Source organism: Ischnura elegans, chromosome 6, assembly GCF_921293095.1.
Source record: "Ischnura elegans chromosome 6, ioIscEleg1.1, whole genome shotgun sequence".
NCBI classification, from domain to species: Eukaryota; Metazoa; Arthropoda; class Insecta; order Odonata; family Coenagrionidae; genus Ischnura; species Ischnura elegans.
The window spans coordinates 91,472,430-91,616,608 of NC_060251.1; the positions used below are offsets into that span (position 1 = coordinate 91,472,430).

A 144,179-nucleotide genomic window follows, 5' to 3' on the forward strand; every position below is an offset into this window, starting at 1 on the left:
TAAAATACAAAATGAAATTATAATACTATAATGTAATATTAGCTGACTAAATAATATAATATTAGAAGTTAATATTCCTGCTACAAATTTTATTTCATTGCAAAAGAAGAAAAATGCAAAATGACTTTACAGAAGTGAATATCCTTTTCATTGCTAAATTTCAATGCGAAGGTACATAAATGTGAAATAATAATATAGAAATGATTTTTTTGTAAACTGGATTTTAGTCGGAATCCAAAAAAATGCGAATTATTATCACAAAAATCATTATCCATTTTAAGAACTTAATTTTCCTCTCTTTAAATTTAGAAAAATGCTGGTTTCTACTCAATTTTAAAAGTGCGCAGCAGGCAGAAAAATGTTAAATAAAAAGTTATCATTTTTTTTACATTTCCTTCAATTTTTGTTGTAAACTCCATTTTAGTCCTTGGGTAGAAAAAAGCGAAGAAGCATCACAGAAGTAAATTTAATTTGGCTCGATTTTTAGGGGTAGGACGTAAAATGGGAAATGACAAAAAAGAAGTAAAAGTTATTTTTATAAATTCGATTTTAGTCATGGGCAGAAAAATGCAAAGAGACATTCCAGAAGTGAAGATTCTTGTCATAAACTCGATTTACGTGCACATGAAGGAAAATGCAATATGGAAATATTTTTTATTTAATGAACTCTATTTCTGTGCAAAAATAGAAGAAAGGATCGTGTAGACAATACCCAAGTTTTAATATCTTGAATTTAAGAAGGAGGAATAAAAATGGGGAATTAGAATAAAGAAAGGAAAATTCTTGCTATAAACTCAATTTTAGTGAGAATGAAGAAAAATGCTAAGTGAAAAGTCAGAAGCCAAAATTCTAATTATAAACTCGATTTCGTTGCTCAGGAAGAAGGTTGCTAAATGGTGATTCAGAAGTGATACAAAAGGCATTGAATTATATCTACGGTTTCGTTTGAAACTACACAAGTGTTCATTGACCTTATCTCTCCCAAAAAGATGTATTAACGTTATATAACGTATAAAGGTTCATGGGCGTACCCAGCGAGGGCCAGGAGGGGGAAGCTGCCTCCCTAGAAGCAAAAATCACAAATGTCTTTAAGGAGAATAATATTTTTTCAAGCAAACAATTTTAAAAACTAATAAAGAGCTGTTCGAGTTTCCTAAAATGGTTGGTTAGCTTGTCCCCCACCTACCCAGTTTTGATCCTGTGTATGCCTTGTATGGGTTTGGGTGAAACTTTCGACAAGGTCATTGACCTCTCTACTCCTAAAGGAGGCCCAGTGACCTCTCTACTACCAAGAAGGTCATTCACCTCATCATTCCCAAAAACGTCATCAAACCTTACAGGGTAGTGAAAAACGGCGGACAGGGTCATTGACCTCTTCACTCACAAAACAGTCATTGAACCTTATGAGTTAGACTTAAACTACAGACAATGTCATTGACTTACACCAACTTAAAAATTTCGTTGACACTAGAATTATGAAGTTGTTTCCGAAACAGAGTCCACTACAAAAAAGATCATTGAACCTTACGAATTTGAGAGTGAAGCTATGAACAGGGTCCTTGACCTCAGAACGACCCAAAAAGGCCATCAACCTTCCTGCTAGTTCACATGATCACCACCGGCAGAGCTCCTGTATTCTTTCTGTGAAAGACAAAAAATACAGTGTGCTTTAAGTAGAGGCGCGCAAAAGCCGTTCCGCTCGAGTCTCGCTCTCGGGAGTCAAACTGGTAGTCTCACTCCCGGGAGCGAACAATCCCGGATTGCGGTCTCGGGAGCGAGCGGGATATATTGAGCTCTCGTCGCTCCCGGCAATTTGGCGGATAGCACATACGCAGTGGGCTACTTGCTTTCATGCAGGGAATGCATATTTATCTCTCTCACAGTGGGTTCTTGGTCTCATTCTGGGGTGCGAATCCACCACTGGTGAACAGTAAAATAAATGCATAGCAAGTATAATTAATTATAATTGTATAATCTAGGGCAGCGGTTCCCAAAGTGGAGGTCGCGACCCCCAGGGGGGTCGCGGGCCGTTCGGAAAGGGGTCGCGAGATGTATACGAATAATAAAGTGAACTATGTACTTAAACTTAGACAACCATTTTTAGGGGGTCGCGGCTAAAACGTATGGGCTAAAATGGGTCGCAGAAAGAAAAGTTTGGGAACCGCTGATCTAGGGTATAAGAAGAGAGATTTATTCCAGAATTTCATCCATAACATGGAGTGCTAATATTCTTTTCGCTCAGAGAATTGTAAGACGGAAATTTTCAACTGCAATTGATGTATAACATAAGTTCGTATTAGTGGAATTTATAAGAATAGTACGCGAAATAAAAGAACAATAACTTGATGTGGTTTTCATTTACCATCATTACGTTGTATTTCAATTTCTTTTTGCATTATAATTAATAAACAAAATGTCATTCACATGGTCTGGGTCAATACGTGATCGACGGTCAGTTATTACAAGGCCTGCACGAGAGAAGCATCTTTCGCTGGTTGCACTACTGGCAGGAATATTCATTATCCGCCGAGCGACCTTCGATAGCCGCGGAAAAGAATGCCGATGGATACTCCACCAATGCAAAACCTTCTGCACATATTCCGGAACGCTTCGCTCAATGTAACGCGTCACTTCGTCAGTGGTTTGTGGTATTTCAGGCCTTTGCAACCATTCTGAAAACCTCTTTTTCATAGGTGGACTATGACAAGTTTGAGATAAATCACTTTCTTCTGTGATTTCTGTCACTATAAGGATAAATGTTAAATTAAATCATCGTGCTACTACTATAAATTGCAGCCAGTAATTAAGAAAAAATCTTTATTTTTTGTAGTGATACATTACCATTTACTTCCTGGCACATTATTCGAGCGTTGTCATACACGCATTGTCGCTCTTCAGATGTTAAACGGAGGAGGTCTTTATAATTTGGATTTAAAAATAGTGCCATATAATGTCGCCTTTCCAGCTGAGACATAACTTTCTCATCGAGAAATGAGGCTGCCCTTATCTTGATTTTCTTAAGTGTCTATTGAAAGAAAAACAAAAAGTCAAATACATGTTTAGGAAACAAGAAGTATTAACATTCGCCATCCACACGGCTAGATGACTCGATCGTGTGCTTCAGTCGACATAGCGGCTAAACTTGCATTATTCATTGGAATTGAGTCTTAAATAAATAGTCGAATGAACGAAAGGGGAGAATTGAACTCCTACCTCACTTTCGTCAACAGAGACGCCACAATGGCTTCTTAGACGAAAAATCCAGGGTACTGCCAGCGGTAGCGTAGGTTCAGCCTCTCCTTCAAGATCATCTGTAGCTTCCTTAAAAGGCTTAAGAAAGGCTACCATCTCAGCTACCAGGTCGGAATTGTAATTGTTTGCGAGGTGTACTCTTTCACTGTCACGGAGCAACTGTAACCCAGACGGCACAGGAAGTTTTCGTACCTGAATACGAGGGTGGACCATCAAGATACAAAAATCGCGCTTAGGAAGTTACTAAAAAGGTTTTGTTTCTTTATTTCCTTTAATGACGAAAAAAGATGCAAGAGGACTGGCAAATTCATATGCATCGATAAAATTGTATCTCATCGATAAAACTGTATTCGGTCTGGGACTATTTTCTTTCGCGGGTGGTGCCATCGTGCCATATCATCCTAGAAAGATCACATGCCTTCACAAGCTGGCACAAGCCAGCACAAGCCGTTGGAGATCGCATCGTTTACGTCACGTCTCACCACATTTCAGGGATTTTTGTGGTTAAGTTTGTGAAAAATAGAGTGTCTGGTAATGGTGAAGTTTCCCTTATTCTTTAATTTCATTCACTGGGCTTCAGAAACGTGTTAGTGAGATATTTTTGTTAAAAATGCCTTTCGTGTGTGTATTGTCGGGATGTAATGGAAACTCCGGGACATGGTTCAAGTTTTTAGCTTTCCAAAAGATCCTGAGTTGAAGAAGAAGTGCATTTGGGCGATAAGAAGAAAACATTTCACCCCTACGAAAAACTGTGAGGTATGTACTCTTTCTCGCTGTAATTATTTGGATGTAATTTTAAGTTAGAATTGGCTTCGGGATGTTGATGCTGGACTAAGTGTTTGGCTCCGCTGTTGAGGCACAATACCCGTTTCCTGATTCACGCCAGGGGATAGTGAATTATCCACCTGCTCCCTTCTTATCTCCGTCATGCTATCATGTGCGGGTCTAGTCACTCCTCTCCACTGACTGTTTCCCTGCCACTCTCTACGATTTGCGTTCGCCCCTGCTGACCTTTGTGTGGTATTTACACACGGTGGCCTTTCCCTTGGCGGCGGCCTAACGTTTTGCCCCTCCTCTACACTCTCGTCATAATATTCCAATAGAATGACCAACTTCTCTAAATCCAAAGGCTCCGCACTTTTTAAGAGATTCCTTACCCAGGGAGGGAATTGGCGTATGAGAAAAAATTTAAGTTCCTCATCACATATTGGAGGTTCACGAGACCTGGCTGATGCAATTTTCCTCATCGCATGTTCACTCATTTTCCCATCTTTCGCACGTGAATAATATCCTGTCATTACTCTAGCTCGATATTCATACCGCGCGTTTTCACTCCAATATTTTCACAAAAAATTCTGTTTAATTTCCTCGTACGTTTCTGGTACAGGAAATAAGGTATTTCTCCACAAACGAGCGTTTCCTTCCATCATATTTAAAAATACATATGGCCATTTAGCCAGTGGGACAGCAAGCAACTTTAAATACTCCTCTGCCTCATTCAAAAACACTCGAGGGTTCTGATCAATTTTACCTTTGAATACAGGTTTATGAAGGCCAATATTTGGTGGAGCTATTGAGGCGGCCAACACCGGTCCGGAGCCAACTTGCTCCATATGCCTCATTCTATCACTTAGCTGATTCAACCTTTGTTCATTTGTCTCATCATGCTGGGCTATCTCTTTGATTTGAGCCTTCAAACCGTTCTCCCTCGTTATGGCTTCCTGTTCCTTAATTTCTATAACTTCGCGGACAACGTCAACCTCCCGTTTAATTTCTACTTTTACACATTCTATTTTACCATTCAACATTTGTAACAGCTCTCGGTACTCCCTCCGTTTCTTTTCCTCCTTCTCCTCTTTCTCCCTCCGCCTCTTTTCCTCCTTTTCCTCTTCCTCCCTCCGTCTCTCCTCCCTTTCTGAAAACAAATATTTTTTAAATACTAAAATCGGATCGTTTGAATCCGGTGAGGCCGGTATGGAATGAAAGGTGGGAGTTGACCAAACGGTCGATTCAACTCCAACTGCGCTTTCCTCTACCGCCTCGTCCTCCTCGCTGTTCTCCATAACCTCTACTTCATCGATATCACGTCCTTCCATATATTTCAGATCCTTCTTACGAGTAACCATTGTATTAAATATCTAAATTTCCAAAAATGTGCCAAAATTTTGCCCCTATGATTACCCTCAGTCATTCGTTTCCAAAAGCTAAAGCGCCACTTACTCGAACATTTACACCACACAAAGAATAATCGGGTCCTACTGTTCGGGCGCCACTTGTGGCATCCCACCCCCGACTCGCCCGGATACCACGATAGAACCGGGGGGAGACGTCGCACAAAAAATAAGAAAAAATACAAATCCGCGAAGATCCCTCCCGCATGGGACCTACGGGACAAAACTATGCCACTCACTTCTCGTAATTCAAATAAATAAAGAAAATATTCCCCTTCTGTGAAGATGATTGCGGGTGGGGGAGTTCCCGATTCAAACTTATGGGTGACGTTCGGGCGCTGATGCACTCGTCCAACACGCATTTACGGGAAGGAAATCAGACGGGGCGAAAGGAAGGATGAAGGATATTTTCAATGGGGTGACCCGTGGAGGAATCAGAACAAAAAACACTCTCTCAAAACACTTTCAATTAAACAAAATATAATTCACACAAATAAGGTTGCATATGACAAAAAAAGCAAAAGGAACCCTCTTATACGCTAATGAAATATGAATTGGTGAAAGCCACTTATGAAACATCGATGATAAAAAATAAAAAAACAATATAACTTGGTTTCTGGATGAAAATCAATATAGAAAATGATGATAACAAAGTAAAGTTCGGTGGTGAACACGTAAATATGATACAAATTCAATGATTTCTTGACTGGGGAGGTAAATGATAGTCCATCCCGTCGAATGTAAATTTGGGGTGCGAACGTTAATTGTACTTGGTGACTGATTTCACATTCACTTATGTAACGGGTGCGTTCCGTGACTGTTTGTCTTAACTTGGCTTGGCAGGAGACACAAGGGGGCTTTGGGGGGGGAATAGCTGCAATCTTACTTTATCGTAGTCCGAGTCTCGACCAGGTTGGATCCAACACTCTCTCTTTCCATTTACTGCACTCCTTTCTCCCTTGTTGGAGGAAGCTGCATCCGGAACGGAGATAATGCGTCCTCTTCAGCTGGTCCTTTGCTCCTTCGGATGGGGGGGGGGGGGATTCTTCTTCCAGATCAGTCTTTCTGAAAATACTTGGGCCCCTTGTCTCCTCCTGCCGTGCGTCGCACTGATTTTGGGCATAGGCTCCGCCCGACAGTCACTTAGGAATTCTCTCGTTCTCTTTCGTGCACCACCTTTTTATCATACCTCAACTAGGGGTGGGGTAATGCACAATGAAGGGAGGGAGGAGTAATACGCCACTCATTCAGGGAAAACCCGAGCTCCCCTCCTCCCACACACACACACTCACACACAACCATACAAAAATCGGCGAAAACACATTCATCCCCTCTTACTCATCCACGCCTTCCTCCACGGGCCCTGGTTTGGGGGTGGGGGTTTTGGGAAAGGTCGTGGAACGAGCGGGTAAACTGGTAGGGAAGAAAATGCGCCGAGTGGAAATGCACTGTAATGGGGCTTGAACCATTACAGTACATATCTACAAAATCGGCGTCGCAGCGCCATCTCTGCATTAAACAATAAACTTAGGAATTCAACTTGATTTTAACATAATTACTTCAACAAGGAAGGTTCGTGTAAGTCTGCTAGAAAGCCAGCTAGTAGATTTGACGGATAGCACATACTATGTGCTGTCCGCCAAATTGCCGGGAGCGACGAGAGCTCAATCCCGCTCGCTCCCGAGACCGCAATCCGGGATTGTTCGCTCCCGGGAGTGAGACTACCAGTTTGACTCCCGAGAGCGAGACTCGAGCGGGAGCGGAACGGCTTTTGCGCGCCTCTAGCTTTAAGTAGTACCCTACTATTGCTTAAGTCATCTGCTTACTGATTTTCCGTCATAATACTAGATTTAATGAACCTATTTTACAGGAGGCAAAAATGAGCGAAACAATGCAAAGCAGATTATTGATGACATTGAAAGTGTAATGCTGAACAGCAAAATCGATATACTATTGGGATACTTTTTTGGTAGCACTGTTTTGTGGGAAGGAAAGGACAGCTGTGCAAAACACATTTTCAAAGATTAACAAAGCTCTAATGCTGATTATGATCTGCTAATGGACGTGGAACTTCACAAGCGTCTACACCAAAACCTCTATAAGCAACCAGGAAGAAATATGCTCTCATGCATTTTCAATGGAAACACCAGAGGCCTTCATTAAACATTCCACTTTACAAGGTAGATGATGCAAACATTAGACAATCGTTAATCTAATATGTTGAAGCTTCTTTTTTAAATTATGTAATTTAGAAGCTGCATTAGACCATTAGTAAGCAAAATATTTACTTGTTTTTATGTGCTTTTGAAATAAAAACTATGCTATGGAAGAAGATATGATTCCTTAGCAGTTCATGTCGTAGAATATCCAGAGAGGATTCTGGACATGTAGGTAAGAATTCAGAACAAGACAAATGATTTTTCTTGTGGAATTTTCATACTTAACTTGCACTTGCAGGTGACCGTAAAGGATTGCCAGTGGCTAGTCTGGTGTTATTTTCTTGAATACTGAAATATTAATGCTTTCCATTTGATGTTAATTATGTACCATTCTCATTTTAGGCCCTCCTACGAGCACTAAGTTTGTCATAGCATTGACTAGGGTCAATTTATCCAACTAATCTACTGTCTACACTGACAGCTGTTCTGTTCAACTGACTACAGCTGTTCCATAATGCATAAGAACACATTTGTATTTCATGAATAGCGATCAAATGAATAGGAAATGCTGTGATTTCTTTAGATGATGCATTAGGATTCATTCCACTTCACGTTTTTTACTTCTCCAAAACTCAACAGTTACCACCTTATCCATGTTTTTTCCTTGAAAATATCTAACTTGCACATATGTGCATTCAGTCTAGACAGCAGATTTGTTGCATAAATTTACCCAGTCAATGCAATGATAAATGAAATTAGGTGGGCCTAAAATGAGAATGGCACGTAATTAGGATCAATTGTATTGCCATTAAAATAAAATTTATTTCAGGGGAAAATAACTCCACTTTTGGTGATGAAACAACAATGTCACCCTTTGCATGTGTCTATTCATTGGTAATCTCCAATACTTAATGATTAATTTTTTCCCTTTGCATTCCAAGAAATCCAAAATTAATGAATCTAAACCTCAAAGCAGATAAAGTTTTGCGGAAGGAAAGAGTTTCCGACCACAGGCTTACATGAAATAAAAATCCCAAAGAGATGAAGAGGAAGTTTCCTAGTGCATGACTTGGGTGCTGAGCACTGGACCACCATTGTCCGCATGTTTAAGTCTTTCAAAACGGTATTTTATTACAGCCGCAATTGTTTTAACTATTGGTTATATATGGAGGATGATCCCTGGACAAGGTACCATGGACTGCAAGTCCATAAAGGTTGGATTGGATTCCGAGTCCCGGTTGAGGGACAATCCTAGCTAAAGTCGTTAATAATCACTCTTTAGTGTTATATAAAACATAGATAAATTTAATTCGTCAGCAAGAGAACAAAAGATATATGTAAATGCATTTCAAGCACAGCCAGAAAAAATAAAGGCTCTCCACATGGTGGTCGACTGCACCACCGTTATTTGAAAAAGCGCAGAGCTGCTGCGCTTTATGGTCACCTCTCCTCGCAGCGCCCGATCATCATCATCAGAGCGTGAAGAAGATTGACCGACGCCATCTCTTCAGCTGCACTCTTGTCAGGACCTTCACCAAATTTCACCAACTCCGGAGTGGTACCCAGACTAGCAGCGCACAATGCATTCCCAACTGTACAAGGGAGAGCAGAATTAGGCCAACGCGTACATCAACCCACGACTTGTTCTTTCAAAAACACCATTGAACAACAACTGAGATTACCCGGGTAATTTTTTCAGTTTCTTGAGTAAGCTAAAGATTTCTCAGGCATCAGACAAAATTTATCCTTTCAACAAAAATTCAAAGTTTCACCTTCATTCTTTATTCACCATGGAATCTTCTAAAAATAGGTTGAATTTAATGTAGATTTGAGAAAAATGGAAAAATCTCGCGTTTATGAAAAAATTTAAGTTAGGAAAATAGTTTTAGCTTCTAATTAAATCGTTATCGATAAAAGCAGAAGATTCCGCAAAAGTAAGAGGTTTATGATAGGATACAACCCAACTAGAGGCCACACCCCACCCAAGGGAGAAAAAAAATACCTGACCAGAAACCAAAAATTCTGCCCTGCAAACCACTGCAATTAGGAGTGGCAATTAAAAGACTTTGGTTTGAATCCAAACTGAGCCACCAGAGTTTTTCACAGCCAGCATCAGCCTTGATTGAAACCCACTTTGCCTGTGTGGGAAGTCACTCTTCAGAAGCAGTGTTTGGAAATAATGTTAAAGAGCTGCTCGAGTCAGCCACACAGCATACACAAGAGTGCACTTACGATTAGATTTCATGAACATGTAATCAAGAGGAAGGTCATTCCCTTCTGCAAACTTCTCCAAAGTCTCCTTGGGTGTGTGGCTCAACGCAAACTGAAAGCAAAGACAAGCAGAGTGTTACAAGAGTGGTTTCCAAAAATAAATGCATCATTCTCTCTGCTGGCTACTTATTGACTTGCCAGCCATCTAACCAATGGAAACACTTGGACCCAAAATCACAATTCCCCAAAAGAACTCAGTACACGTAAGGAGGAAAATACAAGTTACGTCAGAGAAAAATCTTCGCATTGAAATTTAGCAATGAAAAGGATATTCACATCTGTATAGTCATTTTGCATTTTTCTTCCTTTTCTTACGTGAAGATGCCAACAAATCCTTCACTTTCACCATTTTTTCTCACTCTATCTTAATTAAAACAAGACATCAAAGTGCCAAAAGCAAGGAATTTGGATGATTGAAAACATTTTACACCATAGCAGTCATTGAGGCATCGAAGATCCTGCCAGTATCTAGCAGGTGCATTCCCTGACGTATTCAGCTGTAGTTCGTACAGCCTTTCATTCAGAATTAATATCATCTCCACTATACACCATTCACTGGCTTGTCGTAATAGACATAAATAGAGGAAAAACATTGATTGCATTGATGAAACACTGACATTCTTTACAGTATATGGTGCTCGGGGGTAACTGGGGCATAGTTTTTCAATGTGATAGTACCATTTCATTTTCAAATATGTATTTATTGTACAGATAACTCCAGTGAATGGGTGAAAATAAACACGTAGATTTGACAATAATATGACTAGCACATCATGTGACTTGAATTTAATTACTACCATTAAACAATATTTTATATTAATATTATTTTCACATCTCAGTTGACCCCACTTACCCCACTACTTGAGGGTAACTGGATCACCCCATGGCAAATCCCATTTGAGCACTGCCACAATTATTTTGGATAACTGGATCTATCAAAGTACTTTAAATTATCAGAAAAAATATTGGTTAACACAGCTATTTTGATTATTATGAATGTAAAGGCCGTTGTATCAGAACGGTTACGGAGACCTCACGGATTTCCCTTTCAAAACACAAACACCAGAGGCGGACTCTGCCAAGTCGAACATTCTGAGTTAGTGCTTCAGAGATTTCAATCGGTGGGGTGAATTCTCAGCTGAAAAATGCGCAGTAAATTCTCGGTGAAGCTTCATTCAATTCACTGCAATATTCATGAACTCTTCCGCGCATTCTTACATTATTAGATATAAAATCAATAAACATTAATATAGTCTAAGAGTTGCATCTCGAGCATTGCCAATCAAAATGCGTAATATTATTCCCCGAATTGACCGATCGCATGGATTCAGGAAAGTATGGTATCTCAGCGCTACATTACTAAACTGAATACTTAAATTGATTCATTATGTTATACTGCGATCAGGGTTCCCACTCTACCTGAACAATGAAATTCACGGCTTTTTCCAGGTTTTCACGGTTATTTTTCACGTTTTCACGGTTTTTTTAAGGTTTTCACGGTCTCAATTTTGCTAAATTCACGGTCCGTTAATAAGCCAACAATAAGAAAATCACTGGCCGTATATCAACAGAAAATTAACGTACGCGAAAAACGCCGTGAATGTTAACGCCGCAATGAAAAGTGATATCTGTTATGACGTGATCTATCGTTTGTAAAATTCAAGGCCGACTAAAGGACCAGCCCAACCGCGCTCTTGCCCGGACGCCGAATACCCTTCGGACCTTCTTCCGTCCGGACACTCGAGGTCCTTTTTTAATTCCTCGCTGAGAGATTGTTTTTTGCGCACGTTGTTATTACTGCACAGTAACCGAATTTCCCCCACCCCAATATTTCTTATTTAACGGAAAATATTTTATTTAAATTGTTTATAGAATATAATAAATTGATTCTTTCTTATTCAGCGGAAAATATTTTATGAAAATTGTTAATAGAACATAATAAATCGAAAAACAATTTCATACACCGTATTAGCACGAATCTAAGACAAACACGATTCTAAGACTACCCTCCTTTTTTGGAACTCCACTAGGAGACAATTTTTCTTTATTAATAACGATACGATTATAAAATGAATGCGGAAAAACGATCAATGCTTAATTTTTTTGCTAGATTGCCTATGTCCCAGGAAACGCAGGATTTTGGCGAGTAATTAAGAAATTCATTAAAGGTTTCAAAACAATATTTTAGATAATAACAGGAATAGTAGTACTTTATCAAGATACATACGTCATATTGTTGATTCGACCCATGTCTCTTTCAAAATTCTGAATGTTTGCTCTCCACTCGGCATTTACACTGCTATTATGGATTTCAGTCAGATGTAAAAATTCTTATCCATCAAACACCATTTCCAGTACACGTATTCACGAGAGCAATGTGCATGTTGTGCCTAAAACAACCGCATTCGCCGGTGCAGTGACTGGTTGTGAGATGGATCACGAAGGCCAAAAATAGTCAATTACTTGAATTGTTCCTGTCTAATGAATATATTTTTAATACAATTGAGGTAGTGTGTAAAGCGTGAACAATGTTGCGTTAATCGTCAGCGGCACGCCCACCTGGATCTTCGCCTTCATATCTCTACTTGTTTTCTCCAGGTAGCTCACTCTACCCCCACCCCTACCGTCATGTGCTAGCGGACAACCCAAGGCGCTCTGCAATATTCACGCGCATCTAGCCCGGATTCTTTTCTTCATGTTCAATTATTTTCAGTCCATCTCTTAAAGTTCTCAATAGTTTCTTCGGAGGGGCCATGGTCGGAAGACGACTAAAATTAAACTAGTGAAAATGACTTTATTAAACCCACATGGAAAACACTCGGTGGTTCGAAGTCCAGCCACCCCGGAAAGTAGGGAACCACTCGTACGAGGTGAAGTTCGGAACTCACGTATCGCCAGAGCACACTGCAGAGGGCGAAGCGTGACCATATGACTGCGCCATGAAATTTTTTACCCTAAAGATGCCCATTCTTTTCTAATTAGCGTAGCGCCAGATGATCAGATGAATTCGGATTGTTAGTAGGGAGAAACAAAAATCCTGAGAAGATATCCCTTCGTCAGTAACTCTGACAAGGGAGACTACTAGTAGTAGTATAGCTCGTAAATTGATAACTGATAACAACCTGGTATCATGTTTTCGGAACAAAATGCCGAATTAACTGCCGTAAGCTCAGCTACGAGGATATCGCGTTTCGCCAAAAATCACCATCGTATTTTTCCATCTATTTCCTTGCTTAAAATACGTCATGTGTGGTCTCGTTTTTTTTTAACGTGCAAATTACTAACATTTCAATCTAATAAAAGCATAATAGCAATTACTGAATATCATTGTTAGATACCTTTTGGGCTAATAGGTGATTCATGCAGCAGTTGACCTCCATAAACTGGGAACTTTAGGCTGAAAAAGGTCAGTTGGTGAGAAGAGGGGGGAGCGCGAAACACGTTTCTATTGTTCTCGTGTAACTCGATATTTTTTTCGAAGCTAAGGTCTTCGTAATAAGATCCCTGCGCGAGATGGGACCTGTTTTTATTTTGAAGAAGAGGAAAGCGTCAGAAGGGGGGAGGCGAATGGTGAATGGAGGGGGATAAGGGTTCTTGGGAAATGCGCTAATGTTACTTTCCCACGGCACTGAGCTTCTCCCAATGGTAGTTCCATCTCTTAGAGAGGATTCCAACTACGTGCTTGTCGTTATTAGCCATAAATGACACATTGTATTTATTTCGTCTCATTTTCGTCAAACGATGGATGCGGGAAAATTCTGCGTCGGAACCGCGATCTTCAAACGATCAATGCGAGAAACGATACTTCAGGGAACGATAGATGCGGTAAAAAATTAAATTGTCTATAAGGAACTTTATTTGGGACCAGAAACGGCGAACGATCAATGCGGGAACGATAGATCGAGGTTCCACCGTATAACTTTCTTTTGAAAGCGGCAGTGTAATGACTTCTTTTCTCTGCTATTGTAATACTCTGAAACCAAAACTGAATCGATCTCTCTAATCAGAGGCAAATCATGTTCCCTTCTTACCGTTGCTCTGGGAAAAATGGAACGACTATGTAGCATAATTAATCGTAGAGGGCGTAACTTGGTGGAAATCCATAATATCACGAATACAAGGATCAAGGAAATAGCAAAGTTCTTGATCCTTGTATTCGTGAGACTATGTAGCAGTTTATATCGCGACGGCATTGAGGCTTTAACGTCACAAACAAACAGCATTACCTTAGATAGCACAAAGCGGAGGAACTGGATCCCCACCGACAGTAAATAACTCCACACAAACTTTCCGGTTGCGACGTAAAACTGGCAAGTTCCAGGTCGACGCATGCGACAATCGTGTAATGCTGTGTTGCCATAAGCGGAAATCTTATCTCGTTTTCAGGGCCGCAATGCGCGAGAATTAGTAACGTCACGCCGAAAGCTCGCTGTCACCCGGTTCAAACGCAGGGAGCGTAGTGTCCACAGCGCATGGCAGGTTGTCAAGGCTAGCGGTCTTCCAGTCATAGGATTGAGGGTGTTGAATAAACGTTCAAATTTTTCGACACAATGACCATCTAGATTTAGTTTCGAAAGTGGTCGCTGCAGCCAGTGGGAAGGCTAATTGGGTGGAAGGGGGACTAAGCAGTGACCGAGGGAGGGGAAACCAAGCCATTTGAGGAAAGTAAGCAAGCTGATGAGAAGTGGTGTCATATTTCAGGAGGGGGAGAGAAAAGGCCTGCGCTGGGGAAAGATGTTTTTTTCTTCAGGCAACATTCGTTCCCACGCTTTTCTGACCCATACGACCGCATGCGACGATGCTCGCCACAATGAATAGAAGTGCGCTAGCCACGAACGAAGATGAAAATTTCTGGGAAGGTATTATTATCAAGATTGAGATATTTTTCAGGTTTTAAGACGAAATTCACGGCTATTTCCCGGTTTTTTCACGGTAGAGGAAATTCACGGCTAATTCACGGTTTTAAGGTTTTCACGGTTGAGTGGGAACCCTGGCGATCTAAGGGCCCATAGTTTGCATTGTCTACTTGCCTTTAATCATTATATCTTCTGCCTTTTATATATTACGTACATTGACGAATCCGGTGGTTTCACTGTCACAGTTAATACATGCACGAGGGGTTTCAAGGATTACGAGCAAATAACACAAAAAAATACCAGTAAATCACTATATTCTTAGACACATCCACACGCACATACACTCAATCTTTCACGCACACAAACATACTTTCATTCTCTCATATCTCAATAAAATTATGTGAAAATATAATCATTTGAATAATTACTTCGCTGGAAACATCGAAGAGTATTTCAAATGCACGAAGCTAATAAAAAGTGAGCTTTAATTCAGCCAACTCCGTCATTAACTTGCAACAAAGTTAGTGGGGAAAAGCTTTCAATAACGCAGTATTCATTTACATTGGCACACAATATGAGAGAAAGAGAAAAATCAGCTGAATAAAATCTTTGCAAAATACAACACGGTAAATCAGTCGTCAGAAACATGTAAACAAGTACGCAATTAATATCGTGTGTCAACTTTTTCTTCACTTTTTCGCAGCGTTCATTGCTAACACTCAAAATTTCAATGCCTTCACGTGGGTGTCAACTAATTCTTTTCCGCAATAAAGATTTCTGCTCGTACTTCATTATCTTTTAATTCCACAGATGGAAATGTCCAAACTTAAGGATACAATTTCTAATGTTTGAAAGTCGGAGTTGGGGTGCGTATGCTGTGTAACAAGCTGTATCCTACAGGAGTGAGCGCAACCACTTCCATTGCTCGAACTGCAAATTTTCACGTTGATTGGTGAACTGGGATTTATAAGCGATTTTTCTACAGAAATAAATGAAAATTCCTTCGAGGAATGATAAAAAAAATGGGTCACTTTATTTTGTTTAGCACGTAAAAAACTCGATAACTATTCGATATTTTTTCTGCCATTGGGTATAAGAGCGAATATCTACTTCATCGCGCTCTTCATTCAAAAATTGATGTAATCACTTGAAATACGGTTATCACTTACGTAAGTACGGATTTACGTAAGTACGGATTTACGTAAGTCGAGACATACGTAACTCGGGGGATGCCTGCAGTTAATTTAGATCATTAATTAAGCGTGTACCTAGTGGAAATACGGTTTGAGACGTAATTTTTGCCGTCATAGGTTATCGGGCGATTGACTTCCAGGCAGAGGGTCTACACTAAAGCCTTCAAGGTTTCGGTATTCATGGGGGAGAAATGGAGCGGTGGCTGAGTTGCGTATGAATAGCATAAACACATAAAAGGGTCCGCTACAGAGTCTCAAACACAATGACTTCATTCCCTCCCAGCAGTAGTAGGCACTCTGCATCTCAAGTATACAGTGCAGCAGTTGCCCAGCAGTTGTTTCGATAGAGCCATACAGTGTAAAAACCAAGAGAACAATGGCAAAAAATAGGAATGCGGATAGAAAAACCAAGAAGTTATCAAGAAAAACCATAAACCAAGAAGAGAAATTGAAAGAGGTCAATTTCTTTGAAAATTGAGAGTGTCAAAGCGATATTGCGTGGAAGTTTAAACTCACGATGCTTTATTCTGAATAAAGACAAAGTTAAACATCAGTGACCTCAGCCGTACCAACTTCAACCAAGCGGTCAACACTTACGGAAAGTTCATCGTGAATCTGTACAAAAAGACAGGGGTGGTAATCGCTCCGAGACATTTAGTGAAAGCTCCGGTTGGTTCCAGAGTTTTAAACGGCAGGTATTTTCAGTGCGGCAATATCAGGTGAATCTGAAAGTGTTGATAGTGCAGTCACCGCAACATTTTCTGATGAACTCCAAGCAGTGATTGAAATTGGTTCCTTTCCCCCTCAACTAGTGTTGACGAGACAATATTGTTTTGGGAAAGAATGCAATCTCGTTCATTCATTATCAGGGAAGGAAAACTGGGTCAGGTTTCAAGGCATTAAGACTGTTTCACATATCTGCTAATGCCGTGGAGGACTTCAAATTAAAATGATTTATCATTCACAAACTCTGCGAGCAATGAAATGGTATTCAAATTAGCACTAGCCTGTTATTTGGATGAGCGACAAAGGGGCCTGGGTGACACAATAATTGTTTTTAGGCTGAATTGAAAATTCGTCAACTGCCTACAATGCATTACGAACCCCTGAGATAGCAAATGGTAGACCACACGCACAACAGGAGGGAATTTCAAAAGCACGTGCAAATTTTTTTTTACGAGTATAAAAGTCTTTGAATGCGTGCCCACTATCTTTAAAGTAGAGATGTGCGAATAGTATCCGCGAATACTCGAATACCTCGAATATTAGAAAGTATTCGATAATCGAGGTTTCGAATAGTTATGCGAAAAGTACCGCCTCGAATACCTCGAATACTTTGAATTTCGCGTCATACACTGTCGCACGCACGTCGTTGGTAGTTGACTCGGAAAAATGTAGAGAACTAGTCATTTAGTGCTCGCAGCGCCGTTTTACGCAAGTTGACGAATTACATCAAATTCGTGGATTTTAGCGGTGAAAAGAGTTCAAAGAGGGGAACCGAAAATGGTCGGGTGAAAAAATCCGAAAATCCCCGATTCCCCCCACCAGGAGAACCTCAGTGCCGTGGGATAGCAACCTTAGAGCATTTCCCACGATCCGCTATCCCCCTCCATTCAGCACTCGCCTCACCCACTCTGACGCTTTCCTCTTCTCCGAAATCAAACAAAAGGTCCCAGCTCGCGCAGGGATCGCATTATGAAGACCCCTGCTTCGAAAAAAATATCGAGTTACGAGAACAATAAAAACGTGTTTCACGCCCTCCCTCCTTTTCTCACCTACTGACCTTTTTCTGGCTACCTGCTTCGAAGTTCCCCATTTCTGGAGGTCAACTGCTGTGCGAGTACCGTGGGATACTTACATTAGCGCATTTCCCAAGATCCGGTATCCCTCTCCATTCAGCACTAGCCCCCCCCCCCCTCTGAGGCTTTCCTCTTCTTCGAAATAAAAAAAAAGTCACAGCTCGCGCAGGGATCATATTACGAAGACCTTAGCTTCGAAAAAATACCAAGTTACACGAGAACAATAGAAACGTGTTTCCGGCTCTCCCTTTTCTCCCCCACTGACCTTTTTTTTCCTACCAGCTTCGAAGTTCCCCATTTCTGTGGAGGTCAACCGCTGCATGAGTCATCTATTAGCACAAAAGGTGTCTAAGAATGACTTTCGTCAATTGATGTTACACCTTTATTGAATTGAAATATTAGTATTGTGCGCGTAATTTCAAAAAGAATAAGACCAAACACGACGTATTTCTGAGTTTATTTAAGCATTTTACGCATAGAAATAAATGTCAAAATACGACGGAGACTTAGCATTCTGGCGAAACTCGATAAGAGCAGCAGAGCTTCTCGGAAGTTGATGCGGTATTTTTTTCCGAAAGCATATATCAAGTTACAATTAATGAGTGGTGCTATAAATCTTAATTGTTACAGTCCCAGACAAATTTTTTTATATTTTCTCAGAATATTTGGTTTCTCCCTGATAGCAATTCCAATTCATCTTCTTATCTCGTGAGAACTCCCAAAGATGGACTGAAAATAATTGAAGAAAATCCGGTAGAATAGAGCTTGTATTTTGCAAAATGCCTCAGATTGTCAGCTAGCACTTGGCAGCAGAAGTGGGGGTAAAGCGATGTTAGTTGAATTAATGATATGCCCAATTGTTTCCATAAAATTAAAATATTCATTAATCAGCTAAATTCCTGTTCGAATCATTTAAAGGAAATCAAAATTACTCCCCAAAATCTTGTGTTGCCTGCTGCATAGGCAACCGAGTCAAACATTCCAGCATTCATCATTTAGTATTCGAGGTATTCGAAATTCGAGGTATTCGAAATTCGAGGTATTCGAATATTCGAGCAATGATTTAATATTCGAATTCGATATTCGAATTCGAGAAATCTGCTATTCGACCCATCTCTACTTTAAAGACATTTTAAACTTTAAACAGTTTATATGAATAACGTTTTTTAAGGCTATTAACATGAATATATCTGGTTTAGAGGAAATTCAATACCCAACACCACTGCTACCAGGAACGCATCCTATCTTCCCTATGTTAAAACGCTCTCATATAACGCAAATTTGTATAGCGCAAAGACCCCAAGGAACGCATCCCTTGCGTTATACGAGGCATGGGTGTACATATTTCACACTTTTAGATGTTTAAATGACGATATCTATTTTTTGAGATTAAATGAAAAGTGAAAAATTTCAAGCGCACGAAAATGCGATGGTTAATTATGGCTGATGGGAAAAGCCTGTGCAACATCTAGCTGTTGCTGTGTGAGGCCACCTGGGTACGAGGCTATGACCGCTGCTACGATGCAGGCTGCTTGCTGCCAAGCATGGCGGTAGCGTAGAGTACCCTGCTAGCAAGTAGCGCTTGGTTTAAATAAGGATTATAAATTCCCTATCAAACGAAGGAAACTTTCCGACCTTACGCAGTTTTAATAGGTTATTATTAAGATGTTTCCCTGAGCTCTGTGCCTCATGCATGCATTGGTAATCTCAGATGACGTAAAACTCCTACCTACTCGTATAGCATCTAGTGATGTCATGTGGAGTGGCATCGCATGGCTGCCAATCTGGCCTTTTTCAAATGAGGTTAAAAGTGACCATTAACAGTGGTCTAAACTGGGATTTCTAAAACCAAATACAGTGGAACTTGGTTAGTACGTTCCTCCTTAGTACGTTTTCCTCCTTAGTACAGGGATTTCCCTCGGTCCCGGTACCATCCGAACAAAATACAGGTAAAAGCATTTGGTTAGTATGTTTGAAAAAATTGCGCTTTCCTGGTTAGTACGCTCAATTGCTTGCCGTGACGCAACCCGCAATTCGTTCTCTAGTATCTTCTTAAGGGTCGCAAAAGTCTAAATTCATGATTTAATTTATTATTATTAGCCATTAACATTCTTCCATTCGTTCCACATCTCTTTCTTCGACCGTAATTTATCCAAATGCATTTCTGAATTCTTGTGATGTGCTGAATAATAAAATGCGGCCATTTTTCGGGAATGCCTGACTATGAAAAACTACAGCCAATACGAAGCCCCAACTTTCCCCACCCCAAGCTCCTCGCCTTCTGTTGCCTTTTGAGCGCTTGGGAGTGCCCACTTCTGCGCACAAAGTTCGTGAGTGGGCAATAGGGTAGTTTCCTTCATCAAAGAAAACAAAAGGCATTGATGGCGATTCGTTACCCACCATTAGTGTATTCATAATACACAAATTATTTGGTTTTTGAAATACCGGTTTAGACGAATGGCAAGGGTCAAATTTTATTCTCATTTGAAAAAGGCCAGATTGGCGCCCATGCGATTCCACTCCACGTGACGTCACAGGGACCTAGTTTCTACACGAGAGGATAGGAGTTATGCATCGTCAGAGGCTACCAATGCATGCATGAGTCACAGAGCTCAGGGAAACATGTCTTAATAATCACCTATTAAAACTGGCTAAGGTCGGAAAGTTTTCTTCGCTTGATAAGGTATTAATAAACCTTTTTTAAGCCATGCGCTACCAGACAGGAAGGTACTCAGCTACCCGTTAGCATCCTGCGTCCTATCAGTGCTCAGAGCCTCGATCAAGGTCACCTACCAGGCGGGAGGGGGAACCAGAAATGCGTCGTACGGACTTTTTCCCTTCATTCCTACTTACGCGTCGCGTTTTCGCGCGCTTGAAATTTTTCACTTTTCATTTGATCGCGAAAAATAGATATCGTCATTTAAAAATCTAAAAGCGTGAAATACGTACTCCAGGAGTAATAATCTTTCGATTTAGGCAATAAAAAAATAATAGGAAACCACCCTATTGTTGCTATTGCACGAGTTATCATGATGAAGAAATGAGTCTTAACGGTCTTAGACGATTCCCACATTATCTAAAGCAGTACTGCTCCATACACTCGACGTCGTGCGTATTTACTTGACTACTGTTGCGGGAGCAGACGATCCTCTGGATCTCCACGCGAAGCTCAGCTTAAAAACACTTGATTTCGGAAAGAAAGCAGACGACATTAGACAAATTTTGAAAGTAAATTTCTACTGTTTAATATAAAATTTTCTTGTAATTACGTCGCAATCTAATAATCTTGCGTGTCATCAATCGATATATCGATCGATTTTACTATCGATATGGTATCATTCCAGAAGCGAATGTCTACGGCTGTTGCCGTAATTTTAAAGTCAATATAAGTTTTCCCAATTTTTATGATGCTTAAAAAACCAGTTGACTTACTCCGGGTTGTTGTTATATTCTACGAGTATGCTGTGAGAAAGGAAATGACTTGTCTTCGCTTGTCTGAGCTTCACTCGTCCTCGTTCTGTTAATATACAGTAGAACCTCGCTTTTACGCCCCCGCAATATACGTTTTCCCGCAATTTACGACATTTTCGTCAAGTCCCGATGATTTAAGTATCTCTACAATGTTAAGTCTTCCCCGCATTTACGCTAACGAAATTTCAAATGACCCGCTATTTACGCCAAAGGGAACATGGCGGATAGCGCACCGTAATCAAGAAGAAAGAGAGTTAGCGATTGGAGGTAGGGATAAACTTTTTGCAAGAAGGTTGTAAATATAGGAAAAGAAGTTGTATTTACAACCTCCTCGCCTTTTTTGGCATACCTGTCACTAGCGCCATTATCATTAATACGGCCTCTTTGAACTTCTAGAATAATTCCTTCATCATTTGTTTCTGACCACTCGCGGGATTTCCTAAGACAGGTTGTTTGCGAAGTTTTAATTTCATTCCATTTGTTGGTGGTAAGTATTGTAGGTTTTCCACTTCACTTGTAAGCATCGTAGTTACGAATATAGACGCTATGTTTATATTCGTGGTCGTTCTCGTGATGATCCACGCACTGGGTGTTCTCCTTCGCGTACATTATTACCAAGTTCTTCGATTAATTTTCATCATCATTAGTCAACAATCCTAAGATTGGTTTGACGCTTTTTGACGATAATATTGACGATTAATTTAAAAGTTGTTTTAATCGTAATCTCTTCTTCCCTGCTTCTTTTTGTGACAGCATCTATAAACGCGAATCAAATACGGAATGGCCCAGAAACGAGAGAGGAAAACTTTTTCAATAGAAGATAAAATAAGAATTTTGGGAGGAGTTGACTCGCATGTAGGTTCACGCGTTTCCCTTGCCAAAGAACTTGGGATTCCAGTGTCCACATTAAACACTGTTGTTAAAACTCGCAAAAACATAGAAACCAGTGCAGTGGAATGCGGACCCAGTGCAAAGAGGCGAAAATATGTGAAGTACTCGAAATATGATAGACTAGAAGAAATTTTAAAAGAATGGTTTCAGTGCACCAGGTCCTCTAACATACCCATCAGCGGAGTTATTCTGAAGGAAAAAGCGCAACATGTGGCAATGAGGCTGGGAATTGAAGACTTCAAGGCTTCAAACGGATGGTTAAGCAGGTTTAAGACTAGGCATAATGTTGTATACAAAACAATTTGTGGTGAGTCCAGTAGTGTTGATCCCCAAACAGTGGCACAGTGGAAGGAACATTGTTTAAGTGAGCATACAGAAGGGTATGCTCCAAAAGACATTTTCAATTTAGATGAGACAGGCCTTTTTTTCAATACACTTCCCCATAAGACTTTAGAGTTTAGAGGTGAATCTTGCCATGGTGGAAAGCATAGCAAAGCTCGTTTAACAGTATTGTTTGGCGCTAATGCTAATGGTAGTGAAAAGTTGAGGCCATTTGTCATTGGAAAATCCAAAAATCCCAGATGTTTTAAAAATATCAAGACATATCCCACAACTTATGCCGCTAATACCAAAGCTTGGATGACGTCACATTTATTTCAGGAACAAATGCAGGCTCTAGATGCCAAGATGGGTGGACAAAACCGAAAAATTGTAGTATTTTTAGACCAATGCCCAGCCCACCCAAAAAATATGAATTTGAGGAATATAAAACTGGTGTTCTTCCCACCAAATTGTACCAGCCAATTACAGCCATTAGATTTAGGGATAATCCATGTATTCAAATCCAACTACCGCAGGATTCTAGTGAGAAAAGCAATTAATCTTATAGATAGTGGGAGGGACCCTAAGAACTTCAAAGTATCTGTTTTAGATGCACTACACTACGTAGCACGAGCATGGAAAGAAGTTGATGAGGGCACAATTGCAAATTGTTTTAAAAAAGCAGGATTTAGTTTTTCAGAAGACTGCAACTTTGAACAGGACTATGAAGAATCATTAGAAGAAGGGAGAGGTGGTAATATAGCATTGGGAGCCGATGATCAGTTGTCATTATTTGGAGATGAAATAAGTTTTTCAGACTTTGTGGGAGTGGATGAGATGTTATCAACATGTAAGTCACTTACTATTGATGAAGCTATTGACGTGCATGACAGTGATGAGACAGCAAGTGAGGAGGATGATGATGATACAGAAATGCCAAAAGAAAGCACAATCAATGCTATGTCTGCTGTCAGTGCACTGAGGCAACATTTATCAACTGTTGCAGGAAATGAGAAAGAATTAGAGCTGTTGGACGTAATAGAAAAAAAGAGTAGAAATAATTTGCACTAATAAAATGACTAAGCAAACAAAGATAATGGAATATTTCCAGAAGAAGGCTAGTTAAAAGAACATATTGTAATGGTGCTTCTTTTTTCATCACTTAATTCACCCCAGAATGTTTAATAAATTCTGTGATATATATTTAATTGCTTTAAATTTTGAGAAGACTTAGGAGAGTTTAAGTTGATACATATTGTTTTTAATTAAATGTTAAATGGATTTTAAGTCAAATATTTTTGTTTAGTTTGTCCAAAGGTTAAAATATTTTTACTTTAGAAGATTCTTTTATGTTTATGGAGCTAATGGAAAATGTTTATCCGTATTTATCAGTATTTACTTATTTATCGTCCTGTGTTAAAGGATCTCTTTCAGAAGACTGATGTTTTGTATGATCTACCTCACTGAGAATTCAGTACTAATAAAGAATTTTTTGTTATCATAATTTAAGGTTTTGTACTTACTATTCATTTAGAACATGATTCATATGAAAAATAGAACATTTAACTATATATAAGGGGTTATTTTTCATTAAATTGTGCCTAACCTCGATTTTACACTTTCCCGTGATTTACACTTTTTTCCCTTGTCCCCCTCAAAAGTGTAAAAGAGGGGTTTTACTGTATATAGGATAAATCACGGGAGATAGACGCCGTAATCATGGAATCGTCTTCGGGAAATCTATGAAAAATTGCGATTTTTATTCACATGGTATAGTTTTTCAATGTAGCGCTCATTTTCTTGATTTTAAATGTGAAAAGAGTTCAGGAAGGCGATCCTATGAGAACTACCGATATTAATTGTAATTATGACGACTTTTTCAATGATTGCCATAACCCCGACAGCTATATTATATTACATTAAAATTCCACAGTAACCCAAATTCACTAAATGGCTCGAAATGAGGTAAGATGTTGCTCAAAGAACAAAAGAAGGAGAAGTACGATTGCCAACCAGATAAACTTAACATTCCCATAAATATGCAATTTATCGACCCATGCCCCAGTTACCCCGGAGCACGTTACCTTTTTAATTGCATGTAATTGTATTTCCTACAAAACCATCTCAAAAAATTCATGCTAATAGGATTTTTCTCTGGGATAGGTCGACATTTAGCATGAAAAAGAGCCAAAACATGTATTTCGGAAAAAGCAAGTAAAGTTCACAAGACCAAGTAAACTTCACTCCATCTTGTTCTCGTGGTTTGCAAAAATTCACGCATACACAGTAGGGTGGGCCGAAAAAAGGTTTTTTTTCCTTTGTTGAAAGGTTGAATTTCTTGTTTTAAATAGCTCCACAGGTACGTAATTCGTCATTATGATTGATGATAATTTAAAATAATTCACCTTATTTTTACTTTTTGTGGGATTATTAACTACCATATGAAGACTTGCTAAAAACTTAAATTCAATCGAAATAAATATCATTTTAACTGCGATTTAGCCCCCAAAATGGAATTTTAGAAACGTATGCAAAAATGAGTTTTGTTGTGCGGGTGGTCTATACTACAATTTTGTTGTTAACTCATAGACATTGTTTGAACCGTATATTTTGTCAAATAAACTTCAAATTTCATTTTTATAAACTATAAACATGTATCCACTCTTTGATATTATCCATTATCCCATATTTTCATTAAATTCGTCTTCATAGCCGTTTTATTCTGAAATCAGCCTGATTTTTCACAAAATTTTAACCCTTTCGCGCCGGACCTTCGTTGAAGGAAATTCTTCCTCAATACGAGTCTCTTGAAAGTTTTCTTTACTCCTCTGTACGAAGCCTTTCCGCGTCGACTAAAGGCAGTGGGTACCTCCCTAACCTTTTTTGGACCCAACTCAGAGGGCACCGATCCCTTTCCTCTGCCTCTGTCCCAGACCCTAGAAGGATTAAAAGCCCCTTCCTAGCACGAGTTCGCGGTCAACTGGCTAAAATGTTAATGCAAAATATATGAAAATATTTGTTGCTCGCACCGATTTTTTTACATTCAAAATGAATTTTGTGTTTTGTTTCTGAGCGTGCAGAAATTTTAAACGAAGTTCTAACGTTGATTTAGATGGATTTAATGTAATTACTAGTAGTTTATAACTCCGTTGAGATTAACGTTAGAATTTTGTTTGAAATTTCCATGTGGTCAGCAAAAAAAGATGAATTCATTTCTAGCATTGAATTTCAAAAGTACGCAACAAATATTTTTTTGGAAAACACACTGCAAATAACAGTAGTTGACCGCGTGGAGAGGATAGGAAAGGGTCGACCTGAGCGGCCGAAGAAGGGACTGGGCTCGCGCTAAGGCGGATCACAAGGGGCGACCGCGTCCGTGGGTCTATTGTGTCCGCCACGGTCACTTTTTTCGACCTGTGCCGCACAGGCGCGGCATTCGTTGGTTAGGGTAAGAACATTCAGGACGCACTGGTGTGGCATTCGTAGTTGAGGAAAAAAAATCCTCGCCGCACAGGTGCGGGATTCGGCGCGAAAGGGTTAAACTTTAGAGCTCGGGTGGCAGTGGTTAATATTATCCGATTTGAAAAAAAATTTGTTCGCGAGATCCTTATATCTTTTCGCAACTTTCCCGCATAGGGCAAATTTGATCAGGAAAAAAAACCTTTTTTCGGCCTACCCTAATGCACAGTCCTCATCAAGTATAGCTTACGGAGATGGAATGATTTATTGGGAGGTGTTTTTCAGGTTCTAATGCATCACTTCAAAGCATGTACAGTCCTCATCAAGAGTTTTTATTTATCACTATCCAAAACCAAACCATTAACCCAACTGCCCTGACCTGCAGAGCAACGCTCGACCGCAAAATATACCCCATCGAGCCAACTATGTACGCACACACTTACACCTCTCAAAATTGACAGCTGAGGACCGTAGAGTTCTTGCAGCATCAGGTGAGACGTGCTGAGCGTTTGGCTCACATTCTTGCCAGCTGAACTCCCACCATCTTTATCCTTGATGGAGCAGTAGCCATCAATGGCAGCCTGATAATTTTTCTCCTCAAATTTCACCTGCCATAATAAAAATAAAAGTAATGATAACCAAGGAAAAGACCATCGTCCAGAAAGTCACTGAGGAATAAAACATCAGGTTCACACTCATTCCAACAGCACAACTGAATAAATAGCATAACAGAATAACATGACTTGAATAGAATAGCAAGAAAAATGTGGACAGATATGAAAGCACGTCACCCAAACTCTCCAATTGCAAGGTACATAACGTACATAAGAAACGTACATAAAACGAGGAAGAGGCAGGAGAGAATTAACATTAATCTTCACAATAAACACATTGAAAAACTTAGAAATTACGTCAGCAGACTCCCGATTATCCGGCTACGGTTTATCCGGGTTCCGGATTATCCGTACATGTTTTCACTCTCGCTCAATTCTTCTGCGATCTTTATAAAAAAATAAAACTGAACATAAAATCACCAGAATCACTCCATTATAATATGTACTAGGATACACTGCAGTCATTATTTCCCTTCGTAAAACGGAAGCAATCAGACTCAAGCTGCATTCACGGGAGCACCGTGTTCCTGTTTTCCAAGCCTCACAGAGTATGACCGCGCTCCATGATCACGGACACATGTCCCGCAGCAGTTGCAACGCGGGCAACTTGTGCGAGACGCGACTACGTGGCATGGAGCCTGACAGTGTAGTTTCCGACGTCACGCAATGGTTTTGAAGCATTTGTGCAAACCACTTTTCAGTATCCGTTATCACACAGCCACGGATGTGTGGTTTTCGAAACCAGGCCTTACATGGAGCATTAATTATACGAGTAAAAGCATATTGTCGCCGATAAAAAGACCGCGAACTGGAGAAGAAAGCTTTCAATGAGTCCGGGAAGCACTCTTAAATAACAGAATAACTGCATAAATAATAATATATTGTTTGTTTTACGTAAATTATGAACATTGCAAGACATTTGAGAGAAAGTTTGGATAATCCGCGTTTTTCGATGATTCGTGTCGTATCTCCCCATCATTAGTCCGGATAATCGGGAGTGTATTGTACTTCTTCTATAATATGAAACAAGCACTCTCCATAAGTCCATAAAGAAATATAATGACAAATGCTCACCATTGCATGGTAAACAGCGAGTGTAAAAATAGCAGGAGAGGAGGAGAGTGGATGATGGAGGAAACAGCTGTATGGAATGTTTTCTACATCTTCCTTCATCAAAAATGTATGGACACCTTACAGTCAAATACCTGATTGAAACTGATGGTGCAATAGCAGCTATACAAGACAGGCTTATCAGCGCAAAAAATCATAGAAAATTTATAATGAAGGATATAATCGCATAACAAAATGTGAAACGCGTTATGCACACTGAAATTTTTTCAGGTACAAAAAGGTCACTCCTTCAAAATATTTTTCATTCTTTCCTACTCGTCAGCTTCATAATACGATCCTCTGAACATATGAAACCTCCCAAGATATTGCCGATGTGATCATCTTTTTTGACAATGAGTCAGTCAGTGTTTGCAGTTTTTTATACATCGATATACAAGGTGAGACTGAGCAATAGCCGTTTATCTGTAGATATTCCTTAAACTATCTTACTACTAATGCTAAAATTCAGGCAATTGGTGCATTTTTAATTGCTTATAAAGGTACCAAACGAGCCATACTAGGAAGGAATCTGAGTGAGCCCAGATGAGAGGTTGAGCTAACATGGATTGCCACAGTTATACCGTATAAGCGTGTGTAAGAGGCGCACCCCTATTTTGAGCATCAAAGCTATGAAGAAAAAAATTTTGCGGCATTTTTTTATACTATCCCGCGGTGTTGCAGACGTATATTCGATAACTGTCGAAATTCCAGTACAGTACACCTGGAATTTCGACAGTTATCGAATTTTCCTCTTTCAATATTAATTGAAAGACGAAATTTTGATAACTGAGGCGGTAATAGCGGCATAAGAGAGAGTAGAAAGAGTTCCGATCCTCTCTTCGCATACGCCGTTGCTCTACGATGCTTGTCCTATTCACGAACAATTTTCTCACCTACTGACCTTTTTGAATATTTATTGAAAGACGAAATTTTGATAACTGAGGCGGTAATAGCGGCATAAGAGAGAGTAGAAAGAGTTCCGATCCTCTCTTCGCATACGCCGTTGCTCTACGATGCTTGTCCTATTCACGAACAATTTAGTTTAAATGCTCTCGCAGGAGTACTGCAATAGAATTGCAGCCGTGAAAATTTTAAGGCAATACACGACAGGCACATAGCATGAACCTTCCCAAGAGCTTATACAACAATCGGGGCAATCTCAGCGCCGTAGGATAATAACCACGTCGTAGATTTAGTGGAGTCACATTCGGCCCCCCATCAGCCAATGCCTCTGCCGTTTTTCTTCCTTTCCGAGACCCCACAGGAAAATAGGTAAACATCAAGTTACAGGGGAACAATGGAAACGTGTTTCATCCCTACCCCATCTCACTAACTGACCTTGATCGATCTCCCAGTTTATGGAGGCCAAATGCTAGGTGAGTCATCTACTGAGCCCGAAGATATCTCGATAGCTTTCAATAATTGAATGACACTCACGAGGTTGAAAAAAAGAAAGAGATCTAACGCGATGCATATCTGACAGAATTTAAGTTTTTTAAGCTCTAATTGTTTGACACAAAGATTTATAGTTACAACAAGGCTACTAATATTCAAAATAGTCCCAACAGGACAATTTCGGAAGAAACAAGCGTAGCATAAGCGCATTCAAACAAGACGAGATGGACTGGAAACTTAAGGCAACGCAAACTGCGAATATCACATTGCTGGGCCTTCGCCCCTTTGCTTTGAATACAACGACGTCACATGCAAGATCGGACGTGTTCTTCCCGTGCTCCTTCGCTCATAGCCTCGTAGCTTGAAATACGGAGGGGAGGGAGCACGCGCGCTCCTTCCCCTCCGTATTTCGTTGCTTGCTTCGAAGACGGAGGGATCGCGCTCCTTCCCCTGGACCTCTCCTTCCGCGCTCCTCACTTATAAGCATTCCTGATTTCTTCCATCCACAATTTAGTCCAACAATGAACACACTCGTTTGAATTTTTTAAAGCGCAGGTTTTGATACCAATATAATTTTCAGTTGCAATAATCCTCATATTAGCGTCTGCAGATGATTTTTGAAAAATCATGTGCTCAGCGTAATGGTATGTCCTTCAACACTATGCATTTCTCTACGTTTGATAAGCGATTACTATGTGCAGTATAAATGCCGTGGGATGCCCACTCGTGGCAGTAAATTTTGCGAGCCCTCCGGAGCGAAAAACCCTGCGCGATCTTCCATGTTCACCTCTGGGGTACCGACGTGACGGCGCAATGCTTACAAGAAATTCAAACAGGAGCATTTTAAAAATACGTCACTAAGGGAGTAACTCCCCTGCCTGCCGCTTGTTTTTGACCTAGGGTTTCAGATGACTGACTCACACTGAAAACCAAGGCCACTCAGTTCCCCTTGGACTTGCGACCGGTGAAGGGGAGGGGGGGAAGATAAGAAGTTTGTGTAAGAGGCACACCCTCATTTTCGGCTGCAATTTCTGGGAAAAAAGGTGCGCCTCTTACACGCACTTATACGGTATTTCTTTTAATTTGACTGTACAGCAAAATATACTTCTAGTGCAACAATACACCCCCGCAATACGAAGTGGGGAATGGAAGTGAATAACCGTGAATAGCTATTGCACACAACTCAATCACACATACAGACATGATTTGGAGTGAAAGAATTAAAGAATGCCATTTCAAGCTCCCAAGTATGTTTGCAAAGGCAATGCTTAATTTCAATGTTCCCCTACTCGGGTAGTCATCCCGCCACAGGGATAGAATACATTCTCCATTTATTTTTCATTTTTAGCAAGTGCCATAGCGAAGGAAACATTCATGAACAGGAAAGAGAGAATCATTACGTATGAGTAAAAAGAAAAGTCTAGCGAAGGGAGCACAGCACAATTCAGAGCCAAAGCATGGTCTACACTTGGGAAGGAGGAAAGGAAAAGACCTGAGGGATTTGGGTTCAGGGGAGAACTGAGACGATGATGCTGACGAAGATTGACCACAAAGTGCTGGACATGGGGGTGAGGAGAGAAAGCTTAAGATACGGAGGAGATGGAAGGGGTGGATGTAGGGAGTACTGAGTGGGGAGGGGATGTTGAAAACAGCGTTAGATTAGGGGAGAGTGTTAGACAAGCAAGAAAGGGGAAGAAAGAGATTAGGATTAATCGCTGGAATGAAATAAAGTAGGCCTCGTAGAGAAGCGGAGAGGGAAGTCGAACTTGGGATGGGACTTGCCACGCTATTCTCATATTGATCCATGTTGTACAGTAGACTCTCGTTAATATGAACATCGTTATTACAAAGTTCTTGTTATTACGAAGCAAGTCGTTGGTCCCGACGAAAAGGCCTACCCAATCTAATGTAAAATAAAAATTAATAAGAAATCTTCATTATTTTGAAAATACGAATCTGATCCGGTCCTGGCAATTACAAAATGAACTTTATTACGAAGTTCCACTAGTAGTAGGCAACGGCATTTAGGTGGAAATAGACTACGCTACTTTATCATCATTGCACTACATTTAAATTCTCCTTGTGCATTGTGCCCAAGAGCGTCAATTATGGTACTTCATTCAGTAGGAGATATGTACTTCAGTATGCACGCAACATCAGATACTAAGCTTCATTCCTGTGGAATTATGGTGACCCACTCATTAATGCTCGCAAATTGGACGTCCAGTTAGTCCTCTTCCTACGCACATTGGATTTACGAACTTTCAGAGATATGACGTTTAAAAAAATTCAAGAGTGCCCAAAATTTAAAATTTGGTGCCTATGGAGTTTGCCGATGCGACACGACATGATGTACAGGAACTCGCACTTTGGGCTGAACAAAGTATCATTTAATCTGGTTTGAAGTCAGGAACTGTTCAGCGCTTCGCCCGTTCTTTCTTCCCGCACAAAGCGAATTTTTTCGGCACCGGCTACATTGCAAGCTAGATCAGTTAGTCACAATCGTGAGTTAACGCACGATTGTGATGCAGTGTTGCATTCTGCAAGATCTCTCGATGCCTTGTATAGGTTTATCAACTTAAAGAGCAAGGTCTCGGAACGCATCTTCTTCGTATATCGAGGACTTGTGCATAATTTAATCGCGTACATTACACACTTGACTCTGAAGATTATAAGTTTAGGAGATTGAAGAGACAAGAAATTTTGACAAAGTATGTTTCTTTTTATTCGATGATTCCTAAAAGAAACATTCATACGAACTTCGTTATTACGAACCTCTGCTTTTTCAGTCCCGTGAATGTCGTAATAACGAGAGTCTTCTGTAGTCTACATAAAATGGAATAGCTAGAATACTTTACTAGATAACCGAGTATCAGATAAAAATGTAATAAATTTGAGTCATCTAAACTATTTAATTGAGTGGCACAATAGGTATGGAGACCAGTAAAAAGGATGCACTAACCTTCTCAGCTTGCTTCACCGTTCTCGTCTCACTGATCAAAGGTGAGGCCATGGCCAGATGTTCCCTTATCTTGTCAATCATCAGCTTGGCAGAAATTTGTTTGGCTTGCTTTTTTGTGCGAGCCTTCCCTGGAAGCAAAATCATAATTCCATGACTTTTACACTCAAACATCATCATCATAACAAACATCCGTTCCACAAAACACCTCTGCACAGCAAATATACATCATGGCCCCAATCACCCTCTCATGAACCACACCTCTTCCCAAAAAGCATTTCTGTGCATAAAAATTAATTGGTGGCACACACAAGATTTTTCACCTGTTTAGAACAAAATACATAGCAAGATTTGGTCACTGACATTCCCAATTATGCCATCACAGAGCACAATGCCGAAGAGTAGCTAAAGAAATATGAAACGAACGATATGATACATTAATGCAAACAACCTTATTACCAAGTTTTCATTATTAGTACAGTCTGAACAAAGTATCAATTAATCCATCATGAATTTAAGAACTGTTCAGCATTTCACCCATTTTTCCTTCCCCACTGATGGCAAATTTTTTTCGGCTCCAGCCACGTCGCACGAGCAGCTAGATCAGTTTGTCACCATCATGAGTCTATGCAAAATTGTATTGCAGTGTTGCATTATGCAGGTTAACCAAACTTTTCAATGCCTTGCATAGGTTAATCCATTTATGAACAAGGTCTCGGAACAGACTTTGTGCGAAATTCAGTCGTCTAATTTTAAACACTTGGCTCTTAAGCTATTCCGCAGTGCAACTATAAGTACGGGATATTAAAGAGACAAGGAATTTTGGCACAGTATGTTTCTTTGAGATGATTCCTGAAAGAATCATAATTACAAACTCCATTATTACGCACCTATGGTTATCGGTCCCACGAACTTTGTAACAAAGAAAGTCTCCTATAATTCCTTTTTCATTCCTGTGATTTGAATGGTGTTGAAGGCCATTAAAAATGCACATATCCAGGAAAAAACATTTGAATTTTTTTCATGGAAATTTTGGAAAAATTCCTCACTTTAGCTGCTGCTTGTTGCAATGTAGCTTGATTTAACTCACTCCCAATAATCGGCCAGGACATATGAGCCAAAATATTTTCTGTACAGCAAACAATGAGTTTTTATTGCCTTAGAATTAGTAAGCTATACAGCAAACACTTCCATGCAAAAAGAAATTTTTAGTCCCAAAAAGTCTGTTTTAAAGATATACTACTGTATAAGCCTGTGTAAGAGGCACACCTTTGAGGCAAGTGATTTATGGCCTGTGGCATCTTGGAAAGGAAAAAATCAGAGGCATTGGCTGATGGAGGGCCGAGTGTGGTTCCATGAAATACGGCACTGAGATTCCCCCAATTGTCGCTCAATCTCTTGGGAAGATTCAAGCTATGTGCCTGCCGTGTTTTGCCTTAAAAATTTCCACCGCTGCAATACTCCTAAGAAGGTGTTTAAACAAAATTGTTCGTGAGTAGGACAAGCATCGTAGAGCAACGATGTATGCAAAGAGAAGATAGGAACTCTTTCTAATCCCTCTAATGGGACATTGCATTCATGAAAGCAATGATTTAAAATTTCGGATTCATATTGAATTTCCTCAACAAATTTGGATCCTAAGTATAAGGTGAAGGGCATTATTCGTGGAAATTTGGATCCGAGGTATCCGATCCGACCATACCTAGTAAGCATCATAAGGTTAAGACTATAAGTGAATACCTACATATCACCGAGAGCCATACGTATCATGAAAATTAGGCTGAAAAAATGCCGCGTAAATTTTTAGTACTGAAAGAGGAAATTTTGATAACTGTCGAAAGTCCAGGCATACGTCTGCAACACAAACGATAACACAACAACGATAGGATAAAAAAATGCCGCAAATTTTTTTTTCTTCAGCTCCGACGCTCAAAATATGGGTGCGTCTCTTACATGCACTTATACAGTAACAGAATCATACTGAATAACTCAACACACTGCTGCATTTTAAGCATGCTGGAGAGCTATCAGATGTGCAAAAAATACACCTGCAGACTGCAGTTGATGACTTGACAGCTTGTCATGGCATTTTGTGCATTTGATCACAATTTTTCATTGTTTCTTGTACTCTAGGGATGCGTTCCAAATCACACATCATGTGCATCCATGTGGGCATGCATAGAGCATATTTTGAGGTTCCGGAAGCATCAACTCACATTGGCTAACATCAGAAATTCTTGATGCAGTTGATGCAAAGGCAAGAACGGGCACTGCCCATAAAATTGTGATGGTGTCTTTGGAGTTAGCATAGGATGTTTATATTGTGCTCCTAAAGTTATAGGAAAGAGTTATAGTTATTAGTTTTTGATATAATCAGTCCATCTATAATTGAAAATTGGGAATTCTATATCGATGCGTTGAAGTGAGCATGTAAGTAACTTGTTTACGCCCATTCTTAATTTCACAGGTAGCAAAGAATGCAATATACAATCTATAATTTAACTCATTGAAATGCAAGCGTGGTAGTTTTAACCAAAATTTTGCTTATATACACTAAATTGTGGAAATTTCCAACACTTAAATGTTGTATTGCAAAAATATTAGTTTACTAGGGAGTGTTTAGCGGTGTGGTCAGAATTATAAATTGTCTCCAAGTTGTATGTATTAGGGAGTGGTTATAACATAATACATACAGTAAACTCTCGATTATACGAAGCAGGATTTTACGAAGTTTTCGATTATACGAAGTGATATTGCGGTCCAGCGAAAAGCCTATGCGAAATACATGGCACTATTCGATTATACGAAGTTTTGATTATACAAAATGTTTTGAATTTACGAACCTCGGATCGGTCCCCAGGAGCGAAAGGCATTCGTTTATACGAACTATGGCGAAATATTTGTCAACAAAACTAGTTACGCCGGCGTAAGTAGCTAAAAATATCAGCGCTTCCAACTGTGGTTCATCAAAAGTGTGAAATCGTAAATGATAGTGCAACTTTGGAGAGAAAGGGTTCGCCTAAAACCTCATGGTGGAAATTTAGGGGAAGTAGGAGTTAAGTAAAATATCGCGACTGACATAATGCCCCTATTGACGTGCCTATTCGTAACCATCGCATCGACAATACTTCATAGTTTAACATGTCAGGAAGGTCGCACGGGGTATTTCGTACACTCCTAATTAACCCTTTGCACTGCTGTGAACATATCTGGTACGTTGCTACTGTTAAAGTACTTCGAAGACTACTTGACTACCTACTTTTCGCCGAAGCACTTCGAAGGGTCCCTAATCCGGGACCCTTTCCTCGACGAGCTCACCCTCGCTGGCCCCTCTCTTCTACCCTCCGAGCCTTTCTCCCCAAAAGTGACCGCTCTGACTACATTTTGAAAATCTATCAATCAATGCCATCATCAAAAAATAATTGTTTGCATCGCACTCCTGCCAATCAGGCATTCAAGTACGTCTCTGAACCGTGTTTCTGCGATGAGAAATAACGATTTTGTTAACTTTGCTAAAATGGCCAAGTTAATAAAACTGTCATTTTTCATCACAGAAACATGGTTCAAAGTCGTACTTTATTCCCTCCACTACAATCGCAAATTGCTGGAAATCGGCCAGATTCTCTTTGATAGCGCATCATGAGGATGTTCTCGAGGTTGGTAATTGATACAACTAGCCTACTAGTAATTCTACCGCTATAATATCACGGCTATGGTTGATTCGTTACGTTATACCTTCAGGAAGATGCAGCGGATAAAATTGCGGAGGAGATCAGAGGCTTAAAAGATGATTTTGAAAAATTCTTGGAAAAAGCAGGAAGAGCACAGCGCGCAACATCAAACGATTATATTTACAGCATCAAGTTATTTATATATGTATGCATTTTACACAGTGATCATGGATGTGAGCTTGATTTACAGAGATGTGTGCTTAAAGAATCCCATTGAGGTGATTGAGTATTAAGTGCAATTATTTTTTTTTCAAAGCACGTGATTTGGTAAGCCTTGATAAAAACTTGCGGTCAGAATTATAAATTGGCTCCAAATACTATTTGATACTATAAATACTGCATTGATGACACGGCAAACTCATTTTCAGTATCCTCCCAAATGCTATCTAACTATAGGCACACTCCTATCAATGATATCAAAATTAATGGGTTTCTAAAATGGTTCTCAGCTGCACTCGGGTATTTAATTTGTTTTAAGAAGCTGCATCATCAAACATTGAAGAGTACCGGTGATCACTATCTTAGTAGTGATTACTGATTTTCAATGTTTATATTGAATTTTCAAATATAATTGCTCCATGTAAAACTTTCTGATATCAGAAGGAAGTGCAAAATTCTGTCTCAAGACAGCCACTCTAAGTGTATGAACAATCTCCAATGATGCATTTCACAAAATGCTCAGTTTTGTTGTGATTTAGGTTTTCTATGGACTCGAAACAGTTCAACACGTACCTCTTTTTAAAAATGAGACTCAAAACATCCTTTTCATCTGAGAACAACAGTACATTAGCGGTTGCCACAAAACATGTTGTTGCTATTTATTCCTTAACTTAGCAACTAGGTTAAAAGTACAACACCCTCCCTCCAACTACAGTAAAACCCCGTATTTGCGTTATCGGAATTTACGTTTTCCCGCAAATTGCAAGTTTTTTTCTGGGTCCCGTCATATTTCCTATCTCTCCAATGTAAATAGAACCCTGTATTTACGCCGTGTTTTTTTCGTTTTCCCGCCATGTGCATCACGACGTGCCGACTAAAAAAAAATTTTTTGCGCACTTAAACAATTAATCGCGCATATCAGCCCTTAAAAACTGTCTTTTGGCTTCCTTTCGCGCATTTTTATTTAGAAATCCAAGAGAGAGAGACGTAATGAGAACTATTTTCGGGAAGAATTTGAATGTGGCGGGACAGAACGCCACCAACGTCGGAAAGTTGAACTACGTCATCTCGTTTTCTGTCAGCGGCGAAAAGATTCACGATATGAAAGTAGGTGTTTTGAGCAATCAAGCTATGTATTAATTATAATGCAAGAACTCCTGAAGGAATGTTGACAATAATCATGTAGTCGATAATATGATACGAGAGTTTGAAAGGAAACCAGACGTGATAAACTATAAAACTTGGCCGACAACTGGGATCATTTGCGCTGACTTCATTCAACAGTTGCGTAGCAATTATAGGTTAATTAAATACTTAAAAAAAAAACTTATTTAAACTTGAATTATCCCATTCAAATAGCAGTGTATCGCAAACTATTGTAACTTTCAAAAATTATGAAGTCCCATGACTGTTTGTACTATACGCATTTGATCGCCGAGGGGTAGTTCAGATACTCGTGTGTTGCCGAGTTACCCTCAATTCGAATGGGAAATAGAATTGATCCGGCTTGAAAATGGAAATTCGAGGTGAAAAACAGACATTTTTAATTGACGAGAAAATGAAAATTTTAGAGATAGTTGATTCCCACACCGGAACCCGCATCGATTCAAACGCTGGCGAAGCAACTCGAATGTTGAGACTGGCAATCCGATCGGATTTCCAGTCTCAACATTCAATACCGTGGTGAAAAATCGTGATGCCATTGTAAAATATGCAAACCAGTGCGGACATTTATCAAAAAAGAGAATATATGTGAAGAATTCCAGGTAAGAATAAATGGAACGAATTCTAAAAGAGTAGTTTTTAGGTGCAAGATCATCAAATGTCCCTGCAAATGGTGTCATCTAAAGGCCTGTTTACATAGTACATTAACCCGTACAAGTTAATGTCTAAATTATGAACACGAAAATGCACCGTGCATTCACCCAACTTGTGCGTATGCATGAACAGAAAATAGAACCTGTTCAAATTTGGTTCATGCATTCATAGTCGGATTTAGGGGCAGGGGACGTGCCCCCCCAGATGCTTAAAAAAATAGACAAAATTTGAATACGGTTATCATAGGAGGATCTATGGGAGGGGGGGCACGTGCCCCCCCAGACACTTAAAAAATATGCAAGATTTTTAATACGGTCCGGTTATCATTGCGTTCGTTTTGTATAACGTGGTATCATTGCGCCTCCAGAACAAAATCACGGCATTGCTTGTGCCCCCCAGAAAGAAATCTTGGATCCGCCCCTGATGGTCATCATTACGTTCGCTTTGTTTTGTATATTACTCAAGGAGGCTCAATCATTTAATTCAATAAGAATAACTTTGATATAAAAATAAAGAGAATTTTGTAAAGTCATTGTTATATCTTGTTTTTAATCTCAATTAAGACAAGATCTTTTGCCTGTCAGGCCCTCTGTGCCCCTCCCAGAAAAAAATCCTGCATCTGCCCCTGCCTACATTCGTACATGTCCCGTTCCGGTCCACAAAAATCATTCATGCAAGCAGAAATTAACACGTACGTGCTAATGTATTGTGTAAACAGGCCCAAAGGCCCTTGAGAAAAGGTATTTCCCAACAAGATTGGGAATCGAAGATTCCACGGCATCTATAATGGTTGGTTGGATAGATTCAAAAATAGGTACAGTCTTGTATATAAGATGGTGAGTGGTGAAAGCAAAGATGTTAACATAGAGACAGCAACTCAGTGGAAAGAATCTGAATATATTAGAGTTCTGAAAGGTTACAGCCCAAAAGATGTTTTCAGTGCAGACAAAACAGGATTATTTTTTAATTTTTGCTGCCAGCAAAAACACTGTGCTTCAGAGGGAAACAATGTTATGGCATAATGCCTAGTGAACAATTAAAAAATTAACATTTCCAAAGCCAATATATGAATAAAAGTGAAAATTCTCTATTTCCCACTATTTGCATTTTCCCGCAATTTACACTTTTTTTCTTGGGTCCCTAGAAAAGTGTAAATAAGGGGTTTTACTGTAGTTGCTTCCATCAGCTACAAGATTCTGTTGATTAATGCAGTTCCCACGCTTGAAATTGTAAAGCCCCTTTGGTAAAACATATGCTACCATATATATTATGTTGACTTGTATTCAGCAATTATTTTTCCTACGGCAACAGTGCTTCTAACAAAATCGTGTCTAACCTCTGTGCTTTGACCTTTCCTTGATGTATCCAAAATTTGCATTTTTTACTCCAGACTTGTCATAATTTCATTAATGCACCACATCACTACCAAGTATTTTAATGCAGTTCTTTCCAACGATTCCTTGTATAACTCTGGAGACTGTAACACTATTTTTTGCTCCAGCTGCCAAACTTACATACCTACTCGCCTTCTATTGCATACATGGCTACACATCACTGCTCTTTGTTTTCCCAGGCTACTGCTCCATTAGCTAACTTAAGTTTATCCAGTGCAGGATACTCCATTCATAGTATGGCATTCCGTTAATAGTATGGCATTTTGCAATGTGGTAGGTTGCCATGATATTTTTTATTTATGTTTTTTCAAACAGTTTGTTTTGCTAATTTTTGTTGGAATTTGATATAAAGTGTATGGTGTGTTGTGTGTTTCTCCTAATTAAAACTGTTCACAATTTGGACTAAAGGACTGTAATAATACATATTTATCAGGTTATGGAAGCCCAGGAACCCTTTGGTCAACATTGGAAATTCTGAATTGGAAATTGTATCAGAAATTGAAGGCTGATGATGAATCATGACTACTCATATAGAAACTAGGTCCCTGTGACGTCACGTGAAGTGGCATCATATGGGCGCCAATCTGGCCTTTTTGAAATGAGGTTAAAATTGACAATTGCCATTCGTCAAAACTGGGATTTCTAAAACCAAATACTTTGTATATTACGAATACACTAATGGTGGGTAACGAATCGCAATCAATGCCTTTTGTTTTCTTTGACAAAGGAAACTACCCTATTTCATGATATACCGATAAAAATGTCTTTCATTGTGTAGAAACATTTTTATTGACAATAAGAGACCCATAAGCGTGCACGGTGACGTGAAACTGTCGTTAGGGAGTGCAAAATCCACCTCAACGCAACTGAAGCATTTGAGGGTGGAACACAAGTCAGTATGTGATGAGAAAGTGACAAAATTCAGGGGAAACTTATGTGAGGAATATCAAAATTAAGTCAAAGGTTTCTTTCAAAAGTTTCTGAAGATTGAACCTATTTTCATTTCCAAACGCAAGCATAACGGTTTACGTCCTGAGCGTGTAAAAATTTTATCATTTTTAAAAATGATCTGAAAGCTTATAAAAATGATTTTTTATCGGTAAAAATATTTAAATGTGTATGTAAATCTAAATAGCATTCCTTTGATTGTATGTACCCAGAAGAAACTTGAATAACTACTTCGTTTCATAGCAGACAATTGAAAATGCATTTGGATCCGAAAATATCCCGAGATCCGGGTCCTAAAAAAATCCTAGATTTCTCCAGCCTCAGAATCATGCGTGGCACATGAATGACAGTTGTTTATTTTCCTTCTTGAAAAATGATTAACCTACTTTTTCATTCATTGAGCTCCAACAATCATGAAGATGAATTCTCCTGACGTTGACATACACTCATTTTGCAGCAGTAAGAATCAGCATTTTCTTTCAAATACTGTTCTTCAGATGCCGTTTCTGCAAGTGAAAGCACTCTTTTCCAATCAAGGGTTCATATATTTTTTTGAAAATCCACGAGCGAAATAGCCAGTTGTTTCAAGTGCAGACAGTGCTAGTTTTTCCCAAATTACTCCCATTCTCCACACTTATAAGATTAGCTGCGACTACTAACACTAAATTAAACAGTTCAAATTCACAATCTGTTACTATTTACAGTAACTTGCCGTTGTGGGATAACTCCTTTCGGAGGATTTGATTATTACCAATAAGTTCATGTCCGTGGTCATGAAAATGATATGGAATTTGCGACAGGTGCTAATTGAAAAATATCGAGGTGCAAAATACTGATGTTCTAGTTTTATTGTAAAAATATTGTGCCATTTTTCTTCCATTTACAGGTAGTCTCATCCAGATTACTTTCACAACTTCTACCTTCACAATTTACAGAGGAAGAACTTTTTCAAATGTTCTGAATCTTTTTTAATAACTTTTAATCATACATGTTATGAATTTGAACGGGTTATTCTAATCACTTGTCCCTTCACACAACAATTCATCATTTCCACTGATGCCAACGTACGTTCCGAACAAAATACCGTATAAACGCGTGTAAGAGGCGCACCTTTTTTCCCAGACATTGCAGCCAAAAATGGGGGTGCGCCTCTTACACAAACTTCTTATCTTCCCCCCCTCCCCTTCCCCGGTCCCAAGTCCAAGGGGAACTGAGTGGCCTTGGTTTTTAGCATGAGTCAGTCATCCCAAACCCTGGGTCAAAAACAAGCAGCAGGTAGGGGAGTTTCTCCCATAGTGACGTATTTTTAAAATGCTCCTGTTTGAATTTCTAGTAAGCATCGCGCCGTCATGTCGGTATCCCAGAGGTGAACATTGAAAAGATCGCGCGGGGTGATTCGCTCCGGAGCGCACGCTAAATTTACTGCCACGAGTGGGCATACCGCGGCATTTATACCGCATATAGTAATCGCTTATCAAACGTAGAGAAACGCGTAGTTTTGAAGGACATACCTGGTTAATAGTCAACATCTGTCTTGCCGAGAAATTTCCATTGCGCTGAGCACCTGATTTTTCAAAAATTATCTTCAGACGCTAATATGAGGATTTTTGCAACTGAAAATTATATTGGTGTCAAAACCTGCGGTTTAAAAAATTCGAACGAGTGTGTTCATTGTTGGATTAGCGCTGAAGGAGAGGTCGAGGGGAAGGAGCGCGCACCCTCCCCTCCATATTTCAAGCTACGAGGCTACGAGCGAAGGAGCAAGGGAAGAACACGTTCGATCTTGCATGTGACGTCGTTGCCTTTAAAGCGAAGAGGCGAAGGCGCAGTAATGTGATATACGCAGTTTGCGTTGCCTGAAGTTTCCAGTCCGTCTCGTCTCGTTTGAATGCGCTTATGCTACGCTTGTTTCTTCCGAAATTGTGCTGTTAGGACTAAGTTGAATATTAGTAGCCTTGTTTTAACTATAAATCTTTGTGTCAATCAATTAGAGCTCAAAAAACTTAAATGCTGTCAAATATACGTCGCGTTAGGTCTAATTCTTTTTAGAACCTCGTGCGTGTCATACAATTGCTGAAAGATATCGAGATATATTTTCGAGCTCAGTTGGTGACTCACCTAGCATTTGACCTCCAGAAACTCGGAGAATTGAACCTGGTAGACCGAAAAAGGTCAGTTGGTGAGATGGGGTAGGGATGAAATGCGTTTCCATTGACTGTAACTTGATAATTTCCTATTTTCCTGTGGAGTTCAGGAAAGGAAAAAAGTCCCCTTGCACACACACCGATTTTGGATGGCCGGTAAAAAATATCGGCCGATATTTTACCCGCGAAGCGATGCTTGCACACACGCCGGATTTTAACCGGTCAAACGATAAGTTGCTATGTTTTTGAGCCGGCGACGGCGATCCACAGTGACAATGGCCGGCAGCTAACCGGCATTTAGCCGGTGCCGGCGCGTGTTCGGTACGTGTGCAAGCTCCAATGCTCTCCCATCGTTCACTATTGGAATGTGGACGGCCGATATTTTACCGGCCGTCCAAAATCGGTCTGTGTGCAAGGGGCCTTAAATATATGAGGTGGTTATTATCCTAAGGCGCTGAGATTGCCCCGATTGTTGTCCAATCTCTTGGGAATGTTCATGCTATCTGCCTGTCGCGTTTTGCCTTAAAATTTTCCACGGCTGCAATTCTATTGCAATACTCCTGTGAGAGCTTTTAAACAAAATTGTTTATGAGTAGGACAAGCAACGTAGAGCGATGGCGTATGCGAAGAGAGGATCGGAACTTTTTCTACTCCCTCTTATGCCACTATTACCGCCGCAGTTATCAAAATTTCCTCTTTCAAACAGTACTGAAAGAGGAAATTTCGATAACTGTCGAAATTCCAGGCATACGTCTGCAACACCGCACGATAGGATAAAAAAATGCCGCAATTTTTTTCTTTATAGCTTTGATCCTCAAAATAGGGGTGCGCCTCTTACACGTGTGCGCCTCTTACACACGCTTATAAGGTAATATCATGAGTTGCAGTGTTTACAAATAGGTAACAGATTTATTCACCATTAATGTCATTCATCCAGAATGCATTCTGTCCCAAGCATTTGTAAGTTGCCGTGACTCTCTCATCATTGTCATCATCCATCAGAGAAGGATAGGAAGAGTTGCACAGAAAATAAGTCGGGAAATTTCGGGAAAACTAACGCTTTATTCTCACTTCATTAACAGACCCACGTCGACTGAATGCTGTGCCATTGTCTCCCTCTCGTCAGTGTCGTAGACATTTATTTCAATCATTTTACATCCATGCTACATGAACTCAATCACTGAATCATGAAAGAAGACATCTTGGAAAGAAAAATAACATAATGAATAAAATCAAAGGACCCAAAATAAAAAGAAAGACAAGCCATTAACAACTACTTGACTCCATTTCAACATAGTGTGCGGCAATTCGCTGCTAGTTCTTCTGAGGTATGATAGATAGCATCCAGTACGCACTAGTTTTTTTATACGTACACCATTTAGTAAAATTTTCATTGATCTTTCAAAATTTCATGAATCTTGTTTTTGCTAATTTTTTCTGTTATCCGGCCTTAAGACTCCCTGACATCCCTTATGTTCGATTCAAGTCAAGTTCATTTCAAATCCCTTGAAAATGCATCACAGATTGTCATCATGATGATGACAATAAACAATGGCTACTCACCCTGCTCCCTTAGCGTAAGCACCTGGCAGAGAATGACAAATGTTTTCGAATGCGCAGGACCAGACTCAGCCACCAGTTGGTACTCTGGTTCTTTGAGGTTCTGTTGCGCACACAGCTCTGCCAGCGCACCAACAGAATTCTCCGTCACCTGCTCAGCATACGGGGAGACAGCCACAGACGCAGCGTCATCCTTATCAAGTGCCCTGCAACACATGCACACCCATCACCACAAAGAACATATCAAAACAGTAATTCACTCCAGCTTGTGGAACTTTTCAATCACGACAGTTCAATGATACGATATGATGACTCTTCTTTCTTGCTTGACAACAAATTGCTTTCCACAACCCTTGCAGAACAATCAGACAAAACCTTCCTGCAAAACCTACCTCAAAAACTACGCATATATGGTTTAAGCGAATTAGGCTGGGAACCGCTTGAGACTTGGAGGCTGCACGCACTAGGCTTAGTTTGCTTGAACAATTGAGAATGGATATCTTTAAGAGTGACACAGAGAACATAATATTAGAGCCACACTATATTTCTAGGTCCGATAGAAGCGATAAATTAAGAGAGATGTTTTGCCGAATGGATAGATATGGGAATTCGTTTTTTCCCCGAACCATAAAGGACTTCAATAAATGCTAGTTCCATCTTCGTTAGAGCACTTCATTTTTTATGTGTATATGGCTGGTGTCCTAACACCCCCTGCCACACGTCTTTCAGGCGGCTTGCAGGGTATTATGTAGATGTAGAAGTATCCTGGGAGTAGCCACGGAGATAACTTTACAGGAGTCACTTGCAAAGCACAAATTGTACGAAAAATTCACAGAGAAAAAAATCATTTGCCTTGACCGGGATTTGAACCTGGATGCCCCAATCTCTGGTCAAATGCTTTAGCCAACTAAGCCACCGAGGCATCATCCCTCCCACTGGATATTTGCGGACACTACCGCACAAGGTGTGGACACTACCACCTTGTCCAGTTATGTCCACAAATATCCATAGGGATTAGGGATGTGTGAGTACTCGAAAATTCGACTGGCATTTGACCTGACTCGATTCGAGTGGCATTACGAATGTTGAGTCGAGTCGAGTAGTTTCGGTTACAGTGTTGTCGATGCCAGTAAGTTCAAAAATCTGCCGACAGGAAGCGCTATCATGAAGCATTATCACAATGGTGCAAATGCTTTTACTCAGGGCTGTTTCTGGCAGTTCGGCTACATATACATATAAATATTAATTAAATTCACCACATATTACCATAGGTTAATTCATTCCCATAGTGCTTATGGAACTTTTCAAGACTCTTTAATGTTCATTCATTTCCTAATACAGACGCAATTACCATCAACATTCCTCATAATCTTTCACTTTTTACATCAAGCTAAGCATTCAGGACAGAAAATTCACAAAGGGATTTGAAAATTAGAATATGTTGTCGCATATATATTATCATATTGCCAGATCCAGAGATGACCAAACTCGACTCGACTCGATACTCCTGAGTAGTTTTCAACTCGAGTCGAGATCAACAAGCACTCCTTGCACATCGCTAATAGGGACGAATGATGCCTCGGTAGCTTTACAGGCTAAAGTGCTCAAACGGAAATAGGGGGGGGATCCAGGTTTGTCTGTGGATTTCTCCCACTACACATATTTCCCACCCTTAAGGGTGCCTTCATAGCTCGGCGTTGCATACTTGGGGGCAGAGCTAACTCATCGCAGCAAGTTGGAGCCCATCACAGTTCTGCGTTGCGAAAACAAATGAAAGGCAAAATGCATTGGCTCCTAAAAATCGGCATGGGAGCATATCATCTTATGATTTCGAGCAAAACACACTATACATATGTTGTTTTGTGTATTTTTATGCAATTTCATTTCTTAAAATATTCTTCGCAACTATAAATAGCATTTGAAGTTAATATGGCGACCATAATGTCAATAATCATGCATGTAATGATGGCCCTTGCCTATGCATTATTATGATCTTTAAATTTTATTTCCCAACTTGGAATATTCGAAAAATAGCTATTTACATACACTCAGTGAACATGAGTAACTTGGAATGTTATCAGGAATATTTATTAATGATAACTGTTGTTCAAATAGATTCCCCTAGTCATGTTATCTAAATAGCTCTAACTGAGTAGATCATGGGGGCACAATTATTAGATATCAATTGGAATTTAAACGACCGTAGTCACCAACAAGGAGCTCTCAAGCTGTATTTAGCTTGTGATACAATTGACGGGTATGATTTATGCTAATCTATGCTCCTCAGTGATTGTAATATAATTTAGGGTTAACATTTATCCTATGTTTAGGAAAGATACGAAATATCTATGCTTAACACTTCAAAATAATAGTAAATAATGAAATAAACAGCATTTGTCACTCCCATTGGAGCTAATCTTGCATATTTGTATACCTAAGCTTCCCATAGACAAACACCAATTCGAAATCGCCGGCGTACTGCCGCCTTCACGCAGAGAAAATCCGACAGGTTCAGTTTTTCTGCGACGATGCAGCAAGCTGGAGACGTGACGTCATCAATTCTCAAAGACAGGCTCTGATGGGCTCGCTAGCTGCGGCGTCAACGCAACGCCGAACTGTGAAGGCACCCTAACCCTTTCACTGCCAGCCCATTTCAGGATGTGGGATGTATGAAGACTGCCAAGGCTATTTTCCGGAGTTAGCAACATTTCACATTTAAAAATTTTTCAGCTACTTAATTATATTTAAGGTCTCGATTTTTTTCCCAATTCTTAAGATATGTTTATATCTTATAACCATAGATATATTATGGGGGTTTGCATAAATTACAGCCGTTGAAAAGGCCACAATCACGAAAAAAAAAGTGAAATTATTTAGGCCGATAAATCGGCCCCTGGCAGTTTCCGCTCTACCAACGGTGGCAGTAAAAGTAGAGATGTACGAATAGTATCCGCGAATACTCGAAAACCTCGAATACTTCGAATACTCTGAATTTTGCGGCCTACACTGTCGTTGGTAGTTGACTTAGAAAATTGTAAAGAACTCAACGTTTAGTGCATGCAGTGCCGTTATAGACTAGTTGACGAACTACATCAAATTCGTAGATTAGAGCGGTGAAAAGAGTTCGACGTGGGGAGCCAAAAATGATTGGGTGAAAAAATCCAAAAATCCCCGCTTTCCCCACCAGGAGAACCTCAGTGCCATGGGATAGTAACTACGTAGCACAATTCCCAAAATCCGCTACCCCTCCATTCAATAGCCCTCGGCCACTCCTCCGATGCTTTCCTCCTCTCCAATATCAAACAAAAGGTGAAAAGGTCCCAGCTCGCGCAGGGTTCGCATCACGAAGACCATAAATGAAAAGCTTCAAAAGAAAATATCCAGTTATAAGAGAATAATAGAATCGTGTTTCACCCTTCCCTCTTTCTCCCTCCAAAAAATATGAAGTTACACGAGAACAATAGAAACGTGTTTCGCGCCCTCCCTTTTCTCACCCACTGACCTTTTTATGCCTACCTGCTTCAAAGTTCCCAGTTTCTGGAGGTCAACTGCTGCATGAATCACCTATTAGCCCAAAAGGTGTCTAACAATGACTTTCGGCTTAGCTCATTAGCGTCTGATTGCGGCCAGCTCAGGAACTATTTGAAACTCATTCATCTTCCAAAATTTTGTCCTCATAATATTCTCATACAACCGGGCATTTTCCAACAACACAACTCTTGAGCCAGGGAAATTCAATCATGTGCCGTTCAGTAAGACAAAGTGTAATAGACCCAAGAAAGAATTTTTCCGAAGTATCCCAGCCCACATCCCACCTTGAATGGAATATACTCTCGTTGGAACATCAGTGAACACAGATGACATTTTGGACATTGAAACTGCTATAGAGCACAATCGTTCCCATGGTGTAGTGTGTTAAGTATCATGCAACAAAATAGAAGTTTTAAAACAGAAAATAACCATTGAAAATTATTGTGACAAGTAAATCGGTGCTTATAGGGGCACATATATTAGTAGTAAACAATCAAAAAGTGAATAGAAAATGATGGTTAATCATCAAACGTTTTCCATAGGGCAGATTGTTAGTTTCCATAAATATGCTTTCCTGTGCCCCACATCTCATTGGAAAGAAAAACCAGAGGATCATAAAACACCAGTGCACTTCTTTCTATAGGCATGTGCGTGAGCATCACTCATGTGCATGGAATGAAATATTTAAGCAAACCATTTACATCTTACTTTGAAGAGAAGAATTCACAAGCTCATTCAGTTCTAACTAAGGGCAGGGTTGTACATTCATATAGATGAATCCAGTTTTGAGAAATTTCACTGGAAATTTTTTATATAAACGGTTGGGGGTGGGAAGCTACAACGGCAATTTGTTCCCCGTTTTGCTGCCATGGCCTCTTGACTGATTTGCTGAGAAAGAAAAGCCTGGCACCCATCTAGAGGGGGGGGGGGAAGAGGGAGAGAACAAGATGAGGCTTTTAGAAAATTGAAAAATGCCTTTAGAAAATAGAAAGCAGTTACTACAGATTAATCATTTCAGCAGAAGACTTATGGAATTTTCAAAACATTGAAAAATATTCAAAAATTTTATTTCTGGCCCGGGTTTAGGCATGACATGAGTCGTTACGTGTGGGAATGTAAAAGCTGTCAGAACATAGTGATCTGGCCGGTTTGATGGAATCACAGAAGATGATTAAACATTGGACAGTAGAGTCCATGGATATCATCAGCCCCATGCCCAGGTCTAGGCAGGGATCCCATTACATTCTGATGTTTTTAAGTATACCGGGACTAGCCACGGTGATAACTTTACGGGAGTCACCCGCAATGCACAATTGTGCGAAAAATCCACAGGGAAAAAATCATTCGCCTTGACCGGGATTCGAACCCGGATCCCTCGATTTCGGGCCGAGTGCTTTAGCCAGTTAAGCTACCGAGGCGTCATTCTTCCCTGTGGAAATTTGTGGACTATACTGGACATGGTAGCGGACATGGACTCGGTAGCTTAACTGGCTAAAGCACTCGGCCGGAAATCGAGGGATCCGGGTTCGAATCCCGGTCAAGGCGAATGATTTTTTCCCTGTGGATTTTTCGCACAATTGTGCATTGCGGGTGACTCCCGTAAAGTTATCACCGTGGCTAGTCCCGGTATACTTAAATTCGTCAAGAGAGAACACCTCTGTGTTCAAAGTTCGGACTTTACTCTCCGGCTGCGGCGCCATGCGCACGATTTGGACTGCTCGTCGCATAATATGCTCGGCAGTCCATACCACCATGTCCAGTATAGTCCACAAATTTCCACAGGGAAGAATGACGCCTCGGTAGCTTAACTGGCTAAAGCACTCGGCCGGAAATCGAGGGATCCGGGTTCGAATCCCGGTCAAGGCGAATGATTTTTTCCCTGTGGATTTTTCGCACATTCTGATGTTTGTTGAAAATAGGGTAGTTTCCTTCATCAAAGAAATCGAAAGGTAGTGATTAGAGATGGGTCAAAAAGAACCGAACTGCCAAAACGAACTGTTCACTGAAATGAACCAGTTCGAAAATGAACCGTTCTCTAAAACACCCTGTTCACTGTTCATGTTGGCACTGCACAATTGCGGCGTACTCGGTACAGTAGGTATGATCATCAAGAGGCATTTTGAACTGCAGCTTACTCGAGCAAGTACGTTGTGGGTACAACAGATGGCGGTTACGAGGGAGGCCATCCAAGGCCGCCGAAGTGCGTCGTAGACGACCGAGCCCCTCCCCTTCTTTCTCTACTATTCCCCTCCGATAGCCACTGAACCGTTCGTTCTAACTAATATTTGAACTGATATTTAAAATATTAGTTCTTTCGAACCGTTCGAAATAACTAATATTTGAACTGATATTTAAAATATTAGTTCTTTCGAACCGTTCGAAATAACTAATATTTGAACTGATATTTAAAATATCAGTTCTTTAGAACCGTTCGAAATATTAGATCAAATATTAGTTTCCTCTGGGCGTTCAGTTGGGATATCGCGTTCATTTTGCTTTCGTATTCTGAACATTTGTGGATCTGTGGATGCATCTCCAAAAATATTGTTTAAAACGCGATTCATGAACTTAGGAAACGATTGAACACATGATTGTGAAACATTTTTTTCGGTCCCTTTACCAAGTTGATATTTTGACTTAGTTTTTGGCGCCTACGATGAAATTTTAATTTTTTAAGTGCGCTGTATTGTGCAATGTGGATGCATCTCCAAAAATGTTGTTTACAACGCGATTCATGAACTTAAGAAACAATTAAAGTCTTTGGACTTTGTTTTTTCAGGTGCATCATCTAACTAGGAGTTTAATCGTTTCTTAAGTTCATGAATCGCGTTTTAAACAATATTTTTGGAGATGAATCCACATTTCACATCACATCGCACTTAACCCTTTCGAGACCGCGGAGTTTTCGTCTTAGCTTGACTGCTGTACCGCTCCCCAAGAGACTCTTCTTTCTCGTGGTACGGAGCATTTTTGGAGGGCATTCGTTAAGAAGGGTCTCGCTGAACCTTTTTCGACCCCTCCACGGTGGGACTCCGTATTATCTCGGACTCCAAGAGTAGTTGTGCTCCCTCCTTTCCGGGTTTACGACCATACCTGCGGCATTGGTTCGCGGTCAACTTATGTATTGCTTATATGTATTTAGCAAATGGATAATTGTTGCTTGCACGTAAATTACAGGCATTGAATATAATTCCTCATTTTTATCTGAGCATTGTCAAATTTTAAACGAAGTTCTAAGGCCATTATCAAAGCATTTAACGCAGCAACAATTTCCATGTTGATGTTTATACATAACTCGAGATAAGTTAATATTTGTCGTAGAATTACGTTTAAAAATTGTAAACGCTGCTCAAAAGACAAACAATTCAATTCTTAGTTTATATTTCTTGAGAAATGAACAAATATTTATTTCGAAAATTGACTCTATAAACAATTGTATGACCGCTGTCCCTTACCGCTGAGAGAGGTTATAAAAGACGAAGGGTCCGGGTACCTGCTCCCGGATTCGGAGGGTTAATCCTAAACCCCGAAGCGTTGGGTCCCGAGACAAATGCGACCTAAACCCACGACAGTCCTGAAAGGGGGAGAGCTCGAAAACCTACATATACGGGTTTCGTTTTCTTGACCGGGAAAATCTCACACGTATATATACGCCCGTGGTCTCCCGGGTCAGGAAACGTCCACACGTATATATACGTGTACGGTAGGGAAAAGGTTAAAAAATTTCATCGTAGGCGCCAAAAACTAAGTCTATAAATAAAAAAGAGTATATGATGACAATATAAAATGTGTATATTGTATCCACTATTTATGTTTTTCTTAGGTTGGTCGTACAGATATTTACTTTTAACTGGTTTAATCTATATTTTACCCTGCGTCGCTTAAGAGTTCTCAACTGATGATAGTGGGAAACACATATTTGGCTCCAAATTACATCAAATTATTTGTTTGTATCTGCAAACTTTGGCAAGCTTGTAATAACCTATTAATCGCACACCACACTAAGCTTTCATGTACTCTAAACGCATGATAAACAATATTTTCTACCGAATGACCCTACCTGTTCACTATGAACCGATATTTTGAACTGTTCTTTTTACTGAACAGGATCAAAGTGAACGGTTCATAAAAATGAACAGTTTAACCCACCTCTAGTAGTGATTGTGATTCGTTACCCACGATTAGTGTCTTCATAATATACAAATTATTTGGTTTTAGAAATCCCAGTTTAGACGAATGTCAATGGTCATTTTTAACCTCATTTGAAAAAGGCCAGATTGGCGCCCATGCCAATCCACTCCACGTGACGTCACAGTGGCCTAGTATCTACACGAGTAGATAGGAGTTTTACATTGTCTGAGATTACCTATGCATGCATGAGCCACAGAGCTCATGGAAACATGTCTTAACAATCAACTATTAAAACTGCCTATGGTGGGAAAGTTTCCTTTGTTTGATAAGGTATTAATAATCCTTATTAATCCAAGCGCTATCTGCTAGCAGGTTACTCTGCTACCTGCTAGCAGCCTGCATCGTAGCAGTGCTCATAGCCTTGCACCAAGGTGGCAGCCAGAATCAGAATGATGTCACATGGATTTTTCCCAGCATTCAAAATTAGATGTTGCGTTTTCGCATGCTTGAAAATTTTCACTTTTCATTTAAACGCGAAAAATAGATTAAAAAATCATAAAGCGTGAAAAACTCCTGGAGTACTTATTTCACGCTATAGTACATCTTTTAATTTAGGCAATAAAAAAAATAGGAAACCATCCTATTGCATTTGGTGGTCGATAGCAATACCAGCATTCCGTCAATAGTCAGCATGTGGCTTAATCTTGTTGCACTCACGTTATTAATGAGTGTGGATGTCCGGAAGTAATGATATCTGATAATGGTGCACAGTATGTAGGCAAGGTATTGAAAAGAGTTGTTTGGCATTCCTCTGCACCACACTGCTCCTCCAGTGGCATTGGCTGGGGTATATTATCTGTGTGATGGGGATTTGCGTTTTGGTTACAGTACGGGACTTTAGGCACCGCGGAGAGAACCACAAAGGTTGCAGAAGTCGAGACAGCTAGTGAGTCAACAGCTTGAGGTGTTTCCTTTCCATTTACCTTCCTTTTTCTACCCCCTCTCCCTTCCTTAGAGATACAGGACTCGGGACACTTGAAGAGTGTAAGTCACCGAGGGAATCACAAAAAGGACAAACCTTTCATTCCCTTCACCTCCAATCAGAGTGCAGGCGGATTGATCCTCAACTCACCTTTCCTGCACTGGCACCCTTATTTGCACCTTGGTTATCAGATTCTAGTGATTTGAGCCACTCGTCATCAACCACATCCAAAGCTAAGCAGGAGAAACAGTGCCATATTACGAAGTGTTTAGAGAATTTTCAACTCGAAGCATACCTCTCCATTAATGCTTGGGAGTCTTCTAGCTTTCTGTCATAAATCTAAAAATTGCCGAAGGAATTGAATTAAAGGTAAGATCAGCAATTTATGGATTTATGGCATCAAAAACTAAAATATGAACAGAATGCTGACAGAAATTCTACACTGTTTCACATTTTCATGAAAATATGAAAAATGCTTACTCAAGGCCTAAGATATTGAGTTCCATTCGATGGCATGTTATGATACTCATAACGGAATAACCTAAAAACTATAGAAACTTTGTACAAATAGAAAATAGAGGTACAGTAGGTAAGGGGTCAATCACATAACTACATTTAGTCCAATATTACATCATCCAGTTCCTTCAGCACCTCGGTACATTGACAACACATTAAGTAATTTTTGAGCACTTTCCACGACATAAAAACCAGCAGAAATGGTAACTAACAGAGAAATCATCCGACAAAATATTACCTCCCAGTGATATTCACCCACATGGCACTTGAATTCTTTGGTTAATCACGCTTGCATGAGAGAGGTCGTAATGACAAAAAAAATTAAAAATGGCTTTCTCTTGCAAGCGGAATCCCCACTAAAAGGACCGGATACCAAAGGAAAAATGATCAAAATATTGAAACCAAAAGTTGGAAAAAACGCACTTACACTTTTGTGGTAACGCCACTTGTAACCAGAAGCTGCGCACGAACTAATTTATCAGAATTGGCCAATGTTTCCAAAGCCTTTACGGCAGCATTATGCTTCGCCTCTTTCTTGGAACGTCCACTTCCCGTCTCTAAAACAGAACAAGTTTTAATAGCAACGAAAAGTTTGAGTACTTCATAAGCAATGGATTATCGCCCATACCTCGGACATTTCCTGCTGTCACGACGTACTGAAAGAAAGTATCGTGTCCAGCACTATCCGTAATGAGCTCATACTGAGGAGTAAATCCCTTTCTCAGCATATACTCATTCAAAGTTGACATCGGCGTTTTGGCCGTGGCCATGATGTACCGGTTTACGCCCCAATTCTAAGGGAGTGTTTCTACCTAATACACACAAAATAAAGGGCATGAGAGTTAACCAATTCACTACAACCATAAACACGTGAGATGACTTATTACATACCTCTTAAATTATTCAGCACAATACACTTGTCACGACACACAGTTAACCACCAGCCCCGATACCGAGCGCGTTCCGAGATTCACTGGCAGTACTGCCGGTGCTGCCAAACCGTTCCGAAATCAAATGGCAGTACGGGCAAGGGGGCGACAGAACTGCGATATATCGTATAGAAAACCTCTTTCGATTCGATTTTTCCGGAGCCCCAGTGGTCCAACGGCCTACCCAACATAGAGGCGCTGGTGTAGCCTGTTTTTCTGTGCAGTAATGAACTGGGGGCTGCCATATTGAATCTCGATGTAAACAAACGTGATATTGAGGCTTATTGATAGTCATTAGTGTTAATTGCAGACTTTTTTTTATTGCTTATAGTGTCCCTTACGATTTTGGAATGTGCTCGATGAAGGATACGAGTCTCAATGATCTTGGTTATTGCAAAATTGCATGGGTATGAAATGTATTTGGTGATGAAAATGTGAGTAATTCTGTTTCCTTCATTATTCCATTTTGATTTCAACCTGTGATTAGCTAACCTTTTCTCATGTTTTCAAAATTTTATGGTGTCTTGTATTCCTTATATTTCAATATGTTTTTCATTGTACTTGCAGTTTTTCTAGTGTTCAAACTACTCATTTATCGCTAGTGCTATGCTTTCGTTTGTTTAATGCTAATCATTTTGTTGGTTATGTATGTAATTTGCTATTTCAACTCTGTCCTTTCAACTGTTTAATTGTCATTATTCATTAAGTGTTCTACGATGTTTACATTTCTTAAAACTTTAATCTCTTTCATTTTGAAGTAAGAACTTAATTTCTACTACATTGGTATAAAATATTCTTCACTTTTCTCGTTTTCTACTTTTGGAATACTTTCTTTCGTATAAGTGATTGATATTAACTTATAAGAACCTTTCATTTTAAGACTCCTCTGCCAAGATATGTTGCATATCTTAATGGGTACTCATCATGAACAACTTCCTACGAAATAATGTCCTCCTTTCATAATTAAATAATTATCTTCCATGAAATGATATCCAAACTTGCATGCTTATTTCTAGTGAAGTATTGTTATGGTCTATGGTTTCAGGATTAGCATTGTTTTCCCTGTACCAGAGCTATTGCAAGATACATCTACCTCAAGGAAAATTGGGTCACCCTCTTTGTCTATAACTGTGGAGTGTTTACTTAAGTAATGGAATCTTTCTCCTATTACGCAAAGGCTGCTCATCTCATGTTGTCATTGATATTTGTTGCTTGTGCATCTCATGTGCTTGTAGAATGGTTAACTTTCTCAGATTTCATCTCTAGTATGTCATATTGAAATTGTTATTGTTGTATTTCTTTTGCCAGTTATTGTATCAATAAATACTAATGTCCACTGAAGTAAGTTTCCGAGATCATTATTCTTACCAACCACCAGATCGCCAGTTGACTTTGTACATTAATCTTGTATTATGGTTACTGCTTTAGTAACCTGGGGAAGTTCTTCAGGAAGATTTTCCTACATTCACTGCTTTTAAGTTTCTCGCAATTGCAGTATCATTATTAGGCCTGAATAGCACGCTCTATCGTGACGCGTAAAAAAAATTGAAACACGCGCCGAGATGTGCATTCAAACTTCGCGGCAGCATTAGACCACTGGCATAGATGGCACTGGTGTATCAAAACCTATACGCATTATCCTTATGGGTATGTCGCCCCCTTGGTACGGGGGCCTTCACAGTTCGGCGTTGCGCAGAGTCCTCTGGATGGCAGTTCTCTACACTACTCCCTCATAGGGTCGAGTCGTTCCATACACTTCCACTATGGGAATTGAGACGTCCGCCATTTTAGTTCTTCCGTCTCTATAGAGTCTTTTGGGGGAAAGTGATATAATGCCAGTTTTTTCATAAATACGCGATTCCGGTCGCATTTTCGGTAATTATAATATATTCAGTCTTGAGGTACTAGGAACACTTAACTATCAATTTGTAAATTTTAAATCGTGAAAAATAACAAATATTCGCGCTTCAGTTAAGTTTTGATTCTTTTCACAGGATGTTTTTCTAGATATGAAACTCTCATATTTATGTCTGAAACAGGGTAAATTGTTTCCAAAAGTACAATTACTGCTCCCAGGGCTACTATATAGCGTTTTGTTCTCGTCAAAGGAATAATTTCAGATTTTGAAAAGTACAATATCAGCTGAGAGAGAATTGTTATCTTCAGATCGGAAGAGATTTCGCATGTACTATCTGAGTTAACTTCCATGAAAACAGCGCAATGGATATTATACGAGGAATTTAAGGACAAGTCTGGTCAATTCTTAGTGCCGAAAAATCGGAAATATTATCCTACCTCAAAATTAGACAAGAAAAACTAAATAAGTCACAAGCTGTCATGCAGTTTATGTACTTTTCACGAGAGTTGCAGATCATAAAAGATATCATCAAAGGAGGTATATAAAAGAAAAAAATCACATTTTTCCAAAGTCTATAATGTACACACACCACAAATGTTACATTTTAAGATTTCCAGAATGATTTAACAATTCCATTGAAACTAATATTATTTACATAATGCAAAATAAAAAATAAATGTTAAGTGCACAAGATGTAACATTTCTATTAAAATGGATTCAAATTAGTTGGAGAGAATGATGAATAGGTGATGACAGCTGCCACACATCTTGCATTCTTCTCAATGTTGCTATGTTCCTTTACCACCAATGACATTGACTACTCAAGTATATGAACCCGTAATTAAAAATATAAATAAAATTTCGTTAACTACACCAAAAGCATTAATTAATAGTAATTTTAATGAACAGCATCTCAGTGATACATCAAATTCTCACAATCAACAGTCATGATAAAGTTCTATAATGTGTTAATGTTTATTAAACCTGCAATCACTTAAGTTTCTATATCATATTTCATGGTTTGAGCAATAGGAAATTAATAAATTAAATTTCAATTGGCAGACAACTTTCGGGAAATTAATTCTATTACCAAGATGGCAATCTTCCTGTCAGCATACAAAATTATAAAAAGGAATAATATGACATTAACATTCCACAACACTGTTACTCAGTGGCATAACTACGGGGGGAGGAAGGGAAAGATCCCTCCCCAAAGCCTCAGAGAAATAAAAAAATTATTTATAATTATTTTATATATTGAACTGCATCGACTAAAAGTTAAATCTTTAGTGCCAAAATGATTTCAAATGTATTTCCAGGAATGTTATTCTTCAAAAATTTTCTTGGACTGATTCGCTGTCTGATGGGGGGAGGGGGGGTGCCACCCCAGGCCATCCTATCCTTCCCAAAGCATATTCCTAGTTAATTTCATGAACATAATAACATTTCATACATACTAATTTCCTCTGCAAAAATAAGGGGGTACTTCGTAACTGGAACTTTAAAACTTGACTGAAGGATAAAAAGCAGTGGCTTCATAGTATGTGGTTTACAATATCATTGATTAAAAGATTCAACCATGTTGCAATGACCTATTGCAAAATTATTTTAACCATATGCTGAAGTAGAAAATTGAAAGTAAGAATTACAACTCTACAGCATGCTTAAAACACTCTGTTGTACTTCAACCATACAGTATAGTAGGCCCTTATAATGTATTCTACTGAAGACAAAATGATTCTTTGGTGTTCTATACAACAAATACGAGAACTAAACAAGAAACCCAAAAATTACATTTAAATATGAATTATCTTCTGCATGTTTATCGATGAAATCTTTGGAAAAGAATGACGCCAATCTTAAAATGATAAAAATTCAGCCAATCAGTGATGTATAAAAAAAGTAAAGCTTATGCTACAATTAAAGTTAAGTTCGAACTCCAAGAGAACCAATGCGTCTAATATTTATATGCCACTTTCATTATGTGGTGTTTGGCTTTTACTTTGCAGTGCACCATTTTCCTGTAGGAACTCTAATGAATTACCTTCAACAAATATATTCAAAGCTACAGACACTAACCTCAACCCTTAAGAAACAAATAAATGGCAATGTGGTACCCTATTCATACATACTGGTGAGAAAGGGTAGTTGAACGTTCAATGTCAGGGTATTTCGTGTAAAATGTAGAACTTGCCCAATCAGTAATTTTAGCATCGTGCACTAGTTCTTCCTATGTTGCTCCCTCGCCACATGACACCCTTGGAACCTGCTTGAACAGCAGCAGCAACATGCAAGTGATAATGCAAATCAAATTTATTAATTTATTCCAATGGTAAACATTACTAATCACTAGAATATAGAATCAACGCAAAAGGAAATGGCAGAAAGTCCCCCTACGGCTTAGGATAAACACCATAAATGGATTTAGGAGTACAATATCCTAGGTTTATCGCAACATATCACTAAGAAATGCATTTAAAGAAGTTTTTATTGCAACAGAAATCATGATATCTCCAAGATATCATTAAAACCGTATTATTTTCACACAATACCGCATCAGGTCTTGAATAAGTTATATCTACACATTAACAATAAGCTTCCACTCCACTCTTAATAATCACTATTTTTATAAGATTTATAAAAGCACAATTAAACGCACAGGCTTAATAAAAGTAAATATAAAAGTAAAACAATAAGTTCTAGAGAAATGTACATGAATAATATAGACACTGACAATAACGCATTGAAATTGAAATGGTGTACGAAGAATAAATCAAAAACTCCTAGTTATCCATAGCCATATTTTTTTAATAACTCTCAATAATTAGGCATGAATGGTACCGTCCTCTTTGATAATCACTGAAGCCATTTCAGAAAAACCTAATTAATTATATATTTCCATATTTTACAATTAGTTACTAAGCTCGAATACGTACCACAAGTAAATATTCGGCCAAAGATGTTGAAACTTCAAGTACACAGGAGCAGACAGCAGTATAAGCACTGGGCCACGACAAAAGTTCGGTGTTGATGTATTTTTCCGTTTTAACCAGCCCTAGGAATGTAATCCTCTTCAAACAAAACTGGAATTAAAAATTCGGAATGAGTCAAGGAAAAGATCAGTCGCAATAGCGACTCGTCGAGATTTTAATTGCATCCTAAAATTAAGCATTCACACTACTTCGAAATATAATAGTCATTCTTCTCATGAACAACACACAAATAAAGCAATGAAAAGCGGAGTTTCGTCCACTAATATGTATCCGGATATGCAGATTCTAGTCAAAAACGTAATTGTCTTTATTGTTGTAAATGACCGTAAGATTACTTCATACCGGCATTGACAAAAACAAATATTTTTTTTGAATACAAAACTAGCAGCACTAATAGTTATTGTTACACTTTGGTACGTAGTAAAGAACTAAGTCAATCATCTCTGCAACCCAGACTAAATATTATATTTTTGTCACAAAATTTCACATATTCCATTGATGAATAGAAAACACACAAGCACAAAAACACTCGTCAAGAACCTGGCCGGATTATCTTAAGAATTTGTTCTTGTTGTAAAATAGATTTTTTGTGGGTATAGTTAAATGCGGAGTTATAATACAAAAGCAAACATTCTTGTAATAAACTCGATTTTAATGTGTAGTCATAAATATGCGATATAACTTACATTAGTGATAATTCTTGTTTAAAAATAGATTTTGTTGCGCTGCAGAAGTGAAAAATCTTGTAATAAACTACATTTTGGTACGCAGGTAGGAAAATGAGAAATGATGATACAAAAGTGAAAATACCATTCATAAACTCAACTTCAGTGCTCAAGTAAAAAAATGCAAAATTGTTATGCAGAAGTTAATATTCCTGTTATAAATTTGAAATATTCCAATATGACGGAAGACAAATTTGATATAACAATTATAAATAATAAAAGCGAATTATTTCTCAAACTGGATATTAGAGTGAATGAAAAAAATGCATAATGAGAGTATAGAAGTGGAAATTTTTGCCAGGACATTTAAGTGAAAATTGTTATATTCTCAATTTCAATGCACAGAGAGAAAAATTCGAAATAATAAGTATTGACATTTAGCATTTTATTTGCTTTCGCATTCAAATGAGTTTATATCAGAAATTTTACCTTCTTTATTTGCATTCTGCATTTTTCTACTTCCGCAAATACATCGATCCCATAACAAAAGAAAATTCATTCTGTATTTTCATTTTGCATTCATCTTCCTTTGCACAAAAATCGAATTTTTAACAAGAATATTCATTTTTGTCTTATGTTTCAGCTTTATTCTTCCTATACGTACGTACAGCGTACGTATAGGAAGTACGTACGCATTACGCATACTTACGTACGCATACATTACGTATACGTACGTACGCATTATGCATACTTCTTTCTGTGCACTAAAATCAAGATTTAACAAAAAATAGATCGCTTCTGTATCATCATTTTGCATTTCCTTCGTGCGTCCTGAAATCACGTTTATAACAAGAATTTTCACTTCAGTATCAAAATTAAGTATACTTCCCTACTGCGCACAAGAATCTTGTTTCTAACAAGATTTTTCATTAATTCCTTTTAATCGTTTTGCACTTTCCAGTCCTCGAGATGATTGTAAGAATTTCCACTTTCGTATCATCATTTCGCATTGTCCTCTCGTGCACTGGAATTTTTTTTGAAAGACATGAATTTTCACTTCTCTATCAGTGTTTTCACCCCATCGCACTGAAATCACGAGATCATAAGATGAAGATTTGGTGCTATGTGGACATTCATTGTGTGAAATATTTGGTGAAAAATTTGGTGCTTTGAGGACATGTATTGTGAGTGTGAAAAATGGTATTTTGAGGGCTTTTTAAAATTTGTTTTCTACTTTGTATTTTGGGTTATGTATATTATTGTGTCTTAATGCACTTCCTAAATCTATGTTACCACCCGACTTCATGGTCGACTTGTAACTAAATATTTTAATAATAATAATAATAACTATCACCTCGGATTCCAATGTGAAGACTGAATGATGATGACAATAAAGTATGAATTACTACTGTGCACACCACGTACAATAACGATGATTCATTTTTTAAATATGATTTTAATGTGAAGGAAGATTAGTGTGAAATAATGACCAAAGGTTAAAATTGCCTTTCTAAACGCGAATTTAGTGTGCCGAAAGAAATATGGGACACGACATTACAGAAGTGATAATTCTTTTTTTGAACTCGATTAACTGCCTCGGTATAAAATACAAAATGAAATTATAATACTATAATGTAATATTAGCTGACTAAATAATATAATATTAGAAGTTAATATTCCTGCTACAAATTTTATTTCATTGCAAAAGAAGAAAAATGCAAAATGACTTTACAGAAGTGAATATCCTTTTCATTGCTAAATTTCAATGCGAAGGTACATAAATGTGAAATAATAATATAGAAATGATTTTTTTGTAAACTGGATTTTAGTCGGAATCCAAAAAAATGCGAATTATTATCACAAAAATCATTATCCATTTTAAGAACTTAATTTTCCTCTCTTTAAATTTAGAAAAATGCTGGTTTCTACTCAATTTTAAAAGTGCGCAGCAGGCAGAAAAATGTTAAATAAAAAGTTATCATTTTTTTTACATTTCCTTCAATTTTTGTTGTAAACTCCATTTTAGTCCTTGGGTAGAAAAAAGCGAAGAAGCATCACAGAAGTAAATTTAATTTGGCTCGATTTTTAGGGGTAGGACGTAAAATGGGAAATGACAAAAAAGAAGTAAAAGTTATTTTTATAAATTCGATTTTAGTCATGGGCAGAAAAATGCAAAGAGACATTCCAGAAGTGAAGATTCTTGTCATAAACTCGATTTACGTGCACATGAAGGAAAATGCAATATGGAAATATTTTTTATTTAATGAACTCTATTTCTGTGCAAAAATAGAAGAAAGGATCGTGTAGACAATACCCAAGTTTTAATATCTTGAATTTAAGAAGGAGGAATAAAAATGGGGAATTAGAATAAAGAAAGGAAAATTCTTGCTATAAACTCAATTTTAGTGAGAATGAAGAAAAATGCTAAGTGAAAAGTCAGAAGCCAAAATTCTAATTATAAACTCGATTTCGTTGCTCAGGAAGAAGGTTGCTAAATGGTGATTCAGAAGTGATACAAAAGGCATTGAATTATATCTACGGTTTCGTTTGAAACTACACAAGTGTTCATTGACCTTATCTCTCCCAAAAAGATGTATTAACGTTATATAACGTATAAAGGTTCATGGGCGTACCCAGCGAGGGCCAGGAGGGGGAAGCTGCCTCCCTAGAAGCAAAAATCACAAATGTCTTTAAGGAGAATAATATTTTTTCAAGCAAACAATTTTAAAAACTAATAAAGAGCTGTTCGAGTTTCCTAAAATGGTTGGTTAGCTTGTCCCCCACCTACCCAGTTTTGATCCTGTGTATGCCTTGTATGGGTTTGGGTGAAACTTTCGACAAGGTCATTGACCTCTCTACTCCTAAAGGAGGCCCAGTGACCTCTCTACTACCAAGAAGGTCATTCACCTCATCATTCCCAAAAACGTCATCAAACCTTACAGGGTAGTGAAAAACGGCGGACAGGGTCATTGACCTCTTCACTCACAAAACAGTCATTGAACCTTATGAGTTAGACTTAAACTACAGACAATGTCATTGACTTACACCAACTTAAAAATTTCGTTGACACTAGAATTATGAAGTTGTTTCCGAAACAGAGTCCACTACAAAAAAGATCATTGAACCTTACGAATTTGAGAGTGAAGCTATGAACAGGGTCCTTGACCTCAGAACGACCCAAAAAGGCCATCAACCTTCCTGCTAGTTCACATGATCACCACCGGCAGAGCTCCTGTATTCTTTCTGTGAAAGACAAAAAATACAGTGTGCTTTAAGTAGAGGCGCGCAAAAGCCGTTCCGCTCGAGTCTCGCTCTCGGGAGTCAAACTGGTAGTCTCACTCCCGGGAGCGAACAATCCCGGATTGCGGTCTCGGGAGCGAGCGGGATATATTGAGCTCTCGTCGCTCCCGGCAATTTGGCGGATAGCACATACGCAGTGGGCTACTTGCTTTCATGCAGGGAATGCATATTTATCTCTCTCACAGTGGGTTCTTGGTCTCATTCTGGGGTGCGAATCCACCACTGGTGAACAGTAAAATAAATGCATAGCAAGTATAATTAATTATAATTGTATAATCTAGGGCAGCGGTTCCCAAAGTGGAGGTCGCGACCCCCAGGGGGGTCGCGGGCCGTTCGGAAAGGGGTCGCGAGATGTATACGAATAATAAAGTGAACTATGTACTTAAACTTAGACAACCATTTTTAGGGGGTCGCGGCTAAAACGTATGGGCTAAAATGGGTCGCAGAAAGAAAAGTTTGGGAACCGCTGATCTAGGGTATAAGAAGAGAGATTTATTCCAGAATTTCATCCATAACATGGAGTGCTAATATTCTTTTCGCTCAGAGAATTGTAAGACGGAAATTTTCAACTGCAATTGATGTATAACATAAGTTCGTATTAGTGGAATTTATAAGAATAGTACGCGAAATAAAAGAACAATAACTTGATGTGGTTTTCATTTACCATCATTACGTTGTATTTCAATTTCTTTTTGCATTATAATTAATAAACAAAATGTCATTCACATGGTCTGGGTCAATACGTGATCGACGGTCAGTTATTACAAGGCCTGCACGAGAGAAGCATCTTTCGCTGGTTGCACTACTGGCAGGAATATTCATTATCCGCCGAGCGACCTTCGATAGCCGCGGAAAAGAATGCCGATGGATACTCCACCAATGCAAAACCTTCTGCACATATTCCGGAACGCTTCGCTCAATGTAACGCGTCACTTCGTCAGTGGTTTGTGGTATTTCAGGCCTTTGCAACCATTCTGAAAACCTCTTTTTCATAGGTGGACTATGACAAGTTTGAGATAAATCACTTTCTTCTGTGATTTCTGTCACTATAAGGATAAATGTTAAATTAAATCATCGTGCTACTACTATAAATTGCAGCCAGTAATTAAGAAAAAATCTTTATTTTTTGTAGTGATACATTACCATTTACTTCCTGGCACATTATTCGAGCGTTGTCATACACGCATTGTCGCTCTTCAGATGTTAAACGGAGGAGGTCTTTATAATTTGGATTTAAAAATAGTGCCATATAATGTCGCCTTTCCAGCTGAGACATAACTTTCTCATCGAGAAATGAGGCTGCCCTTATCTTGATTTTCTTAAGTGTCTATTGAAAGAAAAACAAAAAGTCAAATACATGTTTAGGAAACAAGAAGTATTAACATTCGCCATCCACACGGCTAGATGACTCGATCGTGTGCTTCAGTCGACATAGCGGCTAAACTTGCATTATTCATTGGAATTGAGTCTTAAATAAATAGTCGAATGAACGAAAGGGGAGAATTGAACTCCTACCTCACTTTCGTCAACAGAGACGCCACAATGGCTTCTTAGACGAAAAATCCAGGGTACTGCCAGCGGTAGCGTAGGTTCAGCCTCTCCTTCAAGATCATCTGTAGCTTCCTTAAAAGGCTTAAGAAAGGCTACCATCTCAGCTACCAGGTCGGAATTGTAATTGTTTGCGAGGTGTACTCTTTCACTGTCACGGAGCAACTGTAACCCAGACGGCACAGGAAGTTTTCGTACCTGAATACGAGGGTGGACCATCAAGATACAAAAATCGCGCTTAGGAAGTTACTAAAAAGGTTTTGTTTCTTTATTTCCTTTAATGACGAAAAAAGATGCAAGAGGACTGGCAAATTCATATGCATCGATAAAATTGTATCTCATCGATAAAACTGTATTCGGTCTGGGACTATTTTCTTTCGCGGGTGGTGCCATCGTGCCATATCATCCTAGAAAGATCACATGCCTTCACAAGCTGGCACAAGCCAGCACAAGCCGTTGGAGATCGCATCGTTTACGTCACGTCTCACCACATTTCAGGGATTTTTGTGGTTAAGTTTGTGAAAAATAGAGTGTCTGGTAATGGTGAAGTTTCCCTTATTCTTTAATTTCATTCACTGGGCTTCAGAAACGTGTTAGTGAGATATTTTTGTTAAAAATGCCTTTCGTGTGTGTATTGTCGGGATGTAATGGAAACTCCGGGACATGGTTCAAGTTTTTAGCTTTCCAAAAGATCCTGAGTTGAAGAAGAAGTGCATTTGGGCGATAAGAAGAAAACATTTCACCCCTACGAAAAACTGTGAGGTATGTACTCTTTCTCGCTGTAATTATTTGGATGTAATTTTAAGTTAGAATTGGCTTCGGGATGTTGATGCTGGACTAAGTGTTTGGCTCCGCTGTTGAGGCACAATACCCGTTTCCTGATTCACGCCAGGGGATAGTGAATTATCCACCTGCTCCCTTCTTATCTCCGTCATGCTATCATGTGCGGGTCTAGTCACTCCTCTCCACTGACTGTTTCCCTGCCACTCTCTACGATTTGCGTTCGCCCCTGCTGACCTTTGTGTGGTATTTACACACGGTGGCCTTTCCCTTGGCGGCGGCCTAACGTTTTGCCCCTCCTCTACACTCTCGTCATAATATTCCAATAGAATGACCAACTTCTCTAAATCCAAAGGCTCCGCACTTTTTAAGAGATTCCTTACCCAGGGAGGGAATTGGCGTATGAGAAAAAATTTAAGTTCCTCATCACATATTGGAGGTTCACGAGACCTGGCTGATGCAATTTTCCTCATCGCATGTTCACTCATTTTCCCATCTTTCGCACGTGAATAATATCCTGTCATTACTCTAGCTCGATATTCATACCGCGCGTTTTCACTCCAATATTTTCACAAAAAATTCTGTTTAATTTCCTCGTACGTTTCTGGTACAGGAAATAAGGTATTTCTCCACAAACGAGCGTTTCCTTCCATCATATTTAAAAATACATATGGCCATTTAGCCAGTGGGACAGCAAGCAACTTTAAATACTCCTCTGCCTCATTCAAAAAACACTCGAGGGTTCTGATCAATTTTACCTTTGAATACAGGTTTATGAAGGCCAATATTTGGTGGAGCTATTGAGGCGGCCAACACCGGTCCGGAGCCAACTTGCTCCATATGCCTCATTCTATCACTTAGCTGATTCAACCTTTGTTCATTTGTCTCATCATGCTGGGCTATCTCTTTGATTTGAGCCTTCAAACCGTTCTCCCTCGTTATGGCTTCCTGTTCCTTAATTTCTATAACTTCGCGGACAACGTCAACCTCCCGTTTAATTTCTACTTTTACACATTCTATTTTACCATTCAACATTTGTAACAGCTCTCGGTACTCCCTCCGTTTCTTTTCCTCCTTCTCCTCTTTCTCCCTCCGCCTCTTTTCCTCCTTTTCCTCTTCCTCCCTCCGTCTCTCCTCCCTTTCTGAAAACAAATATTTTTTAAATACTAAAATCGGATCGTTTGAATCCGGTGAGGCCGGTATGGAATGAAAGGTGGGAGTTGACCAAACGGTCGATTCAACTCCAACTGCGCTTTCCTCTACCGCCTCGTCCTCCTCGCTGTTCTCCATAACCTCTACTTCATCGATATCACGTCCTTCCATATATTTCAGATCCTTCTTACGAGTAACCATTGTATTAAATATCTAAATTTCCAAAAATGTGCCAAAATTTTGCCCCTATGATTACCCTCAGTCATTCGTTTCCAAAAGCTAAAGCGCCACTTACTCGAACATTTACACCACACAAAGAATAATCGGGTCCTACTGTTCGGGCGCCACTTGTGGCATCCCACCCCCGACTCGCCCGGATACCACGATAGAACCGGGGGGAGACGTCGCACAAAAAATAAGAAAAAATACAAATCCGCGAAGATCCCTCCCGCATGGGACCTACGGGACAAAACTATGCCACTCACTTCTCGTAATTCAAATAAATAAAGAAAATATTCCCCTTCTGTGAAGATGATTGCGGGTGGGGGAGTTCCCGATTCAAACTTATGGGTGACGTTCGGGCGCTGATGCACTCGTCCAACACGCATTTACGGGAAGGAAATCAGACGGGGCGAAAGGAAGGATGAAGGATATTTTCAATGGGGTGACCCGTGGAGGAATCAGAACAAAAAACACTCTCTCAAAACACTTTCAATTAAACAAAATATAATTCACACAAATAAGGTTGCATATGACAAAAAAAGCAAAAGGAACCCTCTTATACGCTAATGAAATATGAATTGGTGAAAGCCACTTATGAAACATCGATGATAAAAAATAAAAAAACAATATAACTTGGTTTCTGGATGAAAATCAATATAGAAAATGATGATAACAAAGTAAAGTTCGGTGGTGAACACGTAAATATGATACAAATTCAATGATTTCTTGACTGGGGAGGTAAATGATAGTCCATCCCGTCGAATGTAAATTTGGGGTGCGAACGTTAATTGTACTTGGTGACTGATTTCACATTCACTTATGTAACGGGTGCGTTCCGTGACTGTTTGTCTTAACTTGGCTTGGCAGGAGACACAAGGGGGCTTTGGGGGGGGAATAGCTGCAATCTTACTTTATCGTAGTCCGAGTCTCGACCAGGTTGGATCCAACACTCTCTCTTTCCATTTACTGCACTCCTTTCTCCCTTGTTGGAGGAAGCTGCATCCGGAACGGAGATAATGCGTCCTCTTCAGCTGGTCCTTTGCTCCTTCGGATGGGGGGGGGGGGATTCTTCTTCCAGATCAGTCTTTCTGAAAATACTTGGGCCCCTTGTCTCCTCCTGCCGTGCGTCGCACTGATTTTGGGCATAGGCTCCGCCCGACAGTCACTTAGGAATTCTCTCGTTCTCTTTCGTGCACCACCTTTTTATCATACCTCAACTAGGGGTGGGGTAATGCACAATGAAGGGAGGGAGGAGTAATACGCCACTCATTCAGGGAAAACCCGAGCTCCCCTCCTCCCACACACACACACTCACACACAACCATACAAAAATCGGCGAAAACACATTCATCCCCTCTTACTCATCCACGCCTTCCTCCACGGGCCCTGGTTTGGGGGTGGGGGTTTTGGGAAAGGTCGTGGAACGAGCGGGTAAACTGGTAGGGAAGAAAATGCGCCGAGTGGAAATGCACTGTAATGGGGCTTGAACCATTACAGTACATATCTACAAAATCGGCGTCGCAGCGCCATCTCTGCATTAAACAATAAACTTAGGAATTCAACTTGATTTTAACATAATTACTTCAACAAGGAAGGTTCGTGTAAGTCTGCTAGAAAGCCAGCTAGTAGATTTGACGGATAGCACATACTATGTGCTATCCGCCAAATTGCCGGGAGCGACGAGAGCTCAATCCCGCTCGCTCCCGAGACCGCAATCCGGGATTGTTCGCTCCCGGGAGTGAGACTACCAGTTTGACTCCCGAGAGCGAGACTCGAGCGGGAGCGGAACGGCTTTTGCGCGCCTCTAGCTTTAAGTAGTACCCTACTATTGCTTAAGTCATCTGCTTACTGATTTTCCGTCATAATACTAGATTTAATGAACCTATTTTACAGGAGGAGGCAAAAATGAGCGAAACAATGCAAAGCAGATTATTGATGACATTGAAAGTGTAATGCTGAACAGCAAAATCGATATACTATTGGGATACTTTTTTGGTAGCACTGTTTTGTGGGAAGGAAAGGACAGCTGTGCAAAACACATTTTCAAAGATTAACAAAGCTCTAATGCTGATTATGATCTGCTAATGGACGTGGAACTTCACAAGCGTCTACACCAAAACCTCTATAAGCAACCAGGAAGAAATATGCTCTCATGCATTTTCAATGGAAACACCAGAGGCCTTCATTAAACATTCCACTTTACAAGGTAGATGATGCAAACATTAGACAATGGTTAATCTAATATGTTGAAGCTTCTTTTTTAAATTATGTAATTTAGAAGCTGCATTAGACCATTAGTAAGCAAAATATTTACTTGTTTTTATGTGCTTTTGAAATAAAAACTATGCTATGGAAGAAGATATGATTCCTTAGCAGTTCATGTCGTAGAATATCCAGAGAGGATTCTGGACATGTAGGTAAGAATTCAGAACAAGACAAATGATTTTTCTTGTGGAATTTTCATACTTAACTTGCACTTGCAGGTGACCGTAAAGGATTGCCAGTGGCTAGTCTGGTGTTATTTTCTTGAATACTGAAATATTAATGCTTTCCATTTGATGTTAATTATGTACCATTCTCATTTTAGGCCCTCCTACGAGCACTAAGTTTGTCATAGCATTGACTAGGGTCAATTTATCCAACTAATCTACTGTCTACACTGACAGCTGTTCTGTTCAACTGACTACAGCTGTTCCATAATGCATAAGAACACATTTGTATTTCATGAATAGCGATCAAATGAATAGGAAATGCTGTGATTTCTTTAGATGATGCATTAGGATTCATTCCACTTCACGTTTTTTACTTCTCCAAAACTCAACAGTTACCACCTTATCCATGTTTTTTCCTTGAAAATATCTAACTTGCACATATGTGCATTCAGTCTAGACAGCAGATTTGTTGCATAAATTTACCCAGTCAATGCAATGATAAATGAAATTAGGTGGGCCTAAAATGAGAATGGCACGTAATTAGGATCAATTGTATTGCCATTAAAATAAAATTTATTTCAGGGGAAAATAACTCCACTTTTGGTGATGAAACAACAATGTCACCCTTTGCATGTGTCTATTCATTGGTAATCTCCAATACTTAATGATTAATTTTTTCCCTTTGCATTCCAAGAAATCCAAAATTAATGAATCTAAACCTCAAAGCAGATAAAGTTTTGCGGAAGGAAAGAGTTTCCGACCACAGGCTTACATGAAATAAAAATCCCAAAGAGATGAAGAGGAAGTTTCCTAGTGCATGACTTGGGTGCTGAGCACTGGACCACCATTGTCCGCATGTTTAAGTCTTTCAAAACGGTATTTTATTACAGCCGCAATTGTTTTAACTATTGGTTATATATGGAGGATGATCCCTGGACAAGGTACCATGGACTGCAAGTCCATAAAGGTTGGATTGGATTCCGAGTCCCGGTTGAGGGACAATCCTAGCTAAAGTCGTTAATAATCACTCTTTAGTGTTATATAAAACATAGATAAATTTAATTCGTCAGCAAGAGAACAAAAGATATATGTAAATGCATTTCAAGCACAGCCAGAAAAAATAAAGGCTCTCCACATGGTGGTCGACTGCACCACCGTTATTTGAAAAAGCGCAGAGCTGCTGTGCTTTATGGTCACCTCTCCTCGCAGCGCCCGATCATCATCATCAGAGCGTGAAGAAGATTGACCGACGCCATCTCTTCAGCTGCACTCTTGTCAGGACCTTCACCAAATTTCACCAACTCCGGAGTGGTACCCAGACTAGCAGCGCACAATGCATTCCCAACTGTACAAGGGAGAGCAGAATTAGGCCAACGCGTACATCAACCCACGACTTGTTCTTTCAAAAACACCATTGAACAACAACTGAGATTACCCGGGTAATTTTTTCAGTTTCTTGAGTAAGCTAAAGATTTCTCAGGCATCAGACAAAATTTATCCTTTCAACAAAAATTCAAAGTTTCACCTTCATTCTTTATTCACCATGGAATCTTCTAAAAATAGGTTGAATTTAATGTAGATTTGAGAAAAATGGAAAAATCTCGCGTTTATGAAAAAATTTAAGTTAGGAAAATAGTTTTAGCTTCTAATTAAATCGTTATCGATAAAAGCAGAAGATTCCGCAAAAGTAAGAGGTTTATGATAGGATACAACCCAACTAGAGGCCACACCCCACCCAAGGGAGAAAAAAAATACCTGACCAGAAACCAAAAATTCTGCCCTGCAAACCACTGCAATTAGGAGTGGCAATTAAAAGACTTTGGTTTGAATCCAAACTGAGCCACCAGAGTTTTTCACAGCCAGCATCAGCCTTGATTGAAACCCACTTTGCCTGTGTGGGAAGTCACTCTTCAGAAGCAGTGTTTGGAAATAATGTTAAAGAGCTGCTCGAGTCAGCCACACAGCATACACAAGAGTGCACTTACGATTAGATTTCATGAACATGTAATCAAGAGGAAGGTCATTCCCTTCTGCAAACTTCTCCAAAGTCTCCTTGGGTGTGTGGCTCAACGCAAACTGAAAGCAAAGACAAGCAGAGTGTTACAAGAGTGGTTTCCAAAAATAAATGCATCATTCTCTCTGCTGGCTACTTATTGACTTGCCAGCCATCTAACCAATGGAAACACTTGGACCCAAAATCACAATTCCCCAAAAGAACTCAGTACACGTAAGGAGGAAAATACAAGTTACGTCAGAGAAAAATCTTCGCATTGAAATTTAGCAATGAAAAGGATATTCACATCTGTATAGTCATTTTGCATTTTTCTTCCTTTTCTTACGTGAAGATGCCAACAAATCCTTCACTTTCACCATTTTTTCTCACTCTATCTTAATTAAAACAAGACATCAAAGTGCCAAAAGCAAGGAATTTGGATGATTGAAAACATTTTACACCATAGCAGTCATTGAGGCATCGAAGATCCTGCCAGTATCTAGCAGGTGCATTCCCTGACGTATTCAGCTGTAGTTCGTACAGCCTTTCATTCAGAATTAATATCATCTCCACTATACACCATTCACTGGCTTGTCGTAATAAAGACATAAATAGAGGAAAAACATTGATTGCATTGATGAAACACTGACATTCTTTACAGTATATGGTGCTCGGGGGTAACTGGGGCATAGTTTTTCAATGTGATAGTACCATTTCATTTTCAAATATGTATTTATTGTACAGATAACTCCAGTGAATGGGTGAAAATAAACACGTAGATTTGACAATAATATGACTAGCACATCATGTGACTTGAATTTAATTACTACCATTAAACAATATTTTATATTAATATTATTTTCACATCTCAGTTGACCCCACTTACCCCACTACTTGAGGGTAACTGGATCACCCCATGGCAAATCCCATTTGAGCACTGCCACAATTATTTTGGATAACTGGATCTATCAAAGTACTTTAAATTATCAGAAAAAATATTGGTTAACACAGCTATTTTGATTATTATGAATGTAAAGGCCGTTGTATCAGAACGGTTACGGAGACCTCACGGATTTCCCTTTCAAAACACAAACACCAGAGGCGGACTCTGCCAAGTCGAACATTCTGAGTTAGTGCTTCAGAGATTTCAATCGGTGGGGTGAATTCTCAGCTGAAAAATGCGCAGTAAATTCTCGGTGAAGCTTCATTCAATTCACTGCAATATTCATGAACTCTTCCGCGCATTCTTACATTATTAGATATAAAATCAATAAACATTAATATAGTCTAAGAGTTGCATCTCGAGCATTGCCAATCAAAATGCGTAATATTATTCCCCGAATTGACCGATCGCATGGATTCAGGAAAGTATGGTATCTCAGCGCTACATTACCAAACTGAATACTTAAATTGATTCATTATGTTATACTGCGATCAGGGTTCCCACTCTACCTGAACAATGAAATTCACGGCTTTTTCCAGGTTTTCACAGTTATTTTTCACGTTTTCACGGTTTTTTTAAGGTTTTCACGGTCTCAATTTTGCTAAATTCACGGTCCGTTAATAAGCCAACAATAAGAAAATCACTGGCCGTATATCAACAGAAAATTAACGTACGCGAAAAACGCCGTGAATGTTAACGCCGCAATGAAAAGTGATATCTGTTATGACGTGATCTATCGTTTGTAAAATTCAAGGCCGACTAAAGGACCAGCCCAACCGCGCTCTTGCCCGGACGCCGAATACCCTTCGGACCTTCTTCCGTCCGGACACTCGAGGTCCTTTTTTAATTCCTCGCTGAGAGATTGTTTTTTGCGCACGTTGTTATTACTGCACAGTAACCGAATTTCCCCCACCCCAATATTTCTTATTTAACGGAAAATATTTTATTTAAATTGTTTATAGAATATAATAAATTGATTCTTTCTTATTCAGCGGAAAATATTTTATGAAAATTGTTAATAGAACATAATAAATCGAAAAACAATTTCATACACCGTATTAGCACGAATCTAAGACAAACACGATTCTAAGACTACCCTCCTTTTTTGGAACTCCACTAGGAGACAATTTTTCTTTATTAATAACGATACGATTATAAAATGAATGCGGAAAAACGATCAATGCTTAATTTTTTTGCTAGATTGCCTATGTCCCAGGAAACGCAGGATTTTGGCGAGTAATTAAGAAATTCATTAAAGGTTTCAAAACAATATTTTAGATAATAACAGGAATAGTAGTACTTTATCAAGATACATACGTCATATTGTTGATTCGACCCATGTCTCTTTCAAAATTCTGAATGTTTGCTCTCCACTCGGCATTTACACTGCTATTATGGATTTCAGTCAGATGTAAAAATTCTTATCCATCAAACACCATTTCCAGTACACGTATTCACGAGAGCAATGTGCATGTTGTGCCTAAAACAACCGCATTCGCCGGTGCAGTGACTGGTTGTGAGATGGATCACGAAGGCCAAAAATAGTCAATTACTTGAATTGTTCCTGTCTAATGAATATATTTTTAATACAATTGAGGTAGTGTGTAAAGCGTGAACAATGTTGCGTTAATCGTCAGCGGCACGCCCACCTGGATCTTCGCCTTCATATCTCTACTTGTTTTCTCCAGGTAGCTCACTCTACCCCCACCCCTACCGTCATGTGCTAGCGGACAACCCAAGGCGCTCTGCAATATTCACGCGCATCTAGCCCGGATTCTTTTCTTCATGTTCAATTATTTTCAGACCATCTCTTAAAGTTCTCAATAGTTTCTTCGGAGGGGCCATGGTCGGAAGACGACTAAAATTAAACTAGTGAAAATGACTTTATTAAACCCACATGGAAAACACTCGGTGGTTCGAAGTCCAGCCACCCCGGAAAGTAGGGAACCACTCGTACGAGGTGAAGTTCGGAACTCACGTATCGCCAGAGCACACTGCAGAGGGCGAAGCGTGACCATATGACTGCGCCATGAAATTTTTTACCCTAAAGATGCCCATTCTTTTCTAATTAGCGTAGAGCAAGATGATCAGATGAATTCGGATTGTTAGTAGGGAGAAACAAAAATCCTGAGAAGATATCCCTTCGTCAGTAACTCTGACAAGTGAGACTACTAGTAGTAGTATAGCTCGTAAATTGATAACTGATAACAACCTGGTATCATGTTTTCGGAACAAAATGCCGAATTAACTGCCGTAAGCTCAGCTACGAGGATATCGCGTTTCGCCAAAAATCACCATCGTATTTTTCCATCTATTTCCTTGCTTAAAATACGTCATGTGTGGTCTCGTTTTTTTTTAACGTGCAAATTACTAACATTTCAATCTAATAAAAGCATAATAGCAATTACTGAATATCATTGTTAGATACCTTTTGGGCTAATAGGTGATTCATGCAGCAGTTGACCTCCATAAACTGGGAACTTTAGGCTGAAAAAGGTCAGTTGGTGAGAAGAGGGGGGAGCGCGAAACACGTTTCTATTGTTCTCGTGTAACTCGATATTTTTTTCGAAGCTAAGGTCTTCGTAATAAGATCCCTGCGCGAGATGGGACCTGTTTTTATTTTGAAGAAGAGGAAAGCGTCAGAAGGGGGGAGGCGAATGGTGAATGGAGGGGGATAAGGGTTCTTGGGAAATGCGCTAATGTTACTTTCCCACGGCACTGAGCTTCTCCCAATGGTAGTTCCATCTCTTAGAGAGGATTCCAACTACGTGCTTGTCGTTATTAGCCATAAATGACACATTGTATTTATTTCGTCTCATTTTCGTCAAACGATGGATGCGGGAAAATTCTGCGTCGGAACCGCGATCTTCAAACGATCAATGCGAGAAACGATACTTCAGGGAACGATAGATGCGGTAAAAAATTAAATTGTCTATAAGGAACTTTATTTGGGACCAGAAACGGCGAACGATCAATGCGGGAACGATAGATCGAGGTTCCACCGTATAACTTTCTTTTGAAAGCGGCAGTGTAATGACTTCTTTTCTCTGCTATTGTAATACTCTGAAACCAAAACTGAATCGATCTCTCTAATCAGAGGCAAATCATGTTCCCTTCTTACCGTTGCTCTGGGAAAAATGGAACGACTATGTAGCATAATTAATCGTAGAGGGCGTAACTTGGTGGAAATCCATAATATCACGAATACAAGGATCAAGGAAATAGCAAAGTTCTTGATCCTTGTATTCGTGAGACTATGTAGCAGTTTATATCGCGACGGCATTGAGGCTTTAACGTCACAAACAAACAGCATTACCTTAGATAGCACAAAGCGGAGGAACTGGATCCCCACCGACAGTAAATAACTCCACACAAACTTTCCGGTTGCGACGTAAAACTGGCAAGTTCCAGGTCGACGCATGCGACAATCGTGTAATGCTGTGTTGCCATAAGCGGAAATCTTATCTCGTTTTCAGGGCCGCAATGCGCGAGAATTAGTAACGTCACGCCGAAAGCTCGCTGTCACCCGGTTCAAACGCAGGGAGCGTAGTGTCCACAGCGCATGGCAGGTTGTCAAGGCTAGTGGTCTTCTAGTCATAGGATTGAGGGTGTTGAATAAACGTTCAAATTTTTCGACACAATGACCATCTAGATTTAGTTTCGAAAGTGGTCGCTGCAGCCAGTGGGAAGGCTAATTGGGTGGAAGGGGGACTAAGCAGTGACCGAGGGAGGGGAAACCAAGCCATTTGAGGAAAGTAAGCAAGCTGATGAGAAGTGGTGTCATATTTCAGGAGGGGGAGAGAAAAGGCCTGCGCTGGGGAAAGATGTTTTTTTCTTCAGGCAACATTCGTTCCCACGCTTTTCTGACCCATACGACCGCATGCGACGATGCTCGCCACAATGAATAGAAGTGCGCTAGCTACGAACGAAGATGAAAATTTCTGGGAAGGTATTATTATCAAGATTGAGATATTTTTCAGGTTTTAAGACGAAATTCACGGCTATTTCCCGGTTTTTTCACGGTAGAGGAAATTCACGGCTAATTCACGGTTTTAAGGTTTTCACGGTTGAGTGGGAACCCTGGCGATCTAAGGGCCCATAGTTTGCATTGTCTACTTGCCTTTAATCATTATATCTTCTGCCTTTTATATATTACGTACATTGACGAATCCGGTGGTTTCACTGTCACAGTTAATACATGCACGAGGGGTTTCAAGGATTACGAGCAAATAACACAAAAAAATACCAGTAAATCACTATATTCTTAGACACATCCACACGCACATACACTCAATCTTTCACGCACACAAACATACTTTCATTCTCTCATATCTCAATAAAATTATGTGAAAATATAATCATTTGAATAATTACTTCGCTGGAAACATCGAAGAGTATTTCAAATGCACGAAGCTAATAAAAAGTGAGCTTTAATTCAGCCTACTCCGTCATTAACTTGCAACAAAGTTAGTGGGGAAAAGCTTTCAATAACGCAGTATTCATTTACATTGGCACACAATATGAGAGAAAGAGAAAAATCAGCTGAATAAAATCTTTGCAAAATACAACACGGTAAATCAGTCGTCAGAAACATGTAAACAAGTACGCAATTAATATCGTGTGTCAACTTTTTCTTCACTTTTTCGCAGCGTTCATTGCTAACACTCAAAATTTCAATGCCTTCACGTGGGTGTCAACTAATTCTTTTCCGCAATAAAGATTTCTGCTCGTACTTCATTATCTTTTAATTCCACAGATGGAAATGTCCAAACTTAAGGATACAATTTCTAATGTTTGAAAGTCGGAGTTGGGGTGCGTATGCTGTGTAACAAGCTGTATCCTACAGGAGTGAGCGCAACCACTTCCATTGCTCGAACTGCAAATTTTCACGTTGATTGGTGAACTGGGATTTATAAGCGATTTTTCTACAGAAATAAATGAAAATTCCTTCGAGGAATGATAAAAAAAATGGGTCACTTTATTTTGTTTAGCACGTAAAAAACTCGATAACTATTCGATATTTTTTCTGCCATTGGGTATAAGAGCGAATATCTACTTCATCGCGCTCTTCATTCAAAAATTGATGTAATCACTTGAAATACGGTTATCACTTACGTAAGTACGGATTTACGTAAGTACGGATTTACGTAAGTCGAGACATACGTAACTCGGGGGATGCCTGCAGTTAATTTAGATCATTAATTAAGCGTGTACCTAGTGGAAATACGGTTTGAGACGTAATTTTTGCCGTCATAGGTTATCGGGCGATTGACTTCCAGGCAGAGGGTCTACACTAAAGCCTTCAAGGTTTCGGTATTCATGGGGGAGAAATGGAGCGGTGGCTGAGTTGCGTATGAATAGCATAAACACATAAAAGGGTCCGCTACAGAGTCTCAAACACAATGACTTCATTCCCTCCCAGCAGTAGTAGGCACTCTGCATCTCAAGTATACAGTGCAGCAGTTGCCCAGCAGTTGTTTCGATAGAGCCATACAGTGTAAAAACCAAGAGAACAATGGCAAAAAATAGGAATGCGGATAGAAAAACCAAGAAGTTATCAAGAAAAACCATAAACCAAGAAGAGAAATTGAAAGAGGTCAATTTCTTTGAAAATTGAGAGTGTCAAAGCGATATTGCGTGGAAGTTTAAACTCACGATGCTTTATTCTGAATAAAGACAAAGTTAAACATCAGTGACCTCAGCCGTACCAACTTCAACCAAGCGGTCAACACTTACGGAAAGTTCATCGTGAATCTGTACAAAAAGACAGGGGTGGTAATCGCTCCGAGACATTTAGTGAAAGCTCCGGTTGGTTCCAGAGTTTTAAACGGCAGGTATTTTCAGTGCGGCAATATCAGGTGAATCTGAAAGTGTTGATAGTGCAGTCACCGCAACATTTTCTGATGAACTCCAAGCAGTGATTGAAATTGGTTCCTTTCCCCCTCAACTAGTGTTGACGAGACAATATTGTTTTGGGAAAGAATGCAATCTCGTTCATTCATTATCAGGGAAGGAAAACTGGGTCAGGTTTCAAGGCATTAAGACTGTTTCACATATCTGCTAATGCCGTGGAGGACTTCAAATTAAAATGATTTATCATTCACAAACTCTGCGAGCAATGAAATGGTATTCAAATTAGCACTAGCCTGTTATTTGGATGAGCGACAAAGGGGCCTGGGTGACACAATAATTGTTTTTAGGCTGAATTGAAAATTCGTCAACTGCCTACAATGCATTACGAACCCCTGAGATAGCAAATGGTAGACCACACGCACAACAGGAGGGAATTTCAAAAGCACGTGCAAATTTTTTTTTACGAGTATAAAAGTCTTTGAATGCGTGCCCACTATCTTTAAAGTAGAGATGTGCGAATAGTATCCGCGAATACTCGAATACCTCGAATATTAGAAAGTATTCGATAATCGAGGTTTCGAATAGTTATGCGAAAAGTACCGCCTCGAATACCTCGAATACTTTGAATTTCGCGTCATACACTGTCGCACGCACGTCGTTGGTAGTTGACTCGGAAAAATGTAGAGAACTAGTCATTTAGTGCTCGCAGCGCCGTTTTACGCAAGTTGACGAATTACATCAAATTCGTGGATTTTAGCGGTGAAAAGAGTTCGAAGAGGGGAACCGAAAATGGTCGGGTGAAAAAATCCGAAAATCCCCGATTCCCCCCACCAGGAGAACCTCAGTGCCGTGGGATAGCAACCTTAGAGCATTTCCCACGATCCGCTATCCCCCTCCATTCAGCACTCGCCTCACCCACTCTGACGCTTTCCTCTTCTCCGAAATCAAACAAAAGGTCCCAGCTCGCGCAGGGATCGCATTATGAAGACCCCTGCTTCGAAAAAAATATCGAGTTACGAGAACAATAAAAACGTGTTTCACGCCCTCCCTCCTTTTCTCACCTACTGACCTTTTTCTGGCTACCTGCTTCGAAGTTCCCCATTTCTGGAGGTCAACTGCTGTGCGAGTACCGTGGGATACTTACATTAGCGCATTTCCCAAGATCCGGTATCCCTCTCCATTCAGCACTAGCCCCCCCCCCCCTCTGAGGCTTTCCTCTTCTTCGAAATAAAAAAAAAAGTCACAGCTCGCGCAGGGATCATATTACGAAGACCTTAGCTTCGAAAAAATACCAAGTTACACGAGAACAATAGAAACGTGTTTCCGGCTCTCCCTTTTCTCCCCCACTGACCTTTTTTTTCCTACCAGCTTCGAAGTTCCCCATTTCTGTGGAGGTCAACCGCTGCATGAGTCATCTATTAGCACAAAAGGTGTCTAAGAATGACTTTCGTCAATTGATGTTACACCTTTATTGAATTGAAATATTAGTATTGTGCGCGTAATTTCAAAAAGAATAAGACCAAACACGACGTATTTCTGAGTTTATTTAAGCATTTTACGCAAAGAAATAAATGTCAAAATACGACGGAGACTTAGCATTCTGGCGAAACTCGATAAGAGCAGCAGAGCTTCTCGGAAGTTGATGCGGTATTTTTTTCCGAAAACATATATCAAGTTACAATTAATGAGTGGTGCTATAAATCTTAATTGTTACAGTCCCAGACAAATTTTTTTATATTTTCTCAGAATATTTGGTTTCTCCCTGATAGCAATTCCAATTCATCTTCTTATCTCGTGAGAACTCCCAAAGATGGACTGAAAATAATTGAAGAAAATCCGGTAGAATAGAGCTTGTATTTTGCAAAATGCCTCAGATTGTCAGCTAGCACTTGGCAGCAGAAGTGGGGGTAAAGCGATGTTAGTTGAATTAATGATATGCCCAATTGTTTCCATAAAATTAAAATATTCATTAATCAGCTAAATTCCTGTTCGAATCATTTAAAGGAAATCAAAATTACTCCCCAAAATCTTGTGTTGCCTGCTGCATAGGCAACCGAGTCAAACATTCCAGCATTCATCATTTAGTATTCGAGGTATTCGAAATTCGAGGTATTCGAAATTCGAGGTATTCGAATATTCGAGCAATGATTTAATATTCGAATTCGATATTCGAATTCGAGAAATCTGCTATTCGACCCATCTCTACTTTAAAGACATTTTAAACTTTAAACAGTTTATATGAATAACGTTTTTTAAGGCTATTAACATGAATATATCTGGTTTAGAGGAAATTCAATACCCAACACCACTGCTACCAGGAACGCATCCTATCTTCCCTATGTTAAAACGCTCTCATATAACGCAAATTTGTATAGCGCAAAGACCCCAAGGAACGCATCCCTTGCGTTATACGAGGCATGGGTGTACATATTTCACACTTTTAGATGTTTAAATGACGATATCTATTTTTTGAGATTAAATGAAAAGTGAAAAATTTCAAGCGCACGAAAATGCGATGGTTAATTATGGCTGATGGGAAAAGCCTGTGCAACATCTAGCTGTTGCTGTGTGAGGCCACCTGGGTACGAGGCTATGACCGCTGCTACGATGCAGGCTGCTTGCTGCCAAGCATGGCGGTAGCGTAGAGTACCCTGCTAGCAAGTAGCGCTTGGTTTAAATAAGGATTATAAATTCCCTATCAAACGAAGGAAACTTTCCGACCTTACGCAGTTTTAATAGGTTATTATTAAGATGTTTCCCTGAGCTCTGTGCCTCATGCATGCATTGGTAATCTCAGATGACGTAAAACTCCTACCTACTCGTATAGCATCTAGTGATGTCATGTGGAGTGGCATCGCATGGCTGCCAATCTGGCCTTTTTCAAATGAGGTTAAAAGTGACCATTAACAGTGGTCTAAACTGGGATTTCTAAAACCAAATACAGTGGAACTTGGTTAGTACGTTCCTCCTTAGTACGTTTTCCTCCTTAGTACAGGGATTTCCCTCGGTCCCGGTACCATCCGAACAAAATACAGGTAAAAGCATTTGGTTAGTATGTTTGAAAAAATTGCGCTTTCCTGGTTAGTACGCTCAATTGCTTGCCGTGACGCAACCCGCAATTCGTTCTCTAGTATCTTCTTAAGGGTCGCAAAAGTCTAAATTCATGATTTAATTTATTATTATTAGCCATTAACATTCTTCCATTCGTTCCACATCTCTTTCTTCGACCGTAATTTATCCAAATGCATTTCTGAATTCTTGTGATGTGCTGAATAATAAAATGCGGCCATTTTTCGGGAATGCCTGACTATGAAAAACTACAGCCAATACGAAGCCCCAACTTTCCCCACCCCAAGCTCCTCGCCTTCTGTTGCCTTTTGAGCGCTTGGGAGTGCCCACTTCTGCGCACAAAGTTCGTGAGTGGGCAATAGGGTAGTTTCCTTCATCAAAGAAAACAAAAGGCATTGATGGCGATTCGTTACCCACCATTAGTGTATTCATAATACACAAATTATTTGGTTTTTGAAATACCGGTTTAGACGAATGGCAAGGGTCAAATTTTATTCTCATTTGAAAAAGGCCAGATTGGCGCCCATGCGATTCCACTCCACGTGACGTCACAGGGACCTAGTTTCTACACGAGAGGATAGGAGTTATGCATCGTCAGAGGCTACCAATGCATGCATGAGTCACAGAGCTCAGGGAAACATGTCTTAATAATCACCTATTAAAACTGGCTAAGGTCGGAAAGTTTTCTTCGCTTGATAAGGTATTAATAAACCTTTTTTAAGCCATGCGCTACCAGACAGGAAGGTACTCAGCTACCCGTTAGCATCCTGCGTCCTATCAGTGCTCAGAGCCTCGATCAAGGTCACCTACCAGGCGGGAGGGGGAACCAGAAATGCGTCGTACGGACTTTTTCCCTTCATTCCTACTTACGCGTCGCGTTTTCGCGCGCTTGAAATTTTTCACTTTTCATTTGATCGCGAAAAATAGATATCGTCATTTAAAAATCTAAAAGCGTGAAATACGTACTCCAGGAGTAATAATCTTTCGATTTAGGCAATAAAAAAATAATAGGAAACCACCCTATTGTTGCTATTGCACGAGTTATCATGATGAAGAAATGAGTCTTAACGGTCTTAGACGATTCCCACATTATCTAAAGCAGTACTGCTCCATACACTCGACGTCGTGCGTATTTACTTGACTACTGTTGCGGGAGCAGACGATCCTCTGGATCTCCACGCGAAGCTCAGCTTAAAAACACTTGATTTCGGAAAGAAAGCAGACGACATTAGACAAATTTTGAAAGTAAATTTCTACTGTTTAATATAAAATTTTCTTGTAATTACGTCGCAATCTAATAATCTTGCGTGTCATCAATCGATATATCGATCGATTTTACTATCGATATGGTATCATTCCAGAAGCGAATGTCTACGGCTGTTGCCGTAATTTTAAAGTCAATATAAGTTTTCCCAATTTTTATGATGCTTAAAAAACCAGTTGACTTACTCCGGGTTGTTGTTATATTCTACGAGTATGCTGTGAGAAAGGAAATGACTTGTCTTCGCTTGTCTGAGCTTCACTCGTCCTCGTTCTGTTAATATACAGTAGAACCTCGCTTTTACGCCCCCGCAATATACGTTTTCCCGCAATTTACGACATTTTCGTCAAGTCCCGATGATTTAAGTATCTCTACAATGTTAAGTCTTCCCCGCATTTACGCTAACGAAATTTCAAATGACCCGCTATTTACGCCAAAGGGAACATGGCGGATAGCGCACCGTAATCAAGAAGAAAGAGAGTTAGCGATTGGAGGTAGGGATAAACTTTTTGCAAGAAGGTTGTAAATATAGGAAAAGAAGTTGTATTTACAACCTCCTCGCCTTTTTTGGCATACCTGTCACTAGCGCCATTATCATTAATACGGCCTCTTTGAACTTCTAGAATAATTCCTTCATCATTTGTTTCTGACCACTCGCGGGATTTCCTAAGACAGGTTGTTTGCGAAGTTTTAATTTCATTCCATTTGTTGGTGGTAAGTATTGTAGGTTTTCCACTTCACTTGTAAGCATCGTAGTTACGAATATAGACGCTATGTTTATATTCGTGGTCGTTCTCGTGATGATCCACGCACTGGGTGTTCTCCTTCGCGTACATTATTACCAAGTTCTTCGATTAATTTTCATCATCATTAGTCAACAATCCTAAGATTGGTTTGACGCTTTTTGACGATAATATTGACGATTAATTTATAAGTTGTTTTAAGCGTAATCTCTTTTTCCCTGCTTCTTTTTGTGACAGCATCTATAAACGCGAATCAAATACGGAATGGCCCAGAAACGAGAGAGGAAAACTTTTTCAATAGAAGATAAAATAAGAATTTTGGGAGGAGTTGACTCGCATGTAGGTTCACGCGTTTCCCTTGCCAAAGAACTTGGGATTCCAGTGTCCACATTAAACACTGTTGTTAAAACTCGCAAAAACATAGAAACCAGTGCAGTGGAATGCGGACCCAGTGCAAAGAGGCGAAAATATGTGAAGTACTCGAAATATGATAGACTAGAAGAAATTTTAAAAGAATGGTTTCAGTGCACCAGGTCCTCTAACATACCCATCAGCGGAGTTATTCTGAAGGAAAAAGCGCAACATGTGGCAATGAGGCTGGGAATTGAAGACTTCAAGGCTTCAAACGGATGGTTAAGCAGGTTTAAGACTAGGCATAATGTTGTATACAAAACAATTTGTGGTGAGTCCAATAGTGTTGATCCCCAAACAGTGGCACAGTGGAAGGAACATTGTTTAAGTGAGCATACAGAAGGGTATGCTCCAAAAGACATTTTCAATTTAGATGAGACAGGCCTTTTTTTCAATACACTTCCCCATAAGACTTTAGAGTTTAGAGGTGAATCTTGCCATGGTGGAAAGCATAGCAAAGCTCGTTTAACAGTATTGTTTGGCGCTAATGCTAATGGTAGTGAAAAGTTGAGGCCATTTGTCATTGGAAAATCCAAAAATCCCAGATGTTTTAAAAATATCAAGACATATCCCACAACTTATGCCGCTAATACCAAAGCTTGGATGACGTCACATTTATTTCAGGAACAAATGCAGGCTCTAGATGCCAAGATGGGTGGACAAAACCGAAAAATTGTAGTATTTTTAGACCAATGCCCAGCCCACCCAAAAAATATGAATTTGAGGAATATAAAACTGGTGTTCTTCCCACCAAATTGTACCAGCCAATTACAGCCATTAGATTTAGGGATAATCCATGTATTCAAATCCAACTACCGCAGGATTCTAGTGAGAAAAGCAATTAATCTTATAGATAGTGGGAGGGACCCTAAGAACTTCAAAGTATCTGTTTTAGATGCACTACACTACGTAGCACGAGCATGGAAAGAAGTTGATGAGGGCACAATTGCAAATTGTTTTAAAAAAGCAGGATTTAGTTTTTCAGAAGACTGCAACTTTGAACAGGACTATGAAGAATCATTAGAAGAAGGGAGAGGTGGTAATATAGCATTGGGAGCCGATGATCAGTTGTCATTATTTGGAGATGAAATAAGTTTTTCAGACTTTGTGGGAGTGGATGAGATGTTATCAACATGTAAGTCACTTACTATTGATGAAGCTATTGACGTGCATGACAGTGATGAGACAGCAAGTGAGGAGGATGATGATGATACAGAAATGCCAAAAGAAAGCACAATCAATGCTATGTCTGCTGTCAGTGCACTGAGGCAACATTTATCAACTGTTGCAGGAAATGAGAAAGAATTAGAGCTGTTGGACGTAATAGAAAAAAAGAGTAGAAATAATTTGCACTAATAAAATGACTAAGCAAACAAAGATAATGGAATATTTCCAGAAGAAGGCTAGTTAAAAGAACATATTGTAATGGTGCTTCTTTTTTCATCACTTAATTCACCCCAGAATGTTTAATAAATTCTGTGATATATATTTAATTGCTTTAAATTTTGAGAAGACTTAGGAGAGTTTAAGTTGATACATATTGTTTTTAATTAAATGTTAAATGGATTTTAAGTCAAATATTTTTGTTTAGTTTGTCCAAAGGTTAAAATATTTTTACTTTAGAAGATTCTTTTATGTTTATGGAGCTAATGGAAAATGTTTATCCGTATTTATCAGTATTTACTTATTTATCGTCCTGTGTTAAAGGATCTCTTTCAGAAGACTGATGTTTTGTATGATCTACCTCACTGAGAATTCAGTACTAATAAAGAATTTTTTGTTATCATAATTTAAGGTTTTGTACTTACTATTCATTTAGAACATGATTCATATGAAAAATAGAACATTTAACTATATATAAGGGGTTATTTTTCATTAAATTGTGCCTAACCTCGATTTTACACTTTCCCGCGATTTACACTTTTTTCCCTTGTCCCCCTCAAAAGTGTAAAAGAGGGGTTTTACTGTATATAGGATAAATCACGGGAGATAGACGCCGTAATCATGGAATCGTCTTCGGGAAATCTATGAAAAATTGCGATTTTTATTCACATGGTATAGTTTTTCAATGTAGCGCTCATTTTCTTGATTTTAAATGTGAAAAGAGTTCAGGAAGGCGATCCTATGAGAACTACCGATATTAATTGTAATTATGACGACTTTTTCAATGATTGCCATAACCCCGACAGCTATATTATGTTACATTAAAATTCCACAGTAACCCAAATTCACTAAATGGCTCGAAATGAGGTAAGATGTTGCTCAAAGAACAAAAGAAGGAGAAGTACGATTGCCAACCAGATAAACTTAACATTCCCATAAATATGCAATTTATCGACCCATGCCCCAGTTACCCCGGAGCACGTTACCTTTTTAATTGCATGTAATTGTATTTCCTACAAAACCATCTCAAAAAATTCATGCTAATAGGATTTTTCTCTGGGATAGGTCGACATTTAGCATGAAAAAGAGCCAAAACATGTATTTCGGAAAAAGCAAGTAAAGTTCACAAGACCAAGTAAACTTCACTCCATCTTGTTCTCGTGGTTTGCAAAAATTCACGCATACACAGTAGGGTGGGCCGAAAAAAGGTTTTTTTTCCTTTGTTGAAAGGTTGAATTTCTTGTTTTAAATAGCTCCACAGGTACGTAATTCGTCATTATGATTGATGATAATTTAAAATAATTCACCTTATTTTTACTTTTTGTGGGATTATTAACTACCATATGAAGACTTGCTAAAAACTTAAATTCAATCGAAATAAATATCATTTTAACTGCGATTTAGCCCCCAAAATGGAATTTTAGAAACGTATGCAAAAATGAGTTTTGTTGTGCGGGTGGTCTATACTACAATTTTGTTGTTAACTCATAGACATTGTTTGAACCGTATATTTTGTCAAATAAACTTCAAATTTCATTTTTATAAACTATAAACATGTATCCACTCTTTGATATTATCCATTATCCCATATTTTCATTAAATTCGTCTTCATAGCCGTTTTATTCTGAAATCAGCCTGATTTTTCACAAAATTTTAACCCTTTCGCGCCGGACCTTCGTTGAAGGAAATTCTTCCTCAATACGAGTCTCTTGAAAGTTTTCTTTACTCCTCTGTACGAAGCCTTTCCGCGTCGACTAAAGGCAGAGGGTACCTCCCTAACCTTTTTTGGACCCAACTCAGAGGGCACCGATCCCTTTCCTCTGCCTCTGTCCCAGACCCTAGAAGGATTAAAAGCCCCTTCCTAGCACGAGTTCGCGGTCAACTGGCTAAAATGTTAATGCAAAATATATGAAAATATTTGTTGCTCGCACCGATTTTTTTACATTCAAAATGAATTTTGTGTTTTGTTTCTGAGCGTGCAGAAATTTTAAACTAAGTTCTAACGTTGATTTAGACGGATTTAATGTAATTACTTGTAGTTCTATAACTCCGTTGAGATTAACGTTAGAATTTTGTTTGAAATTTCCATGTGGTCAGCAAAAAAAGATGAATTCATTTCTAGCATTGAATTTCAAAAGTACGCAACAAATATTTTTTTGGAAAACACACTGCAAATAACAGTAGTTGACCGCGTGGAGAGGATAGGAAAGGGTCGACCTGAGCGGCCGAAGAAGGGACTGGGCTCGCGCTAAGGCGGATCACAAGGGGCGACCGCGTCCGTGGGTCTATTGTGTCCGCCACGGTCACTTTTTTCGACCTGTGCCGCACAGGCGCGGCATTCGTTGGTTAGGGTAAGAACATTCAGGACGCACTGGTGTGGCATTCGTAGTTGAGGAAAAAAAATCCTCGCCGCACAGGTGCGGGATTCGGCGCGAAAGGGTTAAACTTTAGAGCTCGGGTGGCAGTGGTTAATATTATCCGATTTGAAAAAAAATTTGTTTGCGAGATCCTTATATCTTTTCGCAACTTTCCCGCATAGGGCAAATTTGATCAGGAAAAAAAACCTTTTTTCGGCCTACCCTAATGCACAGTCCTCATCAAGTATAGCTTACGGAGATGGAATGATTTATTGGGAGGTGTTTTTCAGGTTCTAATGCATCACTTCAAAGCATGTACAGTCCTCATCAAGAGTTTTTATTTATCACTATCCAAAACCAAACCATTAACCCAACTGCCCTGACCTGCAGAGCAACGCTCGACCGCAAAATATACCCCATCGAGCCAACTATGTACACACACACTTACACCTCTCAAAATTGACAGCTGAGGACCGTAGAGTTCTTGCAGCATCAGGTGAGACGTGCTGAGCGTTTGGCTCACATTCTTGCCAGCTGAACTCCCACCATCTTTATCCTTGATGGAGCAGTAGCCATCAATGGCAGCCTGATAATTTTTCTCCTCAAATTTCACCTGCCATAATAAAAATAAAAGTAATGATAACCAAGGAAAAGACCATCGTCCAGAAAGTCACTGAGGAATAAAACATCAGGTTCACACTCATTCCAACAGCACAACTGAATAAATAGCATAACAGAATAACATGACTTGAATAGAATAGCAAGAAAAATGTGGACAGATATGAAAGCACGTCACCCAAACTCTCCAATTGCAAGGTACATAACGTACATAAGAAACGTACATAAAACGAGGAAGAGGCAGGAGAGAATTAACATTAATCTTCACAATAAACACATTGAAAAACTTAGAAATTACGTCAGCAGACTCCCGATTATCCGGCTACGGTTTATCCGGGTTCCGGATTATCCGTACATGTTTTCACTCTCGCTCAATTCTTCTGCGATCTTTATAAAAAAATAAAACTGAACATAAAATCACCAGAATCACTCCATTATAATATGTACTAGGATACACTGCAGTCATTATTTCCCTTCGTAAAACGGAAGCAATCAGACTCAAGCTGCATTCACGGGAGCACCGTGTTCCTGTTTTCCAAGCCTCACAGAGTATGACCGCGCTCCATGATCACGGACACATGTCCCGCAGCAGTTGCAACGCGGGCAACTTGTGCGAGACGCGACTACGTGGCATGGAGCCTGACAGTGTAGTTTCCGACGTCACGCAATGGTTTTGAAGCATTTGTGCAAACCACTTTTCAGTATCCGTTATCACACAGCCACGGATGTGTGGTTTTCGAAACCAGGCCTTACATGGAGCATTAATTATACGAGTAAAAGCATATTGTCGCCGATAAAAAGACCGCGAACTGGCGAAGAAAGCTTTCAATGAGTCCGGGAAGCACTCTTAAATAACAGAATAACTGCATAAATAATAAAATATTGTTTGTTTTACGTAAATTATGAACATTGCAAGACATTTGAGAGAAAGTTTGGATAATCCGCGTTTTTCGATGATTCGTGTCGTATCTCCCCATCATTAGTCCGGATAATCGGGAGTGTATTGTACTTCTTCTATAATATGAAACAAGCACTCTCCATAAGTCCATAAAGAAATATAATGACAAATGCTCACCATTGCATGGTAAACAGCGAGTGTAAAAATAGCAGGAGAGGAGGAGAGTGGATGATGGAGGAAACAGCTGTATGGAATGTTTTCTACATCTTCCTTCATCAAAAATGTATGGACACCTTACAGTCAAATACCTGATTGAAACTGATGGTGCAATAGCAGCTATACAAGACAGGCTTATCAGCGCAAAAAATCATAGAAAATTTATAATGAAGGATATAATCGCATAACAAAATGTGAAACGCGTTATGCACACTGAAATTTTTTCAGGTACAAAAAGGTCACTCCTTCAAAATATTTTTCATTCTTTCCTACTCGTCAGCTTCATAATACGATCCTCTGAACATATGAAACCTCCCAAGATATTGCCGATGTGATCATCTTTTTTGACAATGAGTCAGTCAGTGTTTGCAGTTTTTTATACATCGATATACAAGGTGAGACTGAGCAATAGCCGTTTATCTGTAGATATTCCTTAAACTATCTTACTACTAATGCTAAAATTCAGGCAATTGGTGCATTTTTAATTGCTTATAAAGGTACCAAACGAGCCATACTAGGAAGGAATCTGAGTGAGCCCAGATGAGAGGTTGAGCTAACATGGATTGCCACAGTTATACCGTATAAGCGTGTGTAAGAGGCGCACCCCTATTTTCAGCATCAAAGCTATGAAGAAAAAAATTTTGCGGCATTTTTTTTATACTATCCCGCGGTGTTGCAGACGTATATTCGATAACTGTCGAAATTCCAGTACAGTACACCTGGAATTTCGACAGTTATCGAATTTTCCTCTTTCAATATTAATTGAAAGACGAAATTTTGATAACTGAGGCGGTAATAGCGGCATAAGAGAGAGTAGAAAGAGTTCCGATCCTCTCTTCGCATACGCCGTTGCTCTACGATGCTTGTCCTATTCACGAACAATTTTCTCACCTACTGACCTTTTTGAATATTTATTGAAAGACGAAATTTTGATAACTGAGGCGGTAATAGCGGCATAAGAGAGAGTAGAAAGAGTTCCGATCCTCTCTTCGCATACGCCGTTGCTCTACGATGCTTGTCCTATTCACGAACAATTTAGTTTAAATGCTCTCGCAGGAGTACTGCAATAGAATTGCAGCCGTGAAAATTTTAAGGCAATACACGACAGGCACATAGTATGAACCTTCCCAAGAGCTTATACAACAATCGGGGCAATCTCAGCGCCGTAGGATAATAACCACGTCGTAGATTTAGTGGAGTCACATTCGGCCCCCCATCAGCCAATGCCTCTGCCGTTTTTCTTCCTTTCCGAGACCCCACAGGAAAATAGGTAAACATCAAGTTACAGGGGAACAATGGAAACGTGTTTCATCCCTACCCCATCTCACTAACTGACCTTGATCGATCTCCCAGTTTATGGAGGCCAAATGCTAGGTGAGTCATCTACTGAGCCCGAAGATATCTCGATAGCTTTCAATAATTGAATGACACTCACGAGGTTGAAAAAAAGAAAGAGATCTAACGCGATGCATATCTGACAGAATTTAAGTTTTTTAAGCTCTAATTGTTTGACACAAAGATTTATAGTTACAACAAGGCTACTAATATTCAAAATAGTCCCAACAGGACAATTTCGGAAGAAACAAGCGTAGCATAAGCGCATTCAAACAAGACGAGATGGACTGGAAACTTAAGGCAACGCAAACTGCGAATATCACATTGCTGGGCCTTCGCCCCTTTGCTTTGAATACAACGACGTCACATGCAAGATCGGACGTGTTCTTCCCGTGCTCCTTCGCTCATAGCCTCGTAGCTTGAAATACGGAGGGGAGGGAGCACGCGCGCTCCTTCCCCTCCGTATTTCGTTGCTTGCTTCGAAGACGGAGGGATCGCGCTCCTTCCCCTGGACCTCTCCTTCCGCGCTCCTCACTTATAAGCATTCCTGATTTCTTCCATCCACAATTTAGTCCAACAATGAACACACTCGTTTGAATTTTTTAAAGCGCAGGTTTTGATACCAATATAATTTTCAGTTGCAATAATCCTCATATTAGCGTCTGCAGATGATTTTTGAAAAATCATGTGCTCAGCGTAATGGTATGTCCTTCAACACTATGCATTTCTCTACGTTTGATAAGCGATTACTATGTGCAGTATAAATGCCGTGGGATGCCCACTCGTGGCAGTAAATTTTGCGAGCCCTCCGGAGCGAAAAACCCTGCGCGATCTTCCATGTTCACCTCTGGGGTACCGACGTGACGGCGCAATGCTTACAAGAAATTCAAACAGGAGCATTTTAAAAATACGTCACTAAGGGAGTAACTCCCCTGCCTGCCGCTTGTTTTTGACCTAGGGTTTCAGATGACTGACTCACACTGAAAACCAAGGCCACTCAGTTCCCCTTGGACTTGCGACCGGTGAAGGGGAGGGGGGGAAGATAAGAAGTTTGTGTAAGAGGCACACCCTCATTTTCGGCTGCAATTTCTGGGAAAAAAGGTGCGCCTCTTACACGCACTTATACGGTATTTCTTTTAATTTGACTGTACAGCAAAATATACTTCTAGTGCAACAATACACCCCCGCAATACGAAGTGGGGAATGGAAGTGAATAACCGTGAATAGCTATTGCACACAACTCAATCACACATACAGACATGATTTGGAGTGAAAGAATTAAAGAATGCCATTTCAAGCTCCCAAGTATGTTTGCAAAGGCAATGCTTAATTTCAATGTTCCCCTACTCGGGTAGTCATCCCGCCACAGGGATAGAATACATTCTCCATTTATTTTTCATTTTTAGCAAGTGCCATAGCGAAGGAAACATTCATGAACAGGAAAGAGAGAATCATTACGTATGAGTAAAAAGAAAAGTCTAGCGAAGGGAGCACAGCACAATTCAGAGCCAAAGCATGGTCTACACTTGGGAAGGAGGAAAGGAAAAGACCTGAGGGATTTGGGTTCAGGGGAGAACTGAGACGATGATGCTGACGAAGATTGACCACAAAGTGCTGGACATGGGGGTGAGGAGAGAAAGCTTAAGATACGGAGGAGATGGAAGGGGTGGATGTAGGGAGTACTGAGTGGGGAGGGGATGTTGAAAACAGCGTTAGATTAGGGGAGAGTGTTAGACAAGCAAGAAAGGGGAAGAAAGAGATTAGGATTAATCGCTGGAATGAAATAAAGTAGGCCTCGTAGAGAAGCGGAGAGGGAAGTCGAACTTGGGATGGGACTTGCCACGCTATTCTCATATTGATCCATGTTGTACAGTAGACTCTCGTTAATATGAACATCGTTATTACAAAGTTCTTGTTATTACGAAGCAAGTCGTTGGTCCCGACGAAAAGGCCTACCCAATCTAATGTAAAATAAAAATTAATAAGAAATCTTCATTATTTTGAAAATACGAATCTGATCCGGTCCTGGCAATTACAAAATGAACTTTATTACGAAGTTCCACTAGTAGTAGGCAACGGCATTTAGGTGGAAATAGACTACGCTACTTTATCATCATTGCACTACATTTAAATTCTCCTTGTGCATTGTGCCCAAGAGCGTCAATTATGGTACTTCATTCAGTAGGAGATATGTACTTCAGTATGCACGCAACATCAGATACTAAGCTTCATTCCTGTGGAATTATGGTGACCCACTCATTAATGCTCGCAAATTGGACGTCCAGTTAGTCCTCTTCCTACGCACATTGGATTTACGAACTTTCAGAGATATGACGTTTAAAAAAATTCAAGAGTGCCCAAAATTTAAAATTTGGTGCCTATGGAGTTTGCCGATGCGACACGACATGATGTACAGGAACTCGCACTTTGGGCTGAACAAAGTATCATTTAATCTGGTTTGAAGTCAGGAACTGTTCAGCGCTTCGCCCGTTCTTTCTTCCCGCACAAAGCGAATTTTTTCGGCACCGGCTACATTGCAAGCTAGATCAGTTAGTCACAATCGTGAGTTAACGCACGATTGTGATGCAGTGTTGCATTCTGCAAGATCTCTCGATGCCTTGTATAGGTTTATCAACTTAAAGAGCAAGGTCTCGGAACGCATCTTCTTCGTATATCGAGGACTTGTGCATAATTTAATCGCGTACATTACACACTTGACTCTGAAGATTATAAGTTTAGGAGATTGAAGAGACAAGAAATTTTGACAAAGTATGTTTCTTTTTATTCGATGATTCCTAAAAGAAACATTCATACGAACTTCGTTATTACGAACCTCTGCTTTTTCAGTCCCGTGAATGTCGTAATAACGAGAGTCTTCTGTAGTCTACATAAAATGGAATAGCTAGAATACTTTACTAGATAACCGAGTATCAGATAAAAATTTAATAAATTTGAGTCATCTAAACTATTTAATTGAGTGGCACAATAGGTATGGAGACCAGTAAAAAGGATGCACTAACCTTCTCAGCTTGCTTCACCGTTCTCGTCTCACTGATCAAAGGTGAGGCCATGGCCAGATGTTCCCTTATCTTGTCAATCATCAGCTTGGCAGAAATTTGTTTGGCTTGCTTTTTTGTGCGAGCCTTCCCTGGAAGCAAAATCATAATTCCATGACTTTTACACTCAAACATCATCATCATAACAAACATCCGTTCCACAAAACACCTCTGCACAGCAAATATACATCATGGCCCCAATCACCCTCTCATGAACCACACCTCTTCCCAAAAAGCATTTCTGTGCATAAAAATTAATTGGTGGCACACACAAGATTTTTCACCTGTTTAGAACAAAATACATAGCAAGATTTGGTCACTGACATTCCCAATTATGCCATCACAGAGCACAATGCCGAAGAGTAGCTAAAGAAATATGAAACGAACGATATGATACATTAATGCAAACAACCTTATTACCAAGTTTTCATTATTAGTACAGTCTGAACAAAGTATCAATTAATCCATCATGAATTTAAGAACTGTTCAGCATTTCACCCATTTTTCCTTCCCCACTGATGGCAAATTTTTTTCGGCTCCAGCCACGTCGCACGAGCAGCTAGATCAGTTTGTCACCATCATGAGTCTATGCAAAATTGTATTGCAGTGTTGCATTATGCAGGTTAACCAAACTTTTCAATGCCTTGCATAGGTTAATCCATTTATGAACAAGGTCTCGGAACAGACTTTGTGCGAAATTCAGTCGTCTAATTTTAAACACTTGGCTCTTAAGCTATTCCGCAGTGCAACTATAAGTACGGGATATTAAAGAGACAAGGAATTTTGGCACAGTATGTTTCTTTGAGATGATTCCTGAAAGAATCATAATTACAAACTCCATTATTACGCACCTATGGTTATCGGTCCCACGAACTTTGTAACAAAGAAAGTCTCCTATAATTCCTTTTTCATTCCTGTGATTTGAATGGTGTTGAAGGCCATTAAAAATGCACATATCCAGGAAAAAACATTTGAATTTTTTTCATGGAAATTTTGGAAAAATTCCTCACTTTAGCTGCTGCTTGTTGCAATGTAGCTTGATTTAACTCACTCCCAATAATTGGCCAGGACATATGAGCCAAAATATTTTCTGTACAGCAAACAATGAGTTTTTATTGCCTTAGAATTAGTAAGCTATACAGCAAACACTTCCATGCAAAAAGAAATTTTTAGTCCCAAAAAGTCTGTTTTAAAGATATGCTACTGTATAAGCCTGTGTAAGAGGCACACCTTTGAGGCAAGTGATTTATGGCCTGTGGCATCTTGGAAAGGAAAAAATCAGAGGCATTGGCTGATGGAGGGCCGAGTGTGGTTCCATGAAATACGGCACTGAGATTCCCCCAATTGTCGCTCAATCTCTTGGGAAGATTCAAGCTATGTGCCTGCCGTGTTTTGCCTTAAAAATTTCCACCGCTGCAATACTCCTAAGAAGGTGTTTAAACAAAATTGTTCGTGAGTAGGACAAGCATCGTAGAGCAACGATGTATGCAAAGAGAAGATAGGAACTCTTTCTAATCCCTCTAATGGGACATTGCATTCATGAAAGCAATGATTTAAAATTTCGGATTCATATTGAATTTCCTCAACAAATTTGGATCCTAAGTATAAGGTGAAGGGCATTATTCGTGGAAATTTGGATCCGAGGTATCCGATCCGACCATACCTAGTAAGCATCATAAGGTTAAGACTATAAGTGAATACCTACATATCACCGAGAGCCATACGTATCATGAAAATTAGGCTGAAAAAATGCCGCGTAAATTTTTAGTACTGAAAGAGGAAATTTTGATAACTGTCGAAAGTCCAGGCATACGTCTGCAACACAAACGATAACACAACAACGATAGGATAAAAAAATGCCGCAAATTTTTTTTTCTTCAGCTCCGACGCTCAAAATATGGGTGCGTCTCTTACATGCACTTATACAGTAACAGAATCATACTGAATAACTCAACACACTGCTGCATTTTAAGCATGCTGGAGAGCTATCAGATGTGCAAAAAATACACCTGCAGACTGCAGTTGATGACTTGACAGCTTGTCATGGCATTTTGTGCATTTGATCACAATTTTTCATTGTTTCTTGTACTCTAGGGATGCGTTCCAAATCACACATCATGTGCATCCATGTGGGCATGCATAGAGCATATTTTGAGGTTCCGGAAGCATCAACTCACATTGGCTAACATCAGAAATTCTTGATGCAGTTGATGCAAAGGCAAGAACGGGCACTGCCCATAAAATTGTGATGGTGTCTTTGGAGTTAGCATAGGATGTTTATATTGTGCTCCTAAAGTTATAGGAAAGAGTTATAGTTATTAGTTTTTGATATAATCAGTCCATCTATAATTGAAAATTGGGAATTCTATATCGATGCGTTGAAGTGAGCATGTAAGTAACTTGTTTACGCCCATTCTTAATTTCACAGGTAGCAAAGAATGCAATATACAATCTATAATTTAACTCATTGAAATGCAAGCGTGGTAGTTTTAACCAAAATTTTGCTTATATACACTAAATTGTGGAAATTTCCAACACTTAAATGTTGTATTGCAAAAATATTAGTTTACTAGGGAGTGTTTAGCGGTGTGGTCAGAATTATAAATTGGCTCCAAGTTGTATGTATTAGGGAGTGGTTATAACATAATACATACAGTAAACTCTCGATTATACGAAGCAGGATTTTACGAAGTTTTCGATTATACGAAGTGATATTGCGGTCCAGCGAAAAGCCTATGCGAAATACATGGCGCTATTCGATTATACGAAGTTTTGATTATACGAAATGTTTTGAATTTACGAACCTCGGATCGGTCCCCAGGAGCGAAAGGCATTCGTTTATACGAACTATGGCGAAATATTTGTCAATGTGGCGGCCATATTTAGAGCCAGAACGCTTGACGACCTCAGCTGTCAGCGATGGTGGCGCCAGTCACCAGAGGTGGCAGCGGGCGATGGCGAGACTAGCCAGTTACCAACCGCAGCTCAACGGAGTAGCATCCGGGCCTGTCCGCCATTACCGCGTTGGCTACCTACCCATACCGCTCTGGCGGCTGTACGTTCTGCGGCAAATAAATTGTTATACAAAGTGCAATTGGGATATTTAATTAACTGTGCATAGCACCGACTGCGATACACCAAAGTGGTGACCCCGACGTGATCGCGAAGTTTTGCCGCAACGTGCTCCTTACTTACCGCAACGTGCTCTTTATTTACCGCCTCGAAAAAGCGCAAGTGATCGTTTTTTTTGTGTTTTGGAACTGTGATTTTAATTTTGCTAGTGTTTTTGTGGTTCTTGACTGTAATTCGAACGCTTTAAAAATGGCTACCGGCTCTGAAGCAGTTAGTCGCGTGGCCATGCGGGTGCCGCCATTTTGTGCGGAAAGACCTAATTTGTGGTTTGCACAACTCGAGGGCCATTTTAGGATGGCAGGCATCACGGAAGACAGTGATAGGTTTTGGGTATTGGTGGCTAATCTCGATACGCGGTACGCCCAAGAAGTCGAGGACATAATTACTAATCCCCCCGCCGCTGATAAATATACAAAACTTCGGGAAGAGCTCGTCCGGCGGTTATCGGTCTCCGAACATCAGCGCATCAAGCAGCTTTTGGACAACGAAGAGATCGGTAGCCGCACTCCTACCCAGTTCCTTCGCCACCTCCGTTTTCTAGCTGGTGAGACAATTCCAGACGATTTTCTGCGCACCGTCTGGCTCAGCCGACTGCCACGGCATGTGCACGCCATCTTGGTAACCCAAGCCCAGATGACCTTGACCGACCTCGCTACGTTGGCGGACAAAGTAGCTGAGGCGACTCCCTCGGCCCAAATCGCCGCTGTGGGTTCCGACACGGTGCTCGAGAGATTGATGGCCAAGATCGAGGCCCTCACGCAGCAAGTTGCCGCGCTCACCATGGAGCGTGATTCGCGGCCCCGCTCTCGTTCCCGCACCCGGGACCGCCAGCGCAACCGCACCCGATCCCCTCACCAGTCCCGGCAGGACGGCGTTTGCTGGTATCACAACCGTTTCGGAGAGAGGGCCACCAGATGCACGCATCCATGCACTTATACTCCGGGAAACGACTCGGGCAGTCCGTAATGGCGGCAGGTGACTGCCTTCACAAATCCGACCGCCTTTTCGTCCACGACAGTGTTTCCCGCAAGGAATTTTTAGTGGATACCGGAGCCGATATCTGTGTGTATCCGGTGACATTCCTGACGGAGCGACGCCCAGAGTCGGATTTTCAGCTGGTCGCAGCAAACAATTCCCCTATAAAGACGTTCGGGTGCGTAACGCTTTCCCTTTCCCTTGGTTTACGGAGGGAGCTGATATGGAAGTTCGTGGTCGCGGATGTGCCGCAGCCCATTCTCGGTGCAGACTTTCTCAGCCATTATGGTCTTTTAGTGGATGTTGCGCGGAGGCGTCTAGTGGACAGTGCCACAACACTCTCTGTGTCTTGCGTGGTTGCCCCTCGGGAGGTGATCCGAGTGCGCGTTATTAGTGGTTCATCCCCATATCACCGCCTCTTGGAAGAATTCCCAGAGATTACCAGACCGCCAGGCGTCCCTCGGCGAGTGCTGCATTCCACGGAGCACTACATCCATACCACCCCGGGCCATCCAGTTAAGTCCAAACCTCGACGTCTCGCTTCCGATAGGCTGGCCATTGCTAAGCGGGAGATGGAATTGATGGTGAAGACTGGTATCGCGAGGAGATCTGACAGTCCTTGGTCCTCCGCCCTCCATTTAGTCCCCAAAAGCGGAGATGAGTGGCGCTTGTGCGGCGATTACCGTGCCTTAAACGCAATGACAGTGCCGGACCGTTACCCGGTCCCTCATATAGAGGATTTTGCCCAGAGCTTGTGCGGGAAGACAATTTTCTCTAAGATAGATTTAGTGCGTGCTTTTCACCAAATTCCGGTGCATGCTGCTCACATTCCGAAGACGGCCATCGTCACACCTTTTGGGCTCTTTGAATTCCCGTTTATGACGTTCGGTCTTCGTAATGCCGCGCAAACCTTTCAGAGGTTCGTCGACGACGTGCTAAAAGGGCTTAGTTTCGCATACGCTTATATCGACGATATCCTAGTGGCGTCCGCAGACGAGGAAGAGCATATGACTCATTTAAGAGTGTTGTTTAACCGGCTTAAGGAGTTCGGTATTGTCATTAATCCCGCAAAGTGCTGTTTCGGAGTGTCGGAAGTGAATTTTTTGGGATGCTCAGTGTCTAAGGAAGGCGTACGTCCCCTTCCTGATAAAGTCGAAGCCGTCCTTAATTTCCCTGTTCCTACCACTATACGGAAGTTGAGACAGTTTTTAGGGATGCTAAATTATTACCGGCGATTCATCCCGAATGCCGCTGAAGTACAGGCCCCCCTCACAGATCTCCTTTCGCATAGCCCTAAAAGTGAAGACAACATTCCGTGGACTCCTGAGTTGGAATCTGTTTTCCACAGCTGCAAGAAGGCACTCAGCCAGTGCGCTCTATTGGCTCATCCGGATGTGTCCCTTCCACTTGGGCTCTTCACGGATGCTTCAAACGACTCAGTTGCAGCGGCCCTCCAACAGCTTACACCGAATGGATGGCAGCCTCTTGCCTTCTGGACGAAGAAACTGAATGATGCAGAGAAGCAGTATAGTGCATACGACAGAGAGTTGTTGGCAGTGTACAAGGCGGTTCTCCAATTTCGGCACATGGTGGAAGGACGTCACTTCACCATCTTCACCGACCATAAGCCGCTGACATTCGCCTTTTCGCAAAGGCGGGACAAGTGCTCTCCCCGTCAATTCAGACATTTAGACCTCATTGCCCAATTCACAACGGATATCCAGTTCGTGGCCGGTCGGGACAACATTGTGGCGGATGCCATGTCGCGTGTGGACCAAATTTCATCTGGAGTGAACTTCCAGCTGCTGGCAGAATCACAGAAAACGGACAAGGAAATAGCCCAATTCCGCACCAATTCTTCTCTGGTGCTCAAGGATATTGTCTTCCCGGATTCGACGCTTCCGCTAGTCTGCGATGTGTCCCAAAATATCGCCCGTCCATTCCTCACCCAGCCATTCCGCAAACAAGCGTTTTACTCGCTACATAACTTGTCGCACCCAGGAATTCGCCAAACCACCAGACTAGTGGCGGAGCGTTTTGTGTGGCCATCAGTGAGGAAAGACTGCCGCACCTGGGCCCGCTCTTGTGTTCAGTGCCAGCGGAACAAAGTCACCCGTCATGTATCCTCGCCGGTAGGCGATTTTCCCTTGGCTGAAAACAAATTTAGTCACGTGCACATCGACTTGGTTGGACCCCTCCCATATAGTGACGGTTTTCGGTACATTCTAACCTGTGTGGACCGTTTCAGCCGCTGGCCTGAAGCGTATCCCATTGCCAATATTACTGCCGAAACTGTTGCCAAAGTATTTTTTCAGGAGTGGATATCCCGCTTTGGAACCCCCCGGCGCATCACCACTGACCAAGGCCGGCAGTTCCAAAGCGACCTCTTCCACCAGCTCCTAAAGCTATCCGGCGCTCAACATTTCCGGACGACGGCTTACCACCCCTCCGCCAATGGGATGGTGGAGCGATTCCACCGCCAACTCAAAGCAGCGATTCGTTGCCACGGTGAGCGACGGTGGACAGAGGTCCTTCCTGCGGTCATGTTGGGTCTGCGTACTGCCTGGAAAGACGACCTGCAAGCCACTCCTGCAGAAGTGGTATATGGGCTCACTCTCCGCCTTCCAGGGGAGTTCCTTTCCCCACCCGAGAGCAGTTCAGTGGGAGCGACAATGGACTATGTGGCCGGCCTGAAAGATAGCCTCCGAAGATTCTGCCCCCAGCCAGTTAAGCGCCATGGCTCCCATAGTGTGTTTGTTTTTCCCGAGTTAGAGAAGTGTTCCCATGTGTTTGTGAGAGACGATCGTCTTCATGGCGCCTTAGTCCCCCCTTATGACGGCCCATTCAAAGTTCTCTCCCGAGGGCCAAAGACATTTAAGTTAGATATGCAGGGGCGCAAAGTGGTAGTGTCAATTGACCGAATTAAACCTGCTTTTGTATCTAATGCAGGTGCAGACTGTGACTATGTAGAAGAGTCAGTGTTTGTTGTCCCCTTTAAAGAAGGACCGCAAAGTGTTCATAGTGATTGTCACACTAGTGAAATTCCTCCTTTAAGGCCTCTCCGCAAATCCCAAAGGAGAGTCCATTTCCCCAAACATTTTAAAGACTACATAACTTGATTTTCCATTTGAATTTTTATTTCATTGTTTTGCATTATTGTGATGGCATTTGCATACTTTGTCACTGATTATTTTCCATTTTGAATGTCTCAGGAAATTGTTTTTTTTCTAAGGGAATTGATATGTGTGTGTTGTTTTGCTTGGTTATCTTTTCTTTCTATCATATAGGCTCCGCTACTACCAAGGGGGGTGTGTGGCGGCCATATTTAGAGCCAGAACGCTTGACGACCTCAGCTGTCAGCGATGGTGGCGCCAGTCACCAGAGGTGGCAGCGGGCGATGGCGAGACTAGCCAGTTACCAACCGCAGCTCAACGGAGTAGCATCCGGGCCTGTCCGCCATTACCGCGTTGGCTACCTACCCATACCGCTCTGGCGGCTGTACGTTCTGCGGCAAATAAATTGTTATACAAAGTGCAATTGGGATATTTAATTAACTGTGCATAGCACCGACTGCGATACACCAAAGTCAACAAAACTAGTTACGCCGGCGTAAGTAGCTAAAAATATCAGCGCTTCCAACTGTGGTTCATCAAAAGTGTGAAATCGTAAATGATAGTGCAACTTTGGAGAGAAAGGGTTCGCCTAAAACCTCACGGTGGAAATTTAGGGGAAGAAGGAGTTAAGTAAAATATCGTGACTGACATAATGCCCCTATTTACGTGCCTATTCGTAAACATCGCTTCGACAATACTTTGTAGTTTAACATGTCAGGAAGGTCACACGGGGTATTTCGTACACTCCTAATTAACCCTTTGTACTGCTGTGAACGTACCTGGTACGTTGCTACTGTGAAAGTACTTCGAAGACTACTCGACTATTTTTCACCGAAGCACTTCAAAGGGTCCCTAATCCGGGACCCTTTCCTCGACGAGCTCACCCTCGCTGGCCCCTCTCTTCGACCCTCCGAGCCTTCCTCCCCAAAAGTGACCGCTCTGACTACATTTTGAAAATCTATCAATCAATGCCATCATCAAAAAATAATTGTTTGCATCGCACTCCTGCCAATCAGGCATTCAAGTACGTCTCTGAACCGTGTTTCTGCGATGAGAAATAACGATTTTGTTAACTTTGCTAAAATGGCCAAGTTAATAAAACTGTCATTTTTCATCACAGAAACATGGTTCAAAGTCGTACTTTATTCCCTCCACTACAATCGCAAATTGCTGGAAATCGGCCAGATTCTCTTTGATAGCGCATCATGAGGATGTTCTCGAGGTTGGTAATTGATACAACTAGCCTACTAGTAATTCTACCGCTATAATATCACGGCTATGGTTGATTCGTTACGTTATACCTTCAGGAAGATGCAGCGGATAAAATTGCGGAGGAGATCAGAGGCTTAAAAGATGATTTTGAAAAATTCTTGGAAAAAGCAGGAAGAGCACAGCGCGCAACATCAAACGATTATATTTACAGCATCAAGTTATTTATATATGTATGCATTTTACACAGTGATCATGGATGTGAGCTTGATTTACAGAGATATGTGCTTAAAGAATCCCATTGAGGTGATTGAGTATTAAGTGCAATTATTTTTTTTTCAAAGCACGTGATTTGGTAAGCCTTGATAAAAACTTGCGGTCAGAATTATAAATTGGCTCCAAATACTATTTGATACTATAAATACTGCATTGATGACACGGCAAACTCATTTTCAGTATCCTCCCAAATGCTATCTAACTATAGGCACACTCCTATCAATGATATCAAAATTAATGGGTTTCTAAAATGGTTCTCAGCTGCACTCGGGTATTTAATTTGTTTTAAGAAGCTGCATCATCAAACATTGAAGAGTACCGGTGATCACTATCTTAGTAGTGATTACTGATTTTCAATGTTTATATTGAATTTTCAAATATAATTGCTCCATGTAAAACTTTCTGATATCAGAAGGAAGTGCAAAATTCTGTCTCAAGACAGCCACTCTAAGTGTATGAACAATCTCCAATGATGCATTTCACAAAATGCTCAGTTTTGTTGTGATTTAGGTTTTCTATGGACTCGAAACAGTTCAACACGTACCTCTTTTTAAAAATGAGACTCAAAACATCCTTTTCATCTGAGAACAACAGTACATTAGCGGTTGCCACAAAACATGTTGTTGCTATTTATTCCTTAACTTAGCAACTAGGTTAAAAGTACAACACCCTCCCTCCAACTACAGTAAAACCCCGTATTTGCGTTATCGGAATTTACGTTTTCCCGCAAATTGCAAGTTTTTTTCTGGGTCCCGTCATATTTCCTATCTCTCCAATGTAAATAGAACCCTGTATTTACGCCGTGTTTTTTGCGTTTTCCCGCCATGTGCATCACGACGTGCCGACTAAAAAAAAATTTTTTGCGCACTTAAACAATTAATCGCGCATATCAGCCCTTAAAAACTGTCTTTTGGCTTCCTTTCGCGCATTTTTATTTAGAAATCCAAGAGAGAGAGACGTAATGAGAACTATTTTCGGGAAGAATTTGAATGTGGCGGGACAGAACGCCACCAACGTCGGAAAGTTGAACTACGTCATCTCGTTTTCTGTCAGCGGCGAAAAGATTCACGATATGAAAGTAGGTGTTTTGAGCAATCAAGCTATGTATTAATTATAATGCAAGAACTCCTGAAGGAATGTTGACAATAATCATGTAGTCGATAATATGATACGAGAGTTTGAAAGGAAACCAGACGTGATAAACTATAAAACTTGGCCGACAACTGGGATCATTTGCGCTGACTTCATTCAACAGTTGTGTAGCAATTATAGGTTAATTAAATACTTAAAAAAAAAACTTATTTAAACTTGAATTATCCCATTCAAATAGCAGTGTATCGCAAACTATTGTAACTTTCAAAAATTATGAAGTCCCATGACTGTTTGTACTATACGCATTTGATCGCCGAGGGGTAGTTCAGATACTCGTGTGTTGCCGAGTTACCCTCAATTCGAATGGGAAATAGAATTGATCCGGCTTGAAAATGGAAATTCGAGGTGAAAAACGGACATTTTTAATTGACGAGAAAATGAAAATTTTAGAGATAGTTGATTCCCACACCGGAACCCGCATCGATTCAAACGCTGGCGAAGCAACTCGAATGTTGAGACTGGCAATCCGATCGGATTTCCAGTCTCAACATTCAATACCGTGGTGAAAAATCGTGATGCCATTGTAAAATATGCAAACCAGTGCGGACATTTATCAAAAAAGAGAATATATGTGAAGAATTCCAGGTAAGAATAAATGGAACGAATTCTAAAAGAGTAGTTTTTAGGTGCAAGATCATCAAATGTCCCTGCAAATGGTGTCATCTAAAGGCCTGTTTACATAGTACATTAACCCGTACAAGTTAATGTCTAAATTATGAACACGAAAATGCACCGTGCATTCACCCAACTTGTGCGTATGCATGAACAGAAAATAGAACCTGTTCAAATTTGGTTCATGCATTCATAGTCGGATTTAGGGGCAGGGGACGTGCCCCCCCAGATGCTTAAAAAAATAGACAAAATTTGAATACGGTTATCATAGGAGGATCTATGGGAGGGGGGGCACGTGCCCCCCCAGACACTTAAAAAATATGCAAGATTTTTAATACGGTCCGGTTATCATTGCGTTCGTTTTGTATAACGTGGTATCATTGCGCCTCCAGAACAAAATCACGGCATTGCTTGTGCCCCCCAGAAAGAAATCTTGGATCCGCCCCTGATGGTCATCATTACGTTCGCTTTGTTTTGTATATTACTCAAGGAGGCTCAATCATTTAATTCAATAAGAATAACTTTGATATAAAAATAAAGAGAATTTTGTAAAGTCATTGTTATATCTTGTTTTTAATCTCAATTAAGACAAGATCTTTTGCCTGTCAGGCCCTCTGTGCCCCTCCCAGAAAAAAATCCTGCATCTGCCCCTGCCTACATTCGTACATGTCCCGTTCCGGTCCACAAAAATCATTCATGCAAGCAGAAATTAACACGTACGTGCTAATGTATTGTGTAAACAGGCCCAAAGGCCCTTGAGAAAAGGTATTTCCCAACAAGATTGGGAATCGAAGATTCCACGGCATCTATAATGGTTGGTTGGATAGATTCAAAAATAGGTACAGTCTTGTATATAAGATGGTGAGTGGTGAAAGCAAAGATGTTAACATAGAGACAGCAACTCAGTGGAAAGAATCTGAATATATTAGAGTTCTGAAAGGTTACAGCCCAAAAGATGTTTTCAGTGCAGACAAAACAGGATTATTTTTTAATTTTTGCTGCCAGCAAAAACACTGTGCTTCAGAGGGAAACAATGTTATGGCATAATGCCTAGTGAACAATTAAAAAATTAACATTTCCAAAGCCAATATATGAATAAAAGTGAAAATTCTCTATTTCCCACTATTTGCATTTTCCCGCAATTTACACTTTTTTTCTTGGGTCCCTAGAAAAGTGTAAATAAGGGGTTTTACTGTAGTTGCTTCCATCAGCTACAAGATTCTGTTGATTAATGCAGTTCCCACGCTTGAAATTGTAAAGCCCCTTTGGTAAAACATATGCTACCATATATATTATGTTGACTTGTATTCAGCAATTATTTTTCCTACGGCAACAGTGCTTCTAACAAAATCGTGTCTAACCTCTGTGCTTTGACCTTTCCTTGATGTATCCAAAATTTGCATTTTTTACTCCAGACTTGTCATAATTTCATTAATGCACCACATCACTACCAAGTATTTTAATGCAGTTCTTTCCAACGATTCCTTGTATAACTCTGGAGACTGTAACACTATTTTTTGCTCCAGCTGCCAAACTTACATACCTACTCGCCTTCTATTGCATACATGGCTACACATCACTGCTCTTTGTTTTCCCAGGCTACTGCTCCATTAGCTAACTTAAGTTTATCCAGTGCAGGATACTCCATTCATAGTATGGCATTCCGTTAATAGTATGGCATTTTGCAATGTGGTAGGTTGCCATGATATTTTTTATTTATGTTTTTTCAAACAGTTTGTTTTGCTAATTTTTGTTGGAATTTGATATAAAGTGTATGGTGTGTTGTGTGTTTCTCCTAATTAAAACTGTTCACAATTTGGACTAAAGGACTGTAATAATACATATTTATCAGGTTATGGAAGCCCAGGAACCCTTTGGTCAACATTGGAAATTCTGAATTGGAAATTGTATCAGAAATTGAAGGCTGATGATGAATCATGACTACTCATATAGAAACTAGGTCCCTGTGACGTCACGTGAAGTGGCATCATATGGGCGCCAATCTGGCCTTTTTGAAATGAGGTTAAAATTGACAATTGCCATTCGTCAAAACTGGGATTTCTAAAACCAAATACTTTGTATATTACGAATACACTAATGGTGGGTAACGAATCGCAATCAATGCCTTTTGTTTTCTTTGACAAAGGAAACTACCCTATTTCATGATATACCGATAAAAATGTCTTTCATTGTGTAGAAACATTTTTATTGACAATAAGAGACCCATAAGCGTGCACAGTGACGTGAAACTGTCGTTAGGGAGTGCAAAATCCACCTCAACGCAACTGAAGCATTTGAGGGTGGAACACAAGTCAGTATGTGATGAGAAAGTGACAAAATTCAGGGGAAACTTATGTGAGGAATATCAAAATTAAGTCAAAGGTTTCTTTCAAAAGTTTCTGAAGATTGAACCTATTTTCATTTCCAAACGCAAGCATAACGGTTTACGTCCTGAGCGTGTAAAAATTTTATCATTTTTAAAAATGATCTGAAAGCTTATAAAAATGATTTTTTATCGGTAAAAATATTTAAATGTGTATGTAAATCTAAATAGCATTCCTTTGATTGTATGTACCCAGAAGAAACCTGATTAACTACTTCGTTTCATAGCAGACAATTGAAAATGCATTTGGATCCGAAAATATCCCGAGATCCGGGTCCTAAAAAAATCCTGGATTTCTCCAGCCTCAGAATCATGCGTGGCACATGAATGACAGTTGTTTATTTTCCTTCTTGAAAAATGATTAACCTACTTTTTCATTCATTGAGCTCCAACAATCATGAAGATGAATTCTCCTGACGTTGACATACACTCATTTTGCAGCAGTAAGAATCAGCATTTTCTTTCAAATACTGTTCTTCAGATGCCGTTTCTGCAAGTGAAAGCACTCTTTTCCAATCAAGGGTTCATATATTTTTTTGAAAATCCACGAGCGAAATAGCCAGTTGTTTCAAGTGCAGACAGTGCTAGTTTTTCCCAAATTACTCCCATTCTCCACACTTATAAGATTAGCTGCGACTACTAACACTAAATTAAACAGTTCAAATTCACAATCTGTTACTATTTACAGTAACTTGCCGTTGTGGGATAACTCCTTTCGGAGGATTTGATTATTACCAATAAGTTCATGTCCGTGGTCATGAAAATGATATGGAATTTGCGACAGGTGCTCATTGAAAAATATCGAGGTGCAAAATACTGATGTTCTAGTTTTATTGTAAAAATATTGTGCCATTTTTCTTCCATTTACAGGTAGTCTCGTCCAGATTACTTTCACAACTTCTACCTTCACAATTTACAGAGGAAGAACTTTTTCAAATGTTCTGAATCTTTTTTAATAACTTTTAATCATACATGTTATGAATTTGAACGGGTTATTCTAATCACTTGTCCCTTCACACAACAATTCATCATTTCCACTGATGCCAACGTACGTTCCGAACAAAATACCGTATAAACGCGTGTAAGAGGCGCACCTTTTTTCCCAGACATTGCAGCCAAAAATGGGGGTGCGCCTCTTACACAAACTTCTTATCTTCCCCCCCTCCCCTTCCCCGGTCCCAAGTCCAAGGGGAACTGAGTGGCCTTGGTTTTTAGCATGAGTCTGTCATCCGAAACCCTGGGTCAAAAACAAGCAGCAGGTAGGGGAGTTTCTCCCATAGTGACGTATTTTTAAAATGCTCCTGTTTGAATTTCTAGTAAGCATCGCGCCGTCATGTCGGTATCCCAGAGGTGAACAATGAAAAGATCGCGCGGGGTGATTCGCTCCGGAGCGCACGCTAAATTTACTGCCACGAGTGGGCATACCGCGGCATTTATACTGCATATAGTAATCGCTTATCAAACGTAGAGAAACGCGTAGTTTTGAAGGACATACCTGGTTAATAGTCAACATCTGTCTTGCCGAGAAATTTCCATTGCGCTGAGCACCTGATTTTTCAAAAATTATCTTCAGACGCTAATATGAGGATTTTTGCAACTGAAAATTATATTGGTGTCAAAACCTGCGGTTTAAAAAATTCGAACGAGTGTGTTCATTGTTGGATTAGCGCTGAAGGAGAGGTCGAGGGGAAGGAGCGCGCACCCTCCCCTCCATATTTCAAGCTACGAGGCTACGAGCGAAGGAGCAAGGGAAGAACACGTTCGATCTTGCATGTGACGTCGTTGCCTTTAAAGCGAAGAGGCGAAGGCGCAGTAATGTGATATACGCAGTTTGCGTTGCCTGAAGTTTCCAGTCCGTCTCGTCTCGTTTGAATGCGCTTATGCTACGCTTGTTTCTTCCGAAATTGTGCTGTTAGGACTAAGTTGAATATTAGTAGCCTTGTTTTAGCTATAAATCTTTGTGTCAATCAATTAGAGCTCAAAAAACTTAAATGCTGTCAGATATACGTCGCGTTAGGTCTAATTCTTTTTAGAACCTCGTGCGTGTCATACAATTGCTGAAAGATATCGAGATATATTTTCGAGCTCAGTCGGTGACTCACCTAGCATTTGACCTCCAGAAACTCGGAGAATTGAACCTGGTAGACCGAAAAAGGTCAGTTGGTGAGATGGGGTAGGGATGAAATGCGTTTCCATTGACTGTAACTTGATAATTTCCTATTTTCCTGTGGAGTTCAGGAAAGAAAAAAGTCCCCTTGCACACACACCGATTTTGGATGGCCGGTAAAAAATATCGGCCGATATTTTACCCGCGAAGCGATGCTTGCACACACGCCGGATTTTAACCGGTCAAACGATAAGTTGCTATGTTTTTGAGCCGGCGACGGCGATCCACAGTGACAATGGCCGGCAGCTAACCGGCATTTAGCCGGTGCCGGCGCGTGTTCGGTACGTGTGCAAGCTCCAATGCTCTCCCATTGTTCACTATTGGAATGTGGACGGCCGATATTTTACCGGCCGTCCAAAATCGGTCTGTGTGCAAGGGGCCTTAAATATATGAGGTGGTTATTATCCTAAGGCGCTGAGATTGCCCCGATTGTTGTCCAATCTCTTGGGAATGTTCATGCTATCTGCCTGTCGCGTTTTGCCTTAAAATTTTCCACGGCTGCAATTCTATTGCAAAACTCCTGTGAGAGCTTTTAAACAAAATTGTTTATGAGTAGGACAAGCAACGTAGAGCGATGGCGTATGCGAAGAGAGGATCGGAACTTTTTCTACTCCCTCTTATGCCACTATTACCGCCGCAGTTATCAAAATTTCCTCTTTCAAACAGTACTGAAAGAGGAAATTTCGATAACTGTCGAAATTCCAGGCATACGTCTGCAACACCGCACGATAGGATAAAAAAATGCCGCAATTTTTTTCTTTATAGCTTTGATCCTCAAAATAGGGGTGCGCCTCTTACACACGCTTATAAGGTAATATCATGAGTTGCAGTGTTTACAAATAGGTAACAGATTTATTCACCATTAATGTCATTCATCCAGAATGCATTCTTTCCCAAGCATTTGTAAGTTGCCGTGACTCTCTCATCATTGTCATCATCCATCAGAGAAGGATAGGAAGAGTTGCACAGAAAATAAGTCGGGAAATTTCGGGAAAACTAACGCTTTATTCTCACTTCATTAACAGACCCACGTCGACTGAATGCTGTGCCATTGTCTCCCTCTCGTCAGTGTCGTAGACATTTATTTCAATCATTTTACATCCATGCTACATGAACTCAATCACTGAATCATGAAAGAAGACATCTTGGAAAGAAAAATAACATAATGAATAAAATCAAAGGACCCAAAATAAAAAGAAAGACAAGCCATTAACAACTACTTGACTCCATTTCAACATAGTGTGCGGCAATTCGCTGCTAGTTCTTCTGAGGTATGATAGATAGCATCCAGTACGCACTAGTTTTTTTATACGTACACCATTTAGTAAAATTTTCATTGATCTTTCAAAATTTCATGAATCTTGTTTTTGCTAATTTTTTCTGTTATCCGGCCTTAAGACTCCCTGACATCCCTTATGTTCGATTCAAGTCAAGTTCATTTCAAATCCCTTGAAAATGCATCACAGATTGTCATCATGATGATGACAATAAACAATGGCTACTCACCCTGCTCCCTTAGCGTAAGCACCTGGCAGAGAATGACAAATGTTTTCGAATGCGCAGGACCAGACTCAGCCACCAGTTGGTACTCTGGTTCTTTGAGGTTCTGTTGCGCACACAGCTCTGCCAGCGCACCAACAGAATTCTCCGTCACCTGCTCAGCATACGGGGAGACAGCCACAGACGCAGCGTCATCCTTATCAAGTGCCCTGCAACACATGCACACCCATCACCACAAAGAACATATCAAAACAGTAATTCACTCCAGCTTGTGGAACTTTTCAATCACGACAGTTCAATGATACGATATGATGACTCTTCTTTCTTGCTTGACAACAAATTGCTTTCCACAACCCTTGCAGAACAATCAGACAAAACCTTCCTGCAAAACCTACCTCAAAAACTACGCATATATGGTTTAAGCGAATTAGGCTGGGAACCGCTTGAGACTTGGAGGCTGCACGCACTAGGCTTAGTTTGCTTGAACAATTGAGAATGGATATCTTTAAGAGTGACACAGAGAACATAATATTAGAGCCACACTATATTTCTAGGTCCGATAGAAGCGATAAATTAAGAGAGATGTTTTGCCGAATGGATAGATATGGGAATTCATTTTTTCCCCGAACCATAAAGGACTTCAATAAATGCTAGTTCCATCTTCGTTAGAGCAATTCATTTTTTATGTGTATATGGCTGGTGTCCTAACACCCCCTGCCACACGTCTTTCAGGCGGCTTGCAGGGTATTATGTAGATGTAGAAGTATCCTGGGAGTAGCCACGGAGATAACTTTACAGGAGTCACTTGCAAAGCACAAATTGTACGAAAAATTCACAGAGAAAAAAATCATTTGCCTTGACCGGGATTTGAACCTGGATGCCCCAATCTCTGGTCAAATGCTTTAGCCAACTAAGCCACCGAGGCATCATCCCTCCCACTGGATATTTGCGGACACTACCGCACAAGGTGTGGACACTACCACCTTGTCCAGTTATGCCCACAAATATCCATAGGGATTAGGGATGTGTGAGTACTCGAAAATTCGACTGGCATTTGACCTGACTCGATTCGAGTGGCATTACGAATGTTGAGTCGAGTCGAGTAGTTTCGGTTACAGTGTTGTCGATGCCAGTAAGTTCAAAAATCTGCCGACAGGAAGCGCTATCATGAAGCATTATCACAATGGTGCAAATGCTTTTACTCAGGGCTGTTTCTGGCAGTTCGGCTACATATACATATAAATATTAATTAAATTCACCACATATTACCATAGGTTAATTCATTCCCATAGTGCTTATGGAACTTTTCAAGACTCTTTAATGTTCATTCATTTCCTAATACAGACGCAATTACCATCAACATTCCTCATAATCTTTCACTTTTTACATCAAGCTAAGCATTCAGGACAGAAAATTCACAAAGGGATTTGAAAATTAGAATATGTTGTCGCATATATATTATCATATTGCCAGATCCAGAGATGACCAAACTCGACTCGACTCGATACTCCTGAGTAGTTTTCAACTCGAGTCGAGATCAACAAGCACTCCTTGCACATCGCTAATAGGGACGAATGATGCCTCGGTAGCTTTACAGGCTAAAGTGCTCAAACGGAAATAGGGGGGGGATCCAGGTTTGTCTGTGGATTTCTCCCACTACACATATTTCCCACCCTTAAGGGTGCCTTCATAGCTCGGCGTTGCATACTTGGGGGCAGAGCTAACTCATCGCAGCAAGTTGGAGCCCATCACAGTTCTGCGTTGCGAAAACAAATGAAAGGCAAAATGCATTGGCTCCTAAAAATCGGCATGGGAGCATATCATCTTATGATTTCGAGCAAAACACACTATACATATGTTGTTTTGTGTATTTTTATGCAATTTCATTTCTTAAAATATTCTTCGCAACTATAAATAGCATTTGAAGTTAATATGGCGACCATAATGTCAATAATCATGCATGTAATGATGGCCCTTGCCTATGCATTATTATGATCTTTAAATTTTATTTCCCAACTTGGAATATTCGAAAAATAGCTATTTACATACACTCAGTGAACATGAGTAACTTGGAATGTTATCAGGAATATTTATTAATGATAACTGTTGTTCAAATAGATTCCCCTAGTCATGTTATCTAAATAGCTCTAACTGAGTAGATCATGGGGGCACAATTATTAGATATCAATTGGAATTTAAACGACCGTAGTCACCAACAAGGAGCTCTCAAGCTGTATTTAGCTTGTGATACAATTGACGGGTATGATTTATGCTAATCTATGCTCCTCAGTGATTGTAATATAATTTAGGGTTAACATTTATCCTATGTTTAGGAAAGATACGAAATATCTATGCTTAACACTTCAAAATAATAGTAAATAATGAAATAAACAGCATTTGTCACTCCCATTGGAGCTAATCTTGCATATTTGTATACCTAAGCTTCCCATAGACAAACACCAATTCGAAATCGCCGGCGTACTGCCGCCTTCACGCAGAGAAAATCCGACAGGTTCAGTTTTTCTGCGACGATGCAGCAAGCTGGAGACGTGACGTCATCAATTCTCAAAGACAGGCTCTGATGGGCTCGCTAGCTGCGGCGTCAACGCAACGCCGAACTGTGAAGGCACCCTAACCCTTTCACTGCCAGCCCATTTCAGGATGTGGGATGTATGAAGACTGCCAAGGCTATTTTCCGGAGTTAGCAACATTTCACATTTAAAAATTTTTCAGCTACTTAATTATATTTAAGGTCTCGATTTTTTTCCCAATTCTTAAGATATGTTTATATCTTATAACCATAGATATATTATGGGGGTTTGCATAAATTACAGCCGTTGAAAAGGCCACAATCACGAAAAAAAAAGTGAAATTATTTAGGCCGATAAATCGGCCCCTGGCAGTTTCCGCTCTACCAACGGTGGCAGTAAAAGTAGAGATGTGCGAATAGTATCCGCGAATACTCGAAAACCTCGAATACTTCGAATACTCTGAATTTTGCGGCCTACACTGCCGTTGGTAGTTGACTTAGAAAATTGTAAAGAACTCAACGTTTAGTGCATGCAGTGCCGTTATAGACTAGTTGACGAACTACATCAAATTCGTAGATTAGAGCGGTGAAAAGAGTTCGACGTGGGGAGCCAAAAATGATTGGGTGAAAAAATCCAAAAATCCCCGCTTTCCCCACCAGGAGAACCTCAGTGCCATGGGATAGTAACTACGTAGCACAATTCCCAAAATCCGCTACCCCTCCATTCAATAGCCCTCGGCCACTCCTCCGATGCTTTCCTCCTCTCCAATATCAAACAAAAGGTGAAAAGGTCCCAGCTCGCGCAGGGTTCGCATCACGAAGACCATAAATGAAAAGCTTCAAAAGAAAATATCCAGTTATAAGAGAATAATAGAATCGTGTTTCACCCTTCCCTCTTTCTCCCTCCAAAAAATATGAAGTTACACGAGAACAATAGAAACGTGTTTCGCGCCCTCCCTTTTCTCACCCACTGACCTTTTTCAGCCTACCTGCTTCAAAGTTCCCAGTTTCTGGAGGTCAACTGCTGCATGAATCACCTATTAGCCCAAAAGGTGTCTAACAATGACTTTCGGCTTAGCTCATTAGCGTCTGATTGTGGCCAGCTCAGGAACTATTTGAAACTCATTCATCTTCCAAAATTTTGTCCTCATAATATTCTCATACAACCGGGCATTTTCCAACAACACAACTCTTGAGCCAGGGAAATTCAATCATGTGCCGTTCAGTAAGACAAAGTGTAATAGACCCAAGAAAGAATTTTTCCGAAGTATCCCAGCCCACATCCCACCTTGAATGGAATATACTCTCGTTGGAACATCAGTGAACACACATGACATTTTGGACATTGAAACTGCTATAGAGCACAATCGTTCCCATGGTGTAGTGTGTTAAGTATCATGCAACAAAATAGAAGTTTTAAAACAGAAAATAACCATTGAAAATTATTGTGATGAATAAACACAAGTAAATCGGTGCTTATAGGGGCACATATATTAGTAGTAAACAATCAAAAAGTGAATAGAAAATGATGGTTAATCATCAAACGTTTTCCATAGGGCAGATTGTTAGTTTCCATAAATATGCTTTCCTGTGCCCCACATCTCATTGGAAAGAAAAACCATAGGATCATAAAACACCAGTGCACTTCTTTCTATAGGCATGTGCGTGAGCATCACTCATGTGCATGGAATGAAATATTTAAGCAAACCATTTAAATCTTACTTTGAAGAGAAGAATTCACAAGCTCATTCAGTTCTAACTAAGGGCAGGGTTGTACATTCATATAGATGAATCCAGTTTTGAGAAATTTCACTGGAAATTTTTTATATAAACGGTTGGGGGTGGGAAGCTACAACGGCAATTTGTTCCCCGTTTTGCTGCCATGGCCTCTTGACTGATTTGCTGAGAAAGAAAAGCCTGGCACCCATCTAGAGGGGGGGGGGGAAGAGGGAGAGAACAAGATGAGGCTTTTAGAAAATTGAAAAATGCCTTTAGAAAATAGAAAGCAGTTACTACAGATTAATCATTTCAGCAGAAGACTTATGGAATTTTCAAAACATTGAAAAATATTCAAAAATTTTATTTCTGGCCCGGGTTTAGGCATGACATGAGTCGTTACGTGTGGGAATGTAAAAGCTGTCAGAACATAGTGATCTGGCCGGTTTGATGGAATCACAGAAGATGATTAAACATTGGACAGTAGAGTCCATGGATATCATCAGCCCCATGCCCAGGTCTAGGCAGGGATCCCATTACATTCTGATGTTTTTAAGTATACCGGGACTAGCCACGGTGATAACTTTACGGGAGTCACCCGCAATGCACAATTGTGCGAAAAATCCACAGGGAAAAAATCATTCGCCTTGACCGGGATTCGAACCCGGATCCCTCGATTTCCGGCCGAGTGCTTTAGCCAGTTAAGCTACCGAGGCGTCATTCTTCCCTGTGGAAATTTGTGGACATGTTGTGGACATGTGCAAATGTTTCACAATCATGTGTGGAACACATGATTGTGAAACATTTTTTTCGGTCCCTTTACCAAGTTGATATTTGGACTTAGTTTTTGGCGCCTACGATGAAATTTTAATTTTTTAAGTGCGCTGTATTGTGCAATGTGGATGCATCTCCAAAAATGTTGTTTACAACGCGATTCATGAACTTAAGAAACAATTAAAGTCTTTGGACTGTTTTTTCAGGTGCATCATCTAACTAGGAGTTTAATCGTTTCTTAAGTTCATGAATCGCGTTTTAAACAATATTTTTGGAGATGAATCCACATTTCACATCACATCGCACTTAACCCTTTCGAGACCGCGGAGTTTTCGTCTTAGCTTGACTGCTGTACCGCTCCCCAAGAGACTCTTCTTTCTCGTGGTACGGAGCATTTTTGGAGGGCATTCGTTAAGAAGGGTCTCGCTGAACCTTTTTCGACCCCTCCACGGTGGGACTCCGTATTATCTCGGACTCCAAGAGTAGTTGTGCTCCCTCCTTTCCGGGTTTACGACCATACCTGCGGCATTGGTTCGCGGTCAACTTATGTATTGCTTATATGTATTTAGCAAATGGATAATTGTTGCTTGCACGTAAATTACAGGCATTGAATATAATTCCTCATTTTTATCTGAGCATTGTCAAATTTTAAACGAAGTTCTAAGGCCATTATCAAAGCATTTAACGCAGCAACAATTTCCATGTTGATGTTTATACATAACTCGAGATAAGTTAATATTTGTCGTAGAATTACGTTTAAAAATTGTAAACGCTGCTCAAAAGACAAACAATTCAATTCTTAGTTTATATTTCTTGAGAAATGAACAAATATTTATTTCGAAAATTGACTCTATAAACAATTGTATGACCGCTGTCCCTTACCGCTGAGAGAGGTTATAAAAGACGAAGGGTCCGGGTACCTGCTCCCGGATTCGGAGGGTTAATCCTAAACCCCGAAGCGTTGGGTCCCGAGACAAATGCGACCTAAACCCACGACAGTCCTGAAAGGGGGAGAGCTCGAAAACGTATATATACGGGTTTCGTTTTCTTGACCGGGAAAATCTCACACGTATATATACGCCCGTGGTCTCCCGGGTCAGGAAACGTCCACAAGTATATATACGTGTACGGTAGGGAAAAGGTTAAAAAATTTCATCGTAGGCGCCAAAAACTAAGTCTATAACTAAAAAAGAGTATACGATGACAATATAAAATGTGTACATTGTATCCACTATTTATGTTTTTCTTAGGTTGGTCGTACAGATATTTACTTTTAACTGGTTTAATCTATATTTTACCCTGCGTCGCTTAAGAGTTCTCAACTGATGATAGTGGGAAACACATATTTGGCTCCAAATTACATCAAATTACTTGTTTGTATCTGCAAACTTTGGCAAGCTTGTAATAACCTATTAATCGCACACCACACTAAGCTTTCATGTACTCTAAACGCATGATAAACAATATTTTCTACCAGATGACCCTACCTGTTCACTATGAACCGATATTTTGAACTGTTCTTTTTACTGAACAGGATCAAAGTGAACGGTTCATAAAAATGAACAGTTTAACCCACCTCTAGTAGTGATTGTGATTCGTTACCCACGATTAGTGTCTTCATAATATACAAATTATTTGGTTTTAGAAATCCCAGTTTAGACGAATGTCAATGGTCATTTTTAACCTCATTTGAAAAAGGCCAGATTGGCGCCCATGCCAATCCACTCCACGTGACGTCACAGTGGCCTAGTATCTACACGAGTAGATAGGAGTTTTACATTGTCTGAGATTACCTATGCATGCATGAGCCACAGAGCTCATGGAAACATGTCTTAACAATCAACTATTAAAACTGCCTATGGTGGGAAAGTTTCCTTTGTTTGATAAGGTATTAATAATCCTTATTAATCCAAGCGCTATCTGCTAGCAGGTTACTCTGCTACCTGCTAGCAGCCTGCATCGTAGCAGTGCTCATAGCCTTGCACCAAGGTGGCAGCCAGAATCAGAATGATGTCACATGGATTTTTCCCAGCATTCAAAATTAGATGTTGCGTTTTCGCATGCTTGAAAATTTTCACTTTTCATTTAAACGCGAAAAATAGATTAAAAAATCATAAAGCGTGAAAAACTCCTGGAGTACTTATTTCACGCTATAGTACATCTTTTAATTTAGGCAATAAAAAAAATAGGAAACCATCCTATTGCATTTGGTGGTCGATAGCAATACCAGCATTCCGTCAATAGTCAGCATGTGGCTTAATATTGTTGCACTCACGTTATTAATGAGTGTGGATGTCCGGAAGTAATGATATCTGATAATGGTGCACAGTATGTAGGCAAGGTATTGAAAAGAGTTGTTTGGCATTCCTCTGCACCACACTGCTCCTCCAGTGGCATTGGCTGGGGTATATTATCTGTGTGATGGGGATTTGCGTTTTGGTTACAGTACGGGACTTTAGGCACCGCGGAGAGAACCACAAAGGTTGCAGAAGTCGAGACAGCTAGTGAGTCAACAGCTTGAGGTGTTTCCTTTCCATTTACCTTCCTTTTTCTACCCCCTCTCCCTTCCTTAGAGATACAGGACTCGGGACACTTGAAGAGTGTAAGTCACCGAGGGAATCACAAAAAGGACAAACCTTTCATTCCCTTCACCTCCAATCAGAGTGCAGGCGGATTGATCCTCAACTCACCTTTCCTGCACTGGCACCCTTATTTGCACCTTGGTTATCAGATTCTAGTGATTTGAGCCACTCGTCATCAACCACATCCAAAGCTAAGCAGGAGAAACAGTGCCATATTACGAAGTGTTTAGAGAATTTTCAACTCGAAGCATACCTCTCCATTAATGCTTGGGAGTCTTCTAGCTTTCTGTCATAAATCTAAAAATTGCCGAAGGAATTGAATTAAAGGTAAGATCAGCAATTTATGGATTTATGGCATCAAAAACTAAAATATGAACAGAATGCTGACAGAAATTCTACACTGTTTCACATTTTCATGAAAATATGAAAAATGCTTACTCAAGGCCTAAGATATTGAGTTCCATTCGATGGCATGTTATGATACTCATAACGGAATAACCTAAAAACTATAGAAACTTTGTACAAATAGAAAATAGAGGTACAGTAGGTAAGGGGTCAATCACATAACTACATTTAGTCCAATATTACATCATCCAGTTCCTTCAGCACCTCGGTACATTGACAACACATTAAGTAATTTTTGAGCACTTTCCACGACATAAAAACCAGCAGAAATGGTAACTAACAGAGAAATCATCCGACAAAATATTACCTCCCAGTGATATTCACCCACATGGCACTTGAATTCTTTGGTTAATCACGCTTGCATGAGAGAGGTCGTAATGACAAAAAAAATTAAAAATGGCTTTCTCTTGCAAGCGGAATCCCCACTAAAAGGACCGGATACCAAAGGAAAAATGATCACAATATTGAAACCAAAAGTTGGAAAAAACGCACTTACACTTTTGTGGTAACGCCACTTGTAACCAGAAGCTGCGCACGAACTAATTTATCAGAATTGGCCAATGTTTCCAAAGCCTTTACGGCAGCATTATGCTTCGCCTCTTTCTTGGAACGTCCACTTCCCGTCTCTAAAACAGAACAAGTTTTAATAGCAACGAAAAGTTTGAGTACTTCATAAGCAATGGATTATCGCCCATACCTCGGACATTTCCTGCTGTCACGACGTACTGAAAGAAAGTATCGTGTCCAGCACTATCCGTAATGAGCTCATACTGAGGAGTAAATCCCTTTCTCAGCATATACTCATTCAAAGTTGACATCGGCGTTTTGGCCGTGGCCATGATGTACCGGTTTACGCCCCAATTCTAAGGGAGTGTTTCTACCTAATACACACAAAATAAAGGGCATGAGAGTTAACCAATTCACTACAACCATAAACACGTGAGATGACTTATTACATACCTCTTAAATTATTCAGCACAATACACTTGTCACGACACACAGTTAACCACCAGCCCCGATACCGAGCGCGTTCCGAGATTCACTGGCAGTACTGCCGGTGCTGCCAAACCGTTCCGAAATCAAATGGCAGTACGGGCAAGGGGGCGACAGAACTGCGATATATCGTATAGAAAACCTCTTTCGATTCGATTTTTCCGGAGCCCCAGTGGTCCAACGGCCTACCCAACATAGAGGCGCTGGTGTAGCCTGTTTTTCTGTGCAGTAATGAACTGGGGGCTGCCATATTGAATCTCGATGTAAACAAACGTGATATTGAGGCTTATTGATAGTCATTAGTGTTAATTGCAGACTTTTTTTATTGCTTATAGTGTCCCTTACGATTTTGGAATGTGCTCGATGAAGGATACGAGTCTCAATGATCTTGGTTATTGCAAAATTGCATGGGTATGAAATGTATTTGGTGATGAAAATGTGAGTAATTCTGTTTCCTTCATTATTCCATTTTGATTTCAACCTGTGATTAGCTAACCTTTTCTCATGTTTTCAAAATTTTATGGTGTCTTGTATTCCTTATATTTCAATATGTTTTTCATTGTACTTGCAGTTTTTCTAGTGTTCAAACTACTCATTTATCGCTAGTGCTATGCTTTCGTTTGTTTAATGCTAATCATTTTGTTGGTTATGTATGTAATTTGCTATTTCAACTCTGTCCTTTCAACTGTTTAATTGTCATTAATTGAGCATTATTCATTAAGTGTTCTACGATGTTTACATTTCTTAAAACTTTAATCTCTTTCATTTTGAAGTAAGAACTTAATTTCTACTACATTGGTATAAAATATTCTTCACTTTTCTCGTTTTCTACTTTTGGAATACTTTCTTTCGTATAAGTGATTGATATTAACTTATAAGAACCTTTCATTTTAAGACTCCTCTGCCAAGATATGTTGCATATCTTAATGGGTACTCATCATGAACAACTTCCTACGAAATAATGTCCTCCTTTCATAATTAAATAATTATCTTCCATGAAATGATATCCAAACTTGCATGCTTATTTCTAGTGAAGTATTGTTATGGTCTATGGTTTCAGGATTAGCATTGTTTTCCCTGTACCAGAGCTATTGCAAGATACATCTACCTCAAGGAAAATTGGGTCACCCTCTTTGTCTATAACTGTGGAGTGTTTACTTAAGTAATGGAATCTTTCTCCTATTACGCAAAGGCTGCTCATCTCATGTTGTCATTGATATTTGTTGCTTGTGCATCTCATGTGCTTGTAGAATGGTTAACTTTCTCAGATTTCATCTCTAGTATGTCATATTGAAATTGTTATTGTTGTATTTCTTTTGCCAGTTATTGTATCAATAAATACTAATGTCCACTGAAGTAAGTTTCCGAGATCATTATTCTTACCAACCACCAGATCGCCAGTTGACTTTGTACATTAATCTTGTATTATGGTTACTGCTTTAGTAACCTGGGGAAGTTCTTCAGGAAGATTTTCCTACATTCACTGCTTTTAAGTTTCTCGCAATTGCAGTATCATTATTAGGCCTGAATAGCACGCTCTATCGTGACGCGTAAAAAAAATTGAAACACGCGCCGAGATGTGCATTCAAACTTCGCGGCAGCATTAGACCACTGGCATAGATGGCACTGGTGTATCAAAACCTATACGCATTATCCTTATGGGTATGTCGCCCCCTTGGTACGGGGGCCTTCACAGTTCGGCGTTGCGCAGAGTCCTCTGGATGGCAGTTCTCTACACTACTCCCTCATAGGGTCGAGTCGTTCCATACACTTCCACTATGGGAATTGAGACGTCCGCCATTTTAGTTCTTCCGTCTCTATAGAGTCTTTTGGGGGAAAGTGATATAATGCCAGTTTTTTCATAAATACGCGATTCCGGTCGCATTTTCGGTAATTATAATATATTCAGTCTTGAGGTACTAGGAACACTTAACTATCAATTTGTAAATTTTAAATCGTGAAAAATAACAAATATTCGCGCTTCAGTTAAGTTTTGATTCTTTTCACAGGATGTTTTTCTAGATATGAAACTCTCATATTTATGTCTGAAACAGGGTAAATTGTTTCCAAAAGTACAATTACTGCTCCCAGGGCTACTATATAGCGTTTTGTTCTCGTCAAAGGAATAATTTCAGATTTTGAAAAGTACAATATCAGCTGAGAGAGAATTGTTATCTTCAGATCGGAAGAGATTTCGCATGTACTATCTGAGTTAACTTCCATGAAAACAGCGCAATGGATATTATACGAGGAATTTAAGGACAAGTCTGGTCAATTCTTAGTGCCGAAAAATCGGAAATATTATCCTACCTCAAAATTAGACAAGAAAAACTAAATAAGTCACAAGCTGTCATGCAGTTTATGTACTTTTCACGAGAGTTGCAGATCATAAAAGATATCATCAAAGGAGGTATATAAAAGAAAAAAATCACATTTTTCCAAAGTCTATAATGTACACACACCACAAATGTTACATTTTAAGATTTCCAGAATGATTTAACAATTCCATTGAAACTAATATTATTTACATAATGCAAAATAAAAAATAAATGTTAAGTGCACAAGATGTAACATTTCTATTAAAATGGATTCAAATTAGTTGGAGAGAATGATGAATAGGTGATGACAGCTGCCACACATCTTGCATTCTTCTCAATGTTGCTATGTTCCTTTACCACCAATGACATTGACTACTCAAGTATATGAACCCGTAATTAAAAATATAAATAAAATTTCGTTAACTACACCAAAAGCATTAATTAATAGTAATTTTAATGAACAGCATCTCAGTGATACATCAAATTCTCACAATCAACAGTCATGATAAAGTTCTATAATGTGTTAATGTTTATTAAACCTGCAATCACTTAAGTTTCTATATCATATTTCATGGTTTGAGCAATAGGAAATTAATAAATTAAATTTCAATTGGCAGACAACTTTCGGGAAATTAATTCTATTACCAAGATGGCAATCTTCCTGTCAGCATACAAAATTATAAAAAGGAATAATATGACATTAACATTCCACAACACTGTTACTCAGTGGCATAACTACGGGGGGAGGAAGGGAAAGATCCCTCCCCAAAGCCTCAGAGAAATAAAAAAATTATTTATAATTATTTTATATATTGAACTGCATCGACTAAAAGTTAAATCTTTAGTGCCAAAATGATTTCAAATGTATTTCCAGGAATGTTATTCTTCAAAAATTTTCTTGGACTGATTCGTTGTCTGATGGGGGGAGGGGGGGTGCCACCCCAGGCCATTCTATCCTTCCCAAAGCATATTCCTAGTTAATTTCATGAACATAATAACATTTCATACATACTAATTTCCTCTGCAAAAATAAGGGGGTACTTCGTAACTGGAACTTTAAAACTTGACTGAAGGATAAAAAGCAGTGGCTTCATAGTATGTGGTTTACAATATCATTGATTAAAAGATTCAACCATGTTGCAATGACCTATTGCAAAATTATTTTAACCATATGCTGAAGTAGAAAATTGAAAGTAAGAATTACAACTCTACAGCATGCTTAAAACACTCTGTTGTACTTCAACCATACAGTATAGTAGGCCCTTATAATGTATTCTACTGAAGACAAAATGATTCTTTGGTGTTCTATACAACAAATACGAGAACTAAACAAGAAACCCAAAAATTACATTTAAATATGAATTATCTTCTGCATGTTTATCGATGAAATCTTTGGAAAAGAATGACGCCAATCTTAAAATGATAAAAATTCAGCCAATCAGTGATGTATAAAAAAAGTAAAGCTTATGCTACAATTAAAGTTAAGTTCGAACTCAAAGAGAACCAATGCGTCTAATATTTATATGCCACTTTCATTATGAGGTGTTTGGCTTTTACTTTGCAGTGCACCATTTTCCTGTAGGAACTCTAATGAATTACCTTCAACAAATATATTCAAAGCTACAGACACTAACCTCAACCCTTAAGAAACAAATAAATGGCAATGTGGTACCCTATTCATACATACTGGTGAGAAAGGGTAGTTGAACGTTCAATGTCAGGGTATTTCGTGTAAAATGTAGAACTTGCCCAATCAGTAATTTTAGCATCGTGCACTAGTTCTTCCTATGTTGCTCCCTCGCCACATGACACCCTTGGAACCTGCTTGAACAGCAGCAGCAACATGCAAGTGATAATGCAAATCAAATTTATTAATTTATTCCAATGGTAAACATTACTAATCACTAGAATATAGAATCAACGCAAAAGGAAATGGCAGAAAGTCCCCCTACGGCTTAGGATAAACACCATAAATGGATTTAGGAGTACAATATCCTAGGTTTATCGCAACATATCACTAAGAAATGCATTTAAAGAAGTTTTTATTGCAACAGAAATCATGATATCTCCAAGATATCATTAAAACCGTATTATTTTCACACAATACCGCATCAGGTCTTGAATAAGTTATATCTACACATTAACAATAAGCTTCCACTCCACTCTTAATAATCACTATTTTTATAAGATTTATAAAAGCACAATTAAACGCACAGGCTTAATAAAAGTAAATATAAAAGTAAAACAATAAGTTCTAGAGAAATGTACATGAATAATATAGACACTGACAATAACGCATTGAAATTGAAATGGTGTACGAAGAATAAATCAAAAACTCCTAGTTATCCATAGCCATATTTTTTTAATAACTCTCAATAATTAGGCATGAATGGTACCGTCCTCTTTGATAATCACTGAAGCCATTTCAGAAAAACCTAATTAATTATATATTTCCATATTTTACAATTAGTTACTAAGCTCGAATACGTACCACAAGTAAATATTCGGCCAAAGATGTTGAAACTTCAAGTACACAGGAGCAGACAGCAGTATAAGCACTGGGCCACGACAAAAGTTCGGTGTTGATGTATTTTTCCGTTTTAACCAGCCCTAGGAATGTAATCCTCTTCAAACAAAACTGGAATTAAAAATTCGGAATGAGTCAAGGAAAAGATCAGTCGCAATAGCGACTCGTCGAGATTTTAATTGCATCCTAAAATTAAGCATTCACACTACTTCGAAATATAATAGTCATTCTTCTCATGAACAACACACAAATAAAGCAATGAAAAGCGGAGTTTCGTCCACTAATATGTATCCGGATATGCAGATTCTAGTCAAAAACGTAATTGTCTTTATTGTTGTAAATGACCGTAAGATTACTTCATACCGGCATTGACAAAAACAAATATTTTTTTTTAATACAAAACTAGCAGCACTAATAGTTATTGTTACACTTTGGTACGTAGTAAAGAACTAAGTCAATCATCTCTGCAACCCAGACTAAATATTATATTTTTGTCACAAAATTTCACATATTCCATTGATGAATAGAAAACACACAAGCACAAAAACACTCGTCAAGAACCTGGCCGGATTATCTTAAGAATTTGTTCTTGTTGTAAAATAGATTTTTTGTGGGTATAGTTAAATGCGGAGTTATAATACAAAAGCAAACATTCTTGTAATAAACTCGATTTTAATGTGTAGTCATAAATATGCGATATAACTTACATTAGTGATAATTCTTGTTTAAAAATAGATTTTGTTGCGCTGCAGAAGTGAAAAATCTTGTAATAAACTACATTTTGGTACGCAGGTAGGAAAATGAGAAATGATGATACAAAAGTGAAAATACCATTCATAAACTCAACTTCAGTGCTCAAGTAAAAAAATGCAAAATTGTTATGCAGAAGTTAATATTCCTGTTATAAATTTGAAATATTCCAATATGACGGAAGACAAATTTGATATAACAATTATAAATAATAAAAGCGAATTATTTCTCAAACTGGATATTAGAGTGAATGAAAAAAATGCATAATGAGAGTATAGAAGTGGAAATTTTTGCCAGGACATTTAAGTGAAAATTGTTATATTCTCAATTTCAATGCACAGAGAGAAAAATTCGAAATAATAAGTATTGACATTTAGCATTTTATTTGCTTTCGCATTCAAATGAGTTTATATCAGAAATTTTACCTTCTTTATTTGCATTCTGCATTTTTCTACTTCCGCAAATACATCGATCCCATAACAAAAGAAAATTCATTCTGTATTTTCATTTTGCATTCATCTTCCTTTGCACAAAAATCGAATTTTTAACAAGAATATTCATTTTTGTCTTATGTTTCAGCTTTATTCTTCCTATACGTACGTACAGCGTACGTATAGGAAGTACGTACGCATTACGCATACTTACGTACGCATACATTACGTATACGTACGTACGCATTACGCATACTTCTTTCTGTGCACTAAAATCAAGATTTAACAAAAAATAGATCGCTTCTGTATCATCATTTTGCATTTCCTTCGTGCGTCCTGAAATCACGTTTATAACAAGAATTTTCACTTCAGTATCAAAATTTAGTATACTTCCCTACTGCGCACAAGAATCTTGTTTCTAACAAGATTTTTCATTGATTCCTTTTAATCGTTTTGCACTTTCCAGTCCTCGAGATGATTGTAAGAATTTCCACTTTCGTATCATCATTTCGCATTGTCCTCTCGTGCACTGGAATTTTTTTTGAAAGACATGAATTTTCACTTCTCTATCAGTGTTTTCACCCCATCGCACTGAAATCACGAGATCATAAGATGAAGATTTGGTGCTATGTGGACATTCATTGTGTGAAATATTTGGTGAAAAATTTGGTGCTTTGAGGACATGTATTGTGAGTGTGAAAAATGGTATTTTGAGGGCTTTTTAAAATTTGTTTTCTACTTTGTATTTTGGGTTATGTATATTATTGTGTCTTAATGCACTTCCTAAATCTATGTTACCACCCGACTTCATGGTCGACTTGTAACTAAATATTTTAATAATAATAATAATAACTATCACCTCGGATTCCAATGTGAAGACTGAATGATGATGACAATAAAGTATGAATTACTACTGTGCACACCACGTACAATAACGATGATTCATTTTTTAAATATGATTTTAATGTGAAGGAAGATTAGTGTGAAATAATGACCAAAGGTTAAAATTGCCTTTCTAAACGCGAATTTAGTGTGCCGAAAGAAATATGGGACACGACATTACAGAAGTGATAATTCTTTTTTTGAACTCGATTAACTGCCTCGGTATAAAATACAAAATGAAATTATAATACTATAATGTAATATTAGCTGACTAAATAATATAATATTAGAAGTTAATATTCCTGCTACAAATTTTATTTCATTGCAAAAGAAGAAAAATGCAAAATGACTTTACAGAAGTGAATATCCTTTTCATTGCTAAATTTCAATGCGAAGGTACATAAATGTGAAATAATAATATAGAAATGATTTTTTTGTAAACTGGATTTTAGTCGGAATCCAAAAAAATGCGAATTATTATCACAAAAATCATTATCCATTTTAAGAACTTAATTTTCCTCTCTTTAAATTTAGAAAAATGCTGGTTTCTACTCAATTTTAAAAGTGCGCAGCAGGCAGAAAAATGTTAAATAAAAAGTTATCATTTTTTTTACATTTCCTTCAATTTTTGTTGTAAACTCCATTTTAGTCCTTGGGTAGAAAAAAGCGAAGAAGCATCACAGAAGTAAATTTAATTTGGCTCGATTTTTAGGGGTAGGACGTAAAATGGGAAATGACAAAAAAGAAGTAAAAGTTATTTTTATAAATTCGATTTCAGTCATGGGCAGAAAAATGCAAAGAGACATTCCAGAAGTGAAGATTCTTGTCATAAACTCGATTTACGTGCACATGAAGGAAAATGCAATATGGAAATATTTTTTATTTAATGAACTCTATTTCTGTGCAAAAATAGAAGAAAGGATCGTGTAGACAATACCCAAGTTTTAATATCTTGAATTTAAGAAGGAGGAATAAAAATGGGGAATTAGAATAAAGAAAGGAAAATTCTTGCTATAAACTCAATTTTAGTGAGAATGAAGAAAAATGCTAAGTGAAAAGTCAGAAGCCAAAATTCTAATTATAAACTCGATTTCGTTGCTCAGGAAGAAGGTTGCTAAATGGTGATTCAGAAGTGATACAAAAGGCATTGAATTATATCTACGGTTTCGTTTGAAACTACACAAGTGTTCATTGACCTTATCTCTCCCAAAAAGATGTATTAACGTTATATAACGTATAAAGGTTCATGGGCGTACCCAGCGAGGGCCAGGAGGGGGAAGCTGCCTCCCTAGAAGCAAAAATCACAAATGTCTTTAAGGAGAATAATATTTTTTCAAGCAAACAATTTTAAAAACTAATAAAGAGCTGTTTGAGTTTCCTTAAATGGTTGGTTAGCTTGTCCCCCACCTACCCAGTTTTGATCCTGTGTATGCCTTGTATGGGTTTGGGTGAAACTTTCGACAAGGTCATTGACCTCTCTACTCCTAAAGGAGGCCCAGTGACCTCTCTACTACCAAGAAGGTCATTCACCTCATCATTCCCAAAAACGTCATCAAACCTTACAGGGTAGTGAAATACGGCGGACAGGGTCATTGACCTCTTCACTCACAAAACAGTCATTGAACCTTATGAGTTAGACTTAAACTACAGACAATGTCATTGACTTACACCAACTTAAAAATTTCGTTGACACTAGAATTATGAAGTTGTTTCCGAAACAGAGTCCACTACAAAAAAGATCATTGAACCTTACGAATTTGAGAGTGAAGCTATGAACAGGGTCCTTGACCTCAGAACGACCCAAAAAGGCCATCAACCTTCCTGCTAGTTCACATGATCACCACCGGCAGAGCTCCTGTATTCTTTCTGTGAAAGACAAAAAATACAGTGTGCTTTAAGTAGAGGCGCGCAAAAGCCGTTCCGCTCGAGTCTCGCTCTCGGGAGTCAAACTGGTAGTCTCACTCCCGGGAGCGAACAATCCCGGATTGCGGTCTCGGGAGCGAGCGGGATATATTGAGCTCTCGTCGCTCCCGGCAATTTGGCGGATAGCACATACGCAGTGGGCTACTTGCTTTCATGCAGGGAATGCATATTTATCTCTCTCACAGTGGGTTCTTGGTCTCATTCTGGGGTGCGAATCCACCACTGGTGAACAGTAAAATAAATGCATAGCAGGTATAATTAATTATAATTGTATAATCTAGGGTATAAGAAGAGAGATTTATTCCAGAATTTCATCCATAACATGGAGTGCTAATATTCTTTTCGCTCAGAGAATTGTAAGACGGAAAATTTCAACTGCAATTGATGTATAACATAAGTTCGTATTACTGGAATTTATAAGAATAGTACGCGAAATAAAAGAACAATAACTTGATATGGTTTTCATTTACCATCATTACGTTGTATTTCAATTTCTTTTTGCATTATAATTAATAAACAAAATGTCATTCACATGGTCTGGGTCAATGCGTGATCGACGGTCAGTTATTACAAGGCCTGCACGAGAGAAGCATCTTTCGCTGGTTGCACTACTGGCAGGAATATTCATTATCCGCCGAGCGACCTTCGATAGCCGCGGAAAAGAATGCCGATGGATACTCCACCAATGCAAAACCTTCTGCACATATTCCGGAACGCTTCGCTCAATGTAACGCGTCACTTCGTCAGTGGTTTGTGGTATTTCAGGCCTTTGCAACCATTCTGAAAACCTCTTTTTCATAGGTGGACTATGACAAGTTTGAGATAAATCACTTTCTTCTGTGATTTCTGTCACTATAAGGATAAATGTTAAATTAAATCATCGTGCTACTACTATAAATTGCAGCCAGTAATTAAGAAAAAATCTTTATTTTTTGTAGTGATACATTACCATTTACTTCCTGGCACATTATTCGAGCGTTGTCATTCACGCATTGTCGCTCTTCAGATGTTAAACGGAGGAGGTCTTTATAATTTGGATTTAAAAATAGTGCCATATAATGTCGCCTTTCCAGCTGAGACATAACTTTCTCATCGAGAAATGAGGCTGCCCTTATCTTGATTTTCTTAAGTGTCTATTGAAAGAAAAACAAAAAGTCAAATACATGTTTAGGAAACAAGAAGTATTAACATTCGCCATCCACACGGCTAGATGACTCGATCGTGTGCTTCAGTCGACATAGCGGCTAAACTTGCATTATTCATTGGAATTGAGTCTTAAATAAATAGTCGAATGAACGAAAGGGGAGAATTGAACTCCTACCTCACTTTCGTCAACAGAGACGCCACAATGGCTTCTTAGACGAAAAATCCAGGGTACTGCCAGCGGTAGCGTAGGTTCAGCCTCTCCTTCAAGATCATCTGTAGCTTCCTTAAAAGGCTTAAGAAAGGCTACCATCTCAGCTACCAGGTCGGAATTGTAATTGTTTGCGAGGTGTACTCTTTCACTGTCACGGAGCAACTGTAAAACTCTGTCCTGTTGCTTGTGAATGGAATTTAGCATAGTGTAAATGCTGCTCCATCTTGTATCGACGTCCTGATGGAGAGTTCTTTCTAGCCGTGAGACAAGCCCAGATCTCTTCATTAACCCGACTATTTTTTCTTGCTGCCTGAATAGCAACATAAACCTGGGGTACCTCCGTTTTGAGGAAATTCTCTTCATGAAACGTGTGCCTCAAAACAGTATTTAAGCAGTGAGCTAAACAAGGAAGTCGATCGTACATTTTCAGAGCCTTTTTGATGTTTGAACCCTGATCTGTCACGAAGGTCACTTTAAAAAGATCCTCACTACTTATGCCTATTTCAGCCAATTGACCGAGTAACTCTTCCTTAATATTTGCCCCGGTTTTCGAGATATCTGGAAACTTGGTCGTGATAAGCACATTTGCCTGTAATTTCCATTCACCAGCTTCTTCGATTATGCGACTGGAGGTAGTCGTCATATAGTGAGTGAACTTTGCGATAATTATCCGTCCAAAGGTCCATAGTCATAGAAAGTTCCTTGGTAGCTATGGCTTCTTTTAATTTGGGGATGAGAGTAGCTCGAATTTGATTAGCCCTTTCACGCAAGGAACGGGCTACCGTACTTGGATGAGGTAGCACGTCTTTGGCCTCTAAGGGTCCGTACTTCACCCCAATATTAATTAACTCTTGCGCGAGGTCCTTGAACCCTTCTCCACCCACTGTCGCAAATGGACCCAAGTCTTTTGCACACATGTCTACGCACTTGTCCCTCACACGGTCCTTGTCATCCCGAGAAACAACAGGTGTGGCTGGAGAAACATTTCTTTCGATTTTGCACTTGTGCCGTTTCATGCCAGACGTACTTGCCTTATGCACAAGAACAGCTTGGCACGATTCTGTTGCACATCTCACATAACCCAGGGGCTTGCGTGTCTGAGAATCTAATACAACCTGTCCGATAAACAAGTGGTTAGAACTTCATAAGTTAATGCATTACAGTTCCATATGCAAAATATTTCGCTGGTTACCTGAAAGTTTTTCCAACATGGACTATTTCTCCCTGTGTTCCAAGCAACTATGCATGTTCCCTCTTCAATTTTCTTCACTACTTCTTCTTTTGTATAATGGGCTCTATCGCCATCTTTATACTGTTCAACATGGTCATTTTCCTCAGAAAGAGCGCCAGCCATCTCGCTAGGGGTCCCCAAAAACGGAATAAAACCGAAACACCCAAAACCTTGCACGAAACGCGACGATTTGTTAGGGAACTTCGCGTTAGGAATATTGTATTTTTAATGTTCTTGGACACGTTAACTTATAAGAGAAACATTACAATAACTCTGTTTTAGCTGCAGATACTTATCTTTTTTTTTCTAAATTCTCTTTGTTTGTTTGTTTTCGAATTTCTCTTTGTTTGTCAGCACTCTTGGTAACGTCCATATCTACAAAATCGGCGTCACAGCGCCATCTCTGCATTAAACAATAAACTTAGGAATTCAACTTGATTTTAACATAATTACTTCAACAAGGAAGGTTCGTGTAAGTCTGCTAGAAAGCCAGCTAGTAGATTTGACGGATAGCACATACTATGTGCTATCCGCCAAATTGCCGGGAGCGACGAGAGCTCAATCCCGCTCGCTCCCGAGACCGCAATCCGGGATTGTTCGCTCCCGGGAGTGAGACTACCAGTTTGACTCCCGAGAGCGAGACTCGAGCGGGAGCGGAACGGCTTTTGCGCGCCTCTAGCTTTAAGTAGTACCCTACTATTGCTTAAGTCATCTGCTTACTGATTTTCCGTCATAATACTAGATTTAATGAACCTATTTTACAGGAGGAGGCAAAAATGAGCGAAACAATGCAAAGCAGATTATTGATGACATTGAAAGTGTAATGCTGAACAGCAAAATCGATATACTATTGGGATACTTTTTTGGTAGCACTGTTTTGTGGGAAGGAAAGGACAGCTGTGCAAAACACATTTTCAAAGATTAACAAAGCTCTAATGCTGATTATGATCTGCTAATGGACGTGGAACTTCACAAGCGTCTACACCAAAACCTCTATAAGCAACCAGGAAGAAATATGCTCTCATGCATTTTCAATGGAAACACCAGAGGCCTTCATTAAACATTCCACTTTACAAGGTAGATGATGCAAACATTAGACAATGGTTAATCTAATATGTTGAAGCTTCTTTTTTAAATTATGTAATTTAGAAGCTGCATTAGACCATTAGTAAGCAAAATATTTACTTGTTTTTATGTGCTTTTGAAATAAAAACTATGCTATGGAAGAAGATATGATTCCTTAGCAGTTCATGTCGTAGAATATCCAGAGAGGATTCTGGACATGTAGGTAAGAATTCAGAACAAGACAAATGATTTTTCTTGTGGAATTTTCATACTTAACTTGCACTTGCAGGTGACCGTAAAGGATTGCCAGTGGCTAGTCTGGTGTTATTTTCTTGAATACTGAAATATTAATGCTTTCCATTTGATGTTAATTATGTACCATTCTCATTTTAGGCCCTCCTACGAGCACTAAGTTTGTCATAGCATTGACTAGGGTCAATTTATCCAACTAATCTACTGTCTACACTGACAGCTGTTCTGTTCAACTGACTACAGCTGTTCCATAATGCATAAGAACACATTTGTATTTCATGAATAGCGATCAAATGAATAGGAAATGCTGTGATTTCTTTAGATGATGCATTAGGATTCATTCCACTTCACGTTTTTTACTTCTCCAAAACTCAACAGTTACCACCTTATCCATGTTTTTTCCTTGAAAATATCTAACTTGCACATATGTGCATTCAGTCTAGACAGCAGATTTGTTGCATAAATTTACCCAGTCAATGCAATGATAAATGAAATTAGGTGGGCCTAAAATGAGAATGGCACGTAATTAGGATCAATTGTATTGCCATTAAAATAAAATTTATTTCAGGGGAAAATAACTCCACTTTTGGTGATGAAACAACAATGTCACCCTTTGCATGTGTCTATTCATTGGTAATCTCCAATACTTAATGATTAATTTTTTCCCTTTGCATTCCAAGAAATCCAAAATTAATGAATCTAAACCTCAAAGCAGATAAAGTTTTGCGGAAGGAAAGAGTTTCCGACCACAGGCTTACATGAAATAAAAATCCCAAAGAGATGAAGAGGAAGTTTCCTAGTGCATGACTTGGGTGCTGAGCACTGGACCACCATTGTCCGCATGTTTAAGTCTTTCAAAACGGTATTTTATTACAGCCGCAATTGTTTTAACTATTGGTTATATATGGAGGATGATCCCTGGACAAGGTACCATGGACTGCAAGTCCATAAAGGTTGGATTGGATTCCGAGTCCCGGTTGAGGGACAATCCTAGCTAAAGTCGTTAATAATCACTCTTTAGTGTTATATAAAACATAGATAAATTTAATTCGTCAGCAAGAGAACAAAAGATATATGTAAATGCATTTCAAGCACAGCCAGAAAAAATAAAGGCTCTCCACATGGTGGTCGACTGCACCACCGTTATTTGAAAAAGCGCAGAGCTGCTGCGCTTTATGGTCACCTCTCCTCGCAGTGCCCGATCATCATCATCAGAGCGTGAAGAAGATTGACCGACGCCATCTCTTCAGCTGCACTCTTGTCAGGACCTTCACCAAATTTCACCAACTCCGGAGTGGTACCCAGACTAGCAGCGCACAATGCATTCCCAACTGTACAAGGGAGAGCAGAATTAGGCCAACGCGTACATCAACCCACGACTTGTTCTTTCAAAAACACCATTGAACAACAACTGAGATTACCCGGGTAATTTTTTCAGTTTCTTGAGTAAGCTAAAGATTTCTCAGGCATCAGACAAAATTTATCCTTTCAACAAAAATTCAAAGTTTCACCTTCATTCTTTATTCACCATGGAATCTTCTAAAAATAGGTTGAATTTAATGTAGATTTGAGAAAAATGGAAAAATCTCGCGTTTATGAAAAAATTTAAGTTAGGAAAATAGTTTTAGCTTCTAATTAAATTGTTATCGATAAAAGCAGAAGATTCCGCAACAGTAAGAGGTTTATGATAGGATACAACCCAACTAGAGGCCACACCCCACCCAAGGGAGAAAAAAAATACCTGACCAGAAACCAAAAATTCTGCACTGCAATTAGGAGTGGCAATTAAGAGACTTTGGTTTGAATCCAAACTGAGCCACCAGAGTTTTTCACAGCCAGCATCAGCCTTGATTGAAACCCACTTTGCCTAACTGTGTGGGAAGTCACTTTTCAGAAGCAGTGTTTGGAAATAATGTTAAAGAGCTGCTCGAGTCAGCCACACAGCATACACAAGAGTGCACTTACGATTAGATTTCATGAACATGTAATCAAGAGGAAGGTCATTCCCTTCTGCAAACTTCTCCAAAGTCTCCTTGGGTGTGTGGCTCAACGCAAACTGAAAGCAAAGACAAGCAGAGTGTTACAAGAGTGGTTTCCAAAAATAAATGCATCATTCTCTCACTTATTGACTTGCCAGCCATCTAACCAATGGAAACACTTGGACCCAAAATCACAATTCCCCAAAAGAACTCAGTACACGTAAGGAGGAAAATACAAGTTACGTCAGAGAAAAATCTTCGCATTGAAATTTAGCAATGAAAAGGATATTCACATCTGTATAGTCATTTTGCATTTTTCTTCCTTTTCTTACGTGAAGATGCCAACAAATCCTTCACTTTCACCATTTTTTCTCACTCTATCTTAATTAAAACAAGACATCAAAATGCCAAAAGCAAGGAATTTGGATGATTGAAAACATTTTACACCATAGCAGTCATTGAGGCATCGAAGATCCTGCCAGTATCTAGCAGGTGCATTCCCTGAGGTATTCAGCTGTAGTTCGTACAGCCTTTCATTCAGAATTAATATCATCTCCACTATACACCATTCACTGGCTTGTCGTAATAAAGACATAAATAGAGGAAAAACATTGATTGCATTGATGAAACACTGACATTCTTTACAGTATATGGTGCTCGGGGGTAACTGGGTCATAGTTTTTCAATGTGATAGTACCATTTCATTTTCAAATATGTATTTATTGTACAGATAACTCCAGTGAATGGGTGAAAATAAACACGTAGATTTGACAATAATATGACTAGCACATCATGTGACTTGAATTTAATTACTACCATTAAACAATATTTTATATTAATATTATTTTCACATCTCAGTTGACCCCACTTACCCCAAAACTTGAGGGTAACTGGATCACCCCATGGCAAATCCCATTTGAGCACTGCCACAATTATTTTGGATAACTGGATCTATCAAAGTACTTTAAATTATCAGAAAAAATATTGGTTAACACAGCTATTTTGATTATTATGAATGTAAAGGCCGTTGTATCAGAACGGTTACGGAGACCTCACGGATTTCCCTTTCAAAACACAAACACCAGAGGCGGACTCTGCCAAGTCGAACATTCTGAGTTTGTGCTTCAGAGATTTCAATCGGTGGGGTGAATTCTCAGCTGAAAAATGCGCAGTAAATTCTCGGTGAAGCTTCATTCAATTCACTGCAATATTCATGAACTCTTCCGCGCATTCTTACATTATTAGATATAAAATCAATAAACATTAATATAATCTAAGAGTTGCATCTCGAGCAATGACGTGTGGCCAGAAGGTGTAGTGGTGGACAGATATTTTTTTCGGAATGCAACAAAGAATCCCCTTCCCGGATAGTTGACTCGCAGATAAAAGTGCTACATCTGAATATTCAGTGTATTCGCAATAAACTGCTTGAACTTGAAGTGCTCGCGAGTGAATATAAACCGGATGTGATTTGTTTAAGTGAACACTGGTTAAACCAAGAAGAAATATGCGCAATAAAACTCCCAGGGTATCGCACTGTCGATGTTTTCTGCCGTATAAACTATAAAAATGGGGGTGTAATTATATTACTGGAAGAATCACTCTGCCACACACCAGTTAAATGTACGAATTTTCCAAGATCGACTGATAAAATTTTTGAGTATTGTATTGTTGAAATTATGAAAGACGAGTGTAAATTCATTGTAGTTTCACTGTATCGATCTCCATCCACTGATTTCCGGGTGTTTCTGGATAAATTTCAACGATTAATTGAAGAAATTCATAAATGTAACAGGTACTCTAAAATTATAATAACCGGTGATTTCAACTGCAATTTACTCCACAATACAAAAGACAAAACTGATTTCTTAGATATTCTTGCCGCTTTTGATATCAAAATAACAAACTTTGCTCCCACTAGAGTTACTCACTCCACTCAAACAGTGATAGACAACATCCTAACCAACATTGACCTCAAAGATGTGAGCACCCAGGTAACTCATGAGCATATCTCAGATCATCTTCCCTTAATTGCTACCTTTAGATACAATGCAAATCCTGAAGCAAAGTGCCAAATCAAAAGAAACTTTTCTGACCAGAATATGTCACATTTCCTACTGTCTCTCAATTCCCAGGACTGGTCAGAGGTCTTTAATGCTAAATCTTTTGAGGAGAGTTTCCATAGTTTTTACTCAGTTTATCTGCACCATTTTAATGTGTCATTTCCTATGGAAACGAGAAAAATACATTCTTTTAGACAAAAAAAGTCCTGGATCACAAATGATATAAAATTCTACTCATCACTCCTTAAAAAACTGGCATATGAAACAAAATTGTCTGGTAGTTCCAAAAGCAAAGACCATTACAAACTCATGAAAAAACAGTACAGACTTCTTCTCTCGAAAGCTAAAAAAACATATAATGATGCAACTTTATCTAAAGCTACTAATAAAACTAAAGCTGCTTGGAAAATTATAAATAGTGCCAAAAACAAAGATAAAAACTATGTCTTACCCAGCTCTCAATTCACTTCTAGTGAAAAGTCAAAATGTATGTATGATCTAGCTGATGCTTTTAATAAGCATTTTAATTTGTTACCTGACACCTCAGATGTAAGTCCTGGCACTAATTCTGCTGCGTTTAAGGCACCTTCTATCTTTATGATGCCCTCCAATGAAATAGAGCTAAAGTCCGTAATAGCAAATTCATGCCAATACAGTTATAGTTCTGGTGTTGATGAGATCCCTGGTAATGTAATATACCTCAGCTATGATATGATTAAGTCTCCATTTCTGCATCTAGTTAATGAATCTCTGAGACTTGGAATTTTTCCAAACTCACTCAAAGTGTCTAAGATTGTGCCCTCTTATAAGAAGAAAGGTAATACTGATGATTTGAATAACTATAGGCCAATTGCACTGCAAAATGCATTTTCCAAAATTTTTGAAAAAATAGTCTACTCAAGATTTGTATCATTTTTAGACAAACATAACCTACTTTCTAGTAATCAACATGGGTTTACAAAAGGAAAATCCACAGTTACTGCTATTACTCATGCAATTGATAAAATACTGGTATCCATTGATAATAGAAATGAAACTATGGCTTTATTCTATGATTTTACGAAAGCATTTGATCTTGTAAATCATGACCAGCTATTGATTAAACTTTATAGATTGGGCATTAGGGGTACTCCGCATCAATGGATAAAATCATATCTACACAATAGATCTCAGGTGGTGACCATAAAATTTGATGGAGTCAAATATACTTCAACTGCTCGTCATTCAACAGTGGGTGTTCCACAAGGATCAACTCTTGGTCCACTATTATTTTTATTATATGTAAATGACCTTTCATCATCCTTATCTTGCAATCAAAATAATACACCAGTTTTATATGCTGATGACACGACAGTGATAGTGTCATCCAATTCTGAACAATCATTGATTGATCAAGCTCAGTTAATTTCAAATGAGATCAGTAAATGGTCAAAGGATAACTTTTTAATTATTAACCCTAACAAAAGCAATTTAATGCACTTTAAGACCAGTGGCCCACGATCAGAAAACATCAGTGTAAGTCTGAACAGTAAACCTATTGATCAAGTGGATAACTGTAAATTCTTAGGAATACATCTGGATTACAAAATGTCCTGGGCAGACCACATTGTATATATCAGCGGCAAACTTAGTTCTACTTGCTACTTGTTAAGACAGCTCAGTTCCACAGTGGAAAGGAAAACTTTATTAAACCTATATTACAGTGACTTTTATTCACATGTTACTTACAGTGTAATTTTCTGGGGATCAACTTATAAATCCATTAAAATATTCTGTCTACAAAAACGGGCCATGAGAATAATTGCTCATAAAGGCTATAGGTCTCCCAGTAGACCAATATTTAAAGAATTGCTTGTACTACCCATTCCGTGTGTATATATATTGTCAACTATTATGTATATAAAGAATAACCTGAAAAATTTCACTTTCAATAACAGTGTACATAGCCATAACACTAGATCGCAAAGTGATATTCATCACAATTTTGTACGCACCAGAGTTACTAAAATGGGGCCCACAGAAATGGGCATCAAACTTTTTAACAAATTACCGAAGGAGATTAAAAATGTAAATAATTCTAATTTGTTTAAAGCCAAGTTAAAAAAACTACTTCTGGCTAAAATGTATTATTCAGTTGATGAATACTTAGGTGATGAATTTTAACTCTTTATGTTAACAGGTAATTATTCCTGATTAATTATGTATATCTGTATTTTTCTGTATTTACATGTATTATTGACGTGCCTTATATCTTGACCATTGCAAATGTACTAGATCGTTGGGCAAATAAAGATATTATTATTATTATTATTATTGCCAATCAAAATGCGTAATATTATTCCCCGAATTGACCGATCGCATGGATTCAGGAAAGTATGGTATCTCAGCGCTACATTACTAAACTGAATACTTAAATTGATTCATTATGTTATACTGCGATCTAAGGGGGCCCATAGTTTGCATTGTCTACTTGCCTTTAATCATTATATCTTCTGCCTTTTATATACTACGTAGATTGACGAATCTGGTGGTTTCACTGTCACAGTTAATACATGCACAAGGGGTTTCAAGGATTACGAGCAAATAACACAAAAAAATACCAGTAAATCACTATATTCTTAGACACATTCACACGCACATACACTCAATCTTTCACGCACACAAACATACTTTCATTCTCTCATATCTCAATAAAATGATGTGAAAATATAATCATTTGAATAATTACTTCGCTGGAAACATCGAAGAGTATTTCAAATGCACGAAGCTAATAAAAAGTGAGCTTTTATTCAGCCAACTCCATCATTAATTTGCAACAAAGTTAGTGGGGAAAAGCTTTCAATAACGCAGTATTCATTTACATTGGCACACAATATGAGAGAACGAGAAAAATCAGCTTAATAAAATCTTTGCAAAATACAACACGGTAAATCAGTCGCCAGAAACATGTAAACAAGTACGCAATTAATATCGTGTGTCAACTTTTTCTTCACTTTTTCGCAGCGTTCATTGCTAACACTCAAAATTTCAATGCCTTCACGTGGGTGTCAACTAATTCTTTTCCGCAATAAAGATTTCTGCTCGTACTTCATTATCTTTTAATTCCACAGATGGAAATGTCCAAACTTAAGGATACAATTTCTAATGTTTGAAAGTCGGAGTTGGGGTGCGTATGGAGTGTAACAAGCTGTACCCTACAGGAGTGAGCGCAACCACTTCCATTGCTAGAACTGCAAATTTTCACGTTGATTGGTGAACTGGGATTTATAAGCGATTTTTCTACAGAAATAAATGAAAATTCCTTCGAGGAATGATAAAAAAAATGGGTCACTTTATTTTGTTTAGCACGTAAAAATCTCGATAACTATTCGATATTTTTTCTGCCATTGGGTATAAGAGCGAATATCTACTTCATCGCGCTCTCCATTCAAAAATTGATGTAATCACTTGAAATACGGTTATCACTTACGTAAGTACGGATTTACGTAAGTCGAGACATACGTAACTCGGGGGATGCCTGCAGTTAATTTAGATCATTAATTAAGCGTGTACATAGTGGAAATACGGTTTGAGACATAATTTTTGCCGTCATAGGTTATCGGGCGATTGACTTCCAGGTAGAGGGTCTACACTAAAGCCTTCAAGGTTTCGGTATTCATGGGGGAGAAATGGAGCGGTGGCTGAGTTGCGTATGAATAGCATAAACACATAAAAGGGTCCACTACAGAGTCTCAAACACAATGACTTCATTCCCTCCCAGCAGTCGTAGGCACTCTGCATCTGAAGTATACAGTGCAGCAGTTGCCCAGCAGCTGTTTCGATAGAGCCATACAGTGTAAAAACCAAGAGAACAATGGCAAAAAATAGGAATACAGATAGAAAAATCAAGAAGTTATCAAGAAAAACCATAAACCAAGAAGAGAAATTGAAAGAGGTCAATTTCTTTGAAAATTGAGAGTGTCAAAGCGATATTGCGTGGAAGTTTAAACTCACGATGCTTTATTCTGAATAAAGACAAAGTTAAACATCAGTGACCTCAGCCGTACCAACTTCAACCAAGCGGTCAACACTTACGGAAAGTTCATCGTGAATCGAGCCACTTCCTCGTGGTGAGTTCTGGGTAGTTTCTTCACGATACTAACAGAGAGCTACTCAGTGTAATGCTTGGTGTTCAGGTTCTGTTCTTTCTCAGCCTTGGTTGAATTTCTTGTTTTAAATAGCTCCACAGGTACGTAATTCGTCATTATGATTGATGATAATTTAAAATAATTCACCTTATTTTTACTTTTTGTGGGATTATTAACTACCATATGAAGACTTGCTAAAAACTTAAATTCAATCGAAATAAATATCATTTTAACTGCGATTTAGCCCCCAAAATGGAATTTTAGAAACGTATGCAAAAATGAGTTTTGTTTTGCGGGTGGTCTATACTACAATTTTGTTGTTAATTCATAGACATTTTTGAACCATATATTTTGTCAAATAAACTTCAAATTTCATTTTTATAAACTATAAACATGTATCCACTCTTTGATATTATCCATTATCCCATATTTTCATTAAATTCGTCTTCACAGCCGTTTTATTCTGAAATCAGCCTGATTTTTTACAAAATTTTAAACTTTAGAGCTCGGGCGGCAGTGGTTAATATTATCCGATTTGAAAAAAAATTTGTGTGCGAGATCCTTATATCATTTCGCAACTTTCCCGCACAGGGCAAATTTGATCAGGGAAAAAAATCTTTTTTCGGCCTACCCTAATGCACAGTCCTCATCAAGTATAGCTTACGGAGATGGAATGATTAATAGGGAGGTGTTTTTCAGGTTCTGATGCATCACTTTAAAGCATGTACAGTCCTCATCAAGAGTTATTTATCACTATCCAAAACCAAACCATTAACCCAACTGCCCTGACCTGCAGAGCAACGCTCGACCGCAAAATACCGTATATCTCCGAATATAGTCCCCCTCTGAATATAGTCCCCCCCCCAATTTTGAGACCTCGGTTTTGGCAAAAATTTTAAAATGCAAAGGAAGGCAATTTTTCTGTGGCTAGCAAGTTAAGATTCTAGAGTCGATAAAAACCATTATTTTCTGTGAAGATTAAGAACAAATCTGTTCACATATTTTCCATCACAACAAAATAACTATACCTAGGGGTCTATTCTCTAACTCGAAGCTCCCGTCGTGGTAGCTTCGAACTAGCTACCAGAATTGGCTACCAACCTTATTCTCTAACAGGGAGTAGCTTTCTCAGACCGAGAATTTCTGGTAGCTTTCTCAGACCGGATATGGGGTATGAGAAATATTTCGTGCGAACTCAGATTTTACTCTTAGAACCAATGAAAACGCTCGTTTCATTTCGTAACCTGCGGGAAAATCATAATGTAGTCGTTCTCGGCTGACTTTTTCTTCTAGTTGAAATTAATGTGCTTTGTAAATTACGAAATGCTGAGTGCCTTCAGCTTTCATAATAATAGAAATACGAATAATAATAGAAATAATTATATTTGGATAAGCGGCTTTTATATCAATTCAATAGTTTCGATCGATGCAGCAGTTTATGTCACGATTGATAATCATGTAGGCCATGTAAATATAATGAAGAGAAAATGTTAATAAACTACCAACACATTAAACCAATGCTATCACATTGTCGTTCTAATTCCCGAGAACTTTACACTCAGCGCTCCTTATGCTTTTGCCTGTTTGATGCAAAAATTTTGATGACCAACTGTTTCTGTGCAGAGATTGTTCCTTCTTGCACTGCGAGAGAATATCGCAATAACATGTGCATACGATAAGTGTATATTATTTCGGGAATATCTTCAACAAAGTTAATGGGAAGGTGGAGAAAATTATGTTTGAAAGTTACGTCATTTCACTCAGATTGGCCTAAGCAATCATTTTAGGCTCACAATATGCTTCAATCGATATTTACACAAAACTCTACTGTCGTGCCGTTCTCACGACGGCTAAATTAATATTTAAATGGTTTTATGAATAAGTATTATATGCCAACCGCCAAGCTTGCACTATTGCAAGCGAGGGAGATTCATTAGAACTTGACCATCATTGTGAAAAAACCTATTAAACGTAGTTCCTTCTCCCAATATTAAAACCATATTATATTATTGTTTTTGTGATGACTTCCTCCGTGGGCTTCTGGAATATCCATGGCTACACTTTCTCAAAATTCAAAACAAATACACCAACTTAACTACCGGCACTGAAATTAAATGCGTATATACGGCCAAAGACACACAAATGAAAGCAGAATGATATCATGAACACATTTATTCATTGGAAGAGCAAAAAATTTATTAATAACTATCATGAAACACCTTACATTGCATTATAACACAATCCACCTCTCTCCGGTCTGCATCTATGTAACACTAAACTCTCTTCACACAATCACTTCACAACAAAGATCGTTGCTAATAATGCACGGTAAAGTTTATCATAAATGTATAAACACTTGCAAAAATAAGACATCCATCTCTGTGCAGTGGATACATTGGCATTGGTAATGATTTCAACGCATCAATATGTACCGTCACTACAACAGTCTCTCGCAACATCAATAATAATCACTGTTTTCGGGGTTTTTCTTCTCACTAGTAATGACTTCATGCAAAATAAGATTTCACGTGATATAAAATGATTGAAAGCAACATTTTTCTTCTCCAAATAATGAAATCAACTAGTTAACGCGATCGATAGTTCACTCCGAAACATATATGTTTAGTCACGAAATTTGTCACTCATGCCCACTACTTTGTTAAGAATACAATAATTGAAGGCTTCAAATAATTTACGCAGCATTCCCGACCTCATTAAAGAAAATAATTACGCAAAACAACAAAAATAGTCAACACTTTTCTTGTTTACCACTCAATCGCTAGCCGTGTCAAGAAAGACTGATGGGATAGAACAAAAGATTAGCGACACGCGCCACTTGGTTCACGGCGGTTCATATGAATTCCCATGGCCCTATGGGAATTCCCTATGTATTTTGATGGTAGCTAGCTGAAGCGCGGGGTTCGAGGGCGCGCTTCGCGAAGCTACCGTGGTGGCTAGTTTGAAGCTACGGAAGTAGCTTCAAATCCCATAGAGAATAAGGGTTGGAGCCTAATAAGCTACCGGTAGCTTCTGCAAGCTCCCTTCGCCGGAGCTTCAGCGTTAGAGAATACAAGTGGGAGCAAGTAGCTTAATTAAGCATCTTTCCACCAGAAAGCTACCGCGCTTCGAGTTAGAGAATAGACCCCCTAAAACATGTTGTGATCCATTGCATGTATCAGTAATTTATAGTTCCTTAACCAGATGTAATGAAGAAATGAGAAAATGTTTTAAGTATCCAAGGCTATTGTATTTTTTAAACATTCACAAATTATTAATATTTTTGATTTCGAAATGACTACAAACAATGTCAATATATAAGCTTTAACTTAAATCCCATAAACAGTATTGCATTTGGCCCTGAAACTTCCTTAGATCCAGTGTAACACACCCATCAAGTCATCACAAATCCAAGTGACCTGAAGAATTTAGGAAATCTAAATAAAATTGTGTTAAATAAATTATAAACATTATAAAAATATTGCCATCAAATGCCTGCTAAGCAAAATAATTAAACTACAGGACTTACAAATATCAAAGTAATAAAATTTAGAAATAAACTTTTTCCAACAAACGTTAAAACTGAAAAAAATATTATACAGTAAACTCTTGATTTTACGAAGCAGGATTTTACGAAGTTTTCGATTATACGAAGTGATATTGCGGTCCCGGCGAAAAGCCTATGCTAAATACATGGCGCTATTCGATTATACGAAGTTTCGATTATACGAAATTTTTTGAATTTACGAACCTCGGCTCGGTCCCTAGGAGCAAATGGCATTCGTTTATACGAACTACGGCGAAAAATTTGTCAACAAAACTAGTTACGCCGGCGTAAGTAGCTAAAAAATCAGCGCTTTCAACTGTGGTCCATCAAAAGTGCGAAATCGTAAATGATAATGCAACTTTGGAGAGAAATGGGTCGCCAAAAACCTCACTGTGGGAATTTAGGGGGAGTAGGAGTTCAGTTAAAATAACGCGGCTGACATTATGCCCCTATTTACGTGCCTGTTCGTAAACATAGCATCGACAATAATTCGTAGTTTAACATGTCAGGAAGGTCGCGCGGAGTATTTCGAACACCCCTAATTAACCCTTTGCACTGCTGTGAACGTACTTCGAAGACTACTTGACTACTTTTCGCCGAAGCACTTCGAAGGGTCCCTAATCCGGGACCCTTTCCTCGACGAGCTCACCCTCGCTGGCCCCTGAAACTGGGCTATTTTTTAATGCATTACCTGACGCAACCCTGGGTTTCAAAGGGAAAAGGTGCCATGGGGGGAAAAAGAGTAAAGTGCGTGTTACTGTGGGGCTGTGCGTCAACCAAACGGGCACGGACAAAATAAGCCCGTTGTCATTGGGAAATTTGAAAGGCCACGGTGCTTAAAACATGTAAAATTGGAAGCCCTCCCAGCTTTTTACCATGCAAATAAAAACAGCTGGATGACCCGAGAAATTTTCCAGAAAATGGTTATACGTCTACAGAGAAAAATTGCTGGAGAGAACCGCAAAATTGTTTTAATAATGGATAATGCCACCGTCCATAAATTCGTGGAAGATCTAAAATTGGCTAATGTTCGAGTCCTCTTTTTACCCCCGAACTCGACTAGCAAGTCCCAGCCCTTGGACCAAGGCATTATCCAGGATTTTAAAGTCCTGTACCGGAAGAAGCTTGTGCGGTATTACAGTGGAACTTGTTTAGTACGTTTCTGAAGGGACCACAAAAAATGAACGTACTAACCAGGAAAACGTGCTAACGAGGAAAGTAAAAAATAGCAGTCGGGGTAATTGCAATCTATGGAAAAGTCGTCATAATTACAATTACTATCGGTAGTTCTCGTAGGATCGCCTTCCTTAACTCTTTTCACCTTTAAAATAAAGAAAATGGGCGCTACATTGAAAAACAAT

General features: G+C 39.3%; 3 protein-coding genes and 2 long non-coding RNA genes across 6 annotated transcripts in view; 1 reads left to right on the forward strand and 4 right to left on the reverse strand.

The window, feature by feature from the left end:
• Window positions 1–8,868: 8,868 nt before the first annotated feature.
• Window positions 8,869–53,845, reverse strand: LOC124161162 (RISC-loading complex subunit tarbp2-like). The gene is made up of 8 exons (XM_046537394.1): window positions 53,727–53,845; window positions 53,464–53,647; window positions 53,263–53,392; window positions 43,679–43,881; window positions 31,925–32,052; window positions 26,287–26,451; window positions 9,815–9,905; window positions 8,869–9,174 (listed from the first exon to the last, which is right to left on the reverse strand). Exons 2-8 carry the CDS (start codon window positions 53,603–53,605, stop codon window positions 9,023–9,025), a joined length of 1,011 nt encoding a protein of 336 aa, XP_046393350.1. The 5' UTR covers window positions 53,606–53,647; window positions 53,727–53,845; the 3' UTR covers window positions 8,869–9,022.
• A 4,811-nt stretch (window positions 53,846–58,656) lies between these two features.
• LOC124161163 (RISC-loading complex subunit tarbp2-like) lies at window positions 58,657–118,456 on the reverse strand. Of its 2 annotated transcripts, none has more exons than XM_046537396.1 (9): window positions 118,337–118,455; window positions 118,074–118,257; window positions 117,873–118,002; window positions 109,376–109,578; window positions 92,815–92,942; window positions 87,176–87,340; window positions 70,700–70,790; window positions 69,912–70,059; window positions 58,657–58,705 (listed from the first exon to the last, which is right to left on the reverse strand). In XM_046537396.1, exons 2-9 carry the CDS (start codon window positions 118,213–118,215, stop codon window positions 58,696–58,698), a joined length of 1,017 nt encoding a protein of 338 aa, XP_046393352.1. In that variant the 5' UTR covers window positions 118,216–118,257; window positions 118,337–118,455; the 3' UTR covers window positions 58,657–58,695. The 2 variants fall into 2 exon arrangements, with proteins under 2 accessions (XP_046393352.1, XP_046393351.1); XM_046537395.1 differs by lacking the exon at window positions 58,657–58,705 and adding an exon at window positions 62,143–62,523 and having other exon boundaries at window positions 118,337–118,456.
• On the forward strand, window positions 67,793–69,287 carry LOC124161164. Its single transcript, XR_006865329.1, has 2 exons — window positions 67,793–67,877; window positions 68,176–69,287. It is a non-coding gene; the product is annotated as an uncharacterized LOC124161164 (long non-coding RNA).
• LOC124161165 lies at window positions 93,855–102,209 on the reverse strand. The gene is made up of 3 exons (XR_006865330.1): window positions 102,100–102,209; window positions 94,860–95,140; window positions 93,855–93,940 (listed from the first exon to the last, which is right to left on the reverse strand). It is a non-coding gene; the product is annotated as an uncharacterized LOC124161165 (long non-coding RNA).
• Window positions 118,457–132,284: 13,828 nt separating the features above from the next.
• LOC124161422 (RISC-loading complex subunit tarbp2-like) overlaps window positions 132,285–144,179 on the reverse strand; it is a 59,419-nt gene continuing 47,524 nt past the window's right edge. The window contains exons 7-8 of the mRNA XM_046537737.1: window positions 133,071–133,161; window positions 132,285–132,436 (exon numbers count right to left, since the gene is read on the reverse strand). Of these exons, the coding sequence (XP_046393693.1) occupies window positions 132,285–132,436; window positions 133,071–133,161 (243 nt within the window). The remainder of the gene's footprint in view (window positions 132,437–133,070; window positions 133,162–144,179) is intronic.

Coding starts and splice junctions, on each gene's coding strand:
- LOC124161162 (XM_046537394.1), bottom strand. CDS start 53,605: ATGGCCACGGCCAAAACGCCGATGTCAACTTTGAATGAGTATATGCTG. Junction 32,053..43,678: donor GCTTACGCTAAGGGAGCAGG/GTGAGTAGCCAT, acceptor TTTTGCTTCCAG/GGAAGGCTCGCACAAAAAAG. Junction 9,175..9,814: donor CATGTTCATGAAATCTAATC/GTAAGTGCACTC, acceptor TCCCTTGTACAG/TTGGGAATGCATTGTGCGCT.
- LOC124161163 (XM_046537395.1), bottom strand. CDS start 118,215: ATGGCCACGGCCAAAACGCCGATGTCAACTTTGAATGAGTATATGCTG. Junction 118,003..118,073: donor GACAGCAGGAAATGTCCGAG/GTATGGGCGATA, acceptor GTTCTGTTTTAG/AGACGGGAAGTGGACGTTCC. Junction 92,943..109,375: donor GCTTACGCTAAGGGAGCAGG/GTGAGTAGCCAT, acceptor TTTTGCTTCCAG/GGAAGGCTCGCACAAAAAAG.